The 144,179-nt window shown below is 47.0% G+C and overlaps 2 protein-coding genes across 4 annotated transcripts in view; both read right to left on the minus strand.

Moving 5' to 3' along the window:
• Positions 1-15,521: 15,521 nt before the first annotated feature.
• Positions 15,522-78,236, minus strand: LOC132399551 (zinc finger protein 687-like). Of its 2 annotated transcripts, none has more exons than XM_059980031.1 (10): positions 78,115-78,236; positions 62,478-62,580; positions 44,436-46,474; positions 41,603-41,781; positions 40,398-40,574; positions 32,125-32,287; positions 31,779-32,042; positions 29,537-29,649; positions 26,980-27,112; positions 15,522-17,230 (listed from the first exon to the last, which is right to left on the minus strand). In XM_059980031.1, exons 3-10 carry the CDS (start codon positions 46,452-46,454, stop codon positions 16,790-16,792), a joined length of 3,489 nt encoding a protein of 1,162 aa, XP_059836014.1. In that variant the 5' UTR covers positions 46,455-46,474; positions 62,478-62,580; positions 78,115-78,236; the 3' UTR covers positions 15,522-16,789. The 2 variants fall into 2 exon arrangements, with proteins under 2 accessions (XP_059836014.1, XP_059836013.1); XM_059980030.1 differs by lacking the exon at positions 78,115-78,236 and adding an exon at positions 77,524-77,651.
• Positions 78,237-103,175: 24,939 nt separating this feature from the next.
• Positions 103,176-144,179, minus strand: part of LOC132399552 (SH2 domain-containing adapter protein E-like) — an 80,919-nt gene continuing 39,915 nt past the window's right edge. Inside the window, exons 3-6 of one of the 2 annotated variants that reach the window (XM_059980032.1) lie at positions 122,853-123,086; positions 115,526-115,688; positions 112,171-112,290; positions 103,176-107,179 (exon numbers count right to left, since the gene is read on the minus strand). In XM_059980032.1, the coding sequence (XP_059836015.1) occupies positions 106,993-107,179; positions 112,171-112,290; positions 115,526-115,688; positions 122,853-123,086 (704 nt within the window). In that variant the 3' untranslated portion in view covers positions 103,176-106,992. Of the gene's footprint in view, positions 107,180-112,170; positions 112,291-114,345; positions 115,287-115,525; positions 115,689-122,852; positions 123,087-144,179 lie in introns of those variants that run through there. The other variant, XM_059980033.1, reaches the window with a different exon arrangement.

The following is a 144,179-nucleotide window of genomic DNA, read 5'->3' on the forward strand; positions in this document are numbered from 1 at the left end:
TACCCATGCCTCTACCCTGGGAGTGTGTGATGGGACGGGGTATGAATCTGTGTCTAATCCCAACCCTGGGAGTGTGTGATGGGACGGGGTATGACTCGCTGTGTCTAATCCCAACCCTGGGAGTGTGCGATGGGACGGGGTATGACTCTCTGTGTATATACACGTGCCACTACCCTGGAAGTGTATGATTGGACGGAGAATGACTCCCTGTGTCTATGCCCGTGCCACTACCCTGGGAGTTTGTGATGGGACGGGGTATGACTCTCTGTGTCTAATCCCTACCCTGGGAGTGTGTGATGGGACGGGGTAAGACTCTCTGTGTCTAATCCCTACCCTGCGAGTGTGTGATGGAACGGGGTATGAATCTGTGTCTAATCCCAACTCTGGGAGTGTGCGATGGGACGGGGTATGATTCTCTGTGTATATACACGTGCCACTACCCTGGAAGTGTGTGATTGGACGGAGAATGACTCCCTGTGTCTATGACCGTGCCACTACCCTGGGAGAGTGTGATGGGATGGGGTATGACTCTTTGTGTCTCATCCGTACCCTGGGAGTGTGTGAGGGGACGGGGTATGACTCTGTGTCTAATTCCTACCCTGGGAGTGTTTGCTGCACGAGGTATGACTCTTTGTGTCTCATCCGTACCCTAGGAGTGTGTGATGGGACCGGGTATGACTCTCTGTGTCTAATTCCTACCCCCCCCCTCCCACCCTGGGTGTGTGCGATGGGACGGGGTATGACTCTCTGTGTCTAATCCCAACCCTGGGAGTGTGTGATGGGACGGGCTATGACTCTCTGTGTCTAATCACTACCATGGGAGTGTGTTATGGGATGGGGTATGACTCTCTTTGTCTAATCTCTAAACCGCCTCCCCCCCCCACCCTGGGAGTGTGTGATGGGACAGGGTATGACTCTCTGTGTCTCATCTCTACCCTGGGAGAGTGTGATGGGACGGGGTATGACTCCCTGTGTCTAATCCCTACTCTGGGAGTGTGTGATGGGACGGGGTATGACTCTCTGTGTCTAATCCCTACCCTGGGAGTGTTTGCTGGACGGGGTATGACTCTCTGTGTCTAATCCCTACACTGGGAGTGTGTGATGGGACAGGGTATGACTCTGTGTCTAATCCCTACCCTGGGAGTGTGTGATTGGACGGAGAATGACTCTCTGTGTCTAATCCCTACCCTGGAAGTGTGTGATGGGACGGGGTATGACTCTCTGTGTCTAATCCCTACCCTGGGAGTGTGTGATGGAACGGGGTATGACTCTCTGTGTCTATACCCGTGCCACTACCCTGGAGTGTGTGATGGGACGGAGAATGACTCTCTGTGTCTTTACCCATGCCTCTACCCTGGGAGTGTGTGATGGGACGGGGTATGACTCTGTGTCTAATTCCTACCCTGGGAGTGTTTGCTGGACGGGGTATGACTCCCTGTGTCTAATCCCTACACTGGGAGTGTGTGATGGGACGGGGTATGAATCTGTGTCTAATACCAACCCTGGGAGTGTGTGATGGGACGGGGTATGACTCTCTGTGTCTAATCCCTACCCTGGGAGTATGTGATGGGACAGGGTATGACTCTCTGTGTCTAATCCCTACCCTGGGAGTGTGTGATGGGACAGGGTATGACTCTCTGTGTCTAATCCCTACCCTGGGAGTGTGTGATGGGACGGGGTATGACTCTCTGTGTCTAATCCCTACCCTGGTAGTGTGTGATGGAACGGGGTATGACTCTCTGTGTCTATACCCGTGCCACTACCCTGGAAGTTTGTGATGGGACGGAGAATGACTCTCTGTGTCTTTACCCATGCCTCTACCCTGGGAGTGTGTGATGGGACGGGGTATGACTCGCTGTGTCTAATCCCAACCCTGGGAGTGTGCGATGGGACGGGGTATGACTCTCTGTGTATATACACGTGCCACTACCCTGGAAGTGTATGATTGGACGGAGAATGACTCCCTGTGTCTATGCCCGTGCCACTACCCTGGGAGTTTGTGATGGGACGGGGTATGACTCTCTGTGTCTAATCCCTACCCTGGGAGTGTGTGATGGGACGGGGTAAGACTCTCTGTGTCTAATCCCTACCCTGCGAGTGTGTGATGGAACAGGGTATGACTCTCTGTGTCTATACCCGTGCCACTACCCTGGGAGTTTGTGATGGGACGGGGTATGACTCTCTGTGTCTATACCCATGCCTCTACCCTGGGAGAGTGTGACGGGACGGGGTATGACTGTGTCTAATCCCTACCCTGGGAGTGTTTGCTGCACGGGGTATGACTCTTTGTGTCTCATCCATACCCTGGGAGTGTGTGATGTGACGGGGTATGACTCTCTGTGTCTAATTCCTAACCCCCCCCTCCCACCCTGGGAGTGTGTGATGGGACGGGGTATGACTCTCTGTGTCTAATTCCTAACCCCCCCCTCCCACCCTGGGAGTGTGTGATGGGACGGGGTAGGAATCTGTGTCTAATCCCTACCCTGGGAGTGTGTGATGGGACGGGGTTTGACTTTCTGTGTATATACGTGTGCCACTACCCTGGAAGTGTGTGATTGGACGGAGAATGACTCCCTGTGTCTATGCCCGTGCCACTACCCCGGGAGAGTGTGATGGGACGGAGTATGACTCTCTGTGTCTATACCCATGCCACTACCCTGGGAGTTTGTGATGGGACGGAGTATGACTCCATGTGTCTAATCCCTACCCTGGGAGTGTGTGATGGGACGGAGTATGACTCCGTGTGTCTAATCCCTACCCTGGGAGTGTGTGGTGGGACGGGGTATGACTCTCTGTGTCTAATCCCTACCCTGGGAGTGTGTGATGGGACGGGGTATGACTCTCTGTGTCTAATCCCTACCCTGGGAGTGTGTGATGGGACAGGGTATGACTCTATGTGTCTAATCCCTACCCTGGGAGTGTGTGATGGGATGGGGTATGACTCTCTGTGTCTAATCCCTACCCTGGGAGTGTGTGATGGGACGGGGTATGACTCGCTGTGTATAATCCCTACCCTGGGATTGTGTGATGGGACGGGGTAAGACTCTCTGTCTAATCCCTACCCTGCGAGTGTGTGATGGAACAGGGTCTGAATCTGTGTCTAATCCCAACCCTGGGAGTGTGCGATGGGACGGAGAATGACTCCCTGTGTCTATGCCCGTGCCACTTCCCTGGGAGAGTGTGATGGGACCGAGTATGACTCTCTGTGTCTAATCCCTACCCTGGGAGTGTGTGATGGGACGGGGTATGACTCTCTGTGTCTAATCCCTACCCTGGGAGTGTGTGATGGGACGGCGTATGACTCTCTGTATCTATACCCATGCCTCTGCCCTGGGAGTGTGTGACGGGACGGGGTATGACTCTGTGTCTAATCCCTAACCCCCACCCTGGGTGTGTGTGATGGGACAGGGTCTGACTCTCTGTGTCTAATCCCTACCCTGGGAGTGTGTGATGGGACGGGGTATGACTCTCTGTATCTATACCCATGCCTCTGCCCTGGGAGTGTGTGATCGGACGGGGAAAGACTCTCTGTGTCTAATCCCTACCCTGGAAGTGTGTGATGGGACGGGGTATGACTCTCTGTGTCTAATCCCTACCCTGGGAGTGTGTGATGGAACGGGGTATGACTCTCTGTGTCTATACCCGTGCCACTACCCTGGAGTGTGTGATGGGACGGAGAATGACTCTCTGTGTCTTTACCCATTCCTCTACCCTGGGAGTGTGTGATGGGACGGGGTATGACTCTGTGTCTAATTCCTACCCTGGGAGTGTTTGCTGGACGGGGTATGACTCCCTGTGTCTAATCCCTACAATGGGAGTGTGTGATGGGACGGGGTATGAATCTGAGTCTAATCCCAACCCTGGGAGTGTGTGTTGGGACGGGGTATGACTCTCTGTGTCTAATCCCTACCCTGGGAGTATGTGATGGGACAGGGTATGACTCTCTGTGTCTAATCCCTATCCTGGGAGTGTGTGATGGGACAGGGTATGACTCTCTGTGTCTAATCCCTACCCTGGGAGTGTGTGATGGGACGGGGTATGACTCTCTGTGTCTAATCCCTACCCTGGAAGTGTGTGATGGGACGGGGTATGACTCTCTGTGTCTAATCCCTACCCTGGTAGTGTGTGATGGAACGGGGTATGACTCTCTGTGTCTATACCCGTGCCACTACCCTGGAAGTTTGTGATGGGACGGAGAATGACTCTCTGTGTCTTTACCCATGCCTCTACCCTGGGAGTGTGTGATGGGACGGGGTATGAATCTGTGTCTAATCCCAACCCTGGGAGTGTGTGATGGGACGGGGTATGACTCGCTGTGTCTAATCCCAACCCTGGGAGTGTGCGATGGGACGGGGTATGACTCTCTGTGTATATACACGTGCCACTACCCTGGAAGTGTATGATTGGACGGAGAATGACTCCCTGTGTCTATGCCCGTGCCACTACCCTGGGAGTTTGTGATGGGACGGGGTATGACTCTCTGTGTCTAATCCCTACCCTGGGAGTGTGTGATGGGACGGGGTAAGACTCTCTGTGTCTAATCCCTACCCTGCGAGTGTGTGATGGAACGGGGTATGAATCTGTGTCTAATCCCAACTCTGGGAGTGTGCGATGGGACGGGGTATGATTCTCTGTGTATATACACGTGCCACTACCCTGGAAGTGTGTGATTGGACGGAGAATGACTCCCTGTGTCTATGACCGTGCCACTACCCTGGGAGAGTGTGATGGGACGGGGTATGACTCTTTGTGTCTCATCCGTACCCTGGGAGTGTGTGAGGGGACGGGGTATGACTCTGTGTCTAATTCCTACCCTGGGAGTGTTTGCTGGACGGGGTATGACTCCCTGTGTCTAATCCCAACCCTGGGAGTGTGCGATTGGACAGGGTATGACTCTCTGTGTCTAATCACTACCCTGCGAGTGTGTGATGGGACGGGGTATGACTCTCTGTGTCTATACCCATGCCTCTACCCTGGGAGTGTGTGACGGGACGGGGTATGACTCTGTGTCTAATCCCTACCCTGGGAGTGTTTGCTGCACGAGGTATGACTCTTTGTGTCTCATCCGTACCCTAGGAGTGTGTGATGGGACCGGGTATGACTCTCTGTGTCTATTCCCAACCCTGGGAGTGTGTGATGGGACGGGCTATGACTCTCTGTGTCTAATCACTACCATGGGAGTGTGTTATGGGATGGGGTATGACTCTCTTTGTCTAATCTCTAAACCGCCTCCCCCCCCCACCCTGGGAGTGTGTGATGGGACAGGGTATGACTCTCTGTGTCTCATCTCTACCCTGGGAGAGTGTGATGGGACGGGGTATGACTCCCTGTGTCTAATCCCTACTCTGGGAGTGTGTGATGGGACGGGGTATGACTCTCTGTGTCTAATCCCTACCCTGGGAGTGTTTGCTGGACGGGGTATGACTCTCTGTGTCTAATCCCTACACTGGGAGTGTGTGATGGGACAGGGTATGACTCTGTGTCTAATCCCTACCCTGGGAGTGTGTGATTGGACGGAGAATGACTCTCTGTGTCTAATCCCTACCCTGGAAGTGTGTGATGGGACGGGGTATGACTCTCTGTGTCTAATCCCTACCCTGGGAGTGTGTGATGGAACGGGGTATGACTCTCTGTGTCTATACCCGTGCCACTACCCTGGAGTGTGTGATGGGACGGAGAATGACTCTCTGTGTCTTTACCCATGCCTCTACCCTGGGAGTGTGTGATGGGACGGGGTATGACTCTGTGTCTAATTCCTACCCTGGGAGTGTTTGCTGGACGGGGTATGACTCCCTGTGTCTAATCCCTACACTGGGAGTGTGTGATGGGACGGGGTATGAATCTGTGTCTAATCCCAACCCTGGGAGTGTGTGATGGGACGGGGTATGACTCTCTGTGTCTAATCCCTACCCTGGGAGTATGTGATGGGACAGGGTATGACTCTCTGTGTCTAATCCCTACCCTGGGAGTGTGTGATGGGACGGGGTATGACTCTCTGTGTCTAATCCCTACCCTGGAAGTGTGTGATGGGACGGGGTATGACTCTCTGTGTCTAATCCCTACCCTGGTAGTGTGTGATGGAACGGGGTATGACTCTCTGTGTCTATACCCGTGCCACTACCCTGGAGTGTGTGATGGGACGGAGAATGACTCTCTGTGTCTTTACCCATTCCTCTACCCTGGGAGTGTGTGATGGGACGGGGTATGACTCTGTGTCTAATTCCTACCCTGGGAGTGTGTGATGGGACGGGGTATGACTCTCTGTATCTATACCCATGCCTCTGCCCTGGGAGTGTGTGATCGGACGGGGAAAGACTCTCTGTGTCTAATCCCTACCCTGGAAGTGTGTGATGGGACGGGGTATGACTCTCTGTGTCTAATCCCTACCCTGGGAGTGTGTGATGGAACGGGGTATGACTCTCTGTGTCTATACCCGTGCCACTACCCTGGAGTGTGTGATGGGACGGAGAATGACTCTCTGTGTCTTTACCCATTCCTCTACCCTGGGAGTGTGTGATGGGACGGGGTATGACTCTGTGTCTAATTCCTACCCTGGGAGTGTTTGCTGGACGGGGTATGACTCCCTGTGTCTAATCCCTACAATGGGAGTGTGTGATGGGACGGGGTATGAATCTGAGTCTAATCCCAACCCTGGGAGTGTGTGTTGGGACGGGGTATGACTCTCTGTGTCTAATCCCTACCCTGGGAGTATGTGATGGGACAGGGTATGACTCTCTGTGTCTAATCCCTATCCTGGGAGTGTGTGATGGGACAGGGTATGACTCTCTGTGTCTAATCCCTACCCTGGGAGTGTGTGATGGGACGGGGTATGACTCTCTGTGTCTAATCCCTACCCTGGAAGTGTGTGATGGGACGGGGTATGACTCTCTGTGTCTAATCCCTACCCTGGTAGTGTGTGATGGAACGGGGTATGACTCTCTGTGTCTATACCCGTGCCACTACCCTGGAAGTTTGTGATGGGACGGAGAATGACTCTCTGTGTCTTTACCCATGCCTCTACCCTGGGAGTGTGTGATGGGACGGGGTATGAATCTGTGTCTAATCCCAACCCTGGGAGTGTGTGATGGGACGGGGTATGACTCGCTGTGTCTAATCCCAACCCTGGGAGTGTGCGATGGGACGGGGTATGACTCTCTGTGTATATACACGTGCCACTACCCTGGAAGTGTATGATTGGACGGAGAATGACTCCCTGTGTCTATGCCCGTGCCACTACCCTGGGAGTTTGTGATGGGACGGGGTATGACTCTCTGTGTCTAATCCCTACCCTGGGAGTGTGTGATGGGACGGGGTAAGACTCTCTGTGTCTAATCCCTACCCTGCGAGTGTGTGATGGAACGGGGTATGAATCTGTGTCTAATCCCAACTCTGGGAGTGTGCGATGGGACGGGGTATGATTCTCTGTGTATATACACGTGCCACTACCCTGGAAGTGTGTGATTGGACGGAGAATGACTCCCTGTGTCTATGACCGTGCCACTACCCTGGGAGAGTGTGATGGGACGGGGTATGACTCTTTGTGTCTCATCCGTACCCTGGGAGTGTGTGAGGGGACGGGGTATGACTCTGTGTCTAATTCCTACCCTGGGAGTGTTTGCTGGACGGGGTATGACTCCCTGTGTCTAATCCCAACCCTGGGAGTGTGCGATTGGACAGGGTATGACTCTCTGTGTCTAATCACTACCCTGCGAGTGTGTGATGGGACGGGGTATGACTCTCTGTGTCTATACCCATGCCTCTACCCTGGGAGTGTGTGACGGGACGGGGTATGACTCTGTGTCTAATCCCTACCCTGGGAGTGTTTGCTGCACGAGGTATGACTCTTTGTGTCTCATCCGTACCCTAGGAGTGTGTGATGGGACCGGGTATGACTCTCTGTGTCTATTCCCAACCCTGGGAGTGTGTGATGGGACGGGCTATGACTCTCTGTGTCTAATCACTACCATGGGAGTGTGTTATGGGATGGGGTATGACTCTCTTTGTCTAATCTCTAAACCGCCTCCCCCCCCCACCCTGGGAGTGTGTGATGGGACAGGGTATGACTCTCTGTGTCTCATCTCTACCCTGGGAGAGTGTGATGGGACGGGGTATGACTCCCTGTGTCTAATCCCTACTCTGGGAGTGTGTGATGGGACGGGGTATGACTCTCTGTGTCTAATCCCTACCCTGGGAGTGTTTGCTGGACGGGGTATGACTCTCTGTGTCTAATCCCTACACTGGGAGTGTGTGATGGGACAGGGTATGACTCTGTGTCTAATCCCTACCCTGGGAGTGTGTGATTGGACGGAGAATGACTCTCTGTGTCTAATCCCTACCCTGGAAGTGTGTGATGGGACGGGGTATGACTCTCTGTGTCTAATCCCTACCCTGGGAGTGTGTGATGGAACGGGGTATGACTCTCTGTGTCTATACCCGTGCCACTACCCTGGAGTGTGTGATGGGACGGAGAATGACTCTCTGTGTCTTTACCCATGCCTCTACCCTGGGAGTGTGTGATGGGACGGGGTATGACTCTGTGTCTAATTCCTACCCTGGGAGTGTTTGCTGGACGGGGTATGACTCCCTGTGTCTAATCCCTACACTGGGAGTGTGTGATGGGACGGGGTATGAATCTGTGTCTAATCCCAACCCTGGGAGTGTGTGATGGGACGGGGTATGACTCTCTGTGTCTAATCCCTACCCTGGGAGTATGTGATGGGACAGGGTATGACTCTCTGTGTCTAATCCCTACCCTGGGAGTGTGTGATGGGACGGGGTATGACTCTCTGTGTCTAATCCCTACCCTGGAAGTGTGTGATGGGACGGGGTATGACTCTCTGTGTCTAATCCCTACCCTGGTAGTGTGTGATGGAACGGGGTATGACTCTCTGTGTCTATACCCGTGCCACTACCCTGGAAGTTTGTGATGGGACGGAGAATGACTCTCTGTGTCTTTACCCATGCCTCTACCCTGGGAGTGTGTGATGGGACGGGGTATGAATCTGTGTCTAATCCCAACCCTGGGAGTGTGTGATGGGACGGGGTATGACTCGCTGTGTCTAATCCCAACCCTGGGAGTGTGTGATGGGACGGGGTATGACTCTCTGTGTATATACACGTGCCACTACCCTGGAAGTGTATGATTGGACGGAGAATGACTCCCTGTGTCTATGCCCGTGCCACTACCCTGGGAGTTTGTGATGGGACGGGGTATGACTCTCTGTGTCTAATCCCTACCCTGGGAGTGTGTGATGGGACGGGGTAAGACTCTCTGTGTCTAATCCCTACCCTGCGAGTGTGTGATGGAACGGGGTATGAATCTGTGTCTAATCCCAACTCTGGGAGTGTGCGATGGGACGGGGTATGATTCTCTGTGTATATACACGTGCCACTACCCTGGAAGTGTGTGATTGGACGGAGAATGACTCCCTGTGCCTATGACCGTGCCACTACCCTGGGAGAGTGTGATGGGACGGGGTATGACTCTCTGTGTCTAATCCCTACCCTGGGAGTGTGTGATGGGACGGGGTATGACTCTCTGTATCTATACCCATGCCTCTGCCCTGGGAGTGTGTGATGGGACGGGGTATGACTCTGTGTCTAATCCCTACCCTGGGAGTGTTTGCTGCACGGGGTATGACTCTTTGTGTCTCATCCGTACCCTGGGAGTGTGTGAGGGGACGGGGTATGACTCTGTGTCTAATTCCTACCCTGGGAGTGTTTGCTGGACGGGGTATGACTCCCTGTGTCTAATCCCTACCCTGGGAGTGTTTGCTGCACGAGGTATGACTCTTTGTGTCTCATCCGTACCCTAGGAGTGTGTGATGGGACCGGGTATGACTCTCTGTGTCTAATTCCTACCCCCCCCCCCTCCCACCCTGGGTGTGTGCGACGGGACGGGGTATGACTCTCTGTGTCTAATCCCAACCCTGGGAGTGTGTGATGGGACGGGCTATGACTCTCTGTGTCTAATCACTACCATGGGAGTGTGTTATGGGATGGGGTATGACTCTCTTTGTCTAATCTCTAAACCGCCTCCCCCCCCCCACCCTGGGAGTGTGTGATGGGACAGGGTATGACTCTCTGTGTCTCATCTCTACCCTGGGAGAGTGTGATGGGACGGGGTATGACTCCCTGTGTCTAATCCCTACTCTGGGAGTGTGTGATGGGACGGGATATGACTCTCTGTGTCTAATCCCTACCCTGGGAGTGTTTGCTGGACGGGGTATGACTCTCTGTGTCTAATCCCTACACTGGGAGTGTGTGATGGGACAGGGTATGACTCTGTGTCTAATCCCTACCCTGGGAGTGTGTGATTGGACGGAGAATGACTCTCTGTGTCTAATCCCTACCCTGGGAGTGTGTGATGGGACGGGGTATGACTCTCTGTGTTTATACCCGTGCCACTACCCTGGAAGTGTGTGATGGGACGGAGAATGACTCTCTGTGTCTATACCCGTGCCACTACCCTGGGAGTTTGTGATGGGACGGGGTATGACTCTCTGTGTTTATTCCCTACCCTAGGAGTCTGTGCTGGGACGGGGTATGACTCTCTGTGTCTAATCCCAACCCTGGGAGTGTGTGATGGGACGGGGTATGACTCTCTGTGTCTCATCCGTACCCTGGGAGTGTGTGAGGGGACGGGGTATGACTCTGTGTCTAATTCCTACCCTGGGAGTGTTTGCTGGACGGGGTATGACTCCCTGTGTCTAATCCCAACCCTGGGAGTGTGCGATTGGACAGGGTATGACTCTCTGTGTCTAATCACTACCCTGCGAGTGTGTGATGGGACGGGGTATGACTCTCTGTGTCTATACCCATGCCTCTACCCTGGGAGTGTGTGACGGGACGGGGTATGACTCTGTGTCTAATCCCTACCCTGGGAGTGTTTGCTGCACGAGGTATGACTCTTTGTGTCTCATCCGTACCCTAGGAGTGTGTGATGGGACCGGGTATGACTCTCTGTGTCTATTCCCAACCCTGGGAGTGTGTGATGGGACGGGCTATGACTCTCTGTGTCTAATCACTACCATGGGAGTGTGTTATGGGATGGGGTATGACTCTCTTTGTCTAATCTCTAAACCGCCTCCCCCCCCCACCCTGGGAGTGTGTGATGGGACAGGGTATGACTCTCTGTGTCTCATCTCTACCCTGGGAGAGTGTGATGGGACGGGGTATGACTCCCTGTGTCTAATCCCTACTCTGGGAGTGTGTGATGGGACGGGGTATGACTCTCTGTGTCTAATCCCTACCCTGGGAGTGTTTGCTGGACGGGGTATGACTCTCTGTGTCTAATCCCTACACTGGGAGTGTGTGATGGGACAGGGTATGACTCTGTGTCTAATCCCTACCCTGGGAGTGTGTGATTGGACGGAGAATGACTCTCTGTGTCTAATCCCTACCCTGGAAGTGTGTGATGGGACGGGGTATGACTCTCTGTGTCTAATCCCTACCCTGGGAGTGTGTGATGGAACGGGGTATGACTCTCTGTGTCTATACCCGTGCCACTACCCTGGAGTGTGTGATGGGACGGAGAATGACTCTCTGTGTCTTTACCCATGCCTCTACCCTGGGAGTGTGTGATGGGACGGGGTATGACTCTGTGTCTAATTCCTACCCTGGGAGTGTTTGCTGGACGGGGTATGACTCCCTGTGTCTAATCCCTACACTGGGAGTGTGTGATGGGACGGGGTATGAATCTGTGTCTAATCCCAACCCTGGGAGTGTGTGATGGGACGGGGTATGACTCTCTGTGTCTAATCCCTACCCTGGGAGTATGTGATGGGACAGGGTATGACTCTCTGTGTCTAATCCCTACCCTGGGAGTGTGTGATGGGACGGGGTATGACTCTCTGTGTCTAATCCCTACCCTGGAAGTGTGTGATGGGACGGGGTATGACTCTCTGTGTCTAATCCCTACCCTGGTAGTGTGTGATGGAACGGGGTATGACTCTCTGTGTCTATACCCGTGCCACTACCCTGGAAGTTTGTGATGGGACGGAGAATGACTCTCTGTGTCTTTACCCATGCCTCTACCCTGGGAGTGTGTGATGGGACGGGGTATGAATCTGTGTCTAATCCCAACCCTGGGAGTGTGTGATGGGACGGGGTATGACTCGCTGTGTCTAATCCCAACCCTGGGAGTGTGTGATGGGACGGGGTATGACTCTCTGTGTATATACACGTGCCACTACCCTGGAAGTGTATGATTGGACGGAGAATGACTCCCTGTGTCTATGCCCGTGCCACTACCCTGGGAGTTTGTGATGGGACGGGGTATGACTCTCTGTGTCTAATCCCTACCCTGGGAGTGTGTGATGGGACGGGGTAAGACTCTCTGTGTCTAATCCCTACCCTGCGAGTGTGTGATGGAACGGGGTATGAATCTGTGTCTAATCCCAACTCTGGGAGTGTGCGATGGGACGGGGTATGATTCTCTGTGTATATACACGTGCCACTACCCTGGAAGTGTGTGATTGGACGGAGAATGACTCCCTGTGCCTATGACCGTGCCACTACCCTGGGAGAGTGTGATGGGACGGGGTATGACTCTCTGTGTCTAATCCCTACCCTGGGAGTGTGTGATGGGACGGGGTATGACTCTCTGTATCTATACCCATGCCTCTGCCCTGGGAGTGTGTGATGGGACGGGGTATGACTCTGTGTCTAATCCCTACCCTGGGAGTGTTTGCTGCACGGGGTATGACTCTTTGTGTCTCATCCGTACCCTGGGAGTGTGTGAGGGGACGGGGTATGACTCTGTGTCTAATTCCTACCCTGGGAGTGTTTGCTGGACGGGGTATGACTCCCTGTGTCTAATCCCTACCCTGGGAGTGTTTGCTGCACGAGGTATGACTCTTTGTGTCTCATCCGTACCCTAGGAGTGTGTGATGGGACCGGGTATGACTCTCTGTGTCTAATTCCTACCCCCCCCCCTCCCACCCTGGGTGTGTGCGACGGGACGGGGTATGACTCTCTGTGTCTAATCCCAACCCTGGGAGTGTGTGATGGGACGGGCTATGACTCTCTGTGTCTAATCACTACCATGGGAGTGTGTTATGGGATGGGGTATGACTCTCTTTGTCTAATCTCTAAACCGCCTCCCCCCCCCCACCCTGGGAGTGTGTGATGGGACAGGGTATGACTCTCTGTGTCTCATCTCTACCCTGGGAGAGTGTGATGGGACGGGGTATGACTCCCTGTGTCTAATCCCTACTCTGGGAGTGTGTGATGGGACGGGGTATGACTCTCTGTGTCTAATCCCTACCCTGGGAGTGTTTGCTGGACGGGGTATGACTCTCTGTGTCTAATCCCTACACTGGGAGTGTGTGATGGGACAGGGTATGACTCTGTGTCTAATCCCTACCCTGGGAGTGTGTGATTGGACGGAGAATGACTCTCTGTGTCTAATCCCTACCCTGGGAGTGTGTGATGGGACGGGGTATGACTCTCTGTGTTTATACCCGTGCCACTACCCTGGAAGTGTGTGATGGGACGGAGAATGACTCTCTGTGTCTATACCCGTGCCACTACCCTGGGAGTTTGTGATGGGACGGGGTATGACTCTCTGTGTTTATTCCCTACCCTAGGAGTCTGTGCTGGGACGGGGTATGACTCTCTGTGTCTAATCCCAACCCTGGGAGTGTGTGATGGGACGGGGTATGACTCTCTGTGTCTAATCCCTACCCTGGGAGTGTGTTATGGGACGGGGTATGACTCTCTGTGTCTAATCCCTACCCTTGGAGTGTGTGATGGGACGGAGTATGACTCTCTGTGTCTATACCCCTGCCACTACCCTGGGAGTGTGTGATGTGACGGGGTATGACTCTCTGTGTCTAATCCCTACCCTTGGAGTGTGTGATGGGACGGAGTATGACTCTCTGTGTCTATACCCGTGCCACTACCCTGGGAGTTTGTGATGGGACGGGGTATGACTCTGTGTCTAATCCCTACCCTGGGAGTGTGTGATGGGACAGGGTATGACTCTCTGTGTCTTATCCCTACCCCGCCTACCCTGGGAGTTTGTGATGGGACGGGGTATGACTCTCTGTGTCTATACCCGTGCTACTACCCTGGGGGTGTGTAGGGGATTCTGTAGAATGGAATCAATTGGGAAGGCTCTATGTAACAGACAGACAGTGCTTTCAGCAGACCCCATGTGTAGGTCAAGGTGATCTGGGCAACATAAGAAATACCAACATAATTTAAACAATTCTTGTGAAAGTTTTAATGCAAATTTGTTACATTCTCTTTCACCTTCAACACCAAAATCAAACAGTAGAAATCTTTTTATTCTCTGTGACTACAATCTCAATATATAAATAAATTCTAAATAAAAATTACAATTTATTTCTTTGCAAAGTAAGAAGGAAACTGCTCCTTTACAGGATAGACCTATGAATTCCAGTATCTCAACAGTGCTGTGGAAGGGTTCCTCCATTTCACACATTGATTACATGCACCAACGGTACACTTTGCTTGCTGTCTGCTCGCGTTTATCACGCCGAGACGCGTAGTGGGTCTCTCTCTCCCACCCCAGTCCCCGTTTGCAGAATGCCACACCTATTCTCCCCCTGGTTTTAGAGGTGGGGGGTGGGTAGCAGTGATAACAGCTCCCATCTTAGACAGGATGGGAGACGAGGAGTCACACAATGAAAGGGGTGGGTGAGAATGCAGATTGCTGGGAAATTCTTGGTCTTTTATAGGTGTCCTGGCTCCACGTCTCCTGAAAGCAAGCAGGTCACGGGGGTGAGCCTCACACACGAGTGCTGCTCCCTCTGATGTGGGAGCAAGGGCCCTAACCGGCATTGGTCCCGAGCAGCCGTTCCAATCGCCAATGGTTGGGGCAGCAGTGGTTTGGGGGGGGGGGGGGGGTTTAGTGGGTTTCATATTGACCCAGAACAGTGCAGAAGAATGGCAGGCAGGGACACCTCTAGGGTCTAGTTTCCAACGTCTCCAGGACGCCACAGGTTCCCTCCAAACTGCCAGGAAGGATGTGGACCCCATCGTCTCACAGAAGTCAGAAACTCTACCCTTCCCTGCCCTTTTTAAAGTCTCAGGAGACTGTGCTTTGTGCAAATTTCAACTCCTCCATGAGTAACCGACACCCCTCCCCCCCACCACAAGGTTCTCTTACCCTACCTCCTGCCACACAGGTCCTGTCTACCCTCTGTACACTGGACATTTTAATCGCGGGAAGTATCACGTCAGGATCCAGGGGGATCAGAGCAAGAGGGGAATAGTGCAGATCTCAATGAGCCAGATCATCACCTCTAACTCCACCACCACTGGACCTAGGGATTTCACATCCAGAAACCAGCCAGAATGCCCCTGACCAATTGGAGCATTGCAAGTTCAAGATGATTCACAAAAATTTATAAAAATAAAAGGTCGATTTCCACCACCCTGCACCCCCATCAGGACCGACTGTGAGGCACAGTAGCTGGCATGTGCTGTCTAACCAAGTATTGTCGTCAAGGTCAGATCCAGCCCATCCCTGTGGGTAAGGATTTCGTTATAGTGGTGTCCGGGGCTGGGGGGGGGGGGTATACGGGTGTTTCTTTGTAGGGACGAGGACACGGAGTTCAGGAACTACCCCCACTTCGCAGCTTGGTGTTCCATCCCTCAGCCCCCGACTGAGCGGGTGCCATGGGGTGCTGCAGGGCCACACGCTAGCCAACAAGCGATTTGCTGGAGGGAGGAAGGAGAACTGTCGGAAACTTCCTGCCTTAGAGAAATCGGGTGTCTGGCCGATCACTGGCACCCCTCGCGCCTTCAGACTTGACTAGACTCACCAGGTGAGTGGGAGGGAGGAAAGTGCCGCTGGCCACTCTCCAAACCTATCCGCCCCATTCCTCGGAAAACCACACACCTCAACAGGCTGGAAACACCCAAGCCCCCGAAGCAGGGATTTGAGAAGGGACAGGAGTGGGATCGTGAACATCCTGGTCCTGGGGAAGGGACAGCAGGTGCGGGGAACATGAAGCAGGCCAGGGTAGCCCGAGCTGAGTGCCCTCACTGGGTATCTTTCCGAAAGCACCTCCCTCCGGGATGCAGTTCAAAACCCGGAATGATCTTCAAGTGTAAAAGTTGCCACATCTGTTCCCTTGGGGTGATGGTGGGTGAGTGAGGGGAGGCTGACTCTGCCCTTGACGTGGGCAACATCGAAAAGCTGGTGGGTGCACAGCAAATCTCCCCCCACCCCACTTCTCTCTGCCAGCCTGGAGGAAAGATGGTGCCCGAGGGAACCCACCAATTGTTTTCAGGATTGGAGAGAGGAGGCAGATCAAAATTCGGGATGGTTTTGGGTTGCACGTTTGTTGGAATATCCCTCAATGGTGTTGAGGGAGAGCACCAGCCCGCCCTCCCCATCCTTCAGGGTCACAGCCGAGTCTTCAGTCATGGCTGATTCAACCTGCCAACGCTCCTCACCGTCCGCTCCTTGAGTATCTACGGACTTGGCTGGTTAGCTGGCTTGCCATGGGAAGGGATGTCAACTCAATCGGATTTTTTTTTTTTTAGGGGGATGGGTGAGGGGAAATCTTGGTGGGTTAATCTCTAATTCTTCATGTTCCTTCACCCCAAGGCCTTCCCTCCAGTAACCCGGGGGGGGGGGGGGGGGGTACAGGGGCTACAGCCCTCTGCCCCGAGATTATGTCACAGTCAATGGCGTCACGCCTCAGCCCGCAAACACCTCACTTCCGCCAGATGCCCCCCTCCCACCCACCCTCTTTCTGAGACCAGTGCAGTGGAACTCCCGCGAGAACGTGGAGGGAGGTGGGTGAGGGAGTTACTTATCCAGGCCGTTCTGCTTGGATTTGATGAAGGCCATTCCATGAGTCCGGAAGTGGGTCTTTAGCAGCGGCTCACTGTCGAACAGCTTTCCGCACACATCGCAGATGACCCTGCCCTCCAGGTGCAGGTCGTCAGACTCTCCCGCCTGCACGCCACCCTTGGGCCCGTCGGACTCCTTCAGCCCGTGCACGATGAAGAGGTGGCGGGCGAGGGAAGGGCGGGCGGTGAAGCAGAGGCCGCACTGGCGGCACTGGTGGGAGGAGGCAGCAGTCCGGTGCTGGGGGATGTGCTGGTGGAAGTCGGAGAAACTGCCGGTGGTGTAGCCGCACTTCATGCAGCGGTACGGCGAGCTCCCGTTCACCTTCCGGCTCTTGGCCCCCTCCGAGGCACAGTGCTCCAGGCCGTCCCGCGAGGCAGCTCTCTTGCGGATGGTGGTCTGTGGAGGGGCAAGGAACACAGGCAGACAGTCAGCCAGATGCACAGAGACAGACACAGACAGTGGGCACAAAGAGTGCAGCAAAGATAAAGACATGCATGCAAATGTCAAGTTGGAAAGACACACAAGCAGGGAAAGCCAGATGCAGACAGACACTGACACGCCTCCGCCACAGAGGCTTAAAGACAGCTTCTACTCCGCTGTTATAACACTACTGAACGGTCCTTTGTCCGATAACATGAATTCTTGACCTCACTATCTACCTCGTTACGATCTTGCACTGCAGTTTCTCTGTGGCTGTTGTAATTTATCGTGCAGCCTGTTGCACAATCTTAATGGTGGACTAAACTCAATAGGTCAAACGTCCTAAAGCTGCTCCCATCTCTTAAGCTCTAATGCACTTGAAAGGCCCAGATAGAGTGGACATGGAGGAGATCTTCCCTATGGTGGGGCAAGTCTAGGACCAGAGGGTCCACTCCGCTGCTTTAGAACAGAGATGAGGAGGGATTTCCTTAGGCAGAGGGTGATCATTCCCACAGGCCACTGTGGAGGCTAAGTTATTGGATATATTTAAAACAGAGAATCATAGGTTCTCGATCGGTAAGGACGTTAAAGGCTACAGGGGGAAGGCAGGAGAATGGGGTTGAGAGATGTAATAGACAGGTATGATCTAATGGTGAAGCAAACTCGAAGGGCTGAATGGCTTTATGAGAAAGGTATTTAGGGCTGTAATTGGGGTGCAGGTAGATGGATGGCACCAGGCAGAAGACAAGATGGGCCAAAGGGCTTGCTTTCTCAAGATTGTCATAGCTAGGGGAGGTAGTGGGAATAAGCTTTTTAAAGGCTCCCAATGGTGTGCATCTCAAATAGCCTCTGACAACCAAGTCCAGCCCCTAGCTTTCCTGTTCCTAGCTACTTAGCACAGCAAAACCGTTTCCACCGACAGAAGGGGCAAAGGCAGGTTATTGGTGCCTTAAAACAAATCACTTCTGACAGATGGGGTCGGCAACTCATCTAGAAGGGAAATTCTGATCTCAAACATACACTGCCTTGCGGCTATTCCCACTCACGGGGAAAGCTTTTTGGGGAGAAACCCCAGGGAAATATCCAGAGCTGGAGCCCCTCGCGCTGACTGGGAGCTCCTGCGACTCCATGTTGTGCATTCACAGATGCTCTTCTGAACACCACTGTTGCAATGCATGGATATTTGAGCTACTGTTGCCTTCCTGTCAGCTTGAACCTGTCTGGCCATTCTCCTCTGATATCTCTTAACAAGGCATTTTCACCCACAAAACTGACACTCACTGTATGTTTTTTGTTCTCACACCATCCTCTGTGAACTCTAGAGACTGCCATGCGTGAAAATCCCAGCAGATCAGCAGATTCTGAGATACTCAGACCACCCCATCTGGCACCAACGATCATTCCACGGTCAAAGTCACTTAGATCACATTTCCTCCGCTTTCTGATGTTTGGTCTGAATGATTGAACCTCTTGACCATGTCTGCATGCTTTTATGCATTGCTTTGCTGCCACATGATTGGCTGATTAGATATTTATATTAATGAGCAGGTGTACAGGTGTACCTAATAAAGTAACCACCATATGCGTGTAACAGCGTAGGGAGTTTAAAAACTTCTCAAAAATGGGTGGGACAGTGGCTCAGCAGGGTAAAGTTAGCCTCGAGCCGCCAGGAACCCAGGGTCAGAGCCCTAGTCTCCGGTACCATGGGTGGGTACGCTGTCTATTTCCCCCAAGTGCTTTGGTTTTCTCCAGCACCAAGTAATAGAGCACGGGAGCAGGCTATTAGGCCCTTCTGGTCCATGCTCCATCCAGGTTAGTCCCATTTGCCTTGATTTGAGCCATACTCTCTCAACTCTAGGGCATTTCAGTAGCGCAGCAGGTCGCACGATGATATTACAGCTCGGGTGTCAATCCCAGCGTTCTCTCCAAGAAGTCTCTGTACATCCTCCCTGCGGAAGGTGTGGGTTTTCTCCAGTTTCCCCCCCACAGTCCAAAGACACAGCGGGGTACCGGGTAGGTTAACTGGCCATTGTAAATTGTCCCATGTTAGGTTAGTCAATTGGGTTGTCAAGGTTTGCTGTGTGGTGCACCTCAAAGGACCCATTCTGCACGGGTTCTCTAAATAAATAAATAAAAACCTTTCCTATCCACGTGTCCGTACAAAAAGTGTTACTGTACCTGCCTCAACCACTTCCTCTGGCAGCTGATTCCACAGAGGCATTACTTTTCTCTTAAATCTTTACTCTCTTACCTGAAACCTAAGCCCTCCCATTCTTGCTACCTCAACTGGGTGCGTTCATAATTAAGTCATGATTATACCCCTCATTATTTTATACACCTCTACACTTCAAGAAATTAAATTCTGGCCTGCCTATACACTCCTGATAACTCAGTCCCTCCAGACCCAAGGTTGTGCATAAGACACAGTAGCAGAATTAGGCCATTTGGTCCATCGAGTCTTTTCTGCCATTCCATCATGGCTGATTTATTATCCTTCTCAACCTGATTCTCCTGCCTTCTCCCTGCCACCCTTCACACCATTACTAATCAAAAACCCATCAACCTCCACTTTAAATATACCCGATCTTTGCCTCCACAAATGCCTGTGGCAATGAATTCTGCAGATTCACCATCCCATGGCTAAAGAAATTCCTCCTCATCTCTGTTCTAAATAGATACCCCTCCATTCTGAGGCTGTGCCCTCTGGTCCCAGATTCTCCCACTACAGAAAGCATCCTCTCTACATCCAGTCTATCTAGGTCTTTCAACACAGTGAATTCCAGTTAATTGCAACACACTGGGACCGGTAAGTTTTCTATTAAGTTTTAATTAAGTTTTCTGCCCCAATTTGTTGAAATTTCATGGAAATAGTTAAAAAAATATATAAAAAAAGACAAACTGCCATTTAACTGAGTAATAAATTATGTATTTAAATGAAGCAAGGACAAATTAGAACACTATCAATACTACTACAGTACTATAAAACTGTATTAGTTGGTAATGGTTATTGATGGAGGGATTCATCGAGTGTGAGCTGCTGTGTTCTTTTGATTGAGTGTAAATGAACAAAATCAGCGCAGACAGTACAGATAATGGACTGTCTACATTGCCTTCCTGCTTGAAGTAATGTAATCCAACAATAAACTGCCTAGCATTCTGTGTAGACACTAGCTCATCACTTTCCTCGTCTTCAGATTCCCTGCCCTGGAGTTGTGGTAAAATGTTTTCAATGATTGCATCCTCCAAATCTTCAGTTTCACTGTAACATTTAAGATAACTGTCAATACCTACAAATTCTTTGTAGTTCCCAATTTGGCATCTCCAAGCCTGAATGTTTGAAACCACAGTGAGCAAAGCCATTCTGAATTGTCTTGCTGCTTATTTCTTGCCAATCATCAGTGACACAGTGTACTGCCTGTGAAAAAATAACCCTTGCACTCACTTCCTTGGCTGTTGAAGACGTCAGTAGATTTTCTTCAATTGCTTCAAGAATGTGCTTCACCAACTTTCTGTGATACATCTTTAATTTTTTATTATTATTCCCATTTCCATTGTACCAAGGATGTTGTCTCAAACATCCCACATTCAGATGTGCTGCACAAGTGTCAAGAACTTTGCTTGATTTCCGCTGTAGCTCCATGTCCCAACTCGTCAGCCATTCCTTAAAAATTTCGTATGTCATCCATGTATTCTTACTAGCACAGTACTCGACTGGTAAACTATCCAAACTCAGCCATTTAGAGCAGCGAGGCTTAATGCAATTCCCAATAACAGTTCCTGACATATCTGCACAACACAGCATAGTTATATGATCCATTGCTTTCTTTGAACCTGAGGTTGTTGCATGTTACTTCTTGCCCCTCGCATTATGTTCATTCTTCTTGCAGTTTACCTTGCTGATGTACCAAGCGTGGGATTGAGGGTTTTGCCACTCCAGTTGTCACTGCCAGCTGACGATGGCTTTTAACTTGGTCCAGTAGGATAATTTTTTTCAGTTAGTGTCAAATCTTTTTGTGGCATTTTGGCAAGGGTCCCAAAATTAATTTAAAGTCAAAATAAAAAAGCAAAATGATCACAAATCACTGCTTCTTGAGTCGGTGTCTGTCTGCACGAATGGATAACATACCACAAGCACATGCAACTGATGCAAATGTTTGCTCTAAGCACGGTTTACACGAGTGCGTGCGACTGACCATGTCCTGTTCCAATTAGGCAGCATAATGTCCCAAATAAAGGGAAGCCGGGCTATTTCCTCTATTTGATTTTGTTCTTTGAGAGTGGTCCCAATTAACTGATGGCCCAATTACCCAGAATCCACTGAATTCAAAGGTTTGAATGAGATCCCTCCTCATTCTTCTAAACTCCAGTGAGTACAGGCCTCCTCGTACATTAACACTCTGCTTCCTGGAACTATTCTCGTGAAGCTCCTCTGCACCCTCTCCAATGCCAGTACATCTTTTCTGAATAAGGACCAAAAACTGGTCATGATACTCTGTGCAGTCTGATCAATGCTTTGTAAAGCCTCAGTATGACACACTTACTCTTTGATTTCAAGAGGACTAGAATAAATTCTAACATTGCACTTGCCTTCCTTACTATTGACTCAACCTGCAAGTTAACCTTTAGGGAATCCTACCCAAGGAATCCCAGGACTTCTTGTACCTCTGATTTTTAAATTTTTTTTCCTCTCCCTGTAGAAAATAGTCTACACCTTTATTCCTTCTACCCAAGTGCATGGCCATACAATTCCTTACACTATATTCCATCTGCCACTTCTTTGCCTATTTTTCCAATATGTGCGTCTGCAAGCTCCCCGCTTCCTCAACACGACCTGCCCTTCGACTTATGTTCGCATCGCCTGCAAACCTGGCCACAATGCCATTAATTCTATCATCCAAATCACTGAGAAAATGTGAAAAGTGGTCCCAACAATGACTCCTGTGGAACACCTCTAGTCACTGGCAGCCAACCAGAAAAAGCCTGCTTTCCTCCCGCTCTTTGCCTCCTGCCAGTCAGCCAATCCTCTATCCATGCTAGTATCTTTTGTGTAATACCATGGGCCTGCATCTTAAGCAGCCTCATTTGCAGCACCTTATCAAAGGCCTTCTTCAAATACACGTAAACAACATCCACTGACTCCTTTGTCTATCCTGTCTGTTACTTCCTCAAAGGATTTCAACAGGCAAGACTTCCCTTTAAGGAAACCATGCTGAATTTGGCCTATTTTATCATGTGCTACCAAGGACCCTGGAACCACATCGTTAACAATTGACTCCAACATCTTCCCAACCACTGAGGCCAGGCTAACTGGCCTATGATTTCCTTTCTTCTGCCTCCCTCCTTTATTACAGAGTGGAGTGACATTTTCCAGTCCTCTGGAACCACTCCAGAAACGAGTGATTCTTGACAGATCATTACTAATGGTGTGGACCCCTAATAGCCTCTGACAACCAAGTCCAGCTCCTGGCCTTCACATGTGGCTTAGCTACTAACCCCAGTGGAAATTTTCCTACTGACAGGAGGAGGGGCAAAGGCGGGTTACTGGCGCATTAAAACCACTTGCTTCAGGTAGATGGGGCTCATCAGCCGTGGCTGGAAGCTCATCTAGGAGAAGGAAAACTCATTTCGAACCTCTGCTGCCTTGTGGCAATACCCACTCATGGGGAAGGGTTTGGGAGAAAACCCAGAGGGGCAATCCAGATCTGACAGTAAGACAGTCCTACATTGAGGTTGCTGACTGGTAACTCCTGCAATATTGCCGGTGTCAAACAGTATTTGTCTCTGTTGCTCCTTCAGGTTCATCAGATGCGTGGAGAGGGGGAGCTTGCTACATGGGCAACAGCTTTATCTCCATATTGTACTGCCCAGGGCTCTGTATCTAGACAGTTAGGACACAACATCCATTGTTGACCCTGACCAACAGAGGCCTCAACTCTCACTTCTGCCCCATGATTCTCCCGAATCTCTGGCACACTGCTAGTATCTTCCACAGTAAACTGATGCAAAATATTTATTAAGTTTGTCCACTGTTTCTTAGTCCTCCATTACTACCTCTGCAGTGTCATTTTTCCAGTGGTCTAATGTCCACTCTCGCCTCTCTTTTACTCTTTCTATATCTGAAAATATCTTTGGTATCCTCTTTTGACAAGCTTCCTTCACATTTCATTTCTTTTTATCTCATGGCTCTTGTTAGTTGCCTTCTCTTGGGTTTTTATCCCAATCTTCTAATTCCCCACCAGGTTTGCTATATTACATCCACTCTCTTTTATGCGACTTTTAACTTCCCTCGTCAGCTACAGTGGTGTCATTCTCCCTTTAGAATACTTCATCTTTGGTAAGTATCTATCCTGTGCCTTCGGTCTTGCCCCCAGAAACTTCAGCCATTGCTGTTCTGCCATCATCCCTTCCAACCAACTTTGACCAACTCCCCTCTCATGCCTCTGTCATTCCTTTTATTCAACTGTAATACATCTCATTTTATCTTCTCTATCTCAAACAGCAGGGCGAATTTTATCATATTATGATCACTGTTCTCTAAGGGTTCTTTTACCCTAAGCTCCCTAATCAGATCTGGTTCATTTTACTACACTGAACCCAGAACTGTCTTCTCCTTACTGGGATCAACCACAAGCTGCTCTAAAAAGCCATCTTATAGGCATTTTACAAATTCCCTTTTGGGATCCAGCATCAACCTGATTTTCCCCAATCTATCTGCATTTTGAAACCTCCCATAACTATGGCAACATTGACCTTTTTATAAGTCTTTTCTATCTCCTGTTGTAATTTGTAGCCCACATCCTGGTTACTATTCGAAGACCCATATATACCTCCCATCAGGTCTTTTTACCCTTGCAGTTTCTTAACTGTGCCCACAAAGATTCTATATCTTCCAATCCTATGTCACCTCGTTCGAAGGATTTGATTTCATTTTTTTACCAGTAGAGTCATCCTATTGCCTGTCCTTTTGATACAATGTGTATCCTTGGATGTCAAGGTCCAAACTATGATCTTTCAGCCACGACTCGGTGATGTCCATGACATCAATCTCTAAATGTGCTACTAGATCATCTACCTTATTTAATAGACAATAGGTGCAGGAGTAGGCCCTTCGGCCCTTCTAGCCAGCTCCGCCATTCACTGTGATCATGGCTGATCATACACAATCAGTACCCCGTTCCTGCCCTCTCCCCATATCCCTTGACCCCACTATCTATAAGAGCTCTGTCTAACTCTCACTTGAAAGCATCCAGAGACTTGGTCTCAACTTCCTTCTGGGGCAGAGCATTCCACATATCCACCACTCTCTGGGTGAAAAAGTTTTTCCACATTGCTGTTCTAAATGGCCTATCCCTTATTCTTAAACTGTGGCCTCTAGTTCTGGACCCACCTATCAGCAGGAACATGCTTCCTGCCTCCAGCATGTCCAATCCCTTAATAATCTTATATGTCTCAATCAGATCCCCTCCCATTCTTCTAAATTCCAGTGTATACAAGCCCAGTCGCTCCAATCTTTCAACATATGACAGTACTGCCATTCCGGGAATTAACCTTGTGAACCTACGCTGCACTCCCTCAATAGCAAGAATGTCCTTCCTCAAATTTGGAGACTAAAACTGCACACAATACTCCATGTGGGATCTCACCGGGGCCCTACACAGCTGCAGAAGGACCTCTTTACTCCTATACTCAATTCCTCTTGTTATAAAATAATATACAGCATACATTCAAATTTAACACTTTCAGTCCTGTATTCATCACCCTTTTCAACCCCCTCCCCATTACACTTCAACTCATTCCACTGATTGCAATTTTACCCTATCATCTGCCCGTCCTTCCACACAGTCTCACTACACACTGCATCTAGTTCTACAGTTGGCCCTCCTTATCCACGAGGGATTGGTTCCGGGACCCCCCATGGATACCAAAATTCGCGGATGCTCAAGTCCTTTATTCAACATGTCGCAATGCGGTGGATCTTAGGACCAGTGGCAGAGCTCTGAATCCGCAGTGTTTCTGTTCACGAAAATAATCACGATAACGATTGAAAATAAAGTGGAAATAATAAAGCAATCGGAAAGAGGTGAAATGTCATTGGAAAAGCGTTAGGCTACAGTCGGTAACGATCGGAACAATTTTAATGGATAAAGTGAGAAAGGCCCTGCCCCGATGAAAGCTACAATTATTACTAAGCAACGCAGTGGTTTAATTATTGGGTTTTGGGGTTTTGGGTTTTTGATCCTCCACGTCAACCCGGCACGGTGGAGAGCGCATTCCATAGCGATCTGTTAGTAGATCACACTTGCGTTCCCAAGCCCAGCGCTGAAACGTATGTTCTTGTGTTTTATATGCATAGAAAGGTATGCATATAAAGGTAAAGTATGTACTATGTATGAAGACAAACGTTTGACTTAACTGACGCTAAATAATACTGGATATACCTGTTCCGACTTACTTAGTTAAGAGAACTTCCGATTTTTTTCGATCCCGATCCACGATAACCCATGCACATCCTCCTGTATACTTTAAATCATCTCTAGATTACTTGTAATACCTAATACAATGTAAATGCTATGTAAAATAGTTGTTATACTGCATTGTTTAGGGAATAATGACAAGAAAAAAAAAGTCTACATGCTTGAACAACAAGTGCTGGAAGAGCACTTCCGGGTTTTCTCGATTCGCGATTGGTTGAATTCGTGCATGCGGAATTCGCGGATAAGGAGGGCCGACTGTAAATCAAATGCCCCATCCTCGGCCCTACCACTCCAGTTCCCATCCCCTGCCAAATTAGTTTAAGCCCTCCCCAAAAGTTTTGGCAAACCTGTCTGCAAGGATAATGATCCTCCCCAGGTTCAGGTGTAACCTGTCCCTTTTGTATAAGTCATACCTTCCGCTGAAGAGATCTGAACCCCTGCCCCCTGCCCCCTGCACCAGCTCCCCAGCCATGCATTCATCTGACAAATCATCCTATCCTTAGCCTTCCTGGTGTGTGGCACAGGCCGCAATCCAGAGATTACTACCCTGGGTGTCCTGCTTTCCAGCTTTACCCAAATCCCTAAATGTTCTCTTCTGGACCTCCTCCCTTTTCCTACCTATGTTGTTGGTACCAATGTGTACAAGGACTTCAAGCTGCTCACCTCCCCCCCTTTAGAATGCTGCGGACCTGAGATATCCTTGACCCTGGCACCTGGGAGGCAACATACCATCCAGCTATCTCCTTCACGAGCACAGAACCTCCTGCCTGCTCCTCTGACCATGGGATTCCCATCTCCCCACTTCCCTCTGAGCCACTGCGACTCTGCAGTCCAAAGACATTGAGCTTGTTGGGTTAACTGACCACAGTAAATCATTCCCTGACTGCGTCCAAGAGTCCAAATGAGCCCGACTATGACTGGGAAGTGAAATCTGGGAGGGGTTGTTGAGAGCATGCATGGAACAAAATGGGAAGAGAGCAAGATTAGTTGAAATAAATAGCTGGTACAGATTGTGGGTGAAGTGACCTGTTTCTCTTCTGTATGACTCTAACCAAATACACCTTTCCATTAAATGGAGCGTTCTCTCGTAACTTAAATAACCAAAATTAACCTGAAAGGTTAAAAACTGAAGGTTACCGCTATACTGAAGGAATTGTCTGAGCTCTACCTGTAATACAAATTAAACAGGGCCATTACTTCATCTGCTAACAGAGTAGTTCTGCTGCGTGCATTCGTCTCGGCTGATCTTACCTTAATGCTGACTCTCTCGAAGAGGTTCTCCTGGTCCTGGATGTGGTCGGCCAAGTTAATACCATGGATGACTTGCAGATGCTTCTCTAGCGTCAGACGGCTGCTAAAAGTCCGCTTGCCCTTGACGCAGTGTCTGAAACGCAAGGCTGCACGTCACTACTGAATCGTACCTGATCGCACTCTTTTAACAGGGTGCTTAAACTGAGGGTGTGATAGCAGCTCACCTAAGGTGACTGTGTGCACCCCACTTAAGAGGTGGCGCAGTAATGTAATGGTATTGCAGCACCAGCAACCCGAGTTAAATTTCTACCGCTGTCTGTAAAGAGTTTGTACGTTCTCCCTGTGACTTTCCTCCAGGTAGGTGTTCTGCTTTCATCCCTCACTCCAATGAAATATGTTAATTACTTATAAAAAGCTTCAAAGAGTGCAGACGGGTGACCTTAGAGGTATACAAGATGATGAGGGGTGTAGATAGAGTGAAATGGTCCATGCTGGTAGTGTAGTGGTTTCCACACCCAGACTTGGAACAAGAGGTTCAGGGTTTGCATCTGGCCAGCTCCTTGCATGCTTTCCATCTGGTTGAGCATTGAGCTAGCAACCTGGCCTCGTAAAGCAGACAAACGCTAAAGAAACGGCAAACAACGTGCAGGGTGGAATTCAGAGTGGATGCTTGTCCCTTGGATTGGGTCAGAAGTAGAGGTCATAGGTTTAGGGTGAAAGGTGAATATTTAAGTGGGAGACTCTTCACCCAGAGTGTGGAATGAGCCACTAGCAGAAGGTTCAACTGTAACATCTAAGAGAAGTTTGTAGGTACATGGATGAGAAAGGGAGGGATGGCTGTGGTGCAGGTACAAATAGATGGGACTAGGCAGAAGAAGAGGTAACTTGTTTGGCCAGAAGGGCCTGTATTACTAAATAAACAAATAGAGGGAATTTGAGGGTCCTTTGTAAACATTTAAAGAGTCTTCAAAACACAAGGTATAACACAAGGTATTTTAGGATCAAAGGAAAGAGTTGCTGCTGATATGGAGGAGGTGACCGTGGTGTTCGAAAATGGTTAAAATAGACAGGCAGGAGGTCACAACTGTGTACAGGGGAACAAAGAACAGTACAGGAACAGGCCTTTGGCCCATGATGATTGTAAATATAATGTCAAATTAAAATAAATTATCCATATTAATTTCATGCGTCTATCTAAAGAGCCTCTGAAATGGCTCCATTGTATCAGCTTTCAGCACCATACATGGCAGCCCATTTCACGCACCCACCATTCTGTGTAAGAAAACATTTACCCCCATATCTTTCTTAACCTTTCCCCTTTTCACCTTAAGGGCATGAACTGCAGAATTTGACATTTTTACAGACAGGGAAAAGGCTTTCTGTGCCATGCAGTCCTTTATATTCCTCAGGGCTCCCCTCAGACTCTCACGAGAAAACAACCCAAGTCAAAACTATCCAAACTGTCAAACCAAACAGAAATTGGGTGAGAAATTTGTGGAAATCTGTGCCTGATTCTGGCCTTACTGACATTTGCCTCTCCAGTTCTCCATTCATTTGTCTGCCTGCAGCCTCCTCCACAGCTAGAGGTTCCTCTAGCAGCTCGTTTGCTCATTCCACATGCCCACAACATTAAAAAGTTGTCCTTCAGGTCCCTTTTAAATCTTTCCCCATTACCTTAAACCTGGCTCCACTAGTTTCTGATTCCCTCTCCCTGGGTAAAAAAACTGCACAGGAAGGACATAGATCGCAATCTTTCCATAATGAAGTCTCTCCTTCTAAATTTGCGTGAATGCTAGTTCGAGGCTAATGGTGTGTCCCCTTCCGTCTCTCTCCCCCACCCCTCCCTTCCGCCTTTCTCTCACCCCAACTGCCCTTCTGCCTTTCCTTCACCCCTCCCTCCCATCTCTCCCCACCCCTCCTGCCTGCCAATCCAACTCTCCCCAGTCTCTCTTCCCCCTCCTTTCATCTCCCTCCCTCCTATCTCTCACCTTCCCAACACTCACCCCAACCCTCCCTCCCCTCTCCCCTACCCCTCCTGCCCTTTCATCTCACTCCCTACCCCTGCCTACCCTCCCACCTCCCTCCATTCCATCTGTCCCCCAGCCCTCCTTTCAGTACCTCAAACTCTGCCTTTCCATCTCTCCCTGATCCCTTCCTCCTCTCTCCCCCACCCCTACCCCTCCTGCCCTTTCATCTCACTCCCTACCCCTGCCTACCCTCCCACCTCCCTCCATTCCATCTCTCCCCCAGCCCTCCTTTCAGTACCTCAAACTCTGCCTTTCCATCTCTCCCTGATCCCTTCCTCCTCTCTCCCCCACCCCTTCTCCTCTGTCCTTCATCTTTCCCGCTTCTCTCCCCCACCCTTCCTGCCATTCCGACTCTCCCCTCGACTCTCTTCACCACTCCCCGTCTCTCTCTCTAGCCCTCCTTTCTGTCTCTCTCCACCCCACCCTCCTATCTCCCTCTCCCTCTATATTGTCCACTGGGCAATGGCCGTGTAAATCGTCGCCAGTCCGGCCTCGAGTCCCTGGGGAAGAGGTTTCCTGGCCTCAGTTACCTGCAGTTGTAAACACGCTTGATCCCCTCGTGGTTCACTCGGACGTGCCTTCGCAAACTGGGTGCCGAACAGAACGACCGTTCGCAGAGACGGCACGGGAACTTCTTCATTGCCTGTTGACGACATCCATCATGAGACATGGCGGAGAAAAAGAAATACGCCACTGATCCCCATTTCTACTGCACCCCCTTCCAGTTCGGCATCTGAAACCTCCCTTTTACAAAGCATCATCGAATACTTCTGGCAGGGGAATATCTCACTGCATTTCATTTCATGCCCCCTTACACAGAACAGCTCACCCTGAGCACATCATATTGATCAATCCCAAAGGCCAGTGGCTACCGTTCATTAAAAGTTTGAGGAGATTTGGTATGTCACCAAAGACTCTAGCAAATTTCTACAGATATGCTGCAGAGAGCATGCATCCTCGCCTGGTACGGAGGCTCCAACTTACAGGACTGAGAAAAGCTGCACAGCATTGTAGACTCAGCCCACTCTATCATGGGCACTAGTCTCCCCACCACTAAAGGCCGTGCCTCAGAATAGGCAGCATTCGGATCATGCCTTCTCATTACCACTATCTGAGAGCAGGCACAGGAGCCTAAAGATGTACAACGTCTTCCCTCCCCCCTCCCATCCCTGTTAACAGATTTCTGAATGGTTCAAGAATTGTGACTACCATCTCACTATTTTGCAGTACTTATTTATATTTCTTAAAGTTGCTATTTTTCTAGTAGTTTAACCTTTGCTATGCTGCTCATATTTTTATATGATCACCTATATGTGTGTACTTGTTCAGTAATTGTAGTGTTGCTGATTCTGTATTTTTCTAGAAGCTTCCAAGATTTTCTACATCAGCTGCCACACCTCTTGAATCTGACTATCTCACATGTTATCACTGGAATGTGCCGCATCTTTCTGCTGAGCTAGTTTTTTTTAGGATCACAATTTCCTTGATCTCCTCCTTTGCTTTTTCTCTCTCTTTACAGTCAGAGTGAGTTGGTTACTGCTGAAAATACCTCCCCCTTGAGAATGCTCCACAGCTGAGATGTCCCTAAACCAGGCACCGTACCATCCAGGTGTCTCTTTGACACCCACAGAAACCTGTGTCTACTCCTCTAACAACGGAAACCCCCCATCACTACTGAGGTTCTCCTCCCCTCTTCCCTCCTGAGCCACAGCACCAGATTCAATGCCAGAGATCCAGTTGCTGTGGTTCTCCCCTGGTAGGTCACCCCCTCAACAGAATCCAAAGAGGTATTCTTATCACGGAGTGGAACAGCCACATGGGTACTCTGCACTGGCTCTCCAAGTACCCAAGTACTTGTTTCCTGCAACTCCTGTCCATCACCTCCTCATTTTCCTGTTTGAGCCAAGGGTCATCGGGACAGCATTCCAGTTCCTTAACCCTTTCCCTGAAGAGCTGCAGCTTAGTGCAGCTGGTTATGTAGGAGGCTGGAGATTTCCTACAATTCCCACATCTCAAACAAAGATCACAACTCAGCCCCTGGAGCCAATCCCACTACACTAACTATGAACTAACAGACAAAGAATGAAGAAGAAGCTAATCGGAAATGTACCTCATTCGAGTTTGCTGAGCCCGAGCCCCTACTCTAACACCGGTTCACTCACACAATGGTCACTCCTTATTTTTAATAGCCCTTGCTAATGAATTGTGATTTGATTAGGCTGCGAGAAAATGCCGAAAGCCCACGAATATTCCTTTTAAAATTTCTTTGCCTAACCCAATTAACCAGAATCGACAGTGCTGGCGACAAGAGCTGTAAAGAAGCCTTGAAAGTGAGTCTGCAGGTCGCAGAATCAGTTCCGAGTGGTGGTGAGTGAAGTTATCCACGCCAGCTCAGGACCCTGATGGTTGCAGGGTAATAACTGTTCCCAAACCTGGTAGTAGGAGGCTTTTGCAACTGCTGCCAGCTATACTCCACACCTATGCTGTCCTTGCCCTGGGAGTAGATGATAGGATAATGTGGAGGGAGGTTTACTCGGTACTTTCTGACCTGGGAACAGTGCAGAGGGAGCTACAGCACGGTATAGGCACTTTGGCTCACAACGCTCCAAGATCGTTCCAACCTCTCCCTCCCACACAGCCCTCTGTTTTCTTTTTATCCCTTTCCTCCTCAACTAATCTGGGAGGGCCTGGTGGGAGCTCAAAGCACGCAGATTCCTTGTCACCCCAGGTCCACAGATGCTATGCGCTCTGCCCTTGCCCTCGGTCACTCACTTTGCCATGATCCCTCTTCATGTGGGTCACATACTCCTCGCGCTCCGGGAACCACATCTGGCACTGGCTGCACGTCCAGCCGGCATTCTTCAGCTTCAGCCTCATCTCCTTCCGCCGCTGCAAGCTCAGGACGTCCTTGGGGCTGGCGGACGACTCGTCGGTCAACGAGTCCACCGAGTCTGGGCTTGACTTTGGCACAGGTTTGACCGGTGTGGCCGGCTGGCTCTGCACCGGCTCCTCGCTTTTCAGGCTGGAGTGGGTGCTCTGCAGGGGAAGAAAGCCACATTCAGAGGTTGCACTAGACAAACAGAACTACTGCTCGGCTGCCCACTCCTCCCCGGCCCACCTTAACGTGCTCCATCATCGTCCGTTTCTGGGCATAAAGCACTGGGCACTGCGGGCATTTAAAGACAGCGACACGCTGCTTCGTCAGGTGCTGGTCAAAGTGGGCGCTCAACAACGGCTGGTGGGTGAAGACGGTGTCACACATGGCACACTTGTGAATCACCCTGTGGTGGGGGGAGGGTGGAGAAGAGAGGGAAAAGACTGTTACAAAGCACAGAAATAGACTCTTTGGCCCATCTAGTGTATGCTGAACTGTTACTCTGCTTCCCCCCCACACACCTGCACCCAGACCTGCCCTCTGTACACCTCCCATCCATGTACTTATCCAAAGTTTTCCTAAATGTTGCAATCAAACCCACATCCACCATATCTGCTGGCAGCTTGTTCCACACTCTTACCATCCTCTGAGTGAAGAAGTTCCCCCTCAGATTCCCCTTTCAGCCTTAACCCATGACCTCCAGCTCTGGTTTCACCCAAACTCAGTTGCTTGCATTTACCCTAAACCTTTGCTTTTTGCTCCTTTCTGCACCTTGTGGAGTATCAGGCAGCTACCTTGCCGTTTATTTGTCTGTTTTTTTGTACGAGGCCGAGTTGTCAAGTTGACACTTAACCCAGCACAGACAGAAAACGTTCAAGAAGCCGGCCAGATCCGAACTCGGGGCACTCGACTCAAAGTCTAGTGTGGATGCCTCTACACCACCGGCTGCCTATGACCCTATCTACCCCTCATTTCTGTATACTCCCACACACCAGGGAATAAAGTCCTAACCTACTCAACCTTTCCCTATAACACAGATCTTTGTTCCAGCAACATCCTTGCAAATTTTCTCTGAACTCTTTCAAACCCTTACTGATAGCTTTCCCGTAGGTATGTGACGAGAACAGCATGCAGTTACTCCAGATCAACTCCAATGCAACCGCTTTTAAAATGGCCCACATCTTGTTGCCTGAACAAATGCCACTCCCTTTGCTTCTGAATGAGATAAAATCAGAACAGTGCAGCCTAATAGTGAAGACAAATGAAACGGATCCCTTCAGCCTGCACGCGATCCACATCTCTCCATATTCACGCATCTGTCTAACAGCCGCCTAAACACCACTTTTATATCTGTTCCCACCATCACCTCTGGCAGCCCGCTCCAGGCACCCATCATCCATGTAAAAGAAATGTTCAACCTTCCACTCACACCCCACATCTTCCACTCTCATAGCGATAAGATGGTTATTTGAGGCTTGCGTGAGAGAAGGTGGAAAAGTTGTAGGTAGGATCTCTCCCCCTCCACCCCCATGTTTATTCATTGTTTTCCTTCTTTATATTTGCACAGTTAGAACAGTAGAGATGTCAGGCAGGATAGTTGAATGCTCCTCTTGAGGGATGTGGGAAGGTAGGGTCCCTGATGACTACAACTGCAGAAAGTGCATCTGGCTGCAGCTTCTAACACTCTGCTGTAAGGAGTTGGAGCTGGAACTGGATGGACGCTTGATCATTCAGGATGTTGAGGGAGTGATAGCTAGGACGTACAGAGGCAGTTACACCCAAGGTGCAGGACTCAAGAAACTGGATGACAGTCAGGAAGGGGAAGGGGTTAAACACGCCTGTGGCCATCCCCCTCAACAGCTGGTATACACTTTGGATACACTGGAGACTTTTACAAGAAGTTGGGATAGGATGGACGGAAGCTGGAGGGATATGGACGTGGTGTAGGTCGGAGGAATTAGTGTTTGGGCGGCTTTGATTTCCTTTTTCCTGGTTCAGCACAACACTGTGGGCTGATTGGCCTGTTCCTGTGCTGCTCTCTTCTCCGTCCTATGTTTTACATTCTGCGTTCTGGGGGATGGGGGCCAGAGCAGAGGAAAGTCACAATGGCCAAGTCTCAGCCACTGGGTCTGACTTGGAAGGGAAGGGGAGGGAAGAAGTGATCTGCGGTGATAGGGTATTCACTAGTTAGGGGAACAGAAAGGAGTGTGTGTGGACGGGAATGAGATTCCCGGATGTTATGTTGCCTCCCAGGTGCCAGGGTCTAGGACATCTTGGATCGAGTCCTCAGCATTCTTAAGTGGAAGGGTGAGCAGCCAGAGGTCGTGGTCCAACGACGTAGGTAGGAAGAGTGACGAGGTTCAGGGAGTTAGTCCTAAGCTAAAGGTCAGAAGTGAAATTTTGATAATGCAGAGTTTGTACGTGCCTCAGAATATCAGGTAGAAATAACAGGGTTAGGGAATCTTGGCTTTCAAGAGATATCGAGGCCCTGGTTAAGAACAAAAAAAGGTGCAAATCAGGTATAGGCAGGTAGGAACAAGTGAGGTACTTGAGAAGTATAAGAAATGCTACAGAACACTTAAAGAAATCAGCAAGGCTAAAAGAAGGCATGGATTCTTTTCTCGTACCCTTCAAGGATCTAAACTTCGGCACTCCGCGGTGGAGAAAGAAGCCCAGGCCATAGTGGAGGCTGTTAGGCACTGGAGGCACTATCTCGCCGGCAAAAGGTTCACCTTGCTGACCGACCAGCGCACGGTTGCATTCATGTTTAGCAATCAACAGCGGGGCAAAATCAAAAATGATAAGATTTTGTGGTGGAGAATAGAACTCTCCACCTACAACTATGATATCCTGTACCGGCCTGGCAGACACAATGAGCCCCGATGCCCTATCCCGGGGAGCGTGTGCTAGCGCACAGCTCCACCAGCTATACGCCCTCCATGCACATCTTTGCCATCCGGGGGTCACCCGATTTTACCATTTCGTGAAAGCCCGGAACCTGCCGTACTCCCTGGAGGACATCAGGACGATGACCAGGGACTGCCAAGTCTGCGCTGAGTGCAAATCGCACTTCTACCATCCTGAAACGGCGCAACTTGTCAAGGCCACTCGCCCTTTTGAGCAACTGAGTGTTGACTTCAAGGGCCCCCTTCCCTCCACCAACCGCAATGTCTATTTTCTCAATGTTATTGACCAGTACTCGCGGTTCCCCTTTGCCATTCCCTGCCCCGACACCACTACCACGACCGTCATAAAAGCCCTGCGCCAGCTCTTCACTCTGTTCGGATATCCCTGCTATATCCACAGTGATAGAAGGTCCTCCTTTATGAGTGATGAGCTGTGCCGGTACCTGCTAGCTAGGAGCATTGCTATTAGTCGGACCACGAGTTATAATCCCTGGGGAAATGGACAGGTGGAGAGGGAGAATGCCACAGTGTGGAAGGCCACACTCTTAGCCCTTAAGTCAAAAGGGTTGCTGGTCTCTCGATGGCAGGAGGTCCTCCCTGAGGCACTCCACTCTATCCACTCCCTGTTATGTACGTCCACCAATGCCACCCCTCACGAACACCTATTCTCTTTTCCTAGGAAGTCTGTCACTGGGACCACCCTACCAGTTTGGCTGACATCCCCAGGGCCAGTGCTGCTCCGGAGACATGTGAGGAGTACTAAATACTCCCTGCTGGTCGAGAGGGTTCACCTTCTACATGCGAACCCCCAATATGCCTACGTGGTCTTACCTGATGGGCGGGAGGACACGGTCTCTGTCCGCGACCTGGCGCCCGCAGGAGCAGCAGACCACTACCCTGAACACTCTCCGGTAACTATGAACCCTGTACCCGAGGTGACACCGCGCACACCAGGCCCTACACAGACTCCTCACGACACTCATATACTGGGCGTTTCGTACGCGTATACACCAGGGGCCTCGCACATGCGTGAGGGATCACTGACGCCTAGTGGGCTGACACCTCCAGTTAGGCCGGAACCAGCACAACCTCCGTCTCCGGTGCAAGCACCACCGGCACCTGTACAATCACCACCGACACCTGTACAATCACCACCGGCATCTGTGCAATCACAGCCGGTGCTACGTAGATCGCTGCGACAGATTCGACCACCTGATAAGACTTAACCTGTAAGAAACTTTGCCACATGGGGACTCTTTTTAAAATGGGGGGGGGGGGGTGAATGTGGTGAACTACATATACCTGTTTGGACACGCCCCTGCCGACTGCTCCTGTGGCTCCTCCCACAGACCCCGGTATAAAGGCAATCAAGGCCTGAGCCTGGCCTCTCCGTCTCCAGGATGTAGTATGATGGTCACTCACTGCTTGTTCCTTCTTCCAGTCAATAAAAGCCGATATCTCGCCTTCACGTCTCAGAGTGAGTTATTGATGCATGAGGTTGCAACGTGAAGGAGAATCTTATGGGCTTCTACGACTATGTTAAAAGCAAGCGGATTGCAAGGGACAAGATTGGCCCTCTGGAAGATCAGAGTGGTGATCCACGTGTGGAGCCAAAAGAGATGGGGAGATTTTAAATGGATTTTTTGCATCTGCATTTACTTATGTGGCAGGAGTCAACAGATGTGGGGCAAAGCGGCAGTGAGGTCACAAACTCTGTACAGATGATAGAGGAGGAGGTGTTGCAGTCTCGAGGCACATTAGGGTGGATAAATCCTCAGGGCCTGATAAGGTATTCCCTCGGACCCTGTGGGAGGCGTGCAGAAATTGCCAGGGCCCTAGCAGAGATATTGAAATCATCCTTAGCAACAGGTGAGGTACTGGATGATTGGAGGATAGCTAGTGTTGTTCCACTGTTCAAGAAAGGCTAATTAAAAATAAACCAGGAAATTATAGGCCAATGAGCCTGACATCAGGAGTGGTAAAGTCGGAATGTACTTGGGTATACAGGGAACACAAAATGCTGGAGGAACTCAGCAGGCCGGGCAGCATCTACAGAAAAGGGTGCAGGCCAAGACCCTTCATCACAAAGAAGCACACTGGTCTTCATAAATCAAAATATTGAGTTCAGGAGATGAGATGTTGTGTTAAAATTGTATAAGATGTTGGTGAGGCCTAATTCGGGGTACTGTGAATAGTTTTGGTCACCTATGTACAGGATAGATGTAAATAAGGCTGAAAGAATACAAAGAACATTTATAAATATGTTGCCTGGACTGGAGGACCTGAATTATATGGAAAGATTGAACAGGTTAGGACTTCATCCCTTGGAACGTAGAAGACTGAGAGCAGATTTGATAGAGATATACAAGATATAAAGGGTATAGATAGGGTAAATGCAAGAAGGCTTTTTGAACTGAGGTTGGGTGGGACTACAACTAGAGGTCATGGGTTAAGGGTGAAAGGTTAAAAATTTAAAGCGAACATTAGAGGACATTTCTTCACTCAGAGGGTTGTGAGAGTGTGGAACGAGCTGCCAGAGCAAGCAGTGCATGTGAACTCAATTTCAATGTTTAAGATAAGTTTGGATTAGAGAAGAGTTACAGAAGACTGAACAAACACACTCACACACCCCCGCCTTTCAGAAAAGCTTCCACCCCTCTGCCATCAGATGGGGTACCACGGTAGTGTAACAGTTAATGCAACACTACCACAGCTTAGAGCGTCAGAGTTCAGTTCTGGTGTCCTCTGTATGGAGTCCCTGTATGTCGTTATCATGAAATGCGAGGTTTTCCCTGGATGTTCCAGTTTCCTCCCACAGACCAAAGACGCAGTGGGTAGGGTTGGCCATTGTAAATTGTCCCGCGATTAGGTTAGAGTTAAATCAGGGTCGATAGGCTCAGCTCGAAGGGCAGGACGGCCAACTCCATGCTGTATCTCCAAATTATATTTAAAAATAAATTTGCATGTGCTATTAACTCAAACACTACCTTTTACAGTATTTTGCATGATTTATGGTCTATGTCTTGTACTGTACTGCTGCAACAAAATAAATTTCATGTCAGACAGGACAGCAATAATAAACTGGATTCTGATCAGTCACTGCCTTTTCCCCAGGGTAAGGCTAGTCAAAAACCAGAGGGCATGAAGTGAGGGCTCGAGAGGAACTCATGGGACAATGTTTTCCACACAGAGGCAGTGCATTTTAAGGAATCAGCTGCCAGAGGAAGTGGTAGAAACAGATGCATTTGTGACATTTATAAATACACTTGAACATAGATTTGAGGATCTACTTCACCTCAAAAGGAGTGAGAGCTCTCACATGGAGTGACCAAGATGAATAGCAGAGCTATATTCAAAAGGAGCCTGGATGGTGAAAGAGGTAGATGGATAAGGAAATGAGGCGAGACGATGGAAACGATTCACGCTGCACAGATAACTTATTATGTCCTCATACTCCCATATCACTCCCCTCTCCTCCTCGTAGGAAGCAAAGAGAGAGCTTAGGAACATGGTGTAAGGAATGTCAAATCAAAAGAATTGATTATTGACTTCAGGAAGAGGGCATGGTGTCCATCAATGGTGTTGAGGATCAGAGGGTTGAGAGCTTCAAGTTCCTAGGTGTGAACATCACCAACAGCCCTTTCCTGATCCAGCCATGGAGACATTAAAACAAGCAAACTCACAAACACCTCTACTTTGTCAGAAGGCTAAAGAAATTTGATATGTCCCTATCCACCCTTACCAACTTTTATTGAGGCATCACAGAAAGTACGGACAAATTACTGCCTGGTATGGCAACTGAAAGAATCTGCAGAGTTGTGTACACACGTCAAGTCATCATGGAAACCAGACTCCCCTCCATGGCCTCTGTCTATACATATCACTGCCACGAATATTCTCTCCTCTCCCATTGGACAGAAGGCACATACTACCAAGCTCAAGGACAACTTCCTCGCTGACCTCACAATCTGCCTTGTGCTGGCCTTGCAACTCATTTTCTGCCTGCAGTGCATGTTTTCTGTAACACTGCATTGTTATTGCTTTTCTCCTTCTTGTTACCTTAATGCATTAATGTGATGGGGTGTATGGGATGTCCAGGGGCTTCTGATGAAGGGGCTTGTGGCGTCTAATGTGGGGTAGCACACTCATGTCTGGTCCCCACTGGACACTCAGCTCTCACCTGTGGCTCCAAGTAACTGTATGCATGTGACAGCGGTCACACCCCAGTACACCACTTTGACAGGTGGGTTAAACCAGGTGAGAATAGCTGGCAGGCCTTATACCCCAGTGAGATAGGGACATGTTTGCCCTACCATGCAAAGTTAGCCTCAGCGGACAGGGCAGATGAGATCGACAGTGAGAGCCAGGGGTCAGGAAGGTGGCCCTGCAATGCTCTGTGGAGAGCGAAGGACATGACGAGGCACAGAAGACATCATGGTCATCCACTGCCACAAGGAAGACATCAGTTGTGACATCCACTTGGACCACTGGAACTGGACTTCCAAGGTGCAGAGAGCCGAACTGCTCCAGTGCAACGGCTTTTCCACTTTAAAAATTATAGATGAAGATCTTTCACTGTACCTAAAAATATGTATCACCAGGCTGCAGGAGAGCTTCGATATTATTACAGCATTAAAAGGACTTGATCTCACAATCTAACCTCGTTATGACCTTGCACCCTATTGTCTACCTGCACTGCACCTGTATAGCTGTTAGAATTTATTCTGCACTGTTATTGTCTCACCTTGTACTACCTCAATGCACTACGTAATGATTTGATCTGTATGAAGAGCATTAGATCATGAGCTTCTCTTGCATTAAACTATGAACGTTAGATAATGCTGTACCAATATTAGGTTAGCATAAGACAAGCTTTTCACTGTAGCGCACTACGTGTGGCAATAATGAACCAATCGCAATACTTGAGGTGTCCCACAATCTGAGCTGTGTGCTGCCGTCCAGTGTGAGAGTGCCCCTCACCGACGGACAGTGGTCATACACGCCACCCTCCATAACCAGGCATGGATTCGAGTAAATATATAATCAAGGTACGTACTGTATACGTCACTATTACTACTGTGAATTCATTGTCTTGCGGGCATTTACAGTAGAACAAAGAAGTACAATAGTCAATGAAAAATTACACACAAAGACTGACAATCAACAAATGTGCAAAAGACAAACTGCAAATACAAAATAAACAAACAATAATAATAAATAGATAAGCTCATAATTAATACTGAGAACATGAGTTGCAGAGTCCTTGAGTCTGCAGGTTGTGGAATCAGCTCAGTGTTGAGGTGAGTGAAGTTATCCATGCTGGTTTTGGAGCCTGATGGTGGTGTGGGACCTATGGCTCTTGTACCTTCTTCTCAACGGCAGTAGCGAGGAAGAGAGCATAGCTGGATGGTGGGGGTCATTGATGGTGGATGCCGCTTTCTTGTAAGTGAGTTCAGTGATGGGGAGGGCTTTTCCTGTGATGGATTCAGGGTCAAGGAAGGGGACACCGGTGGAGTGCACAGCTAAACAAGCTGAAAGGGTCAATGACACTGGTTGCTCGTGCTGAGTTCCCAGGCATTCGCACAGAACCCTGCCCCTGTTATTACTTACTTGGCCTGCTGACTGCTGACACCTGGGTGCTGGGTGTAGATGTGCGAGTGGGCACTCGGCGCAGATTTGAAAGCCATTGGGCATATCGGGCACTTGTGGAAAGCCTCGCAATGCACGTCTTGGATGTGGGACTTGATCGTGTTGATTCCTCCATACACCACTCCACACTGGGGGCACCTTTATAGGGGGGAATAAAAGGGGGAGAAAAAAATGACTATTTTAACTCACTTCCGGCTGTTACTGAACATACAACAGTACAGGACAGTATAGTACCTTGGCCCACGATGTTGTGCCAACCCATATAACTCTACTCCATGATCAGTCTAACCCTTCCCTCCTACGCAGCCCATAACCCTCCAGTTCTCTTTCATCCACATGCGTATCTAAGAGTCTCTCAAATGTCCCTAATGTACCGTAATTACCACCACTCTGGGCAGTGTTCTATGCATTTGCCACTCTCCACACTGCTTCAGTTGAAGGGTAATAATTGTTCCTGAAGCTGGTGGTGTGGGACCTAAGGCTTCTGTACCTCCTGCCCAATGGCAGCGGTGAGAAGCGAGCATGGCCTGGATGGTGGGGATGGGTGTGGTATCACCACAGGAACACTAGGACTACCGCAGTATTTCTGAGGTGCTATAACACATGATGCAGGGCAGATTCTCCTTGAGGTGCACAGCAAGCTCCCACAATGGGAGATGAAATAACCTCCCAGTGAATTTAACTCATGACTGGACACCCCAGTCCAAAAGCAGAACAGTGTACGTGCTAGAATTGCGAGATGAATGTGGAAAAAAAAGTGGGAGGAGACTGTAAAGGGTTAAATTTGTGCTTGTCAAGTGTCTTCACCACTGTGGCTTTGGGTGTATGTGAACTAGCTGAAGAAGCTTTGATTATGGGGGAAAAGGTTACGGCAACCTTGGGATACTGAAAACGTGGAAGCTACTTGAGAAAAGGGGTGGGACTCTTGAAGTGCAGTGACTCATGATGATTGCTTCAGTGGTGTGAGCTGATACTAATGTATTGGTGCCACGGATCGAGTGGGAGGTACGATGTAGCGACAGCAGCCCATACACACCTAGATACGTGTTTTAATGCTTGCTGAACAAAGTTTTGTAATTCTAATTAGATAATTGGAGCCTGCAAACCTTTAGGTGTAACGTAACAGAGGTGAGGAACGAGACCTTGGGAAGGACACAGGCACCTACTTGTATCCGACCTTGCGGGTGAAATGGAAGCAGACTTCTTTCACGTGAGCTTGGATGTGTGCTGCTCGGCAGACCCCGCCACACTCCGGGCAGACGTATGGCGACTTGTTTTTGTGGAGCCGGTAATGAGCAAGGTAGCTGCACTTGCTGGGGAGTAACATCTGGCAGACCTGACAGACCTGGACAGGGAAGGAAGGGCAAGTGGTATTAACTGTCACACTGAGCAAACCAAACACCACCCCACCAGAGGTCAAAACCTCTCTGCAAGCACTGGATAGGATGCAGCACCTTGAAATGTTACAGGTGAACCAACTGTGAAGCTGAGTTATTGTGGGGGATACAATGTGTTCTGTGGATAGGGGTATCATAGATCATTACTGCACATAAACAGGTCTTTCAGCTCATTTAGTCTGTGCAAATGTGAAAATATATCGGTAACAATGGAGTCTTTATGAATTTATAATTTATTCTAAAATGTAGTGTGACAAAATGGAACCTGTGTAATCTCAGACTGCTTTGCTGGCTTGGATGGAGGATTTACAAGAAGTCTTTCTGTGTTTTATGGCGGGGGTGTATTTATGACAAGGAATGTTTTCACAGCAGAGAAAATCAGGACACAGTTGTCATGAGCGAAGAAGCCTCAAAAGATAAATGGACTGATCAAAGGAACAGATGCTACATGCAGATAAAAGAGGAATGCCATTAAGTTGAAGTAGTACAGGCAGTCCCTGGGTTATGTACGAGTTCCATTCCCGAGTCCGTCTTTAAGTCGGATTTGTACGCAAGTCGGAACAAGTACATCCGGTATTATTTAAAGTCAGTTCGTCAAACGTTTGTCTTTGTATATAGTATACATTTTTACCTTCCTATGCATATAAAACACTTAAAAAATGTATACATTCCAATAATTAAACCACTGCATTGCTTAGTAATAATTGTAGCTTTCATCAGGGCAGGGCCTTTCACATGCTCCACTATTCTCACTTTATCCATCATCCTTTAAAATTGTTCCAAACGCTTTATTATTTCCACTTTATTTTCAATCGTGATCGCTTCCCATCAATGGAACAGAAACACTGCAGGCTGCAGGTCCCGAGCTCCGCCTGCTTCCGAGGTCTGCTGGGTCCTAAGGACCACCGCATTGAGACAGGCTAAATGGGACAAGTGGGGGCTGTGCTGGGTTTGGGTATTTGATCCTCCACAATATTCCGCATGGGAATTTAAACTGGAGGTGGCAGTTTTTTTTACGAGGTTGAGTTGCGAGCTTGACATCAACCCGGCACAGATGGTACGGGAGGCACCGGATCGACATCAACCCGGCACGGGAGTGGTCTGTCACTGGATCGAACGCACTGATCTCACTGCGCCACCAGCTGACCGGAACAGGGGTGGGGGGGGGGGGGGGCTGGGTCAGAGTGAATCTCATTAAGAAAAATTTAAGCCAAATACAAAGTTAAACACTCAACACAGTGTCAATGGCAACGACTTAAAATGGCAGACGGCATTGCAATCTGACTTAAAATGGCAGACGGCGTTCTCCTTCCTTGGTTCGTAAGTACGAGTGCTTACGGTCCATACCGAGTGGTCCATAAGTCGGACTTTTGTAACCTGGGGACTGCCTATTCTGGACTTTGCAAATGTATAAAATGGTCTGTTTTGAGATGCAAGACTGGAGCTATTTTCCCTTGCAAGGACGAGGGGTGATTGATAAGTTTGTGGCCTGAGGTAGGAGTCAATTTTAGAAAACTTAGCACTTTGATTTTTTAACATAGTCCCCTCCTACATTTACACACTTAGTCCAGCGGTCGTGGAGCATACGGATCTTGGACCTCCAGAAAGTGTCCACAGCAGGGGTGATTGATAAGTTCGTGGCCTAAGGTAAAAGGAGTTGAGTTATACAGCTCTCAAGATTCAAAAACTTTATTGTCATTCTAACCATACATCAGCTCTGCAGGGCAGAATGAGACAGCGTTTCCCAGGAGCAGTGCAATCATAACATTACATGCATGTGCAGTCCAACTCTGAGTGATTATGCAGAAAGTTTGAAGTTAATAATTCATCTCTCTTGAACTTATTAATCACCCCTGATTACCCCTCAACCTCCCAGAATCTAGAGAATGACGTCTGAGTCTAAGCACCCTCTCTCCCTGTAACTTGACGACTGCGCCTCCACACCACCACAAGTCCAGGCAACATCCTGGTAAATCTTTTCAGCACTTGGATCACCAAGGCATTGGAAGGCAAGGGGCCAGTGCTGAGAGAAGAGATTAGGGCAGATGGGTCCTTGGTGGTCAACAGAGACACAGTGAGCCCAGGGAACCCTTTTCTGTGCTTTATTGTCTCTCTATGAAGGGGCATGGAGGAGAGGAGGGGGAGTGTGCAGTTAGGGAAGGAAAAGGATAAAGTGAGTGGGGAGGTACGTAGGGGTTAGTATAATGCTATTCCAGCGGCAGCTACTTATGTTCAATTCCTGCTGCTGCCTGTGAGGAGCTTGTACGCTCGCTTGTAGGTCAATTGATCACATGGGTATAATTGGGTGGCACAGGTTTATAGGGGCAGAAGGGCTTGTTACCATTTTGTATCGCTAAATAAAAATACAATAAATAAATATAAGCCACAGCAATATACATCTGCTGGAGGAACTCAATGGGTCGGGTATCATCTATGATATCATCAGTGGTATGACGCATCGGGACAAAATGTTGCATCAGGGTGATATCCCCCACCTGCCCTAGACATACTGCTCAACCTGCAGAGATCTTCCAGAGACCAACGGCTGTTGTCTTTTGTGCCCCCAACCACCCCAAAACGCCCACCACCACCGCCAAGTTACCTGCGCAGCCGAACTGGGGGTCTCCAGCTGGAAGTGGGCAGCCAGGCCCAGCCGGTCGGGGAAAAGCTGGCCACACTCGCCGCAGGAGGAGGTGTCGCAGTCCACGAGGGCCGGGTCAGGGATGGGGGGCACCACTGGCGAGGCTTGCTCAGTCCCAGCGCCCCTGCTGCCGGCGCCGGTGGCAGGTTGGGAGGAGACGGCTGCCATGTGGGTGGGGGAGGTCGGGTCAGGCTGCCCCACCAACTGGTCCAGGGCAATGGGTTTCATCACTAGGTTGGAGCACTGCATGACCAGCCCCCGGTCCTTGTGCTCGCGGGCGTGCAGCAGCAGGCTGCAGCGGTTGTAGAAGACGATGCGGCGAGCGCAGTGGTTGCAGGTGACATCAATGCGCAGGCTGCGGCGTCCGTAGTGCCGGGCCAGGCTCTTCTCCAGGGCAAAGGCGTCACCGCACTCCAGGCATCGGTAGCCACTTGGCGGCAGGGCCAGGCAGCTGTTGGCCGGCGGGCTCAGGTCAGGCTTGTAAGTGGGCAGTGGGTTCTTCCCGTTGAGGAGACGGTGGAAAGCCTCTACTAAAGGGGTCTGGCTGCGGACAGCCGAGCCGTTGGCACCTGGTCCTGCTTTGCACAGTTGGGGAGTGGTGCTGGTGAGGTAGCTGGACCCCAGGGCCAGGGGTTTGGAGGGCGTCCCAGCAGGCACCACCGGTGCCGGGAGGGACTGGGGCACCAGGTTGAGGCTGGCCAGGTGGACGCTCTTGGCCACCCCCTTGGCTGGGAGCTGAGTGGCCCTCTGGGCGATGCTGGCCGCCATCAGCATGGCAGAGCTGGCATCCTGGAAGGTGGAAGTGGGAAGGACTGGACCTTCTGCCAGGGCGGCTCTGCTGACGGCCTCCGTCCCTTCATGTTGGGAGGGAAGGGGGGTTTCCTCTTCCTCGGCTGGGGGCTGCCCAGCCCCGTCCCCCTCCTCCTCCTCTTCCTCTCCGCACTCCCCGCTGTAATGCCGCTCAGCGTCGGACGAGACTCTGGTCACCGTCCGGGTGATCCCCCCTGTGGAAGTCTTGATGGTCTTGATCCGCACCTTCAGCGGGCGGGATGTCCCGGTTGAAGGTGACCCTTCGCTTAAGCCACTGTGTGGGCTCTCGGGCTCCTCCTTGATGGGCCCGCTTGGGATGGGAGGCGAGTGGGACTTGCGGTCTCCCAGATCCATAGCTGTCTCATCTGGGGACCTAGGTGAGGCACCCTCCATAGTGGCCGGCCACGGCAGGTCAGGGGAGACAGGGGCAGGAGGTGAGGGAGGGCCATTTCTCGCCTCCCTGGGATCCTCTGGTGGGCTCCCTTCCGGCTCACTGCCGACCTCCTCTGACTCCATGTCCGATGGCTTCTCCTCCTCCTCCTCCTCCTCCTCCTCCGAGGATCCTTCCTGCCTCTGTTTCTTGACACCTGCTCCAAACTCCTGGGGGTATCCCGAAGCCACGTCCTCGCTGGGATTTGCGGCCTCGGGGTCCGGCGGTATGGGGAAGAGGGTTGAACACGGGGAGAAGCGCAAGTCCCTCTCTTCGTCTGAATGCTCCTCAGTCTTCGTGGCAGCCGGACTCAGTACTGGAGGTCCTTCAGCTTCCTCCTCCCTGTCGGCCGCCCCAGCTCTCCCTGGCCTGCCCACCCAGCTGTCACAGTCGGAGGCCGGCGACGGCAGCTTTGGCGAGCTGGGAACCGAGGCCAACTCAAAGCCATTGTGCATGGGAGCAGCATCAAAGTGACAGGTGGCTTCGCTGTCGGCGGGGACTGGAAGGGGAACAGCATCGCACGACTTTGGGCTGAGGCTATTCTTGACAATCACACTAACCGCTGGCTCCTCCGGTGGGGCTGCTGCGAGTTCAATGGGTGCAGCCTTACTGGCAGCCACGGGTGCCTGCTTCAGTGAGACATCCTCCTGGCCCGAATCCATGGTGTCCTTTGGATCCAGATCAGGGATGTCAAAGGCTGCCAAAAGGTCATCAAAGTCAGGCGTGGTCATGTCGCCCATCGTAGGAAGTCTAGTTAAACCTGGGAGAGAAGGAGAGAAGGAAGATTAAAAGAGGAAGAGGTTGAAGCATACACTCAGGTACTTCCTGTGTCTAAAAAATGGCTGTTCCCCTCTGATCTCTCTCATTAACAAGCCATTTTTACCTACACAACTGTGGCTCAGTGGATATTTTTTGTTTCTCATACCATTCTCTGGAAATTCTAGAGACTACCGTGCATGATAATCTCAGGAGATCAGCAGTTTCTGAGATACTCAAAGCACCCCATCTGGCACCAACAATCATTTCATGGTCATATCACTTAGATCACTTTTCTTCCCCATTCTGATGTTTGGTCTGAACAACAACTGAACCTCTTGACCATGTCTGCATGCCTTTATGCATCGAGTTGTTGCCACACGACTGGGTAATTAGATATTTGTATTAATGAGCAGGTGTACCTATAAAGTGGTCACTGAGTGTACAATGAGGTACATTGTTTGTGCCAGTGACCAGCACAGTGCAAGGATGTACTGGGGGCAGACCACAAATATTGCCATGCTTCCAGTAACAACAGAACATGCCCACAACTTATCCCTAAACCGTACATCTTTGGAATGTGGGAGGAAACTGGAGAGCCCAGGAGGAAACCCACACGGTCACAGGGAAAATGTACAAACTCCTTACAAACAGTGGTGGGAATTGAACCCAGGACACTGGTGCTGTAACAATGCTACGCTATAGAACAAATTATCCTGCCTACCTTGGATCCAATATGGCTTAATCTTCCAGACTGTGTCTGGGAGGGTGTTATTGCCAATTACACAAGTTACAGAGCTGGGAAGGTTTTGAATGAAAAATACTGCAGTCATTCTAATTTTAGCCAATTGTTTGTGTTTGCTAACACAGCAAGATCCAACAACAACTAGTTAACATCCAGAACACTGGCTTTGTGACACCGATTGAGAGGCAAGTCTTAATCTGGGATGATGGTGGGGGGGCTACCCTCCTTCTGCAAAACCGTTCTGAGGAGGCAGTTACCTCCCCCCCAAAGCAGCTGGCCTTCACTCAGAAGGTGGTGCTTCAGACACCCCACTCAGCAGTCAAGTGGAAATTCAACCTAGGGTTTTGTGCCCAAACCCTGGATTAGGAGATGAAGCCCAAGTTTTTGTTGAAACATTGATGGCAGGATGTGACAATGTCCCAGTCCTTTCAGTACATTCATACGAGTCTAGTTAAATTATTATTGTGTGTGTTGCTCTGCATTTCTAGCATCTGCAGAATCTCTCGTATTAGTTATATTACTGTTATATGAACACCAAATGAATATCGATTTCTCAAACTTCCAGTAATTTCTTTCACACTCCTCCTCCCCTTCTGGTTCCCCTCTCTTCTCCTCATCTGCCTATCATCTCCCCCTGGTGCCCCTCCTTTCTTCCATGGTCTACTGTCCTCTCCTATCAGATTTCTCCTTCTTTAGCTACTTACCTCTTCCACCTATCACTTCCCAGCTACTCACTTTACCCCAACTCCCCAGCCACCCTCCTGGTCTCACCCATCACCTTGCCAGCTTGTTCTCCTCTTCCTCACCCATCTTCTTATTCTTCCTTTCCAGTCCCGATGAAGGATCTTGGCCTGAACATTAACTGTTTATTCCTCTGCGTAGATGCTGCCTGACCTTCTGAGTCTGTCCAACATTTTGTATGTGTAGTTATATTACATGCCCAATAATAGCTGATGACCAAACATATTGATCAACTTCCATCGCACATCACTGCCTTCCTGCTGGCAGAGACAAATTTATTCCAATCTTCTCTCTGCTTGGCCACGGCAGGTTTGTAACACGAAACCAATGTGGTCCAAGTTACTGCTGTTTTTTTCTGCGGAGGAGGGGCTCGAGGATTATTGCTGTTCTCTTTCTGATGGGAGGGGGTGGGGGATTCTGGGGTCTGCGAGTTTTATTTCTTTTGGCTAACCTCTGGGATGTGGGAGGAAACCAGTGCACGGAGAGGAAACCCAAGCGGTTCAAAGGAGAAGGTATGCGCAGCAGCTGAATTGAACCCGGGTTGTGGTACTGTAAAAACCATACACTGTGCTGCCCCCTAATGGCTGGATTTATATCACTGGTCCACTGGATCCCCTGCCAAGAAGAATTCCTAAAAATATCACAAGTTAGGACTGATTAGTAGCTCCCAGTGACAGTTGCCATGAACCAATCTTAATAGAATGGAATTGAAATATGCAAGTATCAGAAATGCCAGAATTGGCCACAGCGACAATCCAAGCCAGTGGGGGCAGACGAGAGATTAGAATTTGGAGACGGATGTTGAGAGAAAAATGTAGGAGCCACATGGAAAGGTCAGTCCTGAATACTCACCGTCCGGATGCCACCCTGCTGAACCACTCCAGCTTTTAATGTGAAAGTACTCTACTAAGGCTACTTAAGGTTGTCGCACCTGGGTGAGGACAGGAAAGGGGTACAGGAAGGTGATAGTGGGGATAATCTCCCACTACCTATTAAATGGTCCCAATTTCATGCATCTCAAATTGCTTCTGACAACTAAGGCCAGCTCCTGGCCTTCGTGTGTGACCTAGTTACTAAGCCTGGCAGAACCATTTCTACTGACAGGAGAAGGGGGTACTGGTGTCTTAAAATCAGTCACTCTGGGCAGATGGGCTCGTCAGCTGTGGTTGGCAGCTCATTTAGAAGGAAATCTCCGATTTCAAACCTGCACTGCCTTGCACCTTCACCCATGGGTAATAAATCTTGAGGAAAAATCGGGAGCCAGAACCCTTTAGGCAGTCCTATGTTAAGGTCAATGACGACCGGTGCTCCTGTAATGCTGCTGGTGCCAAACTGTATCGGTCTCTGCTGTTCCGGTGGATTCACCAGGTGCATAGAGCATGGGCAACAGCTTGCTCTCCATATCATATTGCCTTGGATATAGAGCTAGGATGCAACATCTATGGTCAACTCCAACCAATGGAGGGCCTCCACAAGTGTTGCACAATGAGACACACGCATAAAGGAAATCACGGGACTGTCAATTTAACCCTTCACCATGGACAGTCCGAAGCCCAGATCCAAAAGGAGGAGACCTGGGCATGGACTAGCAGCCTCATCCTGTAAACACCCAGAGCTGCAGAAATGCCAAAAGACCTCATCCCTGGAAGAGGAAGGAACTTCACCTAAACACAAAGTACACTGCAGATGCTGTGGTCAAATCAACACGTGCAAACAAGCTGGATGAACTCAGCAGGTAGAACAGCATCCATTGAAATGAGCAGTCAACGGATGCTGCCCGACCTGCTGAGTTCATCCAGCTTGTTTGTATGTGAGGATCTTCACCTAGATGGGCTACACCTGGGAATAGCTTGAAAGCCTGGCCCAGGACAGAGGACTCTGGCGAGCTGCTGTCTGTGGTCTAAGCCGTAGCAAGGGTGATGGGCTTAATTATACAATCAATTTAAAGTGAAACCATTCAGTCTTTCAAGCCATGCTTGCTCTTTCCTGATTCTGGAAACCCTAGAATATCTTGCATTCTGCAGCCAATGTCATTTAAAGAAATACAGCCCAGTAACAGGCCCTTCTGGCCCATACAATTACATCCATGTTATTAGTTAACCTACTAACCTGTACACCTTTGTAATGTGGGGGAAACCAGAGCACCCGAAGAAAACTCACACAGTCACAGAGAGAACATACAAACTCCTTACTGACAACTGTGGAATTGAAACCAGACCCCTGCACTGTAATGGTGTTACGCTAGCCACTATGCTAGCATCACCTGGACGGATGTTCATGCTGAGGAGAACGAAGAAGCGCCATTGGATTGAACACCACACACTGAACATACTAACATTGGGTACCTAAAAACAGGATGTTCTCAAGGATTCTCAGCGATAACGCCCAGCTTCCAGCAGAGCATAATTTCGCCCCCACTGAGGTAAAGAGAAATCAGATTGAATTCTAGTGTCGCTGTTGAAACACCCAAGTCTTGAAAGTGATTTGCTTGAATGATAAGTGCGAGAGAGAAATGGAGGATCTTTGCTTAAAGATTTCCACTACCCTGAATAAATATTCTCATCAAACAAGCAACCACATCAATGAAAAGTAGGAATGGAAAATCAAAGGCCCAGAGGAGATTGTTTTCTTGAAAATACTGTTAAACTGACAAATTGCCTGAGGATCAAGCCCCCCGCAATGCTTCAGTAGTAGCAGTCATAGTCGAGTGTGATATTCTCCTGAGGGATTGTCTATTGGTGGGTCTTCAGGTGACTGTAGAGACTGATTGTGTGCAGTGTGGACACCAGTAAGCAGTGGCTGTGGTTAGTGGTTGGGACTTTAGTCTCTCCTTTCACAGCTGCTCCACACAGCACTGAAAGGCCCTTCAGCCCAAGTACTCCTGACTACCAAAAACACTAATCACACTTTATTTTCACAAAGAACACAAATTAGTTAAACATGACTCTTCTGATGTTGTCAGCTGTATGCAGCAATCTAACAACTATATAACAATCACAGCACGGAAACAGGCCATCTCGGCCCTCCTAGTCCGTGCCGAACTCTTAATCTCACCTAGTCCCACCTACCCGCACTCAGCCCATAACCCTCCACTCCTTTCCTGTGCATATACCTATCCAATTTTACCTTAAATGACACAACTGAACTGGCCTCTACTACTTCTACAGAAAGCTCATTCCACACAGCTATCACTCTCTGAGTAAAGAAATACCCCCCTCGTGTTTCCCTTAAACTTCTGCCCCCTAACTCTCAAATCATGTCCTCTCGTTTGAATCTCCCCTACTCTCAATGGAAACAGCCTATTCACATCAACTCTATCTATCCCTCTCAAAATTTTAAATACCTCAATCAAATCCCCCCTCAACCTTCTACGCTCCAATGAATAGAGACCTAACTTGTTCAACCTTTCTCTGTAACTTAAGTGCTGAAACCCAGGTAACATCCTAGTAAATCGTCTCTGCACTCTCTCTAATTTATTGATATCTTTCCTATAATTCGGTGACCAGAACTGCACACAATATTCCAAATTTGGCCTCACTAATGCCTTGTACAACTGCTCAGTCTTACACCAGGAAAGCCATGTCCACTGGAAACACAGTCCACTGGAAGGTGGAGGCTGAAGATGGCCCATCCAGGCATTAGAGAACTGTGTAGATGGGTGAGAGGAAGGAACAGTTGTTGCTCTGTGTTGTTGTGCCGAGCACGATGGGCAGGTTACGTTGGTGTTGGTATGTGTGGCAACACTTGCAGATTGCCCCCAGCACAACCTGGAGCGAGTGGCTGTAAATGCAGATGATAGACTTGATAAATAAATCTGGATCGGAATCTGAAACCTATTATGAAAGAACTTCTGGAATTCCCCCCCACCCCCAAGTTCCCGATTCATGACTGACGTACACATCACACCTCGAGTGTGTGGGGCTTCCTGCTCCTGACAGCTTTAGAAAGGGAGCACTGCAAAAAGCAGGAAGCAGAATGCATTTAGTCAGGTGATATTAAAAAAATTACAGGCCCTCTCCCACAGACTGTACTCTTCATTATTTCCATCTTTAAGCTTTGTTGGAGGGGATACCTTCACTTGCCAATGACACACACTTCACACCAAACTTATTTACAGCTACGTGGGAATTTTCACTCCCTACACTCCCAGGCTTTATTTTGAACACATGAGCTGTGACATTTGTCCCTAGGAGGCTCAAGGCTCTTTCTCTTACACACACAATGTGACCCTCTGTGACACATACACTACCTCTCCCAGTTTCTCAGAATCACAGGCACAAAAGTTAGCACAGCAGGAACAGGACTGACAGTAGACGGAAGGCCAGGCAGCTGTAATCTGAGGGAACTGACGGTAGCTATTTCAAACATAAAACTGTGGGAGTTAAAAGTACACGTGACGCAAAAGGCACAATAAAACAAGAGTGCAGTCGACATTTCAGGTCGAGACCCTTCATCAGAGCTAGAAGGTGGGAGGGAGGAGGGCAGGGTGAAACACAAGGTGAAACCAGGAGCGGCAGGGGAGGGATGAAGTGAAGAGCTGGGGAGTTGATTGGTGAAAGAGATACAGGGCTGGAGAAGGGGAATCAAACAGGAGTGGATAGAAAGGTAAAAACGAAAAGAAAAAGCTTCGGTTACGGATTTATCTTGCGTAGTGTGGATGTAGCCTAAATCTAAAGGCCTATACTGCAGACCGGTTACTCAGCAACATGCCATGACTTGTATTGCGTCATGCTTAATATATCTGTGGCTACCTTGACACTGAAAACACAGCTGCTTCTGCCATTGTATAAAGCAGCTGATCTTACAACTGTGATGTTGATTTCCAGGAGTTCCTTCGACAACCAGCTAGCACACACAAAGCAGCAATGCGAAAGGGTTAGAAGAAATAAGAGGGCCAGTGGTTGAGAGTTACATTTCCAGTACCCCTGCCTTCTGAAGCAGTTCACAAGCCCTGAAATAAGTTCAAGTTTCAAAATAAATTTATTATCAAAGAACACAAAGGTCAGAAGATTTTTACTTTTGTACTTATATTTGATTTGCACAGTTGTTGTCTTTTGCACATTGGCTGTTGTTCACCTGAGTGCAGGTTTTCATTGATTCTACTGTAAATGCCCACAAGAAAGTGAATCCCAGGATGGTACACGGTGGCATACATGTCCTTCAATAATAAATTTATTTTGAACATGTTCGCATTTACTGGGGGGGGGGGGGGAAGGAAATACAATAGAACTTGCAAAAAAACAGACTGACAAACAATGTGCAAAAGAAGACAAACTGCAAATAAAAAGGTACTGAAGCACAAGTTGTAAAGAACCCTTGAAAGTGAGCCTGCAGGTTATGGAATCAGTTCAGAATTGTGGTGAGAAGTTATCCTCGCTGGGTTCAGGATAATAACTGTTTTTGAACTTGGTAGTGTGGGACCGAAGGCTTTTGTACCTCCTGCCTGATGGTAGCAATGAGAAGAGAGCATGGCTTGAATGGGAGGGGAGGGGGGTGATGATGCTGCTATCTTGCAGCAGCATTCCATGCAGATATAGCCAGTGTGGTACGGGTTTTGCCTGTGATGGACTGGTCTGTATTCAACACTTTCTATAGCTTTTCTGCTCTCGCACAAGCAGGCCGTGAGGCAACCAGTTAGGACAGACTCCAATGCGCATTTATAGAGCTTGGTCAAAGCTTTTGGTGACACACTGAATTTACGCAGCTTGCTGCGAGCACGTTACTTCTTGCTGCTTGGAGATCAAAAGGCAGCATGGTTACATCTAATAGCCAGCGGACCAGAAACAGTTACCAGCACCCAAGTGTCATCACAAAAAAGCCACAACAACAACTCTACTTTCTTTCATGTTTGCATAGATTCAGTATGTCACCAAAATTATTGACAAACGTCTATAGTTGCATGGTGGAGAGTATCCTGATTGGCTACATCACAGCCTGGTATAGAAAAAGCAATGCCCAGCAATGGGAAACACGACAGAGTGGTAGATACAGCCCAGTCCATCACAGTTAAACCCTTCCCAGCACCGAGTTCATTATGTGGAGCGCTGCACAAGAAAGCAACATACATCAAGGACGCTCACCATCCAGGCCACATACTCTTCTCGCTGCTGCCATCAGTAGGAGGTAAAAGAGCCTTAGATCCCACACCACCAAGTCCCGGAACAGTTATAATCCTACAAACATCAGACTCTTCAACTGGCATGGATAACTTCACTCACTACTACTCTGAAATGATTTTTACAACCTATAGATTCACTTTCAAGGACCCCCTTAAATTTCAAATGCTCATTATTGTTTGTAGTTTGTCTTCTTTTGCAGATTGGTTGTACATCTGTCCTTATGTTTTTTTCCTAGATTATACTGTATTCTGTATTGTACAATTTTACTGTAAATGCCTGAAAGAGAATAAATCTCAGGTATCATATACATACTTTAATAATAAATTTAATTTGGGTGCACACTTCCACAGCTCAGTCAGAACCCTGCGTTAATGCTCCCACTTTATCTGGGCTGTATCATGATAGCTTCTCCAGCAAGAACTTGGATTTGCCCAGAACAGCAGAAGCCGGGAAAGAAATGACCACTGCATTTCTCTGCTTCGTGCAGCTGCAAGCTCGATCCATGCTAGTTGTAGGTCAAGTCACGAGTGAATGTGGATAATGGAACACAAGATACTAGCATCAAATCCTCCCTCCCCCCACCCAACCAACTCCTCCCTATCTGTAGCTCCCATTGTACCTTCTGCTGTATCAGAAGGTCCCAAAGGATTCACAGTCAAGAAATAGTTCCGAAAGGAGGCTGCCACTGCAACTTTTTAAACCTGCAGCAGGCAAATTGGACTCAGCCAATTCCCATGGACAACATGGCAATGATTCACAGATTGTTTTGTTCGTTGCAATGCAAACAGTAGCCTGAACCTCGGGGTCAAATGCCCCACCTCTCTTCAATATTATACCCTTTGCAGAGTGTCACAAAAAGCTGACAGACTAGTTTATTATCTTGTCACGTGAGAAATGGCTTAGATTTGTGTACTGGTTTCTGAGGTGCCCCACTGAGCTCTGGTGGACACTGCACGTGGCCACCGACGTGTTTGAACCCCCGCTGCTCTGTGGATTTCCTCGAGGGCTGTACGCATAGCTGACAAGTTGATGGGTCTGGAGCTGCCTTTGCACAAGGCTTTAAACTAGCCTCTGCCTCTCCCCTCGGGTGCTGTAAGGGATGCTACAAAGGGCAGCAAAATGCAGTCCCACAGTTCACTTCCAGGAGCTTCCAGTGTATAACCTTAGCCTGCATTTAGTCTGAATATTACAGCACAAAAACAGGGTTTTGGCCCACTTAGATCATGCCACCTGGTCTTCTGCCTAGTTCCATCTGCTCCTGCAGCATATCCCTACTTAACCGTATAACAACTACAGCATCGAAACAGGCCATCTCGGCCCTTCTAGTCCATGCTAAATGCTTACTCTCACCTAGTCCCACTGGCCTACACTCAGCCCATAACCCTCCATTCCTTTCCTGTCCATATACCTATCCAATTTTTTTTTAAAACGATGATATCAAACCTCTACCACTTTTACTGGAAGCTCGTTGCACACAGGTACCACTCTCTGAGTAAAGAAGTTCCCCCTCGTGTTATCCCTAAACTTTTGCCCCTTAACTCTCAACTCATGTCCTCCCATTTACACAGAATTTAAACTTCTCCTAACTATTAATGTAGCAGTGGGCATAAAACTTCACAGCACCAACAATCAAGATTCAACTCCCACCGCTATCTCTATGAAGTTTGCACATTCTCCTTGTGACCGTGTTTCCTCTGATTTCCTCCCATATTGCAAAAACATTCAGTTAGGGTTAGTGAGTTGTCGGCATTCTATATTGACACCAGGAGTGTGGTCCAGCATAATCCTCGCTGATTTGATTTGACTTGACACAAACGATGTATGTTTCAACGTACATGTGACAAATAAAGGTAGTCTTTATCGTTACTTGAACTTGCATTTACCACTTCCACTAGCAGCTTGCACCACGCTGAGTGAAACAGTTCCCCCTCAGGTTCCTCTTAAATTCAGGTTTGAAGTTTAATTGTCATTCAACCATACATGAATACAGTAAACAAAACAGTGTTTTACTCCAGGGCCATGTGCAAAACACTGTACAGTGACAAACAACATTAGGCATATGAAGCACATACAAGATAACTGTAAAATTATAGGCATCCGTTAGTCTTGTGATTTGCGCCTTGGAAGGTTTCCAGGGCGCAGGCCTGGGCAGGGTTGTATGGGAGACCGGCAGTTGCCCAAGCTGCAAGCCTTCCCCTCTCCACACCACCGAAGTTGTCCAAGGGAAGGGCACTAGGACCCAAGCAGCTTGGCACCAGTGTTGTCGCAGAACAATGTGTTGTTAAGTGCCTTGCTCAAGGACACAACACACTGCCTCATCTGAGGCTCGACCAGTGACTTTCAGATAACTAGACTGATGCCTTATCCACTAGGCCACACGCCAACACAACAGTAAAATACAGTCACACAAAAAAAATAGTCCAAGTCCCCTAGTCCATGAATGTTGCAACAGTCTACAATCGACCATAATACAGCTGGGCTTCTGCTGGGGAGGGGGGCAGCACCTACTCTAGCTTGGATGCCATGCCACTCCACCCCTAGTGGAGGTGCACTGACTGATGCCTCGCTCCTGAATGGCACCGCAGCTTGAGGCGGACTCCTCGCTATGGCCAAGGTCACGCAGCCTCCCTGCCGTCCATTAAAGAGTCTGCGAATTGGACTTGAAGCATTCCACATGATCAATGTCCAACAAGAAAAGAGACTAAGACAACAAATTACTGTTAAGACTGCTCACCTCCCTGGTGCAGGTAGCAGTACGATCCACACCAAATCCAGCTCCTTCAGCTACTCTGCCAACAAGCAACTTGCTGATGGGGTCGACCTGCAGTAATTTAAGTTCTTAATATCCAGTAGGGTCTTGTGATTGTAAAGAACACTTTTTAAAAGGACAATATCACCTTTGGTTGACACTGCAGAAATAGCTGCAATTAAACCCACCACCATCTTACCAAAAGTCACCTTTCACCCTAAACCTATAACTTCAAGTTCCAGTCTCACCATACCGGAGGAGAAAAAGCCTTTAAGTATTCACCTATCTATACCCCTCATAATTTTGTATACCGCTATAAGGTCTCCCCTCATTCTGCTGTGCTCCAGGGAATAATCAGCTAACCTCTTCAACCTTTTCCTATAATTCAGATCCTCAAGTACTGGCAACATCCCTGTAAGTGTTCTGTGTGCTCTTCCAATCCGATTGATAGCTTTCCTGTAGTAACTAACACAACCAGAAAGGCACACAATACTCCAAATGGATCCGAGTGTGAACTTCTTCACTCAGAGGGTGGTGAGAGTGTAGAACAAGTTACTAGTGGAAGTGGGGGACTGCAACATTTAAGAGAAATTTGGATGGGTAAATGGATGGGAGGGCGTGTAGGGCTATGGTCTGGGTTGCAGGTTGATGGAACTGGATAGAATATTAGTTTGGCACTGACTACATAGGTCAAAGGGCCCGTTTCTGTGTAGTAGTACTCTATGACTCTGCAGAGCAGCTGAAAATTTGGGTTTTTAGAACTGGTAATATGCAGTCCCATACACAACCACTGAAGTAAAATACACAAACACAACACGATATTCCTCTTTCACAGTTTACATGAATGTACTGGGTTTAGCACTGAAAAACACAATCAGTTTTTGACACAGTTAGTGGCCAGCATTTTAGATATTAATATTCAAGTTTTGGCATCCAGTGTAGCTAATGAAACATTTAAACAGATGGACGTGTAACCTGGGAGCACTGCATTAAGCAGGGTCTTGGCAGGATTACAAAAGTTTACAGATAAGGGGGAAAAGAGTTACATTTCTCACACATTTATCACCAGCTTCTCAAGGTCCAATTAATGCTGGCCTTCTCATTGATTTTAAAAATGTGGGAAGGCAGCATATGCCTTGTACGTACACTAAAAAAACTCTGCACTGAGTCAGCGCCGAATCGCCAAGCAGCACAGACACATGGGAAATATTAGCACGAGAGGTTCTGTGGATGCTACAAATCTTGAGCAATGCACACACACAAAATGCTGGAAGAACTCAGCAGGTTAGGCAGCAAACATGGAAAGGAATGAACAGCCGGCATTTTGTGCTAGACTCTCCAACGGGACTAGAAAAGGAGGAGACAGAAGGTGGTGTGGGGGTGGGGGGGGGGGATGGAGTACAAGCTGCAGGTGATAGGTGAGACTAGGTGGGGGGGGAGGTCCCTTTTTCCATTCCCCATTCTGGTTACCCCTTCGCCCTTTCTCACCACCACCTCCCTCTAACCTCTCCTCCTCCGCTTTTTTATGTGGTCCACAGTGCTCTCCTATCAAATTCCTCCTTCCTCCGCTCTTCCCCACGTTCACCTATCACCTCTCAGCTTCTTACTTCATTTCCCCTCCACCTACCTTACCCCTCACCTATCACCTGCCCTCTCCCCTCCCTTACCTTCCTTCTGTGGCTTCTGCTCTCTTCCTTTCTAGTCTTGATGAAGGGTCTCAGCCCAAAACGTTGACTGTTTATTCCCCTCCAGGAAAACACGAGTTCTCTGGGGCAGCCAAAAGAGGAGACATCGAGCAAGCAGCACTTTCCCTACTACAGTATACCCAAGCTTCCTCTTTCAGGATTAGCCAGCTGCTATGGTGTCTGTGTCAGACCAGGCATTTAGACCAGAAGACATAGGAGCAGGATTAGGCCATCTGGCCCATCGAGTCTGCTCCGCCATTCAATCATGGCTGATTCTTATTTTTTTCTCCCCCTCAACCCCAGTTCCTGGCCTTCTCCCCATAACCTTTGATGCCGTGTCCAATCAAGAACCTATCAATCTCTGCCTTAAATACACCCAACGACCCGGCCTCCACAGCTGCATGTGGCACCAAATTCCACAGATTCACCACCCTTTGGCTAAAGAAATTTCTCAGCATCTCTGTTTTGAAAGGGTGCCCACTATCCTGCGGCTGTGCCCAAGATTCTCCCACCATGGGAAACACCCTTTTCACATCTACTCTGTCTAGGCCTTTCAACATTCAAAAGGCTTCAATGAGATTCCCCTCATCCTTCTGAATTCCAGTGAGTACACACCCAGAGCCATCAAACATTCCTCATATGATCACCCTTTTATTCCTGGAATCATCCTTGTGAACCTCCTCTGGGCCCTTTCCAATGCCAGCACATTTTTTTTTAAGATAAGGGGCCCAAAACTGTTCACAATACTCAAGGTGAGGCCTCACCAGTGCCTTATACAGCCTCAGCATCACATCCTTGCTCTTGTATTCTAGACCTCTTGAAATGAATGCTAACATGGCATTTGCCTTCCTCACCACTGAATCGACCTGCAAGTCAACCTTTAGTGTCTTCTGCACAAGGACTTCCAAGTCCCTTTGCATATCAGATTTTTGGATTTTCTCCCCAGTTAGGAAATAGTCCTCACATTTACTTCTATTACCAAAGTGCATGACCATGCACTTTTCAACATATTTCATTTGCTGCTTTTTGCCCATTCTCCTAATCTGTCTAAGTCCTCTGCAGCCTACCCATTTCCTCAACACTACCTACCCCTCCATCAATCTTTGTATCATCTGCAAACTTGGCAACAAAGCCACCTATTCCATCAGCTAAATAATTTATAAACAATATAAAAAGAACTGGCACAACACTCACCCCTTCAGAACACCACTAGTCTCTGGCAGCCAACCAGAATAGGATCAGTTTATTCCCACTCACTGCCTCCTACCAATCAGCCAATGCTCTAATCATGCCAGTAACTTTCCTGTAATACCATAGCCTCTTAAGTTGGTAAGTAGCCTCATGCATGGCATCTTATCAAAGGCCTTCTGAAATTCCAAATATACAACATCCACTATATCCACTTTATCTATCCTACTTGTAATCTCCTCAAAGAATTCCAACAGGTTCGTCAGGCAAGATCTTCCCTGATGGAAATCATGCCGACTTTGTCCTATCTTGTCCTATGTACTCCATCACCTCATCCTTAACAGTTAACTCTAACATTTTCCTGACCACTGAGGTCAGGCTAACTGGTCTATAATTTCCGTCCTTAAAGAGTGGAATGACATTTGCAATTTTCCAGTCCTTTGGTACCATGCCAGAGTCCAATGATTTTTGAAAGATGATTTCTAATGCCACCACAATCTTTAATACTACCTTTTTCAGAACCCTAGGGTGCAGATAATCTAGTCCAGGTGTCTTAGGTACCTTTAGGTCTTTTAGCTTTTTGAGCACTTTCTGTCTTGTAATAGTAATGGCACCTACTTCTCTTCCTTCGCACACTACAACATCAGGCATACTGCTAGTGTCTTCCACAGTGAAGACTGATGCAAGATACTCATTTAGTTCATTAGCCATCTCCTTGTCCCCCATTATTATTTCTCCTGCCTCATTTTCTGACGGTCATGTGTCCATCTCACTTCTTTATCTTTAACATACTTGCAACAACTTTTACTGTCCACTTTGATATTATTTGCTAGCTTGCTTTCATATTTCATCTTTTCCCTTCTGATTTTTTTCATTGCTCTCTGTAGGTTTTTAAAAATTTCTCAATCCTCTATTTTCTCACTCATTTTTGCTTTGTTGTATGCTGTTTCTTTTGCTTTTACAATAACTTTTACAATGACTTCCCTTGTCAGCCACAGTTGTACTATTTTACTATTTGAATATTTCTTCATTTTTGGAATACACATGTCCTGCAACTTCCTCATTTTTCCAGAAACTCACACCATTGCTGCTCTGCTGTCATCCCTGCCAGCATCTCCTTCCAATTTACTTTGGCCAACCCCTCTCTCATACCACTGTAATTTCCCTTACTCCACTGAAATACTGCCACATCAGACTTTACTTTCTCCCTATCAAATTTCAAGTTGAACTCAACTTTAACATGGCTCTCTAACCATACCTCATGTCAGATTAAACCAAGGTGACAGGAATCATGGGGCAAGTGCCTCTTTCCATTCTGCCTCTGGACTATTCAACCAGCAACTTCTCATAACCAATCAGTACTGACCTCAAGTTCTCCCTGTGGCAACGTGGGTTTCCTCCAGGTGTTCCGGTATCCTCCCACATTCCAAAGATGTATGGGCCAGGGTTGGTGAGTTGTGGGCGGGCATGCCCGGAAGCGTGGCAACACTTGCAGGCTGCCCTCAGTATATCATTGACAGTGTTGGGTATCGATGCGAAACAATGCATTTTACTGTATGTGTGACAAATAAACGCTAATCTTTAAATCTAATCTTCTCCCTCAGTCAACAGCAGTAAGTCACGTTGCACAAATAGGACACAGAGCATTAGGGAAACTCAAGCCTCCTCTGCCAATTAGAATGACCATGACTGATTAACTTCAGCTTAATGCCACTTCTCCATTTCCCCCTAAAACCACAGCCCATCAAATATTCATCCACCACTTTAAATCCAGCTTCCACCAACCCCCAGGGTAAGAGTTCCAGAGGTTCACCACCCTCATTGAGAAGAAATTGCCACGTAGTCTGCTGCTTGTTGCTATCTGCAATATCAGCATCTTATTAAATGCATTCTAAACATATCTATACTCACGGCTCATTCATCCCAACTTCCACTGGATCCCAGTCAACACTTTGTGAAATCTTCAAAACAGATTTTTCTTTAGAAAACAAACTTTCATACACTCCTAGCTCAGACATGCACAAAATACAGTGAGCACTTAATACAGAATTTAAAAACAGACAGCAAGTTGCCTCAGCCATGCTCTTAATAGCACCTATGAGCATCAGGGATAAAGATTAACTTCACTTGTTACGACATTTGTGTCAACAACCAACCATCTGAAGATGTACTGAGCTACATTCTTCCGAGACCAACAAAACATACTCACAATTTACTAACCCAAATGTCTTTACTTGTCACATGTACATTGAAACATACAGTGAAATGTATTCCTTGCATCAACGACCAACACAGTTACGTTCATGCCCGGTGTCCTTTGATAGGGAGCACGCAATTGCTATGGGTACAGTGGACGCCCCCTTTTAGGAAATGAGTATTTTATAAATAGCAGTACTATATTTTAATTTGCAATCATTAACAGAGATGTGAACCTAATCTTTGTACGTTTTTTATATTTGAATGAAGTTTTTTTTGTACGTTTGTAAAAATAATGGCCACTGTCAAAGGAAGTGCTGGGGTAGTGTGCATGCTTCACCATGCTTCCCGCGCCGACACAGCAAGTCCACAACTTACTAACTCTAAGCAGTACATCTTCGGAGTATAGTGGGAAACCAGAGATCCCAGGGGAAGCCCACCTGGTCAGAGAGAACATACAAACTCCTCACAGACAGCGGGGGGAATTGAACCTCGATCACTAACCGCTGGCACTGTAAAGTGTTAACTAACCATGCCATCCTGGATAAAACAAGACATGCTGTACACAGTTGGATCAAAGGTACCTTAAGTAAAACTGCAGAGGCAGGATGATGCAGGAAACAGGGGAGAAGCAAGGCGACTTCAGGTCCATAGGTGACACATTTCCCAATTCTGTTACGGCTGCACCTGGAACGGAATGGGAAATAGTCAGTGAAATTAAACCAAAATGCAAGCTACCTGTCACCATTGTCTGGCCACTAGTCTCCCCCCCCTGATGTGCACAAACCATCCTGTGCACAATTCTATAGTGATCTGCAAACCCCAGGGTGCTTCACAACCAGTGAGCCACTTCTGGGAATGTCATTACCACGAACAAGGGGACGACTTCAGTAAGCAGTAATAAGACGGTTCACAACGATACCATCTTTATTTTATTTATAGAAACACAGCGTGGTAACAGGCCCTTTCAGCCCAATGAGCACGTGGTGCCCAATTTGACCAATTAACCTACTAACCTGTACATCTTTGGAATGCGATTGGAAACCAGAGCATTTGGAGGAAACCCTCATGGCCAGAGAGAGAACATACAAACTCCTTACAGACGGAGGTGAGAACTGAACCCAAGTTGCTATGCTGTAAGAGCACTACATGATCTTATCCATATGAACAGTATGTAAGAATCTTTTCACTATACCTCAGTACACCTGACAATAATAAAACAATACCAAAAGAATAGCTTTGTCACAAGCAGATCAAAACAGGCAGTAAAATGCGCTACGTGTGGCCAACAGTCCAGGATTTTGTTAGGGGCAGCCCACGAGCGTTGCCACACTTCAAGCATCAACATAGCAACTTCTAACTCTACTAAGTAGGTCTTTGGACTGTGGGAGGAAACCGGAGCATCTGGAGGAAACACCTGCAGTCTAGGGAAGAACGTGCAAAGTTATAGACAGCAGCAGCGGAATTAAACCCAGGTTGCTGGTGCAGTGATAGCATAATATTAACTGTAATGCTACACAGCCACCCCACTCAACAGCTCCCCCACCACCCACATTCCCTGTAACCAGCTCTGTAAGTTACCTCCAGTGTAGACAAACGTCTCCTGAGCAGCCCCTTCATTCGCCTGCCACTCGTCTACACTGGGGATTATTTGCAGCAGTTAATCAGCCCACCGGCTGGTGATTGTTTAGGATGTGGGAGGAAACTCACGCGATCATGGTGAGAGCTTGCAGACTCTGCACAGGAAGCACCCGGGATCACAGATGGAAGTGGGGCAGAGTTGCTGTCGCCAATAATTCTCGACTGAGGGCAAACATAAAGAGGAGAGGGCACTCCGTGACTTTGTACAGAGGCAACACACATGAACTCTATTCCCACAACTTGCCCTGCAGCTTGGGGGGAAAAGAGGTGCCCTCTAGACGCCAAGACCCTGTTCTCGATTCAAGTGATCGCATGATACAACTTTTCATTCAAACAGGAGCAGAGCAATGACTGCAGTTCCCCTGGTTCTATCGCACCCCTCCTGTGTCTTACTTCATCAACGGATCTTCCTGTGGGCAACTGACATCTACATATCTCTGTCACAACACTTCAAGGCATATCTGAAGGAGGGTCTTCTTATCAGTCACTCCCCACACAGACAAGCTACTCAGTATCTCACAGACACAAAGAGATTCTGAGCACCACACACTGGAGCAATTCAGCAGGCCAGGCAGCTTCTATGGAGGGGAATAAACAGCAACACAAACACGTAGCAGATGGCGTAACACATCACAGTGCCAGCAATCAGAGTTCAATTCCTGCCACTGCCTGTAGAGGGTTTGTATGCTCTCCCCGTAACTACAAGGGTTTTAATGTCATTTCCATTTCACAAGTGTAAAGGAGAACAAAATAATTGTTATCCCAGATCCGATGCAGCTCGCAAAGAGAAAAATCACAAGATAAATAACACAATAGTAACAAAAACAATAAAGACTTCACCCCCACCCCCAATTGTATGTCCAATCTATTCTCTGCTTTCCTCCCACATTCCAAAGACATATGTATTAGAGTTAAGTAAGTTGCGGGCTGCCGTCCCCACCCCCAAGCACATATTCGGAGTGTGCTAGCCATTGACACAAACAATGCATTCCACCGTAATATATACACCGAAAAATACAGTCTAATCTCATTTTATCAGTAGATGTTGTGGGCCAAGATTCTGATAAAGGCTGATGTCAGGTCTCAGAATGGAACATCAATTCCATAGATGCTGTCTGACCTGCTGAGTTTCTCCAGCATTTTGTGTGTGTTGGTCAGTATCTCAGCTTTCAGCACAGAGTGAAATGAAGTGAGTCACACTACCACGTCAGGTAGGAATATGGTTTACAGATCACCCTGTGGCTCACAGATGGGACTGTCATATCAAAAAGAGGAACAAAATTTGCAGAAAGATAACAGTGTAGCGATGTGCTACACACAGCGCTGAAATAACGACACGCAGTCAGTAAGGTGTTTTGAGACGAGTTTATTCAATCTTCGCAGCGCTGGCATTTAATCCCTAGCGCTCGCTCTCTCTGGGCGGAAATGACGTCAGTGGTGCATTACCAAAGTCTCCCCCCGTGCGCTGGCTATTTGTGAGCCGGTTCGCCTGCGCAGAAAGTGGGTCGCCACATAACCCCCCCCCACCACCACCCAGAACCAGCGATACACCCCCCAATGTCCACAGTCTGGATCAGCCTCTGTTTGGGAGCTCTGCCTCTGCGCTGCGGTGCCTGAACCTCGACCGGCTGCGCCAAGTCCACAAGGGCTGGTTTGAGTCGGTCCACCGTGAAAACCTCCTCTTTCCCCCCAATGTCCAGAACGTATGTGGACAGGTTGTTGTTGATCATCTTGAATGGCCCCTTGTACGACCGCTGTAGCGGTGCCCAGTGTCTGCCCCTTCGTACAAACACAAACTTAAGAGTTCTGCAGGTCTTTGGGTACACGGGTCGGGGTCCGTCCATGCTGTGAAGTCGGCACGGGGGCCAGGTTGCCGAGCCTCTCGCGTAGTCTGCCCAGGACTGCTGCGGGTTCTTCCTCTTGCCCCCTTGGGGCTGGTATGAACTCTCCCGGGTCAGCCAGGGGTGCGCCGTACACCAACTTGGCCGATGAGGCATGCAGATCCTCTTTGAGAGCTGTGCGAATTCCAAGCAGGACCCAGAGAAGCTCATCCACCCAGTTAGGTCCTCTCAGGCGGGCCATGAGAGCCGACTTCAAGTGACGGTGGAAGCGTTCCACCAGTCCGTTCAACTGTGGGTGGTAGGCAGTTGTGTGGTGTAGCTGCGTTCCCAACAGGCTGGCCACAGCCGACCACAGGCTGGAGGTGAACTGGGCGCCTTTGTCGGAGGCAATGTGGGCCAGTACCTCGAACCGTGCTACCCAGGTTGCAATCAGTGCTTGGGCGCAGGAATCGGCAGATGTGTCGGTGAGCAGGACCGCCTCTGGCCACCTCGTGAACCGGTCTACCATAGTTAGGAGGTACCGCGCTCCTCAGGACACTGGTAGGGGGCCCATGATATCCACATGAATGTGGTGGAACCTCCGGTGGGTGGGTTCGAACTGCTGCGGCGGGGCTTTAGTGTGCCGCTGCACCTTGGCTGTTTGGCACTGCGTGCACGTTCTGGCCCATTCACCAAACTGCTTGCGAAGTCCATGCCACGTGAACTTGCAGGATACCAGCAGGACGATTGTCCCGATAGATGGGTGCCCCAAACCGTGTATGGAGTCGAAAACTCGCCGCCTCCAGGCTGCCAGGACGATGGGGCGAGGTTGGCTGGTAGCCACGTCGCACAGGAGGGTCCTCTCACCTGGGCCTACGAGAAAGTCCTGCAGCTGCAAACCCAAGACTGCGGTCCTGTAGCTGGGCATCTTGTCGTCTCCCTGCTGTGCCTCCGCCAGTGCTGCAGAGTCCACCCCCAGGGACAGGGGCTGGACAGCTGGTCTGGAGAGTGCGTCCGCCACGATGTTGTCCTTTCCCAAGACATGCTGGATGTCCATCGTATACTCGGAGATGTAGGACAGATGTCGCTGCTGGCGAGCCAACCAGGGATCAGACACCTTTGTGAACGCGAAGGTCAACAGTTTGTGGTCTGAGTAGAGCTGGCGGAGGTGGGACAGATGCTCCTGGCGACTGCTGCTGGCTATAAGGATGTCGTCCAAATAGATGAACGCAAAGTCCAGGTCGCGTCTCACCGCATCCATTAGCCACTGGAACGTCTGTGTGGCATTCGGAGGAACTCGAACAGGCCGAACGGGGTGATAAGTGCTGTTTTGGGGATGTCTTCAGGGTGCACCGGGATTTGATAGTATCTCTGGACGAGGTCTACTTTGGAAAATATTCTTGCCCCATGCAAAGTCCTGTGTGTGCGGCACGGGGTAGTGGTCTGGAGTTGTAGCCTCGTTCAGTCTGTGGTAGTTGCCGCATGGTCTCCAACCCCCAGCTGCTTTGGGCACCATGTGCAGGGGGGAGGCCCACGGGCTGTTGGACCTCCGTACGATCCCCAATTCCTCCATCCTCTTGAACTCCTCCTTTGCCAGGCGGAGCTTTTCCAGGGGGAGCCTTCGTGCGTGGGTGTGGAGGGGTGGTCCCTTGGTCGGGATGTTGTGCTGAACCCTGTGTCTGGGCATGGCTGCCGTGAACTGCGGTGCCAGAATTGATGGAAAGTCCGTCAGGATTCTGGTGAATTCGTTGTCCGACAGCTTGATGAGTCCTGGTGTGGGGCCGGCAACTTGGCTTCACCCAGGGAGAACGTCTGGAAAGTCTCGGCATGTTCCAGTCTTTTCCCTTGCAAGTCGACCAGCAGGCTGTGAGCTCACAAGAAGTCTGCCCCCAGGAGTGGTTGGGCCACCGCGGCCAGTGTGAAGTCCCGCGTGAACCGGCTGGCGCTGAACTGCAACTGCACTGTGCGGGTCCCGTAGGTCCGTGTCGTGCTGCCGTTTGCAGCCCTCAGGGTGGGTCCTGGCTTCCTGTTGCGGGTGTCGTACCCCGTCGAGGGCAAGACGCTGATCTCCGCTCCGGTGTTGACCAAGAAGCGGTGTCCCAACTGTTTGTCCCAGACGTACAAGAGGCTGTCCTGGTGGCCAACCGCCATAGTCATTAGCGGCAGCTGGCCCTGGCCCTTGCAGGGCGGGCAACAACAGCGGGCTTTTGTGCCCCACTGCTGGTGGTAGAAACACCACTGTTCACTGGCCTCCTCACTCCTGCCTCTGTGTTGTGTGCGCCCCCCTGCCAGGCCTGGTCTGGTCCGCTGTTGGGCACGTGGCCTGGTAATCTGACCGACGGATGCCACGCTCTCCCTCTTGGCTTTCCACAGCACGTCTGCCCGGCCCGCCACCTTCCGGGGGTCGCTGAAATCTGCGTCGGCCAGCAGCAGATGTACGTCCTTGGGCAGTTGCTCTAGGAATGCTTGCTCGAACATGAGGCAGGGCTTGTGTCCGTCAGCCAGGGCCAGCATCTCGTTCATTAATGCTGACGGCAGTCTGTCTCCCAAACCATCCAGGTGAAGCAGGCGGGCACCTCGCTCACGCCGTGAGAGGCCAAAGGTCCCAATGAGCAGTGCCTTCATATTTGCCTTTTTCCGCGGGCGACTGTATGAAATCCGCAACCTGGGAGGCCGTATCCTGGTCAAGGGCGCTCACCACGTGGTACTAACGCGTGGAATCAGAGGATATTTGCCGAATCTGTAACTGGGCTTCGGCTTGGCTAAACCACACACGTGGTTGCAGCGTCCAGAAAGTCAGCAGTTTTAGCGAAACTGCATGAACAGATGAAGAGTCGGTCATCTTTTGTCCAAATCCCGTTTGGACCGTCAGGGTCACCAATGTAGCGATTGTGCTACACACAGCTCTGAATTAACAACACGTTAAGTCGTTTCGAGACTAGTTTATTCAAACTTTGCGGCGTTGGCATTTAATTCCTAGCGCTCGCCCTCTCCGGGCGGAAATGACATCAGAGGTGCATTACCAAAGTCTCTCCCCGCGCGCTGGCTATTTGTGAGCCGGTTTGCCTGCGCAGAAAGTGGGTCGCCACAACAGGCCATTTTGTCAGCACTCGTGCAAAATTAGATTCGATTGGATTCAACTTATTTGTCATTGTGCCGAGTACAGATACAAAGCCAAATGAAATGCAGTTAGCATCGAACCAGAAATGCAAAGAATAGTGCTATTTACAAAATAACTGCGAATAAAAAGTGCTACAGCACACAAATATAAAAGTACTGAGACAGTACAATATGGGTGCAATACTGCTTAGCGCTGTGATGTGAGGTTCAACAGGGTCTCAGCCTCGGGGAAGAAGCTCTTCCTGAGCCTGCTGGTGCCTACCGGATGGGAGGAGAGTAAAAAGTCCATGGTTTGGGTGAGATGCATCCTTGATAATGCTTTTCGCGCTGCCCAGGCAGGGTTTATGGTAGGTGTTCTCAATGGTGGGCAATTGGGTGCCGATAATCCGCTGGGCAGTTTTCACCACCCGCTGGAGGGCTTTGCGGTCCGATACGGGACAATTGCCATACCACACTGAGATGCAGTTGGTGAGTATGCTCTCAGAGGTACAGCAGTAAAAGTCCGTCAGTATCCTGGGACAGAGGTGAGCTTTCTTGATGCTCCGCAGGAAATAAAGGCGCTGCTGCACCTTTTTGATCAGGATGGAGGAGTTCAGGGACCAGGTGAGATCCTCGGAAATGTGGACACCAAGGAATTTGAAGCTTGATACACGCTCCACTACAGCTCCATTGATGTAGATGGGGACGTGAGTGTGGCTCCTAGCAAGCCTGGTCCACAATGACCTCCTTGGTCTTCTGGGTGTTAAGGGCCAGGTTGCTGTCCGCACACCATGCCTCCCTCCCAAATTTTTCCCTCTTCACTGAGTTTCTGTTTATTCACTTCAAACTCCTTGGTGTTATCATTTCAGAGGATCTGTCCTGGGCCCAGCACACAAGTGCAATTACAAAGAAAGCATGGCAGTGTCTCTACTTCCTTAGGAGTTTGCAAAGATTTATCTAAAACTTTGACAAGCTTCTTTAGATGTGTGGTGGAGAGTGCACCGACAGGCTGCATAAGCCTGGTACAGGAACACCAGAGCCCTTGAACTGAAAACCCTACAAAAAGTAGTGGATATGGTCCAGTTCATCACAGGTGAAGCTCTCCCCACCATTAAACGCATCTACAAGAAGCATTGTTGCAGGAGGCATGTATCATAAAGGCCCCCCTCTGCAATCAAGTCATACTTGCTTCTTGCTGCCGTCATCAAGGTGGTGGTACAGGAGCCTTAGGACACAGGTTCAGGAACATCAAGTTCTTAAAGCCAAGGGGAGAACTTCACAACTGCGCTTACCCCACCACGGAAATGTTCCCACAACCTACAAACTCATTTTCAAGGACTCCATCTCATTTTCTTGATATTTATCGCTCATTTTTTTTTGTTTCTTTCTACGTTTGTAGTTTGTCTGCCATTGATTCTATTATGGTTATTGGATTTACTATGTATTCCACAAGAAAATGAATCTCGGGGCTGTAAATGGGGATATACATGTACTTTGATCTTCTCCCACAGGTCCCTAAGAACACAGAATAGTACAGCACAGAAACAAGCTATCTGATGCTGCACCAAACTAATTAAACAAACCCCTTCTACTGACAATTCTCATATTCCACCATTTCCATGTCTATACAACAGACTCCTAAACAGTTCTATCAGAATCAGAAGCATGTTTAATATCATCGACATACATAGTGAAATCTGGTATTTTGACAGACAGACATACTTTATTGATCCCGAGGGAAATTGGGTTTTGTTAAACAGTCGCATCAACCGAGAATAGTGTAGAAATATAGCAATATAAAACCATAAATAATTAAATAATAGGTAAATTATGTCAAGTGGAAATAAATTCAGGACCAGCCTATTGGCTCAGTGTGTCTGACTCTGAGGGAGGAGTTGTAAAGTTTCATGGCCACAGGTGTAGGAATGACTTCCTATGATGCTCAGTGTTACATCTCGATGGAATGAGTCTCTGGCTGAATGTACTCCTGTTCCTAACCAGTACATTATGGAGTGGATTGGAGACATTGTCCAAGATGGCTGCAACTTGGACAGCATCCTCTTTTCAGACACCACCGTCAGAGAGTCCAGTTCCACCCCCACAACATCACTGGCCTTACGAATGAGTTTGTTGATTCTGTTGGTGTCTGCTACCCTCAGCCTGCTGCCCAGCACACAACAGCAAACATGACAGCACTGACCACCACAGCCTCGTAGAACATCCTCAGCATCGTCCAGCAGATGTTAAAGGACCTCAGTCTCCTCAGGAAATAGAGACGGCTCTGACCCTTCTTGTAGACAGCCTGTGTTCTTTGACCAGCCCAGTTTATTGTCAATTCGCATCCCCAGGTATTTGTAATCCTCTACTATGTCCACACTGACAGTTGTGACTGAGTTGTGGCAGCAACTCGGTGTTTATCTATCTCAGTGTCTCCCTATCACTATCTGAGAATCTGCCAACAACAGGGGTGTCAACTGTGAATTTATAGATGGTGTTTGAGCTGTAGTTAGCCACACAGCCCTGAATGTCAGGAGAGTGGAGCAGTGGGCTAAGCACGCATCCTTGAGAAGCACCAGTGTTTATTGTTAGTGAGGAGGAGAAGGAGCCTTTGTAGAGGAAGGTACAGAGGTGCTGGTTTAGCTGAGTAAAACTGAGAGGATTACAGCATTGAACAGCAGGCTGATGTGTGGTTTGCTCTTGTCCGGGGCGACAAAGCAGAGTAGAGAAGTATAAGATTGCATCTGCTGCAGACCTGTTGTGACAGAAAGCAAACCGCATTGGGTCCCAGTCCTTGTTCAGGCAGGGGTTAACTCTAGCCGTGATCAAACTCTCGAAGCACTTCATCACAGTAAATGTGAGTGCTACCAGCTGACAGTCATTGTGCATCTTGGGCACCAGTACGATCGCTGCCCTTTTGAAGCAGGTGGGAACCTCAAACTGCAGCAAGGAGAGATTGAAGACGTCCTTGAATAATTCAGCCAGGTACTTGGCACAGGTTTTCCGCAGCCTGCCAGGTACCATCGTGGCATGATGCCCTGCAAGCGTTCACCTTCATGAAGGGCGTTCTTACGTCAGCCTCTGTGACAGGATGCTGTGGGGATCTGCACAGCTGTAGTGTTATTCTCATCGGGTCATTAGGGAGTGGAGCATCACTGCCATTTCTGCTGTTTGGTTTCTGTAATAAAATGCAAACCCTGCCACAGCTGTTGTGTCACATGGAATTGCCTTTCTGATCTCATGATGGACTTCCACAGGTAGTACCTGGACTTCTCAAAGAATTCTGAATGCAATAATCCAGATGTAGGCAAACCAGACTTTTATAAAGCTGCAACGGAACTTCACGACTCTTGAATTCAGTGTCTCGACTAATAAAGGCAAGCATGCCGTATGCATTCTGTACCAGTCTATCAACACGTGTAGTCACTTTCAGAAAGCTTTGCACTCGGACCCCAAGATCTCTCAACACTTACATTCATCACACTCTGGATAAAGCAGCCTCTTCTGAATTTCCAAATGAAGTTACAAGCAATTATTACTTGTAGGATGAGGTAGCGTAACGGTATTAGGTGCAAGATCAGAGTTCAATTCCCACCATAGTCTGTAAAGCACTTGAACATTTTCTTTATGACTATGTAGGCTTCCTCCAAGTACTCCAGTTTTCCTATATTCCAAAGATGCGCGGGTCGGGGTTAGTGAGTTGTGGCAAGCTATGCAGGCACCGGAAGTGACACTTGAGGGTGCTCAGCACAATCCTCGGCAATTTGAAGCAAATGACACATTTCACCATATGTTTCAATGTACACTTGACAAATAAAGCCAATCTTAATCCTGCATTTGACCTGGTGGCCAAGCCACTTTTATTCTGCCACCTCACATTCTGACAATCCACTCAGCATTTTCAGAGAGAAATTTGCATTGTTAGTTCAGGTAACATCTCCATGTTAGATTCAAGAGATGATGCTTTCTAGAAGGTTCTTCGCAAGTCAAGAATGAGGTGAAAATAAGAGATAGAAGCAGAATTAGACCAATCCACCATTCCATCATGGCTGATTTATTCTTTCTCAACCTCCTTTCTTTTGATGCCCTTCCTAGTCAAGAACCTGAAACACAAAAAAACTGCAGATGCTGTGGTCAAAGCAACACGTACAGCACGCTGGAGGAACTCAGCAGGTCGGGCAGCATGTGGAAACGAGCAGTCAACGTTTTGGCCTGGAATGTTGACTGCTCGTTTCCATGGATGCTGCTGGACCTGCTGAGTTCCTCCAGCGTGTTGTGCATGTAGTCAAGAACCTATCAACCTCCACTTTAAATATACCCAATGACTTGGCCTCCACAGCCATCTGTGATAATGAATTCCACAAATTCACCACCACCCATTCCTCTGGCTAAAAAAAATTCCTCCTCTCTGTTCTAAAGGGAATAAATCCTTTATTCAGAGGCTCTGTTCTCTGGATCTAGACTCCCCCACAATAGGAAACATCCTCTGATGAGGCAAGCGTAGGGAATGGTAAACACACAAGGAAAACACAGTTTAAAAAAAAACAAGCTTGGATCCAAATCCAACACTTGCAAAGAAATTTCCTGATACTAGCTGAACACAAATCCCACTCTACTTGTCCAAACCACTCAAGTCATTTAACCCAGCTGTTTCTGACACACACACAAAATGCCAAGTCAGTCCTGATGAAGGATCTCGGCCCAAAACATCGACTGTTTATTCCCCTCCATCGATGCTGCCTGACCTGCTGAGTTCCTCCAGCATTTTGTGTGTGTGTGTCGTTCAGGATTTCCAGTATCTGCAGAATCACCTGTGTTTACATTTCTGCCTGTGTTATGTGGAATAATCACTCTGCTGCTTGTGGTGAAGCTGGATATACAGCTAAGCTTGACTGTGCCTTTATGAGTGAAAAGTGTTACTCCCTGTAACAAAGGCCGTTTTACCGACACGATGGTCCTCATGTAATTCACCCATCTAATAGGCTTCCCAGTCACTGAGGTCCCTTGGCCCACACACATCATCAGTTATTCATCTAGCATAACCAGTTTCCAGTGCTCAGCCTACAGCCATCTATACCTGTGCAATTCCAGTACATTTCCAAACGTTTCCGAGAACATCTACCTCCACCAGCTCCTCAGGCTGCAATGATCAGATTTCAATCATCCTCTGTGTGAAAATCAATCTTCAAATCCCCTCTGAATTTACAATGTCTGTGCCCTCATCGTAAACACAAGAGATTGTGCAGATGCTGAAAACCTTGAGCAACACAGAAAATGCTCACCAGGTCAGGTAGCGTCCATGGAGGGAAATGGCCGAGACCCTTAGAATAATAAAGCAATGCAAAAGGGATACAGGAACTTCAGCCCAACCACAGCATGCTGACCATGGTACCTACTCAGTTTCCTGCATTTGCCCCGTATCCCTCCTCCACCTGCCCCTCCAAGTGCTTCTGAAACAACACTATTGTGTCTGTCTCAATCACTTCCTCTGGCAGCTCATTCCATACGCTCATCACCCTCTGCATGAAAAATAAATTGCCCCTCAGGTCCCCTTTAAATCTTTCTCCCCACACACCCTGAACCCATGGTTCCTAATTTTCATCTCCCTTACCCTGGGGAAAATATTGTCAAAATCTTAAACCTCTAGAAGGTTGTCCTTCATTCTGCTACATTGCAAGGAATGAAGACCTTCCCTGGCCAAGCTCTCCCTACAACTCTGCTCCTCTAGTCCTGGCATCATCCTCGTAAATCTTTGCTGCATTCTTTCCGGTGTGACCACATCCTCCCTATAACAGTGGGTCAGAAACTGTATAAAGTACTCGAAGCACAGCCTTACCAATAACTTATACAATGAGAATATAATGTTTCAACTTTTATACTCAAATATCCTGACTGGTGAAGGCCAGTATGCTAAATAGCCTTTTCACCAATCTATCTGTGCTGCACTTTCAATAAACTATGCAGTTGCACTAAGTCCCTCTGTTCCATTATGCTCCTTAGTGCCCTGCCATTCACAGTACACGTCCTTCACTGATGTGACTTTCCATAATGCACACCTGTATTGAAATCCATGTGCCACTCATCAGGACCTGTCCTAGTGATGGGTCTTAGCCCAGAAGATCAATGGTCTATTCCCCTCCCCACCCCCCCATTGGATGCTGCCTGACCTGCTGAGTTCCTCCGACATTTTGTGTGTTGTTCAAGATTTCCAGCAAAACACGGGATCTCTTGTGATTATGATGGTGTGTGGCCCTCTTCCTCTAGGAGGACCACAACCTTGTCGTAGGGTTCAGAGGATTGCAGTCCACAATGTCCTGGAAAGCTATGCTGGCTGGAGTCAGGGTCTTGGTAGGGTCACCCATGCCAAACAGGAAAAATGGGTGGAGGCTAGACTAAGAGTTGCCCACCAGTCCTCTAGGTTATGAGTTCAGCTCAGGACTAGCGACCATGACTGGTCAAAAACAATTGTTACAGAAAAGCAATGAATAATCCTTCTATCCAGAGAGAGATGGAGGACCTTCATTGCTGCCTAAATGTCAGTGGCCTAGGGGGCAGTAAGTGGTGCTCTTATCATAGCCTCTAACTCTCTATCCTAGAGGGGTACATTTCAATAGAGATGTACCTCAAATTCCTCTGTTCTGGGAGAACAACCACAGCCCGTCCACCCTGTCCTCACAGATGAGATGTTCCACCCCAAGCAACATCTTGGAGAATCACCCTACACCTTCTCCAGTCAGTTAGACTAATAGTCAACTTTTGAGATGTTATTGGGATGGAGACAATGAGACATATGCAAGGGGAGAGGCCATGAAGGGCGCTGAACTGTTCTATCCCAAGTGACTTCTAGGTGAATCTCCACTGCATTTTCTCTAGTCAGTTAGTCAAATACTCAGCTCTTAATCCCAACTGAGACAGGAGAGTGGGAGATTACAGATCTCCCACATTAAATGTAAAATTCCATTGCTAACGGACAAAAATTTACCAAACTTCGCTGGAGTTTAGAGGGGGATCTCACTGGGACCTTACAGATATCGAAAGGCTTAGATGAGAGTAGACATGGAGATGATGTTTCCAATAGCGGGAGAGTCAAGGGCCAGAGGGCACAGCCTCAGAACACCAAGGCATCCCTTTAAAACAGAGTTGAGGAGGAACTTCTTTAGCCAGAGGGTGTTGACTTTGTGGGATTCATTGCCACAAACAGTTACTGGGTATATTAAAGCAGGGGTTGACAGGTTATAGGGAGAATGAAGGAGAATGGAATAAGAGGGATAATAAATCAGCCAGTATTAAATGGTGGAACAGACTCGATAGGACCAGAAATAAGCCATTCAGTCTATGTCTTGTATATTGATTTTGTTGCATTACAATATGAAAACCCTTTCTACAGAGTTCTACATCACCAGTTCTTATAGCACACTTGCCTTTTTAAAAAAAAAATCCTTTTTCCCTTTACAGCCTGCAAACTCAAAGTAAAACCACCAAGTAAAGCTCCCAACACCCAATCATTGCCTGCTAGAACCACTAAAATCACATCACCTTGAATCATGCCCACATCGCTCCATCTCTTCCAGTGGGACCACCAAACCATTTGGCACATGGCGCCCAAGAGGAGTGGGATTTTATGGGGAACCCCCAGAGGGAGAGGATGGCAGACATCCACAAGTCAATTGGCAGGAAGGTAGAGGGCCACCTGTGTACCACCACAAACTCCTGAAACATGGTCACTTCAACCAGGTGACTGTGACCCATCATCACCAACTCACAGATGGAGCCAAGACCATGAGATACAAGGGAAGAATTATGTCATTCAGCCCATTGAGTCCACTCCACCATTCAACTATGGCTGATTTTTGTAACCCCAATGACCTGCCTTCTCTCCATGACTCTTAAAAACCATTATCGATCAAGTGCCTATTAATCTCTACTTTCAACACACCCAATGATGATCTTCAGAGCCCTCCAGCTGAAGAAGCTGTTCCTCAGTTTGAATGGTCCACTCCTTTATTCTAAGGCCATGCCTTCCACTGCTAGGGTTTCCTACTATCAGAGACAACCTCTCCATGAGAAGGCTAGGCATGTCACCAAAAAGACTTACAAATTTCTACAGATGAACCATGCAGAGCATTCTGACAGGTTGCATGCAGCCTCTAATACACAGGATTGCAAGAGAGCTATAGACTCAGCCAGCTCTATCACAGGCACACCCTGCCCACCATCGAGGACATCTTCGAGAGGCAGTACCTCAAGAAGGCAACATCCATCAATAAAGACCCTCACCATCCAGGGCATGCCATCTTCTCATTACTATCATCAGGAAGGAGGAACAGGCATTAGAAGAGTCACACTCAATGATTCAAGAACAGCTCCTTCCCGTCTGCCGTCAGATTTCTGAGTGGTCCATGGACATTTCCTCCTCATTCATTATTTGCACTATTTATTCTGTAAATGATTATTTTACATATTTTCACTGTACTCCTGTCATAAACCAGCAAATTTAACAATGCATCTACCTCCCCTGAGATACTGGAGTCCCACACGGCATGTTGCCCATGAAACGCATGGTCACATCTACTTCCCCTCAGATATTGGGACCACCCACCAGATGTGGCCCACAGGTGGTAGGACGTTCCACGTACAACAAAAACGCCTGGCAGCTGCAAAGCAGATTAAACAGTTGGACACATACACCATGCCTCAGATACTGGGGGGGCTCCCACTGGATGTGGCCCACAGGTGGTGGGGCGACCCACAGGGAACCAAAACCCCGTGGGAGCTGCAAGCAGGTGAAACACTTGGTCACATCTACATCCAGCACCACATTCCCATTCCCACTCCCACCCCCGGATTTTACTCAGGCTGCTGCTGACTCCTCCTGCCTAGATCCCGGTGATAACCAGACCTACAAACATCACCAACCCTAACCCACCCCCAGGCCTGAGGCTTGCAGTCAGGTGACTCCCTGGCCCCGAGGCCTGTTCAGAAGCGAGGCAAAGCAACACCATTAATATCAGCAGCCTGCCTCCCCAGCCCATCCACATTCCCGTAGACAGGGGTAAATAGAGTAAACTTTAACCTGTGATTATTTATCTTCAATCACTTTTCTCCATCTCTTTCCTCCCAGGCGCTTCCTGTTTATTTAAAAATATAAATCCTCACCCCCCCCCCACCACACCATACACGGCACCCAAGCGCAGAGGGACAAGCCGGCTGCTCATTGGTCCGGCCAACAGTCCATCATGCAAATCGCTGGCTCTGTTGGCCAAGTCGTCCGTCCGTCAACTGACACTGTCCGTCATCTCCTGCACCACTGGCCGTCCGCCACGTGATCGGGACTGGCGGTTCCTCCCACCTGCCGTCGTCAAGGAAGTTTTTGGCTTTGGCTCTGACTTTTTCCTATCTAGGGTGGCCGATACGTTGCCTGTCTGGACTAGTGATGGTTAAATCCGCCTTTCACGAAGAAAATTAGTTGATGATTCTCCTTTTTTCTTTTCTTACCCTGTATTAAATTTCAGTCAAAATTACTACATTTATTCTCCAGCCCTGAAGATCTCCAAAAACGCTGTCAAATCCTGACACCCAATAGTGCCAATTGATTGGCTGCTCCAGACGGCCCTTTCCCACTTCGATCTCTCTGATTGGGTCAATCCTCGCGTCCATCACTTACCTAACACCCCGCTATCTCCGAAATTCCGGCATTCGGCATCTCCTTTAATTAAAACTATATGCACCGTGGTTGCGTTCAATCTCCCATCATTAGTCCCAAGAACGTAGTTGCCTGTAGTCGCTCATCCCGCCCACAGATGGGCGATTTCTCACTCTGATTGGTCCACCTCCGGGGCCGAACTGTCAATCATTTGCGCAGGGCACCCCGGAAGTGGTGGAACACAGTTGAACCTGTTGGTCGGAGGTTTAGGGGAAATCCTGTTCGAGTGGGGAACGGGAGTGGCAATTTGTTGATTCTTCAGTAGCAATACAGTGCAAATACATAAAAATACTTGCAACATAAATAAATAGAGCAAAAAGAATAACGAGGTAGCTTTCGTGGACCGTTCAGAAATCTGACGGTAGAGGGAAAGAAGCTGTTATTAAAGCGTTGAATGTGAGTTTTCAGCCTCCCGTACCTCCGCCTCAAAGGAATAATCGGAATCAGGGTTATTATCACTATTCGTTATGTGCCGTGTCCGACCATGACCGGGATTGTTTTTTTCTATATAGAAGTGGTTTGCCATTGCTTTCATCCGGGCAGTGTCTTTATAATACTCTTTGGAGATGTCTGTCTGGCGTAGGGATCGCATAACGAGGACGTGGTGATAAGCACCAGCTGCCCCCGTGGCTTCATGCGACCCTGATCGGGCGTGGGGTGGGGCTAAGCATGAACTGCACCTTGCCCAGGGTGACCTGCAGGCTAGTAGAGGGAAGGAGTGCCTCACTCCTCCTTTGATAGAGACGTATCATCACCTCGTCACCCAAAGCATCACTGGTATATATCGTGAAATTAGTTGGTTTGCCGCAGCAAGACATAAAACGTTACTATAAGTTACAAAAAAATTGCAGTGCTAAAGAGGGATAATGAGATGGTTTCATGGACACTCAATGAGCCACACAATTGAAATGTTTGGAAGTCTGAAACTCTAAGAGATCAGCAGAGACAGGAAAGTTCAGGCTTAGAAACATAGAAAACCTACAGCAGAATACAGGCCCTTCGGCCCACAAAGCTGTGCTGAACATGTCCCTATCTTAGAACTACCTAGACTTACCCATAGCCCTCTAATTTTTTTAAGCTCCAGGTATCCATCCAGGAGTCTCTTAAAAGACCCTGTCGTTTACACCTCCACCACCGTTGCCGGCAGTCCATTCCACGCACTCACCACTCTCTGCGTTAAAAACTTACCCCTGACACCTCTGTTCTCTGCAAACGGTTTTATTCCAATTGAATGCTTGGAATCCCTGGTACGTGGTGGAGAGGCAGCATTCTAGTTGGGGTTGATGTCTCAGAATAACTCTGCACCCTGTGGATAAAAGAGGATGAATGGTCCTCCTCCAAAAACCCCACCAGACGCCACCTATCTGGAGTGGAAGTCAGTCGGCCTCAAACCCAAGAGACTGCTTAAGTTCTCAACACAGATGTTGTAATGAATCTGAGTCAAGTTTATCAAAGTTCAAATTAAATTTATTATCAAAGTACATATAGGTCACCTTATACAACCTTGAGGTTCGTTTTCTCGAGAGCATTCACAGTAAATACTAGAACCTGTGAGAGACCATACCCAACAGTCAATGTGCAAAGGACAAGAAACTGTGCCAATTCAAAAATACACAAAACATTACCAAAAAAACATAACGAAAGACCAACAAATTCAAGATGATAAATGTAGAAAATGCCAAGAGAAACCAGAAACAATCCAACACATTACAGGATGCTGCAGCAGTTTAACTTAATCTGATTACTTACAGAGGCACAACCAAGTGGCAGACATTATTCACCAAAATCTTGCTTTAAAATACAACCTCATAAAAGACTTTACTACGAATACAAGCTTGATCTGGTTTTTGAGTTGGAGACCTACAAATTAAATTACGACTGGTCTATTATCACAGATAGGAAAATCCACAATAACCTGGATATAGTTATACAGGATAAACGGGAAGAACAACTTACTTAATAGATATCGCCATTCCAAACACACATAACATACGGAAATCAGTAAGTTATAAACACCAGAAATATGCTGAATTAAAAGAGGAAATTGAAAGACTATGGAACATGAACAGGGTATACATTGTCCTGATAGTAATATCTACAACTGGTTTCATCCCAAAGACACTACACAACAGTATTAAACAATTAGATCTACACAGCAATACTTATGTAAATATTCAGAAAGCCACAATACTAAACACCACTAGAATAATTCAAAAATTCCTAGCAATTGAGAAATGAGCATGCTTGGCTATGCCCGTACCTCAGGTTTTACCAGCCTGAACCGAGAAAGAATAAATATAATAATAATAAATAAAAATTAACTATCGAGAACATGAGATAAAGAGCCCTGGAAGGTGAGTCCAGAGGTTGTGGGAACAATTCTGCGATGGGGTGAGTGAAGGGGTAATAATTGTTCCTGATGCTGGTGGTGTGGGACCTGAGGCTCCTTCCCAGTAGCAGCACCGAGAAGAGAGCAGGGCCTGGGTGGTGGGGGTCCCTGCTGATGGATGCTGCTTTCCTGTGACAGCGCTTTCTGTAGATGTGCTCAGTGGTGGGGAGTGCTTTACCCGTGATGGACTGGGCCACATCCACTGCTTCTGTAGGGTTTTCTGTTCAAGGGCTTTTGTGTTTCCACACACCGTATCACTGACATTTGCTGCCAGGTTTGTTGTTCTGCTGCAGCAGCACCATTCAGGAGACTGAAAAATAACAAAGCATTACTAAATACTGTGGATAACTAGTATGAAAGAGGTAGTGTTCATGGCTTCATGGACCGCTCAGAAATCTGATGGCAGAGGAGAAAAAATCTTTTTTGAATGTTGAGTATGGGTCTTCAGGCTCCTGTACCTCTATCCTGGTGGTAGAAATGAGAAGCGAGAATGTCCCAGATGGGGAGGGTCTTTTATGATGTCTTCTTAATTCTTAAGTGAGGAGAGGGCTTTAAGTAATCAGAATCAGAAATGGAATCAAGTTTAATATCTCTGTCGTATGTCATGAAAATTGTTGTTATGCAATATATAATAATTTAAAATATAAATTACAATAAGAAAAATATATAAATTAAGTAATGCAAAAAGACAGCAAAAAATTAGTGAGGAAATATACATGGGTTCATTGTCTAGTCAGAAATCTGACAGGAGAGGGGAGGAAGCTGTTCTTAACAAAATGAGTACGTGGCACTAGGCTCCTGTACTTCCTCCTTGATGGTAGCAATGGGAAGAGGGCTATAATGGAGACTAAGGAGCAACTATGTTTCATGAGGAGTTTGAGGAGATTTGGTTTGTCAACTACAACACTCAAAAACTTCTACAAATGTACCATGGAGAGCATTCGACTGTCTGTATCATCATCTGGTATGGGGGTGGGGCTACTGCACAAGATCAAAGTAAGTTGCAGAAACTTGTGAAACTAGTCAGCTCCATCATGGGTTGTTGCCTCCGTAGTATCCAAGACATTTTCAAGGAGCAGTGTCTCAGAAAAGTGGCGTCCATTATTAAGGACCTCCCACTACCCAGGGCATGTCTTCTTCTCATTGCTACCTCGGGAAGGAGGTACAGAAGCCTGAAGGTGCACACTCAGCGATTTAGAAACAGCTTCTTCCCCTTTGTCATCCAATTTCTAAATGGACATTGAACCCATGAACACTACCTCACTTTTATTTCTGTTTTTTTGCACTACTTATTTTAACTCAATAGATCTTTATATAGTAAATGTAACTCAGTTTCCTCTCTATATTTATTTATCATGTATTGTATTGTAAAGTTAACAAATTTCACGACATACGCCGGTGATACTAAACTAGGTTCTGATTCTGATCCCTGGCACACCATCACAAATTATGGCAACGTAACTCCTAGTTACAATGTGGTGGGATTTTTCGTTGGTACTGCTCCCTTTTCCTAAGTTATAGAGGTGGCAGGTTTGTAAGACGTGCAGTACTATGCAAATGTCTTAGCCGCATATGTATAGTTAGGGTGCCTAAGACTTTTGCACAGTACAATATTTGTCAAAGTGTAGCAGAGAGTGAGTTTGTAAATCTGGCGGGAGTGAAGGATGTTGGGAATGGTGAGGGTGGAGCACCGTGGGAGTGTTGTGGGACAGGTGCAGACACACCCGGCCCTGAGACACCGGGCAAGGTCATCTGATTCCAAACAATTGCTTTATTGATCATTACAGAATGTCTCTCTGGTGCTTCCCAATCCCTCCTGCTTTTCTCAACTAGCATTCCCCCCCTCCCTGCCCCTTTCCTACTCTCAGTCCACAATAGAGACCCATATCAGAATCAGGTTTATCATCATTCATGTCATGAGTTGTTTTTTATTGTGGCAGCAGTTCTGTGCAATACATAAAATTACAACAGTACTGTGCAAATAAGTATAAATATTTTATTATAAATAAATACTATAAAGTATATATATATATATATACACACACATACATACACCTTCCCTGGTGGCATATATGTGTGTATGTATATATGTACACACATATGTATGCCCGAGCCAACATTTAGCACAATACTGTAGACTGATTAAACTCTGGGGATTTCCTGCATGTTGGTGGCAATTGTGTACAGTAAAGATTGGGATGTCTGACAAGGGACTGCTTTCCTTTAAAAGCTGTTGCAAATAAGGCCATAGGAGTAGAGTTAGGCCATCTGGACCATTGAGTCGGATCTGCCGTTCCATCATGCTGATTTATTATCCCTCTCAGCCCCATTCTTCTGCCTTCTCCCTGTAATCTCTGACACCCTGACTAATCAAGAACGTATCAGCCTCTGTTTTAAATATGCTGTACCCAATGACTTGGCCTCCACAGCTGTCTGTGTCAATGAATTCCAGATTCACTGCCCTCTAGTTAGAAAACAAACTCCTCATCTCTGCTCTAAAGGGGGGCTGTGCCCTCTGGTCCTAGATGTTATCACTACTGGAACCATCTTCTGCATTCATCTGGGCCTTTTAATATTTGGTGGGTTTCAATGAGTTCCTCCCTCATTCTTCTGAACTCAGGTAAGTACAAGCCCGGAGCCATCAAACACTCCTCGTATGTTCTAAACACAAGAGATTCTGCAGATGCTGGAAATCCAAAGCAACACACACAAAATGCTGGAGGAACTCAGCAAGTCAGGCAGCATCTATGGAAATGAACAAACAGTTGTGATTTCAGGCCAAGACCCTTCATCGGGACTGGAAAGGAAGGGGGAAAGATGCTGGAATAAAAATGTGGGGGGGGGGTGGAAAGGGGAATGAGGATAGTGAGAAGATGACGGATGAAGCCAGGTGATTGGGAAAGGTAAAGGGCTGGAGAAGAAGGAATCTGACAGGAGAGAAGAGTGGACCATGGGAGAAAGGGAAGGAGGAGGGGATCTGAGGGAGGTGAGAAGAGGTAAGAGGTCAGAGTAGGGAATAGAAAATGAAAAAATACATAAGAAGTTAATAATAGAGCCGAGTCCCTGAGAGTCATTGTCTGTGGATTGATAGTGGCCCTGGAACCATGGTTCTGCAAGGACAATCCCGCATCAATCAGTATCTCATCCCGCACGTGAGTAGCCACAGATGAACACAGTCCAACTTGTCTTCCGCTGAGCGAGCACTGGAGGGCAGCTCCAACAAGACGGGGCAGCCCCCAACCCAGCATGGAACCCAGTGGCGCACACCCAGCTCTGGCGTCTCCTTCCCTGGTGACACGCCGAGGTACGAGGGCCTGGTCCACACAACGACCAAGGCCACGCAGCTCCCCCGCTGTCGGCCCCACCACTGATCCAGTGAATCAAACTCACGGTTCTCTACACTTCTAATGTCCAAAAGGGTCTCACGCTCACTATAAAAACATCCAAGCCAATCATTTCCTCTGTTTGTTGCACCACGCACCCCCTCTGATGCAGTCTTCCCTGGGTGGCTGAAGTAAGATGCAACACAGTCCACAACAAGGCCACTATCCATTTCCCTCTCAACCCATTCCCCTGCCTTTTCCCTGCAGCCTTTTGTGCTCTGATTTATCAAGAATCTAACTTTGTTAAAGAATGGAACAGATTAAGTAAAAGATCACTTTTCAAATAAAAACTTGATTACTTTGTGGGCATACAGCTGAGTGCAGGATTAAAGAAAGATAACAAACAGGTGCTAATGATCAATGACATAATGAGCTGAATGAACTAAACTGGTTAACTGAAACAGAAATGGGTGTAGAAGGAATCAAACTGAGTGAAGGATGACCAGACTAAAAGGTAAGGGTTCACTGAATTGAGTTGACTTTATTTCTTACATCCTTCATGTTCATGAGGAGTAAAAATCTTTACATTACATTTCCAACTGAATGTGCACTGTGCAATTTATAGTAATTTATAACAAATAATATGTACAACAGGACAGTCAATATAGCATAGAAATATAATTGTATCAGCATGAATTAATCATTCTGATGGCCTGGTGGAAGAAGCTGTCCCGGAGCCTGTTGGTCCTGGATTTTATGCTGTGGTACTGTTTCCTGGATGGTAGCAACTGGAACAGTTTGTGGTTGGGGTGACTCGGGTCCCCATTGATCCCCATTGAGCCCTTTTTACTGTCTCTGTAAATGTTCTGAACAGTGGGTGGGGCAGATGTGACAGCTTAACCTTCAAACCATCAATTCTTACACCATGTCAAAAGCAAGCATAGCAACAAGACACAAGATAGTCATCCTGCACCAGCAAAGTCTACCCCAGCAAAACTTTTGCAGTAGACAGGTGTTTCAAGATGTGCTGCCCAAACTCTTGTGAAGAAGCACGAAGAAACCGGCGAGAATGAGGACCGGAAACACAGTGGTTGGCCACAGAAACAGAGTGCAGTAGATGAGAAATACATCAAACTGACATCCCTTCTAAATTGAAAGCTCTGGAACTCAAGAACACCCCTTCACAGCTGAGAGAAGTCTTGCCAGAAGAGGCCTTCATGGAGCCATTCGAAAAGCCATTCCTCCGACTGAAACAAAGCCAAGAGACTCACCTATACACAAGGACTGGGGTGCTGAACAATGGCCGCAAGTACTCTAGACTGACCGGTCAAAACTTGAAATTCTTGGCTTAAACGGGAGGCAGTTTGTTCATAGCAGAGTTGGAGAGTGTGACACGGATGGGTGTCTGCAGCCAACAGTGAAGCACGGCAGAGGCTCCCTGCAGGCTTGGGGTTGTACTTCTGCAAACAGTTGCTAATCTGGTCAGAATTAAAGGAATTTTCAATGCTGAGAAGTAAAAAGCAGATTCTCATCCATTGCAATGGGAAGTGTGATTGGTCTCAACTTCATTCTGCAGCAGGACAATGACCCTACGTATGCGGCCAAGGTTCTAAAGAACTTGCAGAGAAGAGAAGAACAAGGAGTTCTACAACAGACAATAAGACCTCCGGAGAGCCCTGACCTCAACATCATTGAGGCTATCTGGGATGAGCTGGAGAGACAGAGGCAAGAAAGACGACTGAAGTCTACAGAATAAATGTGGCAAGTTCTCCAACATGCCTGGAAAAATCTACCAGCCGCCTTTCTTAAAAATCCGCACAACATTGTGGCTAAGAAAATTCATGCAGTTTTAAAGGCAAGTGGTGGTCACACCAAATATTGATTTGATTTAGTTCTTGTTTATTGCTCTTTATAGTTTTTCTGATGTTCAGAAACTTCTTGTTATTTTTGAATGTACCTTTGCTTTACAGAAATATTTTACATGTGCCTAACGTCTTTGCCCAGTATTTGTGTATACAACCAAACAAAACAACGTTCCTTTGCGCCACAGTGCTCACACAATGCATATCTCTCACACAGCACATAAAAATAAAATATCACCAGAAATAAGTTAATAAAATATGAAGTGCATGCATAGGTAAATAGTAAACAGCAACAGCTCATTGTCCTGGTGAGAAGTCCTCGGTGGTGACAGGGTATTCACTAGTCTCACAGTCGGGGAGGGGGGAGCCTTACCCAGTCTGACAGTCCCAGTCCTGATGCTCCTGACAGTAGTGGGTCAGAGAGATTGTGGGACGGCTGGGAGGGATCCTCAACAATGCTTTGGGCCCTTTGTATAGAACGCTGCTGGTAAAGGTTACAAAAAGGTGGGGAGGGAGTCTGTGGGGATCCTCTTGGCACCCTTTACTATCCTCTGTAGGGACTTGTGGTCGAATGCCTTGCAGCTTCCGTACCACAGAAAGATGCAGCCGGACAGGACACTATTGATGGCACTCCTGCAGAAAGTTGTTAGGTCAGAAGCACGGCTACACTCGCAGACACGTCCTCGGACTGCGTTGGCCGTCGCTGCCAATGGCACGCGTCACTCTGCGTCTCGATGTACGTGTGAGAAATAGGGTCAGCTTTCGGAAAGACAAAATATCACTATCTTTGGAAAAAGCGAGATGTTACTGTTCTGGAGAACACTGACAATTAAAGAGTGGGCCCTGGGAAGTGGGGCCGCGGATCAACTGCGCCTGGCCACTTACCACTCGATTCCCAAACACTCCGGACTTACTTGTGGATAAGGAGAACACTTTAGGGCCCAGATGCAAAACCCTCACTGAGATTCGTAAATTTTATACGAATGCTGACTAACGGCAATCGTGTGCCCCTTCCTAATCTCTAGTTGGCTTACACCAAACGCCAATCGCGCTGTGTTCCTCATACATTCAGTGGGGTGTAAACTCAGTCAGTTCCATCATGGGCACTAATTCCAACCCCCACCCCCGTCCCACCATTGAGGGCATCTTCAAAAGGCGATGCCTCGTGAAGGTAACACCCATCCTGGATGACTCTTACCATCCAGATCATGTTGCTGCCATCAGGGAGGAGATACAGGAGCCTGAAGACTCACACTCAATGTTTTAGAAATAACAACTTTCCCTCTGATTTCTGAACAGGACATGAAGGGGACATCACTGTTTTGCATGCTTTTGGCACCTTCTAGTCTTCATATTTTCTTACTGTAATTTATGGTAATTTTTATGTGTTTCACTGTGTGTACCTGCTCCTGCAAAACAACAAATTTCAGAGCAAATTGAACGGTGGAGCAGACTTGATGGGCCGAATGGTCTAATTCTGCTTCTGTCTTATGATAATAAATAGATTCTGATTGCAATGAAACTACCCATTACTTCATCCTTTATTTTCATAAAGAAAGTGACCAGAACAGCAATTCTACACCAGAAATATTACGAAGGTATGTCCGTTTCTGTCACATAACGACACCGATGAATGAATTCATGCCTTTATACTGAATAAACTAGATTACTGCAATACACTTTTTGCTGGTCTGTCAAAGCAATCTACTGACAAGCTTCAACTCATTCAGAAAGCCATTATTAGATTCTTAACTGGAACACAGACAAGGAAGCATACCACTCCTGTCCTAAACGCACTGGCTTCCTGTATCTCTTAGAATTGATTTTAAAGTTCTCTTACTTGGTTTTTTAAAGCTCTCGACAGTCTGGACACTTCGGTCTGGAGTACATCACAGAATCGTTCTCACTTTATAATCCTGCTTGAGCTCCCAGGTCTTCCGCTGGTCACTTAATTTAAACTATCTCCCTCAAAAGAGAATTGGCAAGTCTGCAGTTTTTGAGCCATGCTCTTACACTGTGGAACTCAATACCTATGAGGGATGCACACCCAGGTGACACTTTTAAACGCCAGCTCAAAGCCCATTTATTTAGCCTGGCTTTTGAGCTAATATCTTTTTCGTCTTTTCATGTTTGTTCTTTATCCCACTTTGGTCTACATTGCCTGTATGAAAAGTGTTCTATAAATAAGTTATTGTTACTATTAATAATCTGACCAATTGTACCTTATTTTCAGTCAGGGTTATTGTCCTGTAGTTTGTATGTGCTTTCTTAGTCGACATTAGCATCTTTATCTTGCCTTGGTCTGCTTGTGTCCTTGACGTTCCCTGCTGTACAAAGACAAGCTGTTCTATCAAGGACCCTGCTCTGCACAGCTGCACACTGCCTTAACCCTCGCCATGCCGCCGTTTCCTTGGTCGTACAGAGGAGATTGGGTGTTCTGTTGGATCCTGGTGTCATTGCGATGTAGGGGTCCTTCAGGAAACAAGGAAGAGGTGTGAAACTCGATGCTTTTGGTTGATTTATTAAGTGTTATAAGAACGAGAAACATACTTAGAAAGAAGTGCTGGAGAGGGAGAGAAAAGGCAAATAATGAGCAGAGAAATCATGATCATCTCATCCTCTGTCTGGAGATAAACAGCATTCCAGTGATAACAATTAATCTGTGGAGCTGCCAGATTCAAGTGGCATGACAACTGCTTCAGAAGAGTCTGGAAAAATACAGCATCAACTGTACCATAATTACTGGAGAACTCACTGAACAATTAGGTGCATACGCAGTGCAAAAATCTCAGGAGCATATATAGGTGCCTAAGACTTCGGCATAATTTTGTGTATTGCACTGTACTGCTGTCTTAAGGTTGATATAGCCGGGTGTCGTAAGCTCCAATGACATGCAGACTCCTTCCTACAACCAAGTCCAGTTCCCGGCCTTCATGTGTGGCTTGGCTACTAAGCCTGGCTGACCTCTTCTACTGACAGGAGAAGGGGCAAAGGTGGGTTACTGACACCTTCAAACCAGTTGCTTCTGTCAGCCGTGGTTGGCAGCTCATCTGGGAGAAGGAAAACTCTGATCTCAAACCTCTGCTGCCTTGTGGCTGTGCCCACTCATGGGGAAGGCTTTGGAAATTAACCTCGAGGAAAAATCTGGAGCTGAAGTCCCTAAGGCAGTCCTACATTGAGTTCAATGCTGACTGGTAATAGATGTGATGCTGCTGGTGCCAAACTGCTTTGGTTTCTGCCGTTCCTTTGGAATCATCAGCTGCGTGGAGAAGGGGAGCCTGCCACAGCTTGCTCTCCATATGATAGTGGCCTGGCTTGCATGCAAAGACATATTATCCACAGGCAATCCTGATCTATGGATGCCTCTGTACCACTGCTGCCCAGAAAAAATATTACTTTCATGACATATGAGTGATGATAAACCTGATTCTGATATGGGCCTCTATTGTGGACTGAGAGTAGGAAAGGGGCCAGGGAGAAGGGAATCATGGTTGGGAGATGGAAGCACCAGAGAGTCATTCTGTAATGGTCCATAAACTGATTGTTTGGAATCAAATGACCCTGTCTGGTGTCTCAGGGCTGGGCACAAGTGCCAACTACCCTCCCCTGGCACTCTCTGCCACCTGTCCCACAGAGCTCTGCCCTCGCCATCCCCAACATCCATTCCTCTTTTTCAATCTTTTTATTAAATTTCATATAAAAAAAACAACACATAATAATGAATAGATTACAAATTCAATAAACTTGAGATTACATTAGTAATAGGATAATAATATCCTATTAAACATCAATCAACAATAGGTACATAAATCAATCAAGTCTATATAGATATATGTGAAAAAAAAACAAAAATAATCATCAAAAAAGAAAAAAAGTTGAAATTATATATGAGAAAAAATATATATTGAAAAAAAATACTAAACTAAACTAACATGGGCAATAATAGCACTTTATAAATATATGAAGGTGTCAAGAAAAGAACTCCGGAACTCCATACCTGAACAAGGATAAGTAGAGAAAAGGATCTGAAATAGGCCAAATTAATTCATATGAAAGTGTCGAATAAATGGTCCCCAGGTTTCTTCAAATTTAATTGAAGAAATATATCAACAGATAAATGGGAAAAAATTTTACAAATGGTTAATTCCTCTTCTATTTGTGCTAAACATGCTTTAATACAATTTAAAATTGTACATAGAGCTTATATGTCTAAAGATAAGCTTGCCCAATTTTACTCGCATATCAACCCTCAATGTGACAGATGTCACTCAGAAGTGGCTTCATTGACTCACATGTTTTGGACATGTCCCATTCCTCATTAACAAATACATGCAAAGCTCTTAGGCACCCTGATCCAACGAGGTCTAATGATTATATATCTGGCAGATAGAATTTAATGGAGTCAAGTGCCAGGTGCTGTGCCTGAGGAGGACAAACCAGGGCAGGACTTACACCATGAACAGGATCGGGGGTAAGGAGAGAAAGCAGGTACAGGGTTCTGAGTTGGATGATCAGCCATGATCAGACTGAATGGCGGTGCAGGCTCGAAGGGCCCAATGGCCTACTCCTGCACCTATTGTCTATGTTTCTATGAATAGTAGGGTACTGAGGAGGCAGATCCATAATCCCTTGAAAGTGGCATCACAGTGAGATATGGTTTTGCCTCATTGGCCTTCATAAATCCAGGCATCAAGTACAGGAGGTGGGATGTTATGTTGAAGTTGTATAAAACATTGGTGAGCCCAAATTTAGAGTATCGTATGTAGTTCTGGTCACCTAGCTACATGATATTTTATCAATAATCCAGAAAGAATGCAGAGAAAATTTTACACAAATGTTGCTAATACTTGAGTTACAGGGATAGGTTGAATAAGTCAGGGATGGGAAATTTGACAAAGGTATGCAAAATTATGAGGGGTATTCATTCATTCGGTCATCATCATTATGTGCCATGTTGTATGACATCATTATTATGTGCCATGTTGTATGACATCATTATTATGTGCCTTGTCGTATGGTGTGGTGATCATGGTCCTAGGACCACGAATATTTTTGGCAAATTTTTCTACAGAAGTGGTTTACCATTGCCTTCTTCTGGGCGGTGTCTTTACAAGACGGGCGACCCCAACCATTATCAATACTCTTCAGAGATTGTCTGCCTGGCGTCAGGACTTGTGATCGGCACCGGCTGCTCAAACGACCGTCATCCACCTGCTCCCGTGGCTTCACGTGAGCCTGACTGGAGGAGCTAAGCAGGTGCCACACTTTGCCCAAGGGCGCCCTGCAAGCTAGTGGAGGGAGGGGGATCCTTGCATGTCCTTTGGTAGAGACGTATTTCCACTCTGCCACTCAAATGAAGGGGAAGTGCTTGCAGACTTTCTGCCCTCAGGTTGGGTGAAACTAGAACTGGAGGGTGTAAGTTAAGGTTGAAAGGTGAAATATTGAAAGGGAACCTGGAGGGGGGCTATTTCATTCAGAGAGCGGGATGAGCTGCCTTCAGAAGTTGTGGATGTGGGTTCTAGTTCAACACTTAAGACAAGTTTGGATTTTATCTGTGGCCACATTGAATCAGGAGCAAGAGAAGAGGCCATTCGCAGGTCTGTGAGTGAGACCGGAAAAAGGAGAGTTCACAGGCTTTCAGTGGCCCAGTTGATTTGGGAACAAGAAAGCTGGCAACTCAGGTCTATGAATGAGATGTTAAAAAGGGGCATTTGTGGGTTTTCGCTGTTTCTCCCTTGGTCCAATCAAGTGACGATCAATTAGCAAGGGCATGCAAAAATAAGGCAGGGATGAGTGGAGTGGCCATTGCGTGAGTGGACCAGTATTAGAGTGGGGAGGCTTTGGCTCATCAGGCTTCAGCGAGAACAGGCTTGGCCGAGGTATGCCTCTGGTAAGATTCTTCTTCATTCCTCATCTGATAGCACATAGAGCAGTGAGGATGGCTCCAGGGGCTGTTATGTTCTTTGAGTGAGATGTAGGAATTCTGGGAGACCTCCAGCCTGCCAGACAACCACATCTGTACCAGGTCCTCAGAGAACATGTTAAGGAACTGGAGCTGCAGCTCAATGACCTTCAGCTCATATGGGAAACAGAAGGTGACAGACAGGAACTACAGGGATGTAGTTACTCCTCGGTAGGTACCTGGATGATTATCAGGAGAGGGAAAAGAAATGGGCAGCCAAAGCAAAGTACCCCTGTGGTCATTCCTCTCAATAATAGTGGTCTGTTTTGGATACTGTTGTGGGAGGGGGTGGTAGAGGGAAACCAGCTACCAGGGGGAAGCTGCAGTGACCAGGTCTCTGGCACTGTGGCTCAGCAGGGAAGTGGGGGGTGGGAGGGGTGAGGAGGGCTGCAGTAGTGATAGGGCTTTCATAGATGGAGGAGTAGACATGAGATTCTGTGGACACAATAGAGACATCTGGATAGAATATTGCCTCCCAGGTGCCAGGATCAGGGGCGTCATGGCTCAGATCCATGGCATTCTAAAGGAGGAAGGTGAATAGCCAGAAGTCTTGTACATATTGGCACTATTGGCCAGAATGAACTACAGTCCGCAAGTCAGTAAATTCAAATGAATCAAGGACATTGGAAGTAGATAAACTAATTGCCTTTGTTTTTGCCACTTGCTTGAAGGAGATAGAGGCTGCCATTTTGTGAAGCTGCTGTGCATCCTCCATTTTGTGAACTAGAGTTGCTTGGCTGGTTTAGTCTTTTAAGGTAGATGCTCCAGGTAATCTGTGGGACTAGGGATCTTTTCCGAATAAGAATTTAATTGTGAGCTGTTCTTTGGTTAGACATAGCGTGCAGGTTTGTAAATGGATGGGGTGAGTGTCCTGAGTGATTCAAGCTAGTTACTGGTTTGGTAACTGATTTAGAACAAAGAGCCAGCTGTCACTTGCGGGAGAAGGACAATAAATGAATGCTGGCCTGAGCTAGGGCCAATAAGAAGGTGTTGAAGGTCAGTCAGATGACACTGAAATACAACATTTGAACTGTTAAGGAATGAATATAAAAGCAGATGCCACCAGAGACCCCCAGTGCAGATGTGGAGAACCCCATGAACTTGTGGAGATTGGAGCAGGACCATGAGGAACACATGGCCAGTCTAGATTCCTTTAAATGGTCTTACCTTTTCTATTCTTTGACCATTCATGGAGGTTCAGGAAAACCGAGTAGGCGTGTATTTGGTCGTTTAAGTTCACATGCTCTTCCATTGAGACAATAAAGGTCACTGTTGGTAATCACAGATTCTCTCTGATCATTATTACTAAGGCGTATATTCTTGTAACAGCACCAACAACATAGATAGGAAAAGGGAGAAGGTCCTAAAGAGGGAATTTTGGGAGCTAGGTAGAAAGCAGAAATGCAGGATCTCCAGGGCGGTAATCTCTGGAGGGCAATGATAGAATGATTTGGCTGATGATTGTGTAGCTGAAGAATTGGTGCAGCGGGCAGGGTTTCAGATTTCTAGATCGTAGGGATCTCTTCTGGGGAAATTATGACCGTTACAAAAAAGTACTGGTTACAGGTGAACCTGAGGGGGTCCAATACCTTATGGGCCTTATGGGCGTTGCTGGGGAGGGTTTAGGCTAACATGGCAAGGGGACAGAAAGCTGAATGCCAGCTTTTTGAGGCATCACTGCTTGAAGATGACCTGGGTGCAATGGAGGCTAGTGCTCATGATGGAGCTGGCTTATTTTACATCTCTCTGCAGCTTGCTTCAATCCTGTGTAGTAGCCTCCTCAACCCTTCATACCAGATGGTAATGCAGTCAGTTAGAATGTTCTCCACTGTAGATATCTGCGGGTTACATACCAAATCTCCTCAAACTCCTAATGAAATATAATGAAATAACTCCTAATGAAACATTGTCTTGCCTTCTTCATAGCTGCATCGATATGCTGGGTCCAGGTTAGGTCCTCCAAGATCTTGACACGCAGGAGCTTGAAACTGATCACTCTCTCCTTCTGATCCCTCTACGACGACTGGTGAGTGTTCCTTCACTTTACCCTTCCTGAAGTCCACAATCAGTTCTTTGGTCTTACTGGTGCTGAGTGCAAGGCTGGTGCTGCAACACCAAGGCTGGTATATCTTGCCCATCTGTCACCATCTGAAAGTCTGCCACAATGGTTGTATCATCAGCACATTTACAGCTTGCCTTGCAACACAGTCAAGGGCGTGGAGAGAGTTGAGCAGTGGAATAAGCACATGTCCTTGAGGTGTGCCATTGTGCCGTTGTTGCTGGTCAGCAAGGTGATGTTATTTCCAATCTACACTGATTGTTGGAAATTGAGGGTCCGGTTGTAGAGGGAGGTACAGAGGTCCAGGTTCTGGAGCTTTTCAATCAGAGTTGTAGGAATGATGGTGTTGAACAATGAACTATAGTCAATAAAGAAATTCTGACTTGGGTATTTGTGTTGTCCAGGTGACCCAAGGCAGTATGGAGAGCCAGTGAGATTGCTTCTGCCATAGACCTAATTGTGGTGATGGGCAAATTGCAGTGGGTCCAGGTCCTTTCTGAAGCAGGAGTTGATCCTAGTCACTAATGAGACTCTGATGGGAGTTATATACAGGCTGAACAGTAACCAGGATGTGGGCTATAAATCACAAAGGGAGATGGAAATTACATGTCAAAAGGGCAATTTTGTGATAGTCATGGGGGATTTCAATATACAGGTAGATTTGGAAAAACGGGGAGTTGATTTTGAATCCTAAGAGAGAATTTGTAGAATGCCTATAAGGTGGCTTCATAAAGCAGCTTGAGGTTGAACCCACTAGGGAATCAGCAATTCTGGTTTGGGTTGTGTAATGAACCGGATTTGATTAAGGAGCCTAAGGTAAAGAAGCCCTTAGGAGGCAGTATTGATTATATGAGAGAATTCATTCTGCCATTTGAGAGGGAGAAGCTAAAGGCAGATGCATCAGTGTTACAGTGGAGTAAAGAGAGTTACAGAGGCACCAGAGAGTGGCTGATTGGAAGGGAACACTAGCAGTGCTGACAGTGGAACATCAATGGCTGTAGTTTCTGGGGGCAATTTAGAATGTGCAGGATATATACATCCCAAAGAAGTAGTGTTCTACAGGCAGGGTGAAGTTAAGGCCAACATCAAAGCAAAAAAAAAAAAAGGCATATAATAGAACAGAAATTAGTGGGAAGTTTGATGATTGGGAATCTTTTAAAAACCTACAGAAGACAACTAAAAAATTCAGAAGGAGGGAAAAGGTAAGCTAGCCAATAATATTAAACAGGATGCCAAAAGTTTCTTCAGATGTATAAAGAGAGGCGAGCATAGATATTGGACCGCTGGAAAACAATATTGGAGACGTAGTAATGGGGAACAGGAATAAATATTTTGCATCAGTCTTCACTGTGGAAGACACCAGCTGAAAATTTGGGAGTGTCAGGGGGCAGAAGTGAATACTAGAGAGAAGGTGCTTGGGAAGCTGAAAGCTCTGAAGGTAGGTAAGTCACCTGAACCAGATGGACTACACCCCAGGGTTCCGAAAGGGGTAGCTGAAGAGAATGTGGAGGCATTAGTAGAGATCTGTCAAGAGTCTGGCATGGTTCTAGAGGAATGGAAAATTGAGAATGTCACTCCACTCTTCAAGAAGGAAGAGAGGCAGAAGAAAAGACATTGTAGGCCATTTAGTCTGACCTTAGTGGTTGGGAAGATGTTGGAGCTGATTGTTAAGGATGTGGTTTCAGGGAACTTGGAGGCACATGGTAATATAGGCCAAAGTCAGCATGGTTTCCTTATGAGGAAATCTTGCCTCTCATCCATTGGAATTCCTTGAAGAAATAACAAGCAGGATAGACAAAGGAGAATTAGTGGATGTTGTGTACTTGGATTTTCAGAAGGCCTTTGACAAGCTACCACCCATGAGGCTGCTTAGCAAGATAAGAGCCCATGGTATTACAGGAAAGATTCTAGCATGGATAGAGGATTGGCTGATCGGCAAGAGGCAAAGAATGGGAATATAGAGAGCCTTTTCTGATCGATGCCAATGACTAGCAGTGTTCCACTGGGTTTGGTGCTGGAACTGTTTCTTTTTACATTGTATATTAATGATTTGGATGACGGAATTGATGGCTTTGTGGCCAAGATTGCGGATGATACGAAGATAGGTGGAGGGGCAGGTAGTGTTGAGGAAGCAGGGAGTCTGCCAAAGGAGTTAGACGGATTAGGAGAATGGGCAAAGAAGTGGCAGATGGAATAGTGTCTAGAAGTGTATGATCTTGCACTTTGTTAGAAGGAATGTAAGTGTAGACTATTTTCTAAATGGGGTGAGAACTTAAATCTATGATGATAAGGGCTTAGGAGTCCTTGCGAAGGATTCCGTAAAGGTTGATTTACAGGTTAAGTGTGTTGTGAGGAAGGACAATGCAACGTTAGCATTCATTTCATGAGGTCTAGAATATAAAGGCAAGGATATAATGCTTAGTGAGGCCCTGGTGAGGCCTCGTGTGGAGGATTGTGAGCAGTTTTGGGCCCCTTATCTAAGAATGGATTTGCTGACATCGGAAAGAGTTCAAAGGAGGTTCACAAAAATGATTCTGGGAATGAAAGGCATATTTATAAGGCACGTTTACTGGCTCTGGGCCTGTACTCTCTGGAATTTAGAAGAGTGAGAGGGGATCTTTGAAACCTATCGAATGTTGAATTGAGTGGATGTGGATATGGTGGACGAGCCTAGGAGAGGGCACAGCCTCAGAATAGAGGGATATTCATTTAGAAAGGAGATGATGAGGAATTCCTTTAGCCCGGGGATGGTGAATCTGTGAAATTCATTGCCACAGGTGGGTGTGGGGGTCAGGTTATTAAGGTGGGGGTTGATAGATTATTGATGTTAGGGCATGAAAAGTTACAGGGAGAAGGTGGGAGGATGGGGTTGAGAGGGAAATGGATCAGCCGTGGTCAAATGTTGGAGTAGACTCGATGGGCCGGGTGGCCGATTTCTGATCCTGTCCTATGACCTTATGGATTTATGGCTGAGAGAGGTATGGAGGGTTATGGTGCAGGTGCAGGTAGATGGGGCTAGGCAGAAGACCAGACTAGCAGAGGTTGATGGGCTGAAGGGTCTATTTCTGTGCTGTGGTGTTCTATGACTATGAGTTCTGAAGGAAAGAGCAGAGGTAGTTAATAAGGCATACGGGATACATGGTTTCGTTAGTCATGGCAGAGAGCAGAGGCGGGATGGGCATCCTGGCAGAGAGCAGAGGGGTGATGGGCATCCTGGCAGAGAGCAGAGGAGGGATCCTGTACTAGCTGGGCCACAGCTAGAGTCCACGTGCAGTCTGGCCACAGGGTGCCATTGCTTTGGAGATGGTTCACTGTGAACCTTGCCCTCTGCCTGAAATCCTTCAACTCCAGTGAGGTGAGAACCAGAGATGGAGTGAAGAGAGGGTGAACATTGCTTAACAGGGTCAGTGTAGGTGAGAATGTTTGCAGGCTGAGGGTGTGAGGCAGGTCAAAGAGAGCAGAACTTAACTCTCTGACTTTTCCCCAGTCTAACCTTCTCACCTGCCTATTACCACCCTCTGGTTCCCTCCTCCTTGCCTTTCTCTTATTGCCCACTCTCCTCTCCTATCAGATTTTTTCATTCTCCAGACCTTGACCTTTCCCACCCACCTGGCTTCACCTATCACCTTCCAGCTAGCCTCCTTCCCCTCCTTCCACCTTTTTATTCGGGCATCTTTCCCCCTTCCTTCTCAGTCCTGAAGAAGGGTCTCAGCCCAAAATGTCAACTGTTTACTCTTTTCCATAGATGCCGCCTGGCCTGCTGAGTTCCTCCAGGTGTGTGAGTGAGTGTGTGTGATTTCCAGCATCTGCAGATTCTGTCTTGTTAGAGCTTTTCCTGGCCAATCTTACAGAATGGAGAAAGCAAAGGTAATGTTGGAATGATCAAGTCCAAAGATTTAACATGTCATAGCAAGTTCATCAACACATGATGGAAGGTAATAGAGACTCAGCCAGTTAAAAGTTGGAATATACCATAATGAGGGCCAAGTGGATTTAATTAAGTGGTTACCTTAATTGCAAATAGTCTGGTTTAGTCACAGGCGGGTATTGGGAAGGGAGTGAATGAATGGGCTTGCAAACTTGTTTGTGGGCTTGGACTGCCTTTGTTTAACTGATGTTCTGCCCCTCCTTTACGTAATATCAGACAAACACAAGTAACAGGAGCAGGAGTTCCTGTTGAGCCTGCTCTGCCATTCAGAAAGATCGTGGCTGAGGAGGCAGAGCCTCAGCGTCGGAGGCTCATAAACGGAGAAGGGTTGCCTGAAATCACCAGAGGAACCTGCAGTGTTCGTTGGAAATCTGACAGAAAAGTACTGGTGTGAAACCTCTGAACTCAAGGACTGGCATTGAATATAAGAAATAGGAGCAGGAGTCGGCCGTCTGGCCCATCAAACCTGCTGCGCCATTCAGTAAGTTCATGGCTGATGTGGCCGTGGACACAGCTGCCTCTTCTCCATTACTCTTAAACACCCCCCCCCCCCCCACTACGCAAAAATCGATCTAACTGTAATGAGGCAGCCTGCACTGCTTCTCTGGGCAAAGAATTATTAATAATTCACCAGGAGTGGGAATGTGATATTGAGATGAGTGAATATTGTTTGTATCCACAGAGATATTAAGAGCGGAGAAGTGAAGAGCTGAAGACCAGATAACTTACGGAGAAAACTGCTCGTGTGAGCTAGTGACAATTGAATGCTTGTTCCGATGTTACAATTGTGCCTTCTGTCCATACTGATCTCCAACCCCGGGACCCACGGGGTGGGGGAGGGCTCGCCAGTCAGGAGGGGCACCAGCCCTCGTCCTTGCTGGTCTTCGTCCACAGGAGCAGAGGCCTAGACTCCAGCCTGATTATTAACCCCCTCCCCCACCATCACCAACCCTAACCCCCAGCCATACCCCTAAGCCTAACACCTCCAACCCTCCTACACTCTCCCATAAAACTGAGCCCTCTCCCCACAAGGGAGACAAGTTCACCCCCACATCACCAGTTTAAAACTACCTTGCCACCCCACAAACATCCCTAACCCTTCCCTTCACCCTAATCCTAAATTCCAATGGACTGCGCACCCCAACTAAACCAGACAGCACCCCAAATAACCCAAGCCACACCCCACAAAGGGGCTTGCGTAAAACTAGCCCCCACCATCCCCTATCGCATCCCCAGTCCTCAAGCCCGACTTCTAAACCAAGCATCTCCGACCCTCCTACACATCCAAGCCCTCACCCCACCAAGGGGCCAAATTCACCCAACATCGGTTCCTCCTTCAGCTGTCACCCTGCTGCAAGGTCCTGCAAACCACCCTCACCCCCACCGTCTGCGATGCCAGTTCCCACCCCACCCCCATTACCTAACTACTCCGGGTCCTGTCCCGCTCACAATACTGCACAACCCCCAGATCACAGCAGCCATCCCCTGTAATTCCGCCCCCCCCCCCCCCCATGCTATCCGTAGGCAATAACTCCACCACTGTAACTTAAACTCCAGAACGGAGGTTAACAAGGAGGAAGATCCCGATGAAGGCAAGTCGGGGACTGAGACAATGACAACGTGGGCCGAAAACAAAGTGGCAGGGTGAAGCGATACTGCATCTCCAATACGAGATCTACAGACACTAGAGGGATATTTTGTCCACTGCCCGCGTGCTCGCATCCTGACTCTATCCCCAAAACCATGGCTAGAAACCTACATAAAAACTAAATCTGAGAAATGACCTCGATCGACAGCTCAGTATTGTGCCACATTCAATCTGATCTTAGTTAAGAAGCTAAAGAGCAACACCAAATTATAAATATTGATGAAGGAACAGTTGAAACAATTAAAGATTAAAATAAAAGTCTTTATTTTGGTTATAAGCTGAGTAAAGATTTGCGATGTCACCAGTGCCAAGCTGTATCGGCCGTTGCCCTTCCCTTGGACAACATAGGTGACGTGGAGAGGGAGACTCGCTGCATGAGCAGCTGCCGGTCTCCCATACAACCTTGCCCAGGCCTGCGCCCTGGAGAGGACTTTCCAAGTGCGGATCCATGGTCTTGCAATGCTAACGGATGCCATCATCAAAGATTTGGTTTCATTTGAATTGGCACAGTGAGCTTCACGGCGATTTGCCCCACTATATGATGAACTGAGACTGAGGCTTTGGGCCTACTCCGGCTGCTCCGGGGATTCAGATCCATGGGCTCAATTTGGTCTGGAATACTGTTGCCTGCTTCTATTGTTTGCATGATTAGTATTTTTTTTTCTCTTTCTCTGTGTATTGGGGGTTTGTCTTTTCTTTTAAATTGGGATCTTTCAGGATTTCTTGCTTTGTCGCTGCCTATAAGCAGGTCGTATAATTTGTACATAATTTGATAATAAATGTACTTCGAATCCTTTGAGTTTAGATGGCAAGAGGTTTAAATATTGTAAAGAAGAATTATGCCTTGGTATTTGGAATGTCACTGATTGAACGGATGCTAAATAGCCACTTTATTATGCACCTTCTGTACCTGAGAGATATATAGTGTATGTCCATGGTCTTCTGCTGCTGTAGCCCATCCACTTCAAAGTTCAATGTCTTGTGTGTCCACAGAAGCTCTTCTGCACACCACTTACAAGGCATGGTTATCTGAATTACCTTCCTGTCAGCTTTCCCATTCTCCTCTGACCTCCCTCGTTAATAGGATGTGTTTGCCCACAGAACTGTTGCTCACTGGATGCTCTTCACAGCATCCTGTGTAAACTCCAGAGACTATTGTGCGTGAAAATCTCCCAGACTGTCGACAGTTCCTGCGATACTCCTGGCACCAAAGATTCAAAGATTCCAAGTACATTTATTATCAAAGTATGTGTACAGGATGCAACTCTGAGATTCGTCTTCCCACGGACTGCCACAAAACAAAGAAACACCATGGAACCTATTCAAGTAAACACCAGCCATCCAACACACAAAAGAAGAACAAATTGCACAAACGGCAAAGAGCAAGCGAACAACACGGAGAACAGCAAACATCAAACCAGGAGTCCAGGGGTATTTGGTTTAGTTCAGCTGGGTGCCACTAGCCGACTGCAGTTCACAGAGCCAGTCTTTGCCAAAGCGCCCCAGGCCTTATGGATCCCAATCAGACTGCTCCAAAGCAGCAAAAAAGGAGGCACATGCAATGTGAACCTCAAAGACCCCCCAGAGCGTGTTAACAGCCTCGAGCCTCGCCAATCAATCCCTGCTACATGGGTCCCAAGACTCCTGCACTTTCCTCCAACAACAGCGAGAGAGAGGAAGAGGGAGAGTCAAGTGCAGGCAGACGACACCGAACACCCGCCCGTCCTCCACTCTCGTCTTCGCCGACTTCAGCCTTGCTCGACCAACAATCGTTCCACGGTCAAAGTCACTGCGATCACGTTTCTTCCCCATTCCGAAGTTTGGTCTGAACAACAACTGGACCTCTTGACCATGTCTGCATGCTTTCATGCATTTGGTAGCTGCCATATGACTGGCTGCTTAAATACTTGCATTAACGAGCAAGTTAAGCCACTATTTGTAGAATATATTCCCAATAGAATGCTATTTGGAATGCTATCTATTAGCTGTAGAATAGATCCTAATAATCTAGAAGTGAATCATGATTAATCAGTAAGATTGTGGGAGACATAAAGTTAGGAAGTGGTGTTGATGGTGAAGAAGATTATCGTAGATCACAGACGGATCTTGGCTAGCTCGGGAAGTGGGCAGAGGAGTGGCAAGTGGATTTCTATACAGATAAATATGAGCTGATGCACTTTGCAAAGTCCAAGCCAGTATAGGACTTAAACTATGTACGGCAGGGCACTTTGGAGAGGAATACAACGGGGGCTTGGGAGTAGAAGTGCCTGGTTTGTCGGAGATGGTACCTCATGAAAAAGCTGTTTAGCTCACGGCCTTCATTAGTTAAGGCACTTGTTATATTTGGGACATTATGCTGCAGTTGAATAAGTTATTGTTGGGGCTGAGCTGGGAGTACTGTGTAGTGTTGTTGAATTGATAGAAAGTAGATAGCCAGGCCTTTCTTCCACATGATAGGACCCAGCTGGGTTTGAACCCAGGACCATCTGCTTTGAAGTCCAGTGCTGATGCCACTGCACCACCGGCCGGCAACCATGTGTGGCGTAGGTTTTCTCTTTATGGGGAAAGATGCGATTAGTCTGGAAAGAAAAAGATTTACCAGAATCTCCCAGGCTGGAGGGCCTGAGTTACTGGGGGAGATTGACATGGTTTGTTGAAAGTGGCATCACGGGTTCACAGGTGGTGAAAAAGGCATTTAGCACACTGACCTTCAGCAGTCAAGGTATTGAGTATAGAAGCAACCGGAAATGCTGGAGGAACTCAGCAGGTCAGGCAGCATCTAAACTAACAAACAGTCGACATTTCGGGCTGAGACCCTCCTTCAGGCCCTAAAGAAGGGTCTTGGCCCATAACATTGACTATTAGTTCATTTCCATAGATGTTGCCTGACCTGCTAAGTTCCTCCAGCATTTTGATTTCCAGCATCCGCAGAATTCCTGTTTATTGAGTAGAGAAATTGGGACGTTATATTACAGTTGTGTAATATTGGTGATGCTGCACTTGGTCTCCCGGCTATAGGAAAATGTAGTTAAACTAATACAGGCCCTTCAGCCCAGCCAGTCAATGCCACCCAACCAGTTAGTCCCAATTTCCTGGATTTGGCCCATGTCTCCCTGTCCCAACTCTCCGTGTGCTTATTAAGCAACACAATGTACCTGCTTTAATCGCTTCCTCTGGCAGCTCATTCCATACACTCACACCCTCTGTGTGAAGAAGTTGCCCCATTTAAAATCTTACCCTAAACTGATAGCCCACAGTCTTAGACTCCCCTAAACTGGGAATCTGGTGGCGGGGTGGAGATAAGTCTCTACCAAAAGAGCCGTAAGACGCTCCTTCCCTCTGCAGGTCACCCTTGGGCGAGGTGTAGCACCTGCTTAACACCCCTCCCCCACCCTGAGCAGGGTGATCACAAGTCCTGGTTACGCAGTCTCTGAAGAGTATTGACAATGGCGGGGGCCACCCACCTTGTAAAGACACTGCCCAGAAGAAGGCAATGGCAAACCAGTTCTGCAGAAGAATTTCCCAAGAACTATCATGGTCAAAAAGCCACAATCACCTGTCATACGACACGGCGCATGATGGTGATAATGATGAATCAATGAAAAAGACTGTTACCATCCACTTTATCTTTGCCTCTCATGATAGTAAACATTTCCATAAAGTCACTGTTCATTCTCTTACATCCTCTCACCTTACACTGATGCCCTTTAGTATTTAACATTTCTATCCTGGGGAAAAAGGACTCAAACTATCTTCTCTCTTTGTGCCCCTCATAATCTCCCCTCCGCCGTTCAGCCCACTTCTGCTTCTAGCTAGTTCTCTCCAATCCAGGCAGCCTCCTGCTGAACCTCTTCCGCCCCCTCCCGGAGGCCTCTGCATCCGGCTCCATTCTCAGATTATGAATGTAGTGGATTCAGAAGATACTCGGTTCTGTGGGGCAGACGATGACAAAATCAAACAACGGCCCCTATCTCGCGGGTACAACAGGATTACAAGTTTCTCATTTCATCAAGTGTTTTTAATTGAGGCATATTGCAGGAACAGGATATAACAGTTTCTTCAAGCAGTGAAAAAAATCCCATTATCACCGCTTATCACAGAATACAATTCAATAAAGACACCTCACCATCTGTTACTGCCCACAGTCATGTTCCACCAGCAAAAGGTGTGAACTGCAAACTCGGTCAGCTCCATCACGGGCACTTGCCTCCCCAGCATCCAGGACATCTTCAAGGAGCGATGCCTCAAAAAGGCAGCATCCATCATTAAGGACCCCCACTGCCCAGGACATGTCCTCATCTCATTGTTACCATCAGTGAGGAGGTACAGAAGTTTGAAGACACACACTCAGTGATTCAGGAACAGCTTCTTCCCCTCTGCTATCCGGTTTCTGAATGGACAGTGAACCCATGAACACTCCTTCACTACTTTTTTTGTCTCTTTTGCACTAATTTTAATTTAAGTTTTTATATATAGAATTACTGTAATTTACAATTTTTATTCTTATGTATTGCAATGTACTGCTGCCGCAAAACTGTAAATTTCACGACCTATTAATTCTGATTCTGTACACAGATCAGATAATTGTCTTTACCAACAAAAACACGAGGACTGTTTTACAAGTGAGACCAAAACAAATCAGGAACAAGACAGTGCATGTGCTTCAGCAAGCCTTTTGCAATGGTAAATTCTTCCTGATGAAAGTTCTCAGCCTGGAATGTCGACTGTTTATTCATTTCCATAGATGCTGCCTGGCCTGCTGAGTTCCTCCAGCATCTTGTGTGTGTGTGTTGATTTAAATTCTTCAAAACAATTTGTACGGTGAAATGCAGCAACCACTGTGAAGAGTAATTTCCTTTGCTCTATAACCTGAGGGTTATTTTCTGAGGATTGAGAATCCTTCCTGGTGAACGTTAGAGCATTCCCTGCACAAATTAGTATGTGACGTGATTATGTAAAGGAAGCTTTTTTTACCTCGTTCTAATTGGAACATTCGCATGTCCTGATGAAAGGTCTCAGTTGAAAACATTGACTGTTTATTCATTTCCATAGATGCTGCCTGACCTGCTGAGATCTCTCCAGATTTTTGTGTGTATTACTCTGGATTTCCAGCATCTGCAGAATCTCTTGTTTTTAAAACATTCCCATGGTTTGGTGTGCATGGGTTAGAGATGGTATAAAATTCCATTTATGCCATCCCATCTCACACTCCCGGGGTTCGGCACAGAGTAAAGCTCACTCTTTACTGTCCCATCTCACACTCCCGGGTTTCGGCCCAGTGTAAAGTTCACTCTTTACTGTCCCATCTCACACTCCCGGGGTTCGGCACAGAGTAAAGCTCACTCTTTACTGTCCCATCTCACACTCCCGGGGTTCGGCCCAGTGTAAAGCTCACTCTTTACTGTCCCATCTCACACTCCCGGGTTTCGGCCCAGTGTAAAGCTCACTCTTTACTGTCCCATCTCACACTCCCGGGGTTCGGCACAGAGTAAAGCTCACTCTTTACTGTCCCATCTCACACTCCCGGGGTTCGGCCCAGAGTAAGGCTCACTCTTTACTGTCCCATCTCACACTCCCGGGGTTCGGCCCAGAGTAAGGCTCACTCTTTACTGTCCCATCTCACACTCCCGGGGTTCGGCACAGAGTAAAGCTCACTCTTTACTGTCCCATCTCACACTCCCGGGTTTCGGCCCAGTGTAAAGCTCACTCTTTACTGTCCCATCTCACACTCCCGGGGTTCGGCCCAGTGTAAAGCTCACTCTTTACTGTCCCATCTCACACTCCCGGGGTTCGGCACAGAGTAAAGCTCACTCTTTACTGTCCCATCTCACACTCCCGGGGTTCAGCACAGTGTAAAGTTCACTCTTTACTGTCCCATCTCACACTCCCGGGGTTCGGCACAGTGTAAAGCTCACTCTTTACTGTCCCATCTCACACTCCTGGGTTTCGGCCCAGTGTAAAGCTCACTCTTTACTGTCCCATCTCACACTCCCGGGGTTCAGCACAGAGTAAAGCTCACTCTTTACTGTCCCATCTCACACTCCCGGGGTTCGGCACAGTGTAAAGCTCACTCTTTACTGTCCCATCTCACACTCCCGGGGTTCGGCCCAGTGTAAAGCTCACTCTTTACTGTCCCATCTCACACTCCCGGGGTTCGGCCCAGTGTAAAGCTCACTCTTTACTGTCCCATCTCACACTCCCGGGGTTCGGCACAGTGTAAAGCTCACTCTTTACTGTCCCATCTCACACTCCCGGGGTTCGGCACAGAGTAAAGCTCACTCTTTACTGTCCCATCTCACACTCCCGGGGTTCGGCACAGTGTAAAGCTCACTCTTTACTGTCCCATCTCACACTCCCGGGGTTCGGCACAGTGTAAAGCTCACTCTTTACTGTCCCATCTCAGTGACAACACAGGTCAGACATAATAAGGTTCCCTCTATGCTGCTCCCTCCAGGAGAGAGATGGCGTGAACAGGGTCTCCTCCTTCTGCCGGAGGAACTCAGCAGCTCAGGCAGTGTTAATGAAGAGGAATAAAGAAGTCGACATTCTGGGCCGAGACGAAGGTCCCTTCATCAGCACCATTTTGCAGTTGATACAAAAAATGCAGCTGTGTAGGGCAGTGGGTGCACAGCACACGCTGCCAGGGCTGGTGGCAGAGGCAGATGTATTAGGGGCATTTAAGATAGGCATGTGGGAGAAGGAAAAGTGGAGGGTGGGGTAGAAGGGAAGGATTAGATTGATCTTGGAGTAGGTTAAACAGTTGCCATAACATCCTGATAAAGGGTCTTGGCCTGAAACCTTGTCTCTTTATTCCTCTCTATAGTTGCTGCCTGACCTGCTGAATTCCTTCAGCATTTTGCATGTACTACTCAGCAGCTGCAGCATCACTTGTGTTTGCAAAGCTCCCATTACACGGTCCCATCACTAACTCCCATGGCAGGTTCAGCACATGTTGGACATTGATCATAGATACAGCAGGTTAGATACTGTACAACGGTAAGGGTGCTCTATGCTGTCACATCAAATATTCTGAAGTCCCCTGAACAACAGCTTCCTCTGTGCCCAGTAAAGATTTCACAGGTGGAGTGAAATGTGTTCTATAGTGTTTCGAGAGCCTGTGTCTAATTGCCGTTTGTATTTGTGCGACTGGACTGTAGTCCTCGACGCAGCCGCCAAACGAGTCTGCTGTCTGCAGACCAAAGTGATGTATCTGATGACACTGTAGATCCACTTCACATCCAGGTAACTGAAAATGGCAGATCGTCAACCCATCCCTTTGGGCTTGGTATAAAGGCAGGGCCCGTGGTGAAACAGCCTGGACCCCACGTGTCCACTTTCTCTTTTCAGGCGCACCTGTCTCAGTTTAACTGATACTCACTGGGCTTGCGATCAATTTCCACATCACTGCGGTCGAAGATTAGTTCTACAGATATCCTTTGAGACACTTGCCTCTACTGCATGTGATTCATGTAACTGATGTTTCTCAGCCGGTACCTGTTCTTGATATTGGAAGCTCTCTGTCATACATATTAACTGTGTTGTGCAGTACTTACTCCTCCCCCCTTGCTTCACCCCTCTCTCTCTCTCTCTGCCAGTTGGAGATGGTTGGGAGGACACTGATAGTCTTACAGATGGAGTGTTCCCTCATCGCCAGCCTGTCTTCACGAGTTACTGCTGCTTGTTTTGTACAGGGTAAAGGAGAGACATGTGCTCCGCGTCCTTGAACGGAAGCTTCTCAGTGCCATAGTACAGGACTACCTCTGGGATACTGTTGAAGAGGGCACTGTTCTGATTCAGCGTGTATTTATTGTCTTTGGTCTGGGCCAAGATGATGTGCACGCATCCCTGGCTCGTCCTGTGAACAGATGAGAAGAGCAGAGAGTGTGTTAGCAGCGTCAGGAGATCGTTCCGTAGTTGATACAAAAACAGCAAGAGGACCACAACCTTATCGTGGTTCGGAGGCTTGCAGGCCTCCGTGACCTGCAGGGCTATGTTGGCCGGAGTCAGGGATTACTTTGGCCCTTGGTAGGGTCATCCATGCCAAACAGGTCAAAGGGAAGAGACCAAATTAAGAGTGGCCCACTGGTCTTCCAGGTTCTCCAGGGCTAAACAACCCTGACTGGTCAAACAAAAGTGAAACAGCAATGAAGAATCCTTCTACATCAGTATTCTTGTGTCTCCAGCCGGGACTTGCACGGCTGCCAGTCGTGAGAATTGAGAGGAAGCTGCTGACACGGTGAAGAAAGCCCTGACCAGGACCGGAACAGGTTTCTGGATGGTGGAGGAAATGCGGGAGACCAAAGACAAGATGGCATCGTACAGTAGAGGCAGACATGAGGACCCTGAACAACACCTGGGGCACATTAGAGAAAATGGGCGAGGACAGACACCGATGGAAGACCTTCATGACAGCAGCGTAACGAGCAGTAAGTGGTAGGTGCGTGGAACACCCCTCCACCTACATTAGAGACATTTGAGAGACTCTCATAGAAAAAGAACATAGAGCACAGCACAGTACAAGCCCATGATGTTGGACCAACCCAGTACTAATGATGTGGGCCAGTGTCTGAGTGGGAGGCTTTGGCTCAACACGTTGGTGAGAACAGGCTGAGGCAGACACGGGCAGAGGCCCCAAGTATGCTTCCAATAAGTTTGTTTCCTCTCTTTCTTTGTAGGTACGTAGCTAGTGCAGCAAGAATGGATCTGGAGGTAGTGGTATGTTGCTTGTGTGAGATGTGGGAACTTGGGAGACCTCCAGTCTCCCTGATAACCCAAGGTGCACTCGGAGACTGTGCTAAGGATCTGGAACTGCAGCTTGATGACCTCCAGCTCATACGGGAGACTGACGAGGTGATAGATAGGAGCTACAGGGAGGCCATCACCTATAAGCTGCAGGAGACAGGCACTTACATGACTGTCAGGAGAGGGAAAGGGAATGGGCGGCCACGTCCTGAGCAGAATACCCCTGTAGCCATTCCCCTTACTGCTTTGGATCCTTCTGGGGGCGAAAATGCCCTACTAGTGAGCAGCCACAGTGACCAGGACTCTGGCACTGGGTCTGGCTCTGAGGTTCAGAAGGGAAACGGGGAGAAGAGGACTGCAGTGGTGATAGTTTGAGGAGTAGACACGAGATTCTGTGGGAAACACAAAGGGTATTTTGCCTCCCTGATGCCAGGATCAGGGACATCTTGGATCGGATCCACAGCATTCTAAAGGGGGAGGGTGAGCAGTCGGGAGTCATCATACTTATTGATATCAACGACATAGACAGGAGAAGGGGAGGAGGTACTGAGAAGAGAATACAGGGAGTTGGGTAAGGCAGGACCTCCAAGGCAGTGTTCTCTGGATTGCTGCCTGTGCTATGTGCCACTGAGGGTAAGATCAGGATCACTTGGCAGGGGCCAGGGTTTCAGAATTCTGGATCATTTTCCAGGGAAAGTATGACCTCCACAAACAGGACGGATTACACCTGAACCCGAGGGGGACCAATACACTGTGGGCTGCTCAGCTACAATTGTTGGGGAGGGTTTGAATTAATTTGGCAAGGGGATGGGAAGCTGAGTGATAGGGCTGAGGATGGGGCAGTTGGTACACAGTAGATGCAGTGTGTAGTGAGACTGCTAGAAAGGACAGGCAGATGATAGGGCAAATTTGCAGTCAGTAGAATGAATTACAGTGCAGCTTGGGGACAACGTGGAAAAGGGTGACGTATTGAAGGGTGTTATATTTGAACGCACGTGGTATATGGAATAAGGTCTTGTAGCTCAGTTAGAGTCTGGCAGGTTGTGGATATGACTGGGTCATGGCTGAAATGAGGTCATAGTTGAGAGCTAGATATCCAAGGATACACGTTGTATTGAAAGGACAAGCAGGTAGGTAGAGGGGGTGGCATGGCTCTGTTGGTGAAAATTGAAATCAAGTCTTTAAAAAGAGGTGACATAGGACTGGAAGATGTAAGATAGTAGTGGGTCGAGTGAAGAAACTGCAAGGGTAAGAAGACCCTGATGGGGGTTACATACAGGCTTTCGCATTGTAGCCGGGATATGAGATACAAATACAATGGGAGATAGAAAATGCGTCTCGAAAAGGCAATTTTACGATAATCACGGGAGATTTCAATAGGTAGATAGATTGGGAAAATTAGGTGGTGCTGGATCCAAAGAGAAGGAATTTCTAGAATGCCTACTATATGCTTTCTATTCCATAGCAGTTTGTGGTTGAGCCCACTAGGGGAAAAACAATTCTGGATTGGGTGAACTAGATTTGATTAGGGAGCCGCAGGTAAAGGTTACCTCAGGAGAGATATGATAGAATTCACCCTGCAGCTTAATAGGGAGAAGAATATGTTAGATGAATCAAGTGGAATAAAGGGAATTACAGAGGCATGAGAGGTAATCTGGCCAAAGTTGATTGGAAGGGAACATTAGCAAGGATGATGGTAGAACAGAAATGGCTGGAGTTCCTGGGAGACAATTGGAAGGCACAGGATAGATACAACCCAAAGCTGAAGTAGTATTCTAAAGGCAGGACGATGCAACTGTGGCTGACGTGGGAAATCAAAGCCGACATAAAAGCAAAAGAAAGGGCATGTAATAGTTTAATTCTGATTGGCTGCCAGTGACTAGTGGTGTTCTGCAGACTCAGTATTGAGACCACTACTTTTCACATTGTATGCCAACAGTTTTATGATGGAATTGATGGTTTTGTGGCCAGTTTTGCAGCTGATACAAACATAGGTGTAGAACTGCAGGTGGTGTTGAGGAAGCAGGGAGATTTCAGAAGGACTTAGACAAGTTTGGAGAATGGGGAAAAAAGTGGCAGATGGAGCACTGTGAGCAGTTTAGGGTCATTTGTCTGAGAAAAGATGTGGTGGCATTGGAGAGAGTCCAGAGGAGGTTCACGAGAATGATTCCAGGAATGAAATGGTTAACATATGAGGACCATTTAATGGCTCTGGACCTGTACTTACTGGAATTTAGAAGAATGTGGGGAACACTCATTGAAACCTATTGAAAACCTAGAAAGAGTGAACGTGGGGAAGATATTCCCTATAATGGGTGATTCTAGGACTATAGGGTACAACCTCAGAATAAAAGGATGTCCATTTAGAACAGAGATGAGGAGGAATTTATTTAGACAGAGAGTGCTGAATCCATGGAATTCATTGCCATAGGCAGCTGTGGAGGCCGTCACTGAGTAATTTAAAGCAGAGGTTGATAGGTTCTTGATTGGTAAGGGCATTAAAGGTCACGGGGAGAAGACAGCAGAATGGAGTTGAGAGAGATAATAAATCAGCCATGATGGAATGGTAGAGAAAATCCTCCCTCCTTCTTGTTTCACCGCGGTTGGCACTCAGCTTAATGGTGCATTACCGCCACCTTCTGCTCCGGAGTGTGGCTCAGACGATAGACTTACATTCTAAATTCCTTCACCCATTCTCGTTCTCTCTCTCTCTCTCACTCACTCTCACACTCACACTAATCTACACTTTATCCTTCCTTCTTTGGCCATCCTAGTACCCTATTCCTGTTTATCCATCATATCTTATTAAAAAAAAACCCAGATGACTTAATTCTGTTCCTATGTTTGAACGACTTAGGAACCTTAATACCTACTCCAGATCATTATAACCCTTTCCTCCTCCATAGCATTCCATTTTTCTATCATCCATGTACCTGTCTAAGAGTTATGAGAAAAATAGAGGGCTCTGTGGGAAAGAAAGGTTAGGTTGATCTTGGAGTATGTTAAACAGTTGACATACCATCGTGGCCGAAGAGCCTGTACTGTTCAACAGCTCTGGACCACACCAGGAAATGAAATTTGACTGAAGAGAGCTGAGGTATTGCATTGGTGGAGGGCTCAAAGCACACCAGCACAAAAGAGTGGAGAAGTCACCAAGACCAAAGGTCCGTAGGTCAATCGGCTCTTGGTGTGCAGATGACCAATCGAACTGGGTGCTCATTGAGTTGAAGGTGAGAGGAATTAAATGAGATTTATACAAGATTGGTGTAGTTGAGATGCTATGAACCTCCCAGTTCATGGACTGGTAAAGTAAATACTCTCCTTTACTGGATAAAGCATTTATGAAAGCATGGAACTAATTGTGCTGTAACTGTAGATAGGGCACACGAGAGTGCACGTTAAATGTTGGGACAGGTTTGAGGGACCTGGGTGATCTCTACATCTAATGATCCTCAGCAACGCCCACCACCACTGACCCCTGGTATGGATTCACCAGGAATAGAAAGGTCTACAGAAAGTGATGGACACAGCCCAGTCCATCAGAAGAAAAGCCCTCCCTCCCCACCGCTGAGCACATTTACCAGGAGCTCTGCCGCAAGAAAGCAGCATCCAGGCCACCCTCCCTTCTCACTACTACTATCAGGCAGGAGGCACAGGAGCCTCAGGTCCCAACCCGTCAGAATACCACCAGTTATTACCCTACAGCCACTCACCTCAACTATGAACTGATCCCATGACCCACAGACTCACTTTCAAGGACCTGACAATTTATTTGTTTGTTTTATAATGTGCGCAATTTGTCTTCTTTCACACATCGGTTGTTTGTCTGACTTGTTATTCATAGTTTTTATAAATTATATTGTATTTATTTTCCTGTACAAGAAAATGAATCATATGTGGTGACAAGTACGTAGTTTGAATTAACTTGGAACTTTAAACTTTCCTCCTACGCCTGGTTACACCGCTGACTTATCAGGGCAGCTCTGACCAGCTGGACTTCCAACACTATCTAGGAACTCAGAGGACATGAAAGAGAACAAAACAATTTCAAAATTCCAAGCCAGGTTAGGACGCAGCCAAGCTTACAGCCTCACCAATACTTACTTTAAGGCAAGTGAATACTTGCTGTTTCCTGACTCACTGTTTCGTACCAAGTAACTGGCCTCCTTACAGGCCTGCAGACGCAATTCTGCTTCCAGCCGGGTGATGGGACCATGATACCAGCTGTGGAGAAAATTGAGAGTCTGGTTAAATCTGGGTGAGGCTCAGGGCTCTCGGCTTTTTCTCGTTTATAGTGACCCGATAGAGGTGTACAAGATGATAGGAGGCATTTATAGAGTGGATAGCCAGAGGCATTCTCCTAGGGTGGCAGTGGCTAATACAAGACCCACCTCTTCTCTCACAATACATGGAAACTACAGCAAACTACAGTTGAAGAAGTTCACTGGCTGCAGTCTACCATTCCTGCAGGATTTGTATGCGTCCAGGACAAAGAAATGGGCAGAGAAAATCATTACGGACATTCCCCATCCAGCAAACTGCCTTTTCCTAAATCTCCCTTCTGGAAACAAAAACTTCATAGCATCTTAACAATTTCTTCCTCCAGGCAGTTAATCTGATCAACCGATCTAGTTAGCCCCCCTAACACCCCTCTACCCCATCACCGTAAACGCAGTAAACCATGTTTCATAATGCTGTTTACATTGTAAATACTTGCTGGCATTTACGCACGTTTTATTCCATATCTGAACTTTAACCTCTAATTTGAAAGTTTATGTTGTTATTTATTCTTAAAATTGTTGGATGTTGCATGTTGCACCAACAGGCCACGGGGAATAACATTGATCGTTGCTCGTTGGGAAGGCAACGATGATGCCAGAGGTTTTGACACGGAGAGAGGTGGATGGACCAGAATAATGGTCGAGGGAGATACGTTAGAGAGACTCCCACTCAGACAGGCACGTGGGTGACAGAAAAGCGGCAGGTTATGAGCTATGTAGGAGGAAAGGGTTAAACTGATGGTGGAGTAGGTTTATACAGCATGGGGGCAGAGGAGATTTGTGGATTAGAGAAGCAGGTCTTATGGAGATAGGTTGAGCGAGCTAGGGCTTTTCTCTTTGGAGAGGAGGAGGATGAGAGGTGACTGGACAGGGGTGCGTAACATGATAAGAGTCACTGATAAAGTGACAAGCCAGAGACCGTTTCCCAGAATAGAAACGAGGGGCATAGTTTTAAGGCGTTAGGAGGAAAGTCTGTCAGAATGTCTGAGATAGGTTTTTTTCTCTCACAGAGGACGGTGGGTGCACGGAATACCCTACCACAGGGGTGGTGGTAGAGGCAGATATATTAGGGAGCTCGAAGAGACTCTCAGATAGGCACAAGGATAGAAGGAAAGTTGAGGAGGGAAGGGTTAGATTGATCTTGATTAGGTCAGCATGGCATGATGGGCCGAAAGGCCTGTTGTATGTTCGAGTACAAGGTGACCATGCAGAGAAGGTTCACTCGATTGTTTTCTGGGAGGGTTACGCTCATGGGCAGAGCTTCCTCTCGCCAAGGTTCAGCGGAACGAGAAGGTAGAAGGTCTGAAGCAAGCATTAACCAAGCTCTTGTTTCCTCTAACAACACACACAAATGCTGGTGGAACGCAGCAGGCCAGGAAAGGTAGTAAGAGATTTGAAAGTAGAATGGGACGTGGAATTAAAATGTGTGTCAAGGAAGGATATATGGCTGTAATAGTGGGTCTGGGTCCGGGTCACACATTTTAATTCCACGTCCCATTCCCATTCTGATATGTCTATCCATGGCCTCCTCTACTGTCAAGATGAAGCCACACTCAGGTTGGAGGAACAACACCTTATATACCGGCTGGGTAGCCTCCAACCTGATGGGATGAACATTGACTTCTCTAACTTCTGTTAATGCCCCTCCTCCCCTCCTTACCCCATCCCTGATATATTTGGTTCCCCTCCCCTCCTTTTTCTCTCTGCCCAGATGTTCTCCATCTCCCTCTGGTGCTCCCCTCCCCCTTTCTTTCTCCCTAAGCCTCCCATCCCATGATCCTTTCCCTTCTCCAGCTCTGTATCACTTTCGCCAATCATCTTTCCAGCTCTTAGCTTCACCCCTCCCCCTCCGGTCTTCTCCTATCATTTCCCATTTCCCCCTCCCCCTCCTACTTTCAAATCTCTTACTATCTTTCCTTTCAGTTTGTCCTGACAAAGGGTCTCGGCAACAGTGCTTCTCCCTATAGATGCTGCCTGGCCTGCTGCGTTCCACCAGCATTTTGTGTGTGTTGCTTGAGTTTCCAGCATCTCCAGATTTCCTCGTGTTTGTTGTTTCCTCTGCTTGTAAATCCTGGTGCTGGGGGTTCGCAGCCTAAGGATGGGCAGACTCTTTGGATTTCTCTGTCTCATAGGCTAAATGATCAAGTATATTTAAGGATCAAGTATGAATGCCAGGATATGGAGATCAAGAAAGTAGACAAAATGTCAGCCGCAGTCTTAATGGGCACACAACTGGGTGGCTAGGCACAGCCAGCTCAAATACCATCTATTAATTTGCCAATGACTCAACTGTTATTGGAAGAATTTCGGATGCTGTCGAAGTGGCATACAGGAGCAAGATAGATTGGCTGGTTGAGGGGTGTCACAGCAACAATCTTCACTCAATGTCAGTAAGATCAAGGAATTGATTGTGGGCTTCAAGGAGGGAAATTGAGGGAAATCCTCCATCCCTCCTTGAGGGATCAAAAGTAGAAAGGGTGAGCAGATTGAAGTTCCTGGGCGTCAACATCTCTGAGGATCTCTCCTGGGCACAACACATCGGTGCAATTATAAAGGAGGCAAGACAGTGACTATGCTTCATTAGGAGTTGGAGGAGAGGTCGTATGTCAGCAAAGACGCTCACAGCTTTCTACAGATATAGCCTGCAGAGCATTCTGACTGTTCACATCACTGTCTGGTGTGGAACAGCCACTGCACAGGATCAGAAAAAGATGCAGAAAGTTGTAAACTCAGCCAGCTCCATCACGGGCACGAACCTCCCCAGCATCGAGAACACCTTCAAAAGGTGATGCCTCAAGAAGGCAGCATCCATCATTAAAGGACCCCCGTCACCCAGAACATACCCTTTCCTTTTTGCCACCATCAAGGAGGAAGCACAGGAGCCTGAAAACACACATTCAACTCTTCAGGAACAGCTTCTTCCCCTCCGCCATCAGATTTCTAAATGGACAATGAACCCATGAACATTACCTCTGTACTTTTTCTTCTATGTTTGCATTAATTTAATTTTCTTTTTTTTATAAAAACTTATCATAATTTATAGTTTTTACTATTATGAAGAGCAATGTACTGCTGCCGCAAAACAATGAATTTCACGACACACACCGGTGATATGAAGCCTGATTCCGACGTAGTGAGGAAGCACACGATTGGGGATCTGGAGAGACAGAGGAACTTACACTTGTTTTTCGAGAGGAATGGTCGGATCCACCTTCTCTCCCGTCTCACTGCTCTCTGTGCTCTGCTGCTTGGGGACCTTCTGAGTCCAGCTCGGCTGCCTGTTGTGATGCTTGACTCTTTCCTCTTTCGGTGGAGAAGCTCTTTCTGCCGAGTCAAACTGGACTAAGGGCACAATGCACAGGAAGTGGGAACATTATTAGTCAGAAGAGTAGCTTAGAGCCATAGTGTGCTAAAGCACAGCAAAAGGCCTTTTGGCCCATTTAAGAACATAAGAGATAGGAGCAGGAGTCGGCCATCTGGTCCATGGAACTGCTCCGCCATTCAATAAGATCACGGCTGATCTGGCCATGGACTCATCTCCACCAACCTGCCTTTTCCCCATAACCCTTAATCCCCCTACAATGTAAAAATCTATCCAAACCTTGTCTTAAATATATTTACTGAGGCAGCCTCCACCACCTCATTGGGCAGAGAATTCCACAGATTCACCACTCTCTGGGAAAAGCATTTCCTCATCTCCATCCTAAATTTACTCCCCTGAATCTTGAGGCTACATCTCCTAGTTCTAGTCTCACCCACCAGTGGGAACAACTTTCCTGCCTCTATCTTATCTATCCCTTTCCTAATGTTATATATTTCCATAAGATCTCCTCTCATTCTTGCATGCTGTATTATTATTCTTCCTAGTCCTATTGACCTGCAACTGGACCATAGCCCTCCCCCCTCCCCCAAATAGTCCTTAAATGAGCCCACATCCACTATGTGTACTGGCAGCTTTTTACACATTCACACCAACCTCTGAGTGAAGAAGTTCCCTTAAGTATTTCACTTTTCACCCTTAACCTATGACCTCTAGTTCTAGGCTCACGGTAAAATAGCCTGCTTGCATTCATCCTATCTATACTTCTCATAATTTTGTATACCTCTATCAATCCCAAGAACTTTCTATAGGGGCACAATTGAGAGCATCCTGACTGGCTGCATCACTGCCTGGTATGGGAACTGTGCTTCCCTCAATCGCAGGACTCTGCAGAGAGTGGTGCAGACAGCCCAGCGCATCTGTAGTTGTGAGTTTCCCATGATTCAGGACATTTACAGAGACAGGTGTGTAAAAAGGGCCCAAGGGATCATTGGGGACCCGAGTCACCCCAACCACAAACTGTTCCAGCTGCTACCATCCGGGATACGGTACCACAACATAAAATCCAGGACCAACAGGCTCAGGGACAGCTTCTTCCACCAGACCATCAGACTGATTAACTCATGCTGATTTGAGTGTACAATGTATTACATTGACTGTTCTATTTATTATAAATTACTATGATTGCACATTTAGACAGAGACGTAACATAACGATTTTTTACTCTTTACGTACGTGAAGGGTGTAAGAAATAAAGTCAATTCGTTTCAATTCAAACCTCCTCTCATTCTCCTACACTCCAGGGAATGAAGTCCTAACCTATTCAATCTTTCCCTGTAACTCAGTTTCTCAAGTCCTGGCAACATCCTTGTAAATTTTTATTGTATTCTTTCAAACGTATTGATTTCCTTCCTGTAGGCAGGTGACACACAGTACTCCAAATTTGCCCTCACCAACGTCTTGTAGCTTTAAGTTGTGCATTAATTAACTATTCTGAAAAAAAAGACTATATGGTATAGGAGCAGAATTAGGCCATTCAGCCCATCAAGTGCACTCTGCCATTTCATCATGGCTGATCCCAGATCCCACTCAACCCCGTACACCTGCCTTCTTGCCATATCCTTCGATGCCCTGACTGAACGGGAAACGATCAACTTCCACCTTAAATATGCCCACGGACTCGGCCTCCACTGCAGTCTGTGGCAGAGCATTCCACAGATTCACCACTCTCTGGCTAAAAAAATCCTCCTTACCTCCATTTTAAAAGGTTGCCCGTCAGTTTTGAGGCTGTGCCCTCTAGTTCTGGATACCCCACCACGGGAAACATCCTCTCCACATCCACCCTATATAGTTCTTTCAACGTTCGGTAGGTTTCAATGAGCTCCTCATGTACTGCCTCCTCACCAGTGACACACAGAGCGGAACTCCTTTCGGACTCAGGCTGAACTGCAGGGGACGGGGAGGAGGTCTGGCACCTCCACACGTAGCATACAGGCCCACTGGTGTGTGGACACACCCTGATGCTCGTAAACCAGATCCCCAGCTATGGGTAAATAGCCCCACTGCCTTGTGGGCAGCCTCGGGAGAGACAAAGGCTACGGGAGTAAACCCAGACAGCAAGTCCAGAGCGGAGCCCCTAAGGTGGCTGGATGACCTAGAACATCCTGCTGGCAGCTCCTGCAGCCAAGCTGGTGCCAAACATATCACTTCATAAGCTTTCCTTCAGACTAAGCCGGTGAGGCAGAGAGGGGGATCTTGACGATTGGGCATCTCAGGATCTCCACAGCTTCTGCCCAGGTTGGGATGATGATCATCACCCATTGTCCTTCAAAGCAGATGGATGTCACCCAGATAGAGTGAATGTGGAGAGGATGCTTCTTACAGTGCGGGACCCTAGGAACGCAGGGCACAGCCTCAGAATAGAAGGATATCCTATTAGAACAGAGTTGAGGAGGAATTTCTTCAGCCTGAGGGTGACAAATCTGTGGAATTCATTGCCATAGATGGCTGTGGAGAACAAGGCACTGGGTAATTTTAAAGTGAAGGTTGATGAGTAAATGCATCAAATTTAAGGGGAGAAGGCAAGCGAATCGGGTTGAGAGGGTAAATAAATCAGCCATGATAGAATGGCACAGCAGACTCGAAGGGCCGAATGGTCTAATTCAGCTCCTATGTCTTGTGGTCTAATGGAATGGAGAAACATCCCCTTCTTAGAAGTCTGAAGCACTGGGGGAGTGAGAACTAACTTTGGCCCGGGCCCAGGAGCAGGACTGCAGCATTTCATGACTTGGCTCTTCAATTATCTTCAGCAAGACCAGTTTCCCTTCCAGTCTTCATATCCCTGGATTTCCCCATTAACCTTGGCCTTGAGAACACTCAGTATCTGAGCATCCACACCCCTTAAGTAGGACTCGAAACATCTACACAACTTCATAAAAACAACTTTGCCTGACACCCTGAGTGCCTGACTTCTTCCCCTGATACTTTGCCCTCAAGTTCTCAGGCTGAGGGGAAGCAGCCTCTCAGCATTTGCCTTGTCAACCCCATGATGTGCCTTCCGGTCTCTAAATTCCAGAGAAAATACAGTGGATTTTGGATAATTTGGCCATCGGTCAATCACAGCAGCCACTTATTTGGGACGGCTTTTAAAAAACAAAAACGAATCGAGAAAATAGCTGGGATTCTCTTCATTTATTTGGGACATTATGCCACTTTTAAAATAGCATCAGTTGCAAAAAGAAAGAAAAAAAAAGAACCCTATCTAACTGAGGAAAAAAACACACTGAGTACAAAAAAAAAGAAAAAAAACACATTAGGAATCAACCCCCAGAGCAATACGTCTTACCATCTTCTAAAGAGAAATAATCATCAACCACCAATTCATGTTTATATAAAATAAGATTGGAAGGAAACCATAAAAATAATTCAAATTAAATGATAATATTTGGCAAAAGAGCCCCATCTTCTCTCAAAGTCATATCAGGGATCAAAAGTTCTCTTCATTTCTTTGGGACATTATGCCACTTTTTCAATAGCATCAGTTGCGTGTGCTTGTGTTCAAAACGCAGTGATCTTTGTCACTAATAGCTGGTGAGAAATAAGCAGTGAGACAATGCAGAACTGCTCTGCTCACTGTGGTTTCAAGCATTTAGGGTTGGGGATGCCAGAAATGGCAGGGAGTGAAAATGAAGTGACTTCACTACTTCAACAAGTTAGGAGCTACGAAGAATTTGGCGGTATCGACAAACATTTTGAATGCTACAATGAAAGTGAAGAGTTGGAGGATGCAGTTGTCGGAAGTATTGATTGAAGGCAGTCTGTTTTCTGCACTAGGTATCTGTACTAACTTTGTTCATTCACAGTCAATCATAAGGACATGGCAGGGTGCACTGAATAAATTCCTCCCTCGATAACTATTAGGAACTAATACACAGCTTTATAGTACTGCAGATGAATTGATAATGTCCTAATTTGATCTGTATTTCATTTGAATAGATAATTTGTTACTCGGTTAACGGTAGTTGTCTTCATTTTTATTTAACAATGAAGTGTGGAATGAGTGCTTCGAGCAGTGCTGCCCCAGCAAGCCCGATTAACCCTAACCTAATCACGGGATAATCTACAATGAACAATAACCTGGCTGGTAGGTCTTTGGCCTGTGGGAGGAAGCTGGAGCACCCAGGGAAACCCCCACATTCCATGGGCAGGATGTACAGACTCCTGCTAGAATGGATCACCTAACTCCAGAACAGCTCGAGTTGTAACCACTACTCTATCTCTAGAGTAACCGCTACTCTACCTCTTTTATAACTTCTTAATTATTTCTATGAAACTTCAGCTAATTGGGGCAGCTGCTTAATTGGGCCAAAATGTAGTGGTCCCGATGTGTCCCAATTAAAGGAATCCATTGTAATTGAATTCTTTTTCTCTCGTAGGAACATCCAGGAATCAATCTTGTAAACCTTGTATGTCCTATTGCCAGGATAAAGTGCATTAAGAGACCAAGACCATACTTCACATTTTAGGTCTGAGCTCACTAAGCAGGAGGAGAGTTTTGTAAGACCACAAGATATAGGAGCAGAATTAGGCCATTCAGCCCATTGAGTCTGTTCTGTCATTCCATCATGGCTGATCCCAGATCACATTCAACCCCGTACACCTGCCTTCTCGCCATATCCTTTGATCAGGAAACTATCAAATTCTGCCTTAAATATACCTACAGACTTGGCCTCCACTACAGTCTGTGGCGGAGCATTCCACAGATTCACTACTCTCTGGCTAAAAAAATTCCTCCTTACCTCTGTTCTATAAGGTTGCTCCTGAATTTGAGGCTGTGGCCTCTAGTTCTGGGTATCTGGAAACATCCTCTCCACATCCACCCTATCTAGTGCTTTCAACATTTGGTAGGTTTCAATGAGATCCTCACACATTCTTCTAAATTCCAGTGAGTACAGGCCCAAAGTTGCCAAACACTCCTCATATGTTAACCCCTTCGTTCCCAGTATCATCCTCATGAACATCCTTTCTGAGATATGGGGCCCAAAACTGTTGACAACAATCAAAGTGCGGCCTGACTAGTGTCTTATGAAGGCTCAGCATTATCTCCTTGCTCTTATATTCTATTCCCCTTGAAATAAATGCCAACATTGCATTTGCCTTCTTTACCACAGACTCAACCTGTAAATCAACCTTCAGGGAGTCTTGCACGAGGACTCCTAAGACCCTTTGTGCCACTGATGCTTGAATTTTCTCCCCATTTGGATAATGGTCTGTGCTATTGTTCCTTTCACCAAATTGCGTTGTCACACGTTTCCCAACACTGCATTCCATCTGCACTATTTTGCCCATTCTTCCAATTTGTCTAGGTCCTGCTGCAATCACATTGCTTCCTCAGCACTACCTACTGCTCCACCATCTTCGTATCTTCTGCAAACTTTGCCATAAAGCCATCAATTCCATTATCTAAATCATTGACAAACAATGTGAAAAGTAGCGGTCCCAATACTGACCCCTGAGGAACACCACTAGTCACCTGCAGCCAACTAGAAAAGGCCCCTTTTATTCCCACTTGCTGCCTCCTTTGTCAGCCATTTCTCTATCCATGCCAGTACCTTTCCTGTAACACCATGGGATTTTACTTGTTAAGCAGCCTCATGTGTGACACCTTATCTGACGCCTTCTGAAAATCCAAGTAAATGACATCCCCTGCCTCTCCTTTGTCCACCCTGCTTGTTACTTCCTCGAAGAACTCTAACAGATTTTTCAGTCACCAGAAACCATGCTGATTTTGACTTATTTTATCATTCATCTCCAAATATCCCGAAACTTTATCCTTAATAATAGACTCCAACCTTTCCCAACCACTGAGGTTGGGCTAACTGGCCTATAATTTCCAAACACGAGGAAATCTGCAGATGCTGGAAATTCAAGCAACACACACAAAATGCTGGTGGAACACAACAGGCAAGGCAGCATCTATAGGGAGAAGCGCTGTTGACGTTTTGGGCTGAGACCTTTTGAAATGTCGACAGTGCTTCTCCCTATAGATGCTGCCTGGCCTGCTGTGTTCCACCAGTATTTTGTGTGTGGTGCTGGCCTATAATTTCCTCTCCTTTGCCTTCCTCCCTTCTTAAAGAGTGGAGTGACATTTGCAATCTTCCAGTCCTCCAGGACCATGCCAGAATCAAGTGATTCTTGAACAATCATGACCAATGCTTCTGTTATCTCTTCAGCAACCTCTCTCAGGACTTAGGGAGAGTAGTCCATCTGGTCCAGGTGACTTACCCACCTTACAACCTTTCAGTTTGCCTTGCACTTCTTCCTTTTAAATAATAGTGGCATTCACTCCTACACCATAACACTGCTAGTGTCTTCCACAGTGAAGACTGATGCAACGTACCCATTAGGTTCATCTGTCATTTCTTTGTCCCCCATTACTACCTCACCAGCATCATTTTCCAGTGGTCCAATATCAACTCTCACCTCCTCTTTAATCTTTATATAACTGAAAAAAACTTTTAGTATCCTGCTTTACGTTATTGGCTGGTTTACCCTCAAATTTTATCTTTTCCCTTTTTATGGCTTTTTTAGTTGTCTTTTGTTGGATTTTAAAAGCTTCCCAATCAGTCAACTTCCGGCTTACTTTTGCTACCTTATAAGCCCTTTCCTTGGCTTTTATGTAGTCCTTAACTTCCCTTGTCAGCCACGATTGCCTACCCCTGTCATTTGAGAATCTGCGGGACATATCTATCCCGTGCCTTGTGAACTATTCTCAGAAACTTCAGCCATGTCTGCTCTGCTGTCATCCCTGCCAGTATCCTCCCCCAATCCCCCTGGACAAGCTCCTCTCTCATGCCTCCGTAATTCCCTTTATTCCACTGTGATTCTGATACCTCTGACTTATGTTTCTCTCTCTCAAACTGCAGTATGGACTCAATCATATTAAGATCACTGTCTCCTAGGGGTTCCTTTAGATTAAACTCACAACACTAATGTCCCCATACCCCCTTGCAATAAAGGCTAATTTGCCTCGCTGAATTCCCTCCTTACCCAACTCTGCAATTGGGTATCTTTCCTAAAACTCTTCATGGTTCAGAGCTCCCACAGGTTTGTCCCTTTCCCTGCTTGTATTTTCTGAGTAGGCAGTACGCCGTGCTACTCTTGAGAGTTTATGCACCTATATGCACCTGCAAGTGCTTTGGCGATTTGTTCTGCTTTCCACTCCCAGGGCTGCTCGTACTCTGCCGCAGGCCGCTCGTCATTCTCCGGCAGGCAGCTGTCAATTGGCCACTGACTTCCCGTCCTTTCCAACGCGGTATTCCCAAGGGCTTCCGTCTTTGGTCCCAATTCCCCTGGCTCGTAGGGACTATCGTACAGGGATTGTTTCCCGAGTGGATCCTTCGAGCCTCGCCTTCGGATTTCTGGATTGGGGGAAAATTACAACGTGCTTAGGGATCATATGTTCTTGAAACAGGAAACAAACTGATTGTGCTTAGATGGATATTTACTCCCTGGCCACTTTATTAGGTACTCCAGCTCGTTAATGCAAATATCTAATCAGTGAGTCATGTGGCGGCAACTCAGTGCGTAAAAGCATGCAGACTTGGTCAAGAGGTTCAGCTGTTGTTCAGACCAAAAATCAGAATGGGGAAGAAATGTGATCTAAGTGACTTTGACCGTAGAATGATTGTTGGTGCCATACGGGGTGGTTTGAGTATCTCAGAAACTGCTGATCTCCTGGGATTTTCACGCAAAGCAGTCTCTCGAGTTTACAGAGGATGGTGCAAAAAACAAAAATCATCCAGTGAACAGCAGCTCTGCGGGTGCAAACTCCTTGTTAATGAGAGAGGTCAGAGGAGAATGGCCAGACTGGTTCAAGCTGACAGGAAGGCGAGAGTTACCCAATGCCCACACATCACAACAATGACATGAAGACACAACACATCTAACCTTGACGTGGGTGGGCTACAGCAGCAGAAGACCATGAACACACACTTTGCAGGAGGTAGCTAATACTGTGGCCACTGAGTGCAGATCTAGTGAATAGCCAGGGATCTTTCTCCCAGGCTGACAATGGCTAATGTAAGGGGGCATCAATGTAAGGTGAGGGAAGGTAGGGGGATAGAACACCGAACACAGAACAGTACAGCACAGGAACAGGCCCTCCAGCCCACGGAATTTCCTGAATCAGCTAAAAAGTAAATCAAAAATACCCAAACACTAATCCCTTCTCCTTACACAATGTCCACATCCCTCCATCTTCCTCACATCCATGTGCCTATCCAAACATCTCTTAAAAGCCTCTAATGTATTTGCCTCCAGCACCTCACCAGGCATCCACCACTCTCTGAGTACAATAATTTGCCCCTCACATCCACTTTTGATCCTACCCCCCTCTCACCTCCAAAGCAGGTCCTCTGGTATTAGACATTCCAACCTGGGAAACCCTGTCTACTCTATCCATGCCTCCCATCATCTTGCAAACCTCCATCGGATCTGCAAAAACCCATTTCAGGGAGGTAACACCATCAGCAACACTGTCATTATCTTTGACCCCTGTTAGGTAGGGGGACACTTTAGTGTAGTCTGGGGTGAAGTACGTTTTATATTTTCTTTTTTTTTTGGAATGCTCTTGCCATGTCTTGCTCTCTCTCTCTCTCTTGCTCGCTCTCTGTCTGTCTGTCTCTCTCTCTCTCTCTCTCTGTCTCTCAAAAAAAATCGATTTCCGGGATACTGTATATAATTTTTGGTTGTCAGGGAGCCGCTATCAGTAAGCGGGAGACTCCCAGAACTTCCGGGGGAGGTGCTCAGCCTCCGCCACTCCGGAGAAATCAACCCAAGATTGCCAGCCTCTCGTGATAGCACATGCCCTCCAAACCAGGCAGCGTCCCTATAAACCCCTCCCTCACTCTCTCCGAAGCCTCAACAGCAGGGCGACCAGAACTCTACACAGTACTCCAGATGCGGCTTAACCGGAGTTTTATAAAGTTGACAGAGTTGTTTCACAGGGAGAGTGGTGGGTGGAATGTGATGACCCAGGGCTGTGGTAGAGGCAGACACACAGGGACAGGCTGATGGATGAAAGAAGACGGACTGCACAGTAGTGTAGCAGTTACTGTAACACTATCACAAAAACAGCGACCCAGGTTCCTTGCCTGCCACTGTCTGTAAGGAGTTTGTGCGTTCTCCCCGTGACAGCGTGGTTTCCTCTGGGTGCTCTGGTTTCCTCCCACGTTCCAAAGACAGACAGGTTAAGAGTTAATTGGTCACATGGGTGTAACTGGGTGGAGCACGCTCGTTGGGCCGGAAGGGCCTGTAACTGTGCTGTAACGCTAAATAAATAAAATTAAAACGAGGGGAGTGTTGGATTGATCTTGGAGTAGGTTAAAGGGTCAGTACAGCACTGTGGGCTGAAGGGCCTGTACTGTCCTATGGTTGTTTTTCCCTCAGTCTGCGAGGCTTCCTCTCACGTGATTGTCCTTGAGCTTCCGACACAAGAACTGTGGCCCTGTGACTCACAGCTGCTGTTTTTCCCTGCCAACGGCAGCTCCGTGGGAATACTCCGAGAGGTTGGTGCTTTTCCCAGCAGGGTGGGAACCTGTCAGAAATCCACTCGTTTACATGCGGAGATGTTACAAGTCAGCACTTTTAAACTGGCCGCACCCTAGGGACCGAGGCTGTCAGTCACACCAGGTTCCTCTGCCGAGATGCACCTCACCCAAACTCCGCTGTGTTCTGAGGCCAGCGTTTTCAGAAACTCTTTAAACATCAAATCACTGTGTGTAGGAAGTGTATAATTGCACAGGACAGTGCGCAGGTTAGCTCTGCAAACATCCCTTGGGATTCGTGTAATTATACTCACAATGAAAGCCAGGCCAGGCTGGGGTTGTTTTCTTTGGAGAACGTAAGATTTAATCACAGAGGATAAAGTTATGAGAGATCTTTGTAAGAGTGATATGAGAAGGTTGAGAAACCCAAAATGGAATGACTAGAGGACCGTGGAGTTTCTAATACTTCATCCTGTCATTCACCGTATGTACACACACTCCTGCACCTCATGTCACTTTACATACATGCAAACGGCCTGTGATTAGAAGCTATTGTAGGTATTTATATTTATTCTGTTTTTTTAATTATTGTGTTCTTTATCTTAAGTGTGCTTCTTTGTGTTACACTGGACCTGGAGTCACAATTATTTCAGTCTCCTTTATACTTCTGTACTGGAAATGTCATTAAGCAATCTTTAGAAACTATGCACAGACCGACACACAAAGTGCAGAAGAAGACAAACCGTGCAAATAAACAATAAATAAATAACAAGTTGTAGAATCCCTGGAAGTGAGTCCATTGGCTGTGGAATCAGTCCAGAGCCGAGGTGAGTGAAGTTATCCACAGGAGCCTGGTCATTGAGGGGTATTCACTGTTCCTGATCCTGCTGGTGTGGGACCCGAGGCTCCTGTACCTCCGGCCCGATGGACACCACGAGAAGAGAGCATGGCCTGGAAGGTAGGGAGCGGAGGGAGGAGGGTGCTTGATGATGGACGCTGATTTCTCGTGGCAGCGCTCCTTGTTGATGTGCTCAACGGTGGGAAGGGCTTTGCCTGTGATGGACTGGGCTATATACATGACTGTTTGGGGGTGTTTCCTGTTTCTGAGAGCTGGTGTCTCCATACCAGGCAGTGATGCAATCAGTCAGGACAATCTCCACTTTAGAAGTTTCTCTAAATTTTTGGTTATGTGCTCAATCTATGCAAACTTCTAACGAAGCAGAGGTGCTGAGATGCCTGCTTTGTGATGACATTTATCTGCTGGTCCCAGGCAGGTCCTCTGATATGTTAATGTCAGGGAATTTACTGGCCCTCTCCACCTCCAATCCCTTAATGAGGACTGGATCATGGACCTCCAGCTTCTCCTTCTGTAGTTGACTATCGGCTTTTTGGTTTTGCTGATGTCTCTTGATCTTTTCTTTTAAACATAGAAACGTAGAAAACCTACAGCACAATACAGGCCCTTCGGCCCACAAAGTTGTGCCGAACACGTCCCTACCTTAGAAATTACTAGGCTTACCCATAGTCCTCTATTTTACTAAGGTCCATGTCTGTATCTAAAAGTCTCTTAAAAGACCCTATCGTATCCGTCTCCACCACTGTTGCCAGCAGCCCATTCCACGCACTCACCACTCCGAGTAAAAAACTTAGCCCTGACATCTCCTCTGTACCTACTCCCCAGCACCTTAAACCTGTGTCCACTTGTGGTAACCATTTCAGCCCTGGGAAAAAGCCTCTGACTATCCACACGATCAATGCCTCTCATCATCTTGTACGCCTCTATCAGGTCACCTCTCATCCTCCGTCGCTCCAAGGAGAAAAGGCCAAGTTCACTCAGCCTATTCTCATAAGGCACGCTCCCCAATCCAGGCAACATCCTTGTAAATCTCCTCTGCACCCTTTCTATGGTTTCCACATCTTTCCTGTAGTGAGGCGACCAGAACTGAGCACAGTACTCCAAGTGGGGTCTGACCGGGGTCTGACCAGGGTTCTATATAGCTGCAACATTACCTCTCGGCTCCTAAACTCAATCCCACGATTGATGAAGGCCAATACACTGTACGCCTTCTTAACCGCAGAGTCAACCTGCGCAGCTGCTTTGAGCGTCCTATGGACTGGGACCCCAAGATCCCTCTGATCCTCCACACTGCCAAGAGTCTTGTCATTAATACTATATTCTGCCATTATATTTGACCTACCAGAATGAACCGCTTCTCACTTATCTGGGCTGAACTCCATCTGCCACTTCTCAAGCCCAGTTCTGCATCCTATCAGTTTGTTCCTAAGGGACTCACCTAAGGGAGTGTCCTTCTTCCTGAAAATGGCGGTCAAGTGTGAATCCTGGCGGGTTCCTCCTATCATCGACCATTTTATTCACAAGCGATCGGTTATTAGGTTTAATCGTGGTGTGTTAGGGGGGAATGTTGCTTAAGATCTTCAGGAAACTTGCTCCCCTCCTATATCAGCAAATGACCAGCAGGAAGAGGGAAAATAGACACAGCTGCTCACAAATGTCTGCACGCAACTTCCTTATCACTAAAGGTTAGGGTCAGGATCAGGTTTTACAGTACTGTGCAAACGTCTTAGGCTCATACATACTGTATAGCTAGGGTGCTCAAGACTTTTACACAATACTATAATAATTGTATGTATTGCACTGTACTGCTGTCACTAAACAAAAAGATCATGACATATGTGAGAGCTGATAAACCTGATTCTGATATGGGTCTTCATTGTGGACTGGGAGTGGGAAGAGGGCAGGGAGGGGGGATCAGGGTTGGGAAAATGGGAATGGAGAGGGGAGGGAGCGGGAAGCACCAGAGAGACATTCTGTAATAATCAATAAATCAATCTGAAACCAAATGACCTTGCCTGGTGTCTCAGGACTAGGTGTGTCTGTACCTGCGCTACCCCCCACCCCTGGCACTCCTTCTGTGCCACCGTCCTGCACCCCTCCTGCAGCGCTCCACCCTTGTCATTCCCTTCGCCAGATTTACAAACTCACTCTCTGCTCCACGTTGGCAATTACAGTACTGTACAAAGGTCTTATGCGCCCTATCTTTATGTATGTGCCTAAAACTTCTGCACGGTGTGTGTGTTATGAAGTTTGTTCTCTTGCAGCAGCAGTATGATGTAACGCAGAAAATACACTGTAAGTACAGTGGGATATACTTTAAAAATAAGTAACGCAAAAAGAGAGCAAAATAGTGAGGTAGTGTTTGTGGATTCAGGGAAGTTCACGGAGAAGTTATTCCTCCATCGCCTCAACCCAGTTCCAACCCCGACTCCTCAATCTGCCTTTCTTGTAATATAACCACAGGATCTTAAATACGCATCTGACCACAACAACCCCTCACTCGATGTCAGCAAGACCAGAGACGATTGAGTTCAGGAGGAGGAAGCTGGAGGTCCATGAGCCAGTTCTCTACAGCAGAATAGAGGTGGAGACAGTCAATACCTTCAAATTCCTCAGCTTTAGCATTCCAGTTGATCTGTGCCATTCCAGAGCTCCAGGCAGTGTGGGGAGCTGAGCGCTGTGAATTGAATACGGAAGGGGCAAGCGGGGTGGCCACTGACGAGCGTAGGCCAGCGGTGAGAGTAGGGAGTCAGGCTTTGACTCAAGAGGCTGAGGCCAATGACTCGGGTTTGAGGATTTGGTCTTGGTTGCAGGCAGGATGGCAGATCTGGCAGTGGAATGCTCCTGCTGTGGGATGTGGGAATTCGTGGAATCTGATAGTTTCCCTGATGACTACACCTGCGGGAAGTGCCGCCAACCCCTGCTCGTGGAAAACCGCATCAAGGAGCTGGAGCTGGAGCTGGATGAACTTCGGATCATCCGGGAGGCAGAGCAATTGGTAGATACGACTGTTGAGCAGCTGGTTACACTCAGGGTGCAGAGTTCGGGGAGTAGATGTGTGAACACTGAGTGAGGTAAAGGGAGAAGGATGTCAGTACAGGGTCCCCCTGTGGTCATTGCCCTCAGCAACTGGTATACCCCGTCGGATACTGCTGAGGGGGTGACCTATCTGGGCAGGCAGCAGCCGCCAGACCGGTATCAATGTGGCTGGCTCTGAGCCTCAGAAGGGAAGGGTGAAGTCTGGCGATCGTCACAGGGGACCGGATATTTCGGGGACAGATAGGAGATTCTGCGGCAGCAAATGACACACCAGGACAGTGTGTTGCCTCCCGGGTACTAGTGTCCGGGATGTCTCTGAGCGGTTGCCGGATATTCTTGAAGGGGGGGGGGTGAGCAGCTGGAGATTGTGGTACCTGTTGCTACCAATGACATCGGCAGGAGAGGGACAGAGGTCCTGCGCAGTAAGTTTAGGGAGTTAGGAAAGAGGCTGAAGAGCAGGACCTCCAAGGTGGTCATCTCCGGATCACTCCCAGTGCTGCAAGCTAGTGAAGGTCAGAACAAGATAGCACCATTGAATGAGTGGCTGAGGAGTTGGTACAGAGGAGGCAGGATTTCAAGTTCTTGGCTCAATGGAAACTTCTCTGGGGAAGGGGTGACCTGTACACGTGGGATGGGTTACACCTAAACTGGAGGGGAACCAATATCCTGCGAGGGAGGTTTGCTGATGCTGTTGGGGAGGGTTTAAACTAGATTTGCAGGGGGTTGGGAACCAAAGTGAAGAGGTAGAGGATGGGGCAGTTGGTGCACAAGTAGAGACAACTTGTAGGGAGTTTGTGAGGAAAGTTAGGCAGATGACAGAGCAAAGAAGCACGCAGCCTGATGGTTTGAGATGTGTCTGTTTTGATGCAAGGAGTAGCGTAAACAAGGTGGATGATCTTAGAGCGTGGATCAATACGTGGAACTATGATGTTGTGGCCATTACAGAGACTTGGATGACTCAGGGGCAGGAATGGCTGCTGAGTGTGCCGGGCTTTAAATGTTTCAAAAAGGATGGGAAGGGAGGCAAAAGAGGTGGGAAGTGACATTGCTAATCAGGGATAGTATCAGGGCTGCAGGAAAGGAGGAAGTCATGGAGGGATTGTCTACTGAGTCATTGTGGGTGAAAGTCAGAAACAGGAATGGGGCAATATCTCTACTGGGTGTTTTTATAGACCTGCCAATATTAACAGACACATTGAGGAGCAGATAGGGAGGCAGATTCTGGGCTGTTGTGATGGGAGGTTTTAACTTTCCTAATATTGATTGGTATCTGCTTAGAGCGAGGAGTTTAGATGGGGTGGAGTTTGTTAGGTGTGTTCAGTTATGTTTCCTGACGCAATATGTAGATAAGCCGACTAGAGGAGAGGCGGTACTTGATCTGCTGTTGGGAAATGAACCTGGTCAGGCGTCAGATCTCTGGGTGGGAGAGCATTTTGGAGGTAGTGATCAAAAATCTATCTCCTTTACCATAGCGCTGGAGAGGGATAGGAGCGGACAATTTGGGAAAACACTTAATCGGGGTAGGGGGAAATATGATGCTATTAGGCAGCATAAATTGGGAGCAGATGTTCTCAGGGAAACACATGGCAGAAATGTGGCAAATGTTCAGGGGACATTTGCATGACGTTCTGCATAGGAATGTTCTATTGAGGCAGGGAAAGGATAGTAGGGTAAAAGAACCATGGTGTACAAAGGATGTAGAAAATCTAGTTAAGAAGAAAAGAAAAGCTTACGAAAGGTTCAAGAAACTAGGTACTGATAGAGCTTTAGAAAATTACAAAGGTGCCAGGAAGAAGGTCAAGAATGAAATTAGGAGAGCGAGAGGGGGACCTTGGCGAGCAGGATTAAGGAAAATCCCAAGGCATTCTACAAGTACGTGAAGAGCAAGAGGATGAGCCGGGTGAGAATAGGACCCATCAGGAGTGAGGGTGGAAACATGTGCATGAAACTGGAGGAGGTAGCGGATGTACTTAATGAATACTTTGCTTCAGTATTCACCAGTGCGAAGGACCTTGACAATTGTGGGGATGACTTACAACAGACTGAAACACTTGAGTGTATAGACATTAAGAAAGAGGATGCGCTGGAGCTGTTAAAAGGTACTAAGTTAGATAAGTCACTGGGACCGGACGAGATATACCCCAGGTTACTGTGGGAAGCCAGGGAGATTGCTGAGCCTGTGGCGATGATCTTTGCATCATTAACAGGGATGGGAGAAGTACTGGAGGACTGGAAGTTTGCAAACATTGTTCCCTTGTTCAAGAAAGTGAGTAGAGATAACCCAGGAAATTATAGACCAGTGAATCTGACTTCAGTGATGGGCAAGGTATTGGAGAAGATCCTGAGAGGCAGGATTTATGAGCATTTGGAGAGACATAATCTGATTAAGGATAGTCAGCATGGCTTCATCAAGGGCAGGTCATGGCTTACAAGCCTGATTGAATTTTTTGAGGATGTCACTAAACACATTGATGAAGGAAGAGCAGTGAATGTAGCGTATATGGATAAGGGTCCCCATGCAAGGTTCCTTCAGAAAGTAATGAAGCATGGCACCCAAGGAGACCTTGCTTTGTGGATCCTGAATTGGCTTGCCTACAGAAGGCAAAGGGTGGTTGTGGACGTTTCGTATTCTGCATGGAGGACGGTGACCAGTGGTGTTCTGCAGGGATCTGTTCTGGGATTCCCTCCTCTTTGTGATACATGGATGAGGAAGTGGAGGGATGGGTTAGTAAGTTTGCTGATGACACAAAGGTTGGGGGTGTTGTGGATAGTGTGGAGGGCTGTCAGAGGTTACAGCGGGACATTGATAGGATGCAGAACTGGGCTGAGAAGTGGCAGATGGAGTTCAACCAGGATAACTGTGAAGTGGTTCATTTCAGTAGGTCAAATTTGAAGACAGAATATAATATTAATGGTAAGACTCTTGGCAGTGTGGAGGATCAGAGAGATCTTGGGGTCCGTGTCCATAGAACGCTTAAAGCAGCTGCGCAGGTTGACAGTGTTGTTAAGAAGGTGTATGGTGTGTTGGCATTCATCAACCATGGAATTGAGTTTGAGAGCTGTGAGATAATGTTACAGCTATATACAAATGTTTGTAAAAGCCTGGTCAGACCCCACTTGGAGAACTGTGCTCAGTTCTGGTCACCTCACTACAGGAAGGATGTGGAAACCATAGAAAGGGTGCAGAGGAGATTTACCAGGATGTTGCCTGGATTGGAGAGCATGCCCTATGAGAATAGGTTGAGTAAACTTGGCCTTTTCTCTTGCAATGGAGGAGGAGAGGTGACCTGATAGAGATGTATAAGATGACGAGAGGCATTGATTATATTGATAGCCAAAGGTTTTTCCCAGGGCTGAAATGGCTAACACTAGGGGCAGAGTTTTAAGGTGCTGGGGAGTAGGTACAAGGGGGACATCAGAGTTAAGTTTTTCACATGGATAGTGATGAGTGCATGGAATGCACTGGCAGGAAGGTGGCAGAGGCGGATACAGTAGGAGACTCTTAGATAGGTACATGGAGCTTAGAAAAATAGAAAGCTAAGCAGTAGGGAAATTCTAGGCAGTTTCTAGAGTATGTTACATGGTTGGCACAACATTGTGGGCTGAAGGACCTGTAATGTGCTGTTGGTTTCTATGTTCTAAGAAAGCACAGCAATGCCTCTACTTACTTAGAGGTTTGCTTAGATTTGACATGCCGTCTAAAACTTTGACAAACTTCTGTCGATACTCAGTCGAGAGTATTCTGACTGGCCTGGTACGGAAACACCAATGTCCGGGAATGGAAAGGTCGACAGAAAGTGGTGGATACAGCCCAGTCCATCACGGGCAAAGTCCTCCCCCACCATCGAGCTCGTCTACAAGGTGTGGTGCCCCCGGAAAGCAGCATCCATCATCTAGGAGCCCCACATGCCAGGCCGTGCCCTCTTCACCCCACTGCCATCGAGCAGGAGGCACAGGAGCCTTAGATCCGACACCACCAGGCTCAGGAACAACAATCAGGCTTCTGAACCAGCCTGGATAACTTAACACCGAACGAATCCCACAACGCATGGACTCACTTTCAAGAACTGTACAACTCCTGTTCTCGGTATTACTGATCTCCTTTTTAAAATTTGTCTTCTTTTGCTCACTGGTTGTTTGTCAGTCTTTGTCTATGTATAGTTTTTCATAAATTCTATTGTATTGCTTTATTTTCCTGTAAATGCCTGCAAGAAAATGAATCTCAGGGCCGTATACTGTAACATATACATACCTGGTTAATAATTTTACTTTGACTCAGCAAAGAGATAACTGTGTGAATTTGTTCTAATAGTTTTTTTAAAGAAGAGCATAACATCGCAGCAACTGTGCATCGAACCTCTTTAATTCTCTTTCTTTGAAATCAAAGAACCCTCCCACCCTGATCATTCTCTCCTCTACTCCTCCCATCGCAAAGTCCCCTCTAATTTGTAACGATCAGCATGCGCAAAAATCTTGTGCTGTGCAATTTTTTTTTGGCCCAGTGATGACAACATGTGCGTAACTGAATACTTTCTTCGATAAAGACAGAATGAATAAGCCAGTTTGAAAATCTGCAGACAAACCATCACAAACTCCACGTTGCCTACACCGTCCGCATCAGAAAAGGAAACGTGATTGCGTATGGTTGTGAAATATACGTAACGTGCCAATGAGGTAGAGGCAACGTCCTGTCTAAGGTGTCCGCACTTACGCGCACATCTTTTGCTACTGGTGCACAAAGGGATTTAAACTGCGCACAAGAGGTTGTCACTCTCTACCTGTTGTCATGTTGAGTATATTTCACAACCACACACAATCATGTTTCCTTTTCTGCTTTCTGATGCGCACGGTGTTGATTCAGAGGCAAGGATGTTTCTCCCAAACTAGGACCATAAGACGCAGGAGCAGAATTAGGCCATTCGGCCCATCAAGTCCTTTCCATCATTTCATCACGATCTGTTCTCCCTCTCCCCATAACCTTTGATGCCCTTACTAACCAGAACCTATCAACCTCCTCTTTAAGTATACCTAACGGTTTGGCCTCCACAGCCACTGGTGCCAACGAATTCCACAGCTTCACCACCCTCTGGCTAAAGAAATTCATCTCCGTTCTAAATGGATGTACTTTTACTCTGAGGCTGTGACCCTCCCACTATTGCAAACGTCCTCCCCACATCCGCTGGGATGTTTCACAGCAGGGCACCAGAGACTATGAACCACAAGTCTGCTCGGCAACAAAACAGTTAAGCCAATGTTCTGGGAATCCTGTCTCCCTTCCAGATGGTTTCCAAAAGTGGATGTGTTGTGTATTGTTTCCAGGGTGCAGCTTCCTGTGGCTGCTTCCTCCCTCTCTCTCTCTTGTTTCCGCTCACGCCACATTCAGACCAGGGAAAGGAAGTCTCAGCTACGGTGCTGGGATTGTGGCAGGGAGCCTGGCGACGCTGGTCTTCTGTGCCGTCCCATAGCCGCAGCACGTCACCCCGAGATCACCAACACTGCTCCAACACTGAGAAGAATAGGTAATAGCTGAGGGGCAAAAGTGTCCATCATGGGGCCATTGGCTGGGAAGCTAAAAAGGTGCGCGTGATACGCATAACAACAATCCTCCTACAGAACGCTGGAAGAACTCAGCAGGTCAGCTGGGGGTGGGTTGGGCTCATGGTGAGACGAGAGGCCAGCTCCATTATCAGAACAGCACTTCACTGGACCCCTGAAAGGTGGGAGACCACAGACAACTTGGGGGCAGAACTGAGTGTCTGAACCACTGCTGGGGCACGGTACAGAAGATGGCCGAGGTCAGACAGAGATGGAGGGCCTTAATTCAAAGGTTTCAAAGGTGCATTTAATGCCAGATACATGTATACCATATACATCCTGAAATTCCTTTTCTCTGCAACCATAGAGTTCCCCAAAGAATGAATGACAGTTAACTGTTAGAACCCCAAAGCCCCTCCCCAGCTCCCCCTCTCACGTGTAAGAAGCGGCAAAGCAACAACCCTCTCCCCCACCAGCAGAAAAAGCATCGGCACTCCCCCCACCCCGCCACCGGGCACTCGAGCGTGCAGCAAAGCATCGATAAAGACACAGACTTGCAGAACCCAAAGACCACTCGTTCACCGGTATTCGACATGCGACAGGCTAATAAGGGAAAAAGGGACGTCCCTGTTTCACAGCGAGAGGGGAGACATAACAAAACAACTCGCTGATTTATGGTGTTAAAAGTCTGTTACGTTGTTTTTTTTCCGAGCTCTGTGCCCAAAGAACGCGGGTCTCTGGGCACCCAGCCAGCAGCCAGCTCACTGCCCTAAACCACAGAGGGATAACGGGCAGGAACTAACTAACTAACTAACTAACTAACTAACTAACTAACTAACTAACTCAGCAGGTCAGGTGGCATCTAAGGAGGTAAATAAACAGTCAATGTTTTGGGTGGAGGGCCTTCGTCAGGGCTGAGTTCCTCCAGCATTCTCTGTGTGTATGAGTTGCTCTGGATTTCCAGCATCCTATGCAAGAATTGCCAAGGATGATTATTTCTGCTGTGGCGGGATTGTGCTGAATATTTCAGGAAGAATGATGTCCGGGACCAAGGAATCAGGGGGAGGGAGCCGGATCAATGTTTATTGTCTGACCCTAATGATCCAGTCTGTTAACCAAAGGATGTTACCCTACTCCACTGCCCGTGAGGAGACCTGGATGATTACTGCAAGTTCAAATCTGCGAAAGGCCTTTACTCAAAATGGTGGCATCAGTCATTAATTTGAAATATCTTTGTTCTTCATGGATATTAGCACACCCAATGCCCTGCTTCTGTGAGTAGATTCTGTAAATGGTTCCTTCTTCTTGCTGTCCCTAAGCGGTGCTCTTGCTTTCTGGCCCTCCCTAGTAGTGTTGCCTTCAGGGCACATTGGCCTCCATAACTCAATGTATTGAGTACAGGAGACGGGATGTTATGTTGAAGTTCTGTAAGACGTTGGTGAGGCCTAACTTGGAGTATTGTCTGTGGTTTTGGTTTTCAGGAAAGGTGTGAGCAAGGTTGAAAGAGTACAGGGAAAATTTACAAGGATGTTACCGTTGCTGGAGAACCTGAGTTTAGAGGAAAGATTGATTAGCTTGGGACTTTATTCCTTGGAACGTAGAAGATTTGATACAAGTATAGAAAATTATGAGGGTTATAGATAGGGTAACCGCAAGCAGGCTTTTTCCCACTGAGGTTTGGTGGGACTCCAACCAGAGGCCGTGGGTTAAGGGTGAAAGGTGAAAAGTTTAAGGGGAACATGAGGGAAAACGTCTTCACTCAGAGGGTCCTGAGAGTGTGGAACGAGCTGTCAGTGGTGCATGTGAGCTGGATTTCAATGTTGGAGAGAAGCTTGGATAGGTACATGGATAGCAGGGGTATGGACGGCTATGGTCCCGGTGCAGGAAAATGGGAGTAAGACAGTTTAAGTGGCTTGACATGGACTAGATGGGCCAAAGGGCCTGTTGCTATGCTGTATTTCTCTATAATTCTATGTCTCTATGATCTGCAAATTACCTTTCTGGCACCAATTTTCAAAGTCACTAAAGCCTTGGACATTTCTGTACCCATCAGTACATCTGTCTGATGAGTTCGTATTCTCCTTCCCTCCAATAAATGCAAATACTGTACCTTCTAAACTCTGTGGTACTGGGTCCTAAACTGCACCAGGCACCAGGCTCCATTCATCTATCATAAACACAAGAGATTCTGCAGACACTGGAAACCTAGAGCAACACACACACACACACACACTCACACACACACACACACACACACACACACACACACAATACACACTCACACACACACACACACACACACACACACACACACACACACACACACACACACACACACACACACACACACAATACACACACACACACACACACACACACACACACACACACACACACACACACTCACACACACACACACACACACAATACACACTCACACACACACACACACACACACACAATACACACACACACACACACACACACACACACACACACACACACACACACACACACACACACTCACACACACACACACACACACTCACACATACACACACTCACACACACACACACACACACAATACACACACACACACACACACACACACACACACACACACACACACACTCACTCACTCACACACACACACACACACACACACACACACACTCACTCTGCTGGAGGAACTCAGCTTGTACAGTAGTAAGCAAAAGTCTTAGCTAGGGTGCCTAGTGCTTTTGCACAGTACTGTAGTAATTTTATGTATTGCACTGTACTGTTGCCACAAAGAAAAACAAATTTCATGGCATACGTGAGTGCTGATAAACCTGAGTCTGATATGGGTCTCTAATGTGGACTGAGAGTGGGAAGGGGACAGGGAGAGGGAATCACGGTTCTGAAAGAGGTAGCGGTAGAGATTCTGAAGGTACTAGTAATGGTATTTCAAAAATCGCTGGATGCTGGGATGGTGGCAGAGGACTGGAAAATTGCAAATGTCACTCCACCCTTTAAGAAAGGAGGAAGGCAGCAGAAAGGAAATTGTAGACCAGTTAGCCAGACCTTGGGAAGATGTTAGAGTCAATTTTTAAGGATGAAGTTATGGGGTACTTGGTAACACAGGACAAGATAGGACAAAGTCAATATGGTTTCCATCAGGAAAAATTTCTCCTGACGAACCTGTTTGAATTCTTTGAGGAGATTACATGTTGGATAGATAAAGGGGATGTTGTATATTTGGACTTACAGAAGGCCTTTGACAAGGTGCCACACATGGGGCTCCTTACCAAGTTAAGAGCTCATGGTATTACAGGAAAGTTACTGGAATGGTTGCAGCATTTGGCTGATTGGTAGGAGGCAGCGAGTGGGAATAAAAGGATCCTTTTCTGGCTGGCTGCCAGTGACCAGTGGTGTTCTGCAGGGGTCGGTGTTGAGACCGCTTCTTTTTATAATATATATCAATGATTTAGATGATGGAATAGATGGCTTGGTATCAGGTTTGAAGGTGATTCGAAGATTGGGTGGAGGGGCAGGGTAGAAACAGGTAGGCTGGAAAAGGACAGATTAGGAAAATAGGCAAGAAAGTGGCAAGTGAAATACAACGTTGGAAAATGTATGGCCATGCTCTTTGGTAGAAGAAATATGTTTGATAATGGGTGGAGATTTCAATTGTTGTTTGAATCCTTCGATGGATAGATCTAAACCTATCCGTACTCTTCCGAATAGATCAGCTTTACTTATTAACTCTTTTATGGTTGATTCGGGAATTACTGAAATATGGCGGTTTTTGAACCCTAAAGATAAAGAATTTTAGTTTTTTTCACATGTATATCATAGCTATTCTAGAATTGATTATTTTCTTATTGATCATCGTTTATTAGCAGATGTTATTGATTGTAAATATGATTCTATCGTTATTTCGGATCATGCACCTTTGAAGTTATCTATCAAGATTTCGGACTCTTTCATTAATACTAGATCTTGGAGACTCAACGCTATTTTGCTTCAAGATCCAGAATTTATTACCTTCATAAAACAGCAAATTGACATTTTTTTCAACAAACTATTCCGAAGAGATTGACAGAGGAATACTTTGGGACTCTTTTAAGGCTTTTATTTGTGGACAAATTATTTCATATTCTGCTGGTAAAAGAAAACAAAGATATTTAGATATAGCTTTATTGGTGGATAAAATTAAAGAAATTGATAAGATTTATTCCGTTACTCCTACCAAGGAACTTTATAAGAAGAGAGTTGAACTGCAAATGGAACATAGTTTATTATTATCTTCTTCAATTGAGAATCAATTAATTAAGACCAGGGCTCAATTTTATATCCATAGTGATCGAACTGGTAAATTGTTAGCTAATCAATTAAAAGCTATTTCGACTAAGCGACAAATTATTAAAATTCGTAAACAAGACGGTAATCTGACTACTGATCATAAAGAAATTAATAATACTTTCCAAGATTTTTATAAATCTTTATATCAATCAGAATTTGATGGTGATCTGTCTATGATGGATAATTTTTTTAACAATTTGAATATTCCCAAATTGACAGAAGAAGATCGAAGTTTATTTGATGCTCCTATTTCTATGGCCGAGATAGGAGAGGCTATTTCATCGATGAATTCAGGGAAAGCTCCTGGCCCTGATGGTTATATTATAGAATTTTTAAAAACTTTTTCTTCTTTGCTTTCCCCTTGGCTATGTGAAATCTTTAATGATGCATTTATTAAGAAGAGACTACCCCAGTCCTTTTATGAAGCTACTATCTCTTTAATTCTTAAAAAAGATAAAGATCCTACTTTATGTGCATCTTATCGCCCTATATCGTTACTAAATGTAGACTCTAAGATTCTTACAAAAATTTTAGCTATTAGATTAGAAAAGGTACTATCACAGATTATTTCAGGAGATCAAACTGGTTTCATTAGGAACCGATACTCCTTTTTTAATGTTAGAAAATTGATTAATATAATTTACACTTCCTCACCCACAACCCCAGAATGTGTTATTTCATTAGATGCTGAAAAAGCTTTTGATAGAGTTGAATGGACATACTTATTTAATGCCTTGAAGAATTTTAATTTTAGTTCTAATTTTATATCATGGATTAAATTAATATATTATAAACCTGTTGCCTCTGTTCTTACGAATAATTACAGATCCTCTTTTTTCAATTATCTCGTGGTACGAGACAAGGTTGTCCCTTAAGTCCTTTATTATTTAATATTGCATTAGAACCTTTAGCTATTGCTATTCGTGAATCTCCTAATATTTTTGGTATTACCCGTAATGAGAAATTATACGTTATCGCTCTATGCTGATGACTTGTTGTTATATATTTCTGATCCTGTTAATTCTATTCCCGCTATTCTATCCTTGTTGGTTCAATTTGGTAGTTTTTCTGGTTACAAATTAAATTTGGATAAGAGTGAACTCTTCCCTTTAAATGCACGAACTTTACTGAATGACAGGATACCATTTAAAATTGTTACTGATAATTTTATTTATTTAGGTATAAAAATTACCAAGAAATATAAAGATTTATTCAGATTGAATTTTTTACCTATGCTTCATCAAATTCAACAACTTACTACAAGATGGTCTCCTTTATCCTTATCATTGGTTGGTCGGATCAATGCTGTTAAAATGATGATTTTACCAAAATTTTTATATTTATTTCAAGCCTTACCAATTTTTATTCCTAAGTCTTTTTTTGATAGCATTGATTCAAAAATTTCCTCATTTGTGTAGCAAAATAAAAACCCCAGATTAAGTAAAAGACAGTTACAGAAATCTAAAAAAGATGGTGGTTTAGCTTTACCCAATTTTAGATTTTATTATTGGGCGAATAATATTCGGAATTTATTATACTGGAAATTAGATTTAGATTTACCATTGTGCCCACAGTGGGTAAATTTAGAATGTAATGGTACACAAGGATATTCTTTATTTTCTGTTCTTGGCTCTTCTCTCCCTGTTGATTTAGTTAAACTTAATAAACAGATATCTAACCCTATTGTCAAACATACATTACGAATTTGGTTTCAATTTCGTAAATTTTTTAATCTAAAAAACTTCGTTCTTGATAGCCCTATCTTACTTAATTTTTTCTTTAAACCCTCTTTAGCAGATCAAGCTTTTAGTATATGGAAAAGGAAAGGTATAATATGTTTTCGTGATCTTTTTTCTGAAGGTAGTTTGATGTCTTTTGATCAACTTTCTAACAAATTTAAATTACCTAAATCTAATTTTTTTAGATATTTACAAATTAGAAGCTTTTTGTATAAAGTTTTACCATCCTTTCCTAATTCAACTTTGATAGATTTTTCAGATATGATTTTTACTTTAAATCCCTGTCAGAAGAGATTAGTGGCTCTTATTTATAATATGATTATGAAGATACAACCAGAGATATCAGGTAGAATTAAACAGGAATGGGTAAAAGAACTTCAATACAATATTTCAACGGAAAAATGGGAAAAAATTTTACAAATGGTTAATTCTTCTTCTATATGTGCTAAACATGCTTTAATACAATTTAAGGTTGTACATAGAGCTCATATGTCTAAAGATAAGCTTGTTCGGTTTTATTCTCATGTTAATCCTCAATGTGACAGATGTCATTTAGATGTGGCTTCATTGACCCATATGTTTTGGTCATGTCCTACCTTACATAATTACTGGAAGGACATATTTGCTACCATTTCCTCAGTTTGGAATATTGATTTACAACCTCATTCTATTACTGCAATTTTTGGTATACCAAATGAAGATGATAGTCGACTCTCCCCTTCAATTAGACGAATGATTGCCTTTGTAACATTAATGGCCAGAAGGTCTATATTACAAAATTGGAAAGAAATAAATCCTCCTACCACATTTCAGTGGCTCTCTCAAACTATTTCTTGTTTAAGCTTAGAAAAAATTAGAAGTACTATTTTTGATTCATCAATTAAATTTGAAGAAACTTGGGGACCGTTCATTCGACATTTTCATATGAATTAATTTGACCTCTTCCAGACCTTAACTCTTATTATTCTTGTTCTGGTATGGAGTTCCAGAGTTTTTGACACTATCAAATACTTATAAAATATTATTATTGCCCATGTTAGTTTAGTTTTTTTTTTATTATTTCCTTAAATATACATTTTTTCTTATATTTTACATTTTTTTTCTTTTGATGACTATTTTTAATCTTTTCATGTATAATCAATACAGATTAGATTGATATTGTATGATCCTTTTTCGCTGACAGTTTAATAAGATATTGTTATCTTGTTACCAACTTAATCTCAAATCTATTGTATTCATAACCTATTTAATATAATATTATGTTATGTTTTTTTTTAAACTAATAAAAAGATTGAAAAAGAAAGAAAGAAAGAAATACGTGTGCAGAGAATGCAGAGAAAATTCAAAAATCTGAGATGGAGTCCTTGTGCAGATCACCCTGAAGGTTGACTTGCAGGTCGAGTCAGCGGTGAGGAAGGCAAATGCCATGTTAACATTCATTTCAAGAGGTCTAGAATACAAGAGCAAGGATGTGATGCTGAGGCTGTATAAGGCACTGGTGAGGCCTCACCTTGAGTATTGTGAAGAGCTTTGGGCTCCTCAACTAAGAAAAGATGTGCTGACATTGGAGAGGGTTCAGAGGTGGTTCACAAGGATGATTCCGGGAATGAAAGGGTTATCACACAAGGAACGTTTGGTGGCTCTGGACCTGTACTCACTGGAATTCAGAAGGATAAGGGGGGGGGGGGGATGTCTTTTAAACCTTTTGAGTGTTGAAATGCCTAGACAGAGCAGATGTGGAAAGGATGTTTCCCATGTTGGGAAGGGTCTAGGACAAGAGGGCACAGCCTCCGGATAGTCAGGCGTCCATTTAAAACAGAGAAGCAGAGAAACTTTTTAGCCGGAGGGTGGTGAATGTGTGGAATTTGTTACTACAGGCAGCTGTGGAGGCCGGGTCGTTGGGTATACTTAAGGCAGGAGATTGTTAAGTTCTTGATGGACTTGGCATCAAAGATTATGGGGAGAAGGCTGGGGAGTGCGGCTGAGGAGGTAAAAGAAAGGGATCAGCCGTGATTGAGTGGTGGAGCAGACTCGATGGGCCGAATGGCTTAATTCTGCTCCCATGTCTTATGGTTGGGAAAAGGATAAAGGAGAGGGAGGGGAAGCACCAGAGAGACATTCTGTAATGATCAACAAACCAGTTGTTTGGAAGCAAATGTCCATGCTTGGTGTTTCACCTGAGCCATACCCTGCGACTGCACTTCTCTGCCACCTGCCCCACATCCCACATCCCAGGTTTACAAACTCCCTCCCTGCTCCACGTTGACAAATACCGTACTGTGCAGAAATCTTAGGCACCACAGCTACATCTGCAGTGCCCTGAAAAAAGTATTCAGCCCCCCACAACTATTTTCACATTTTACTCTCTCACTTCCTAAAATGAAAATATATTGAAACAGGCCTTTTCTGAGTGAGCCTGAAAAGGTCACACAAGGCGCTGGAGGAACTCAGCAGGCCAGGCAGCATCTGTGGAAAAGAGTACAGTCAATGTTCCAGGCCGAGACCTAACAGGACTGGAGAGGAAAACGATGAGGAGTAGATTTAAAAGGTTGGGGAGAAGGTGGGAGGCAGAAACGCGAGGTGATATGTGAAACCAGGAGGGGGAAGGGGGTAAGTAAAGAGCTGGCAATTTGAAAGAGATACAGGGCTGGAGAAGGGGGAGTCTGATAGGAGAGGACAGAAGGCCATGGCAGAAAGAAAAATGGGGAGGAGCACCAGAGGGAGGCAATGGGCAGGCAAGGAGATAAGGTGAGAGAGGAAAAAGGGGATGGTAAATGGTGAAGGGGGGGTGGGAGGGCATTACTGGAAGTTTGAAAATCGATGTTCATGCCATCAGGTTGGAGGCTACCCAGACGGAATATAAGGTGTTGTTCCTCCAACCTGAGTGTGGCTTCATCTTGACAGTAGAGGAGGCCATGGATAGACATATCGGAATGGGAATGGGAAGTGGAATTAAAATAGGTGGCCACTGGGAGATCCTGCTCTCTCTGGTAGACGCTCGGCGAAGCAGTCTCCCAGCCTGCTTCGAGTCTCACTGATGCACAGGAGGCCACATTGGGAGCACCGGACCCAGTAGACGACCCGAACAGAATCACAGGTGAAGTGTCGCCTCACCTGGAAGGACTGTTTGGGGCCCTGTGAGGGACAAGGTGTAGGGACAGGTCAAGTCAAGTCATTTTGACCATAACTGCTGGTACAGTGCATAGTAAAGACGAGACAACGTTTTTCAGGACCATGGTGCTACATGACACAGTACAAAAACTAGACTGAACTACGTAAAAAACAACACAGAAAAAAACTACACTAGACTACAGACCTGCCCAGGACTGGCACAAAACAGTGCAGGCATTACAATAAATAATAAACAGGACAATAGGGCAGTAAGGTGTCAGTCCAGGCTCTGGGTATTCAGGAGTCTGATAGCCTGGGGGAAGAAACTGTTACATAGTCTG

This window comes from Hypanus sabinus, chromosome 9 (assembly GCF_030144855.1).
Source record: "Hypanus sabinus isolate sHypSab1 chromosome 9, sHypSab1.hap1, whole genome shotgun sequence".
Classification (NCBI taxonomy): domain Eukaryota; kingdom Metazoa; phylum Chordata; class Chondrichthyes; order Myliobatiformes; family Dasyatidae; genus Hypanus; species Hypanus sabinus.

Bases quoted from the DNA above. Each gene is read 5' to 3' on its own strand.
- LOC132399551 (XM_059980031.1), bottom strand. From the start codon at position 46,454: ATGGGCGACATGACCACGCCTGACTTTGATGACCTTTTGGCAGCCTTT. The intron at 41,782-44,435 runs GTAACTTGGCGG...TTCCCTGTCCAG, and splicing joins CCCCCAGTTCGGCTGCGCAG to GTCTGTCAGGTCTGCCAGAT. The intron at 29,650-31,778 runs GTGAGTGACCGA...TGTCGTCAACAG, and splicing joins TGAAGAGGGATCATGGCAAA to GCAATGAAGAAGTTCCCGTG.